Source organism: Aricia agestis, chromosome 6, assembly GCF_905147365.1.
Source record: "Aricia agestis chromosome 6, ilAriAges1.1, whole genome shotgun sequence".
Classification (NCBI taxonomy): domain Eukaryota; kingdom Metazoa; phylum Arthropoda; class Insecta; order Lepidoptera; family Lycaenidae; genus Aricia; species Aricia agestis.
In genome coordinates, this window is record NC_056411.1 from 10,946,600 (window position 1) to 11,083,777 (window position 137,178).

At 36.1% G+C, this 137,178-nt stretch overlaps 3 protein-coding genes and 1 long non-coding RNA gene across 4 annotated transcripts; 2 read left to right on the forward strand and 2 right to left on the reverse strand.

Moving 5' to 3' along the window:
• Positions 1-312: 312 nt before the first annotated feature.
• LOC121728375 (fatty acid synthase-like) lies at positions 313-52,354 on the forward strand. Its single transcript, XM_042116547.1, has 31 exons — positions 313-360; positions 1,549-1,699; positions 20,875-21,064; positions 22,103-22,223; positions 34,670-34,873; positions 35,326-35,442; positions 36,283-36,461; positions 36,910-37,052; positions 37,882-38,085; positions 40,112-40,298; positions 40,472-40,634; positions 41,053-41,222; positions 41,909-42,060; positions 42,239-42,422; positions 43,158-43,306; positions 43,520-43,704; positions 44,521-44,640; positions 44,722-44,831; positions 45,083-45,273; positions 45,514-45,665; positions 45,969-46,223; positions 46,623-46,740; positions 46,835-47,077; positions 47,169-47,375; positions 47,631-47,783; positions 47,859-47,971; positions 48,398-48,548; positions 49,680-49,851; positions 51,293-51,408; positions 51,991-52,144; positions 52,286-52,354. Exons 2-30 carry the CDS (start codon positions 1,559-1,561, stop codon positions 52,132-52,134), a joined length of 4,734 nt encoding a protein of 1,577 aa, XP_041972481.1. The 5' UTR covers positions 313-360; positions 1,549-1,558; the 3' UTR covers positions 52,135-52,144; positions 52,286-52,354.
• On the reverse strand, positions 28,795-50,675 carry LOC121728391. Its single transcript, XR_006035795.1, has 3 exons — positions 50,622-50,675; positions 47,540-47,543; positions 28,795-28,807 (listed from the first exon to the last, which is right to left on the reverse strand). It is a non-coding gene; the product is annotated as an uncharacterized LOC121728391 (long non-coding RNA).
• A 2,229-nt stretch (positions 52,355-54,583) lies between the features above and the next one.
• Positions 54,584-57,635, forward strand: LOC121728380. Its single transcript, XM_042116554.1, has 6 exons — positions 54,584-54,595; positions 54,894-55,053; positions 55,579-55,738; positions 55,824-55,968; positions 56,474-56,750; positions 56,882-57,635. Exons 2-6 carry the CDS (start codon positions 54,894-54,896, stop codon positions 57,445-57,447), a joined length of 1,308 nt encoding a protein of 435 aa, XP_041972488.1. The 5' UTR covers positions 54,584-54,595; the 3' UTR covers positions 57,448-57,635.
• Positions 57,636-61,345: 3,710 nt separating this feature from the next.
• On the reverse strand, positions 61,346-109,359 carry LOC121728165 (fatty acid synthase-like). The gene is made up of 36 exons (XM_042116288.1): positions 109,239-109,359; positions 108,840-108,960; positions 108,378-108,581; positions 107,784-107,900; positions 105,896-106,074; positions 105,661-105,803; positions 102,419-102,625; positions 97,670-97,856; positions 96,550-96,712; positions 96,052-96,221; positions 95,631-95,782; positions 94,547-94,730; positions 93,146-93,294; positions 92,477-92,661; positions 91,963-92,082; positions 90,864-90,973; positions 87,443-87,633; positions 86,207-86,358; positions 85,839-86,044; positions 83,338-83,528; positions 82,835-82,984; positions 81,942-82,054; positions 81,365-81,515; positions 81,071-81,242; positions 80,467-80,582; positions 79,243-79,407; positions 75,393-75,565; positions 74,369-74,518; positions 73,335-73,538; positions 72,549-72,660; positions 69,960-70,122; positions 69,583-69,742; positions 68,871-69,015; positions 67,852-68,067; positions 62,384-62,447; positions 61,346-62,008 (listed from the first exon to the last, which is right to left on the reverse strand). The coding sequence occupies exons 1-36, from the start codon at positions 109,294-109,296 to the stop codon at positions 61,440-61,442; spliced, it is 6,012 nt and encodes a 2,003-aa protein (XP_041972222.1). The 5' UTR covers positions 109,297-109,359; the 3' UTR covers positions 61,346-61,439.
• Between the last annotated feature and the right edge of the window lie 27,819 nt (positions 109,360-137,178).

A 137,178-nucleotide genomic window follows, 5' to 3' on the forward strand; every position in this document is an offset into this window, starting at 1 on the left:
CCGCAATTATCTGTAATTAATTTTAATATCATTAATATACTAACCAGTCAAAAAGAAGAATCCTTTTAAATTAATTTCAACAAAAAACAGACACCTACTACTATACTAGATAGGTGGAATCTCGCAATATAAGGGAAATTTATTTTTCCCCTCATTTCTGCGCTAGTATGAATTGACCTTTAGTCTTCAACTCTTTATTTATTTAATTGTCACGAAGCTAATATAATCAAGTGTCATCAAATTCTAATTCAATTGGCTTAATATAAAAGCGTTACTTAAAAAAATATACTGCTATTTATCGCTTTGCCGTATTTTAGTGAATAAGTGCAAAATAATATTTTGTATAAGTTTGACATACAGGTAGTTTTATTAATATACTATTAAACTTGGTTCAGTGCAGTTAGCAGTAAATGTATAGTTGGAGATTTATGCTTCGGCGCGAATGGGTCGACTCGACCGAAACGCAAAATTTGGACCGAAATTAATAATATTTTTTTTTGTCGAATGAGTGAGTGTCTTAGATTACTGGACGCCTAAGGAGTATTGTGTATTAGGGTATTTGAAAGTTCCAGAAGAAGATAAAATCTTACTCTTGAGTCTTGTGTAATGTGTAACATATTACTCACTAGTATGCTACACGTGTCCGTACCATATTATATCAATTATTATTATTTTTATTTACCTCTAAGATTCTCCTTATGAAACATACTGTATATATTTGGTTTCCATTCGCCTGTGACGATGCAAAAAGAAAGTTAAAAATATATTATAATGTCTAGATGTCCCGGTGAACTTCGTGTCACTTATAAACCTTTCCTGAACTTCCAGGATCATTTTAAGACTAAAATTATACGCCAAAATCGGTCCAGCCGTTAACGAGTTATAACGTTACTAACATAGATAGATAGATAACTCTTTATTGCTCACAAATTGGTACTTGTAATTGAAAATTGATAATTGAAAATCCATTTTTAAAAAGATTATGTTTCTTCCGTCGAATTATAAATTTACGCCCTTCCGTTATTTTAATAACGAAAGTGCCAATACTTGTCCGAGTGTGTGGCCACATTGCTCAGTTATGCTACGTAGTCGCGACAGAATAACGCACTATACGCCACATTTGCGCTGCGTCGTCGAAGTGACGAATGCCAAATCAACATGTTAGTCCTGAAAACAACTAATACCATCGGCCAATGTAAGCGCTCTTAATCTATTGAAATATCGCAACTAACAACTAGACGCGTAAATGCATGTCACAAAATATCTTTTAGCCGGCCTTTAGACGATCAATTGTATTGTGCAATATCACGCTTCAATTTTATTGAGCAGTTTATCTGACAATTAGATTGAAGGCGCGCAATGCTCAATATCCACCCTAGATGGTCAATAATATTACGTTTCTCGTCTAGTCGTCTAGTCTTATGTAAATGACGCGACGCAGCGTTAATGTTGCAGCGACGCATCGCAAAGCAACACAATGTGGCCACCCTTTACAGTTCCGATTTTGAATTTAGAGTTTTCCTGATGGCGCATAAACATTTTTTTTAGTAGAAGCAAAATGGCACCGATACCAGAGGAGTATGCCCAAAACGATTCTGAGGAGACTGACGTCGGAGAACATGTTGTCATATCGGGCATGGCGGGTCTTTATCCTAGCTCTCACGACGTGAATGATCTGTCTAACATACTGTATAACAAGGTATGTACTACTACATAAGCGGTTTTCGAACTTTTTTGGTGGTGGATCACTTTTAAGAAGGCCCCGGGGCTCCGCGGGGCACACTTTGATAATATCTGTTCTACGTGTAGTGTATGTGATTTATCCTTAAATAATTAATGTTATATATTATGTTAGTATATTATTATATACATAAATACCATATCATCACTACACTGACACATACATACATACAAACAGACATGACACTGTCTTGAGCGCACCGCGTCGGAACACGAGAGTCGATAGACGAAAGTGGACAACACGAGAGTCAATTGACAAGAGTGGACGTGTAATTAGTAATAGTATAATTTGCTAAGTGCGTGATCAAGCCTGTGATACAGACAAACAGGGAGTCCTACACTACGTAATCAACGGTCAAAAAATATATGCATACCTCAATCTGACTTCTTGTTTGGAAGTTGATAGAAAATGAATACATAGAGATTGGAGCTGTTCATAGTATCTAAACTCACAGCAAAGTGCTCCCTCACTGCGAGCATACACTTGTAATATAACATTATATATTTGGTTTTCAGCATTATATACATTACACGTGTAATGTAACATTAAAGATTCGACTTTGAGCATTACATTACAATACTATCTCCCTGACTAACGAGCATTCGCGTGTAATGTAACATTCGACTTTGAGCATTCCATAGAATATAGTTGATGTTACAAGTTGTATCAAAATATTACCCACTGTATCATTACAAGGTGCCCATTGTAATGCTCGGTTTTGTATTATTACTCTCGACTCAACAAGCGAATGCTCACGGTGAGGGAGCACCTATGGCCAAGTGACTGCAATATGACGTCAGCTAGTCACAAAATGTGACGGTGATATCATGTGACATGTTTTGCGTAATATTGTAATATGTAAAAAAAGCAAGGGCGTCGCTAAGGGGTTTTGTTGAGAGGGCCCTTTGTCGAGATCAAAATGTAGTAAAGTTTTATACATGGATATTGACATAAGAATCGTTCGTATTACAATCGTCATCGAGGCAAAGACTTCCAAAGTGTAAGAGCCTGTCCACACGGGCGTTGCGTCAGCGTTGCGTCTATGCAGCGCTGCCGTTTGACGCATAGCCGGCTGCACGGGCGCTGGTCATCGCAGCCACAGTATAGCAATATTAGATATGTCATATTGCTATACTGTGTCGCAGCGTTATTACGAAGCAGTCAGGTGATATCAGACGGTTCATTCGGATGATTATTCACTCGAGTGAATGCTTCATTTTCCTTTCATTCTATGTTCACTCGGCTTAGAGGGAATGACATATAAAAGAACATTCACTGTTCTTTTCTTTTAATAATATGTCCTCGACTGAAATCGTGCGTTTAGAAATTACTTTAATTTATGATCATATTTTAATCAAAGAGTTTACAAAAAAAGCAAAGAAATAGTCGACGGTGGTAGGTGTGACTGGATTGAAAGAAAAAATTTATTAGGAGCTTCAAATACATTGTTGAGGGAACTAGCCGTTGAAGATTCTGATTTATATTGTAATCATCTTCGAATTCATTTCGATTCGATTTTATTCGAAAATAAATTTGGCAAATATCAATAAATTCTTTTTGTTGCTCCGTTAAAATACTTTAATGAGATACAGCATACTTACCTAACTGAATAAAACTTCAAATTGTACTAAGATATCAGGTAGGTACAGGTAATAGTTTCGGAAGTTTAGAGTCAACGCGTGACGTCTGTCGACTAGTTGACTGGACTCGAGACGAAGTGGCCGAACCCGAATGATCTTTCTCTCAGTGTTCAGACCGTTCATTTATCGTTCATTCGGAGTGGGAGTGAAAGATGCCGGATGACAATATCCAACACTGTTCTGTTGGATCGGATCACTAATGAATTCATTCCGCACTAATGTTTCATTTTGTGTTTAGATGTGTCACTTGGAGTGAAAGATGCAAAATGAAAGACGAAAATGAACAAACAATGACCCGTCTGATATTACCAACGTAACACCCTCTCCCGCTTCGTCTCGGGGGCTGCTGTCCGTCATATTATTGTGTATGTTGCTGACACGCTGCAGCGCGCCATGTGAACATCTTGATTATTTGTATGTAAAACAACACAACGGTACCGCTGCGTCAACGCAACGCGCCGTGTGGACTGGCTCTAACGCTTCACGCTCTTGATTTTTTATCTTCCATAATATTGATAAAAGACTCTGCTCTCAGCCTTTTGACTTCTTACCCTAAAAATAGGACTCAAAGGGTTGAGGTAAATAGTAAAAGGTCCAATGGAACCAAAATAGAATTAGATGTCCCACAGGGATCTATTTTAGGCCCATTTCTTTTTCTCATCTACATAAATGACTTACCTTATCTAGTAAAGGATAAAAAAAATGAGATAGTGCTTTTTACTGATGACACTTCACTTATTTTTAAAGTGAAGCGACAACAGTCGAACTACGACGAGGTAAACAGTGCTCTCTCAAAAATAGTACATTGGTTTAATGTTAATAACTTACTTTTAAATTCTAGTAAAACTAAATGTATAAAGTTTACTTTGCCCAATTTGAAGGTACAAACCAATGTGCTATTAAATGATGAGAAGATGAATTTGGTAGATAACACTGTATTCCTAGGTATTACACTTGATAGTAAATTACAGTAAATTACCTCACATTGCTAATCTAGCAGGTAGGCTCAGTTCTGCAGCATATGCAGTCAGAAAAATTAGAGAAATTTCTTTGATCATACATTATAATATTTGTCTATTAATTTTAAAATTAAAAGAAATTTGATCATACATTATAATATTTGTCTATTTATTATGTTGTCAAAGTTATGTGGTTCCAAACGTTTTTTTGTCTTCCTGAAAAGTTATCTTTTTTCGATTAACGTTTATTCATTTATACGTTTATTCGTTGGGGCCATCTATATATATATATATATATATATATATATATATATATATATATATATATATATATATATATATATATATATATATATATATATATATATATATATATATATATATATACAAGAATTGCTCGTTTAATATATATAAGATTAAGAAATAAACGTTTGAATATTGATGGGGATAGCTATCCTCATAAATATTCTAAAGTTTTTATTTGTATATCTATATAGAAATTATTATAAAAGCGATATGATTGTTATAAAAATTCTATAGAAAATTCTGAAATGTATATTTTAGAATTTTTACTAGTATATCATGTCAATCGACGTCAATTATAATAGGCAATCATATTATACGAATAAAATGTCATTCTACAAGTTAATCGTGGGCTACGAACGTGGGCCTCCATGGAAGGCCGCATTAGATGCACTTCTTTCAAGGGCATCGCCAGCTTATGACTAAGGGGCCATGGGGCAATAAAATAAAAAATGTTTATTTCTGAGTAAATTTGAATCAATTTTTTTCAGAATGTCTACCTGATGCCTACCACCGGTTCGGGAACTACCCCGGCGATAAGAACCGGCGTAAGAAACTCGCACGGGTCCCACTTTTTACCAAAAAAGTGAGTGAAAAATTGTTCTTTTAAAATAAAGTTTACAATTATGTAACTTAATATTATATATACAATGCCAACATAGATAATTGTAAGTCATAATATAATAATGTAGAAGTAGCCTTGCTAGAAGCCATCCTACTCCCAAGGTGTGCCATCGTTTATGAAATCATTGACCTTATAATAGGCTTTGGCACACAAATGTTCTTTAACTACTTTTTTAAATTTATTAATGGAAAGATTTTGAACGTTTTCTGGGATTTTATTGTAAAGGCGTATGTAACATTGACCTTTAAAAGATTTACTGACTTTACTAGTTTAGTCTGATCACTGGCATATTTAGCTTGTGCTTATTTCTAGTATTTCGCGATACTAGGCTGACGTTACAGTGAATGTCTCTTTTAACTTTAAATTTATTTATATTTTTTCTAACATATATTAGAATATCCAAAATGTATTGAGAAGCAACAGTTAGAATACCAATTTCTTTAAATTTATCTCTCAAAGATTCTAAAGCAGACATTTTATAAATAGAAGTATGGCTCGCTTCTGTATAGCACAAATATTGTATTAATGTCGGCAGCGTTTCCTCATAAAAGGATTCCATACGACATCCTACTATGAAAATAACTAAAATATACTAATCGTGCCGTGTCTTCGTCAGAAATTTCTCTAATTTTTCTGACTGCATATGCTGCAGAACTGAGCCTACCTGCTAGATTAGCAATGTGAGGTAATTTACTGTAATTTACTATCAAGTGTAATACCTAGGAATACAGTGTTATCTACCAAATTCATCTTCTCATCATTTAATAGCACATTGGTTTGGACTTGCAAATTGGGCAAAGTAAACTTTATACATTTAGTTTTACTAGAATTTAAAAGTAAGTTATTAACATTAAACCAATGTACTATTTTTGAGAGAGCACTGTTTACCTCGTCGTAGTTCGACTGTTGTCGCTTCAATTTAAAAATAAGTGAAGTGTCATCAGTAAAAAGCACTATCTCATTTTTTTTATCCTTTACTAGATAAGGTAAGTCATTTATGTAGATGAGAAAAAGAAATGGGCCTAAAATAGATCCCTGTGGGACACCTAATTCTATTTTGGTTCCATTGGACCTTTTACTATTTACCTCAACCCTTTGAGTCCTATTTTTAGGGTAAGAAGTCAAAAGGCTGAGAGCAGAGTCCTTTATCAATATTATGGAAGATAAAAAATCAAGAGCGTGAAGCGTTAGAGCCAGTCCACACGGCGCGTTGCGTTGACGCAGCGGTACCGTTGTGTTGTTTTACATACAAATAATCAAGATGTTCACATGGCGCGCTGCAGCGTGTCAGCAACATACACAATAATATGACGGACAGCAGCCCCCGAGACGAAGCGGGAGAGGGTGTTACGTTGGTAATATCAGACGGGTCATTGTTTGTTCATTTTCGTCTTTCATTTTGCATTTTTCACTCCAAATGACACATCTAAACACAAAATGAAACATTAGTGCGGAATGAATTCATTAGTGATCCGATCCAACAGAACAGTGTTGGATATTGTCATCCGGCATCTTTCACTCCCACTCCGAATGAACGATAAATGAACGGTCTGAACACTGAGAGAAAGATCATTCGGGTTCGGCCACTTCGTCTCGAGTCCAGTCAACTAGTCGACAGACGTCACGCGTTGACTCTAAACTTCCGAAACTATTACCTGTACCTACCTGATATCTTAGTACAATTTGAAGTTTTATTCAGTTAGGTAAGTATGCTGTATCTCATTAAAGTATTTTAACGGAGCAACAAAAAGAATTTATTGATATTTGCCAAATTTATTTTCGAATAAAATCGAATCGAAATGAATTCGAAGATGATTACAATATAAATCAGAATCTAGTTCCTTCAACAATGTATTTGAAGCTCCTAATACATTTTTTCTTTCAATCCAGTCACACCTACCACCGTCGACTATTTCTTTGCTTTTTTTGTAAACTCTTTGATTAAAATATGATCATAAATTAAAGTAATTCCTAAACGCACGATTTCAGTCGAGGACATATTATTAAAAGAAAAGAACAGTGAATGTTCTTTTATATGTCATTCCCTCTAAGCCGAGTGAACATAGAATGAAAGGAAAATGAAGCATTCACTCGAGTGAATAATCATCCGAATGAACCGTCTGATATCACCTGACTGCTTCGTAATAACGCTGCGACACAGTATAGCAATATGACATATCTAATATTGCTATACTGTGGCTGCGATGACCAGCGCCCGTGCAGCCGGCTATGCGTCAAACGGCAGCGCTGCATAGACGCAACGCTGACGCAACGCCCGTGTGGACAGGCTCTTACACTTTGGAAGTCTTTGCCTCGATGACGATTGTAATACGAACGATTCTTATGTCAATATCCATGTATAAAACTTTACTACATTTTGATCTCGACAAATGGCCCTCTCAACAAAACCCCTTAGCGACGCCCTTGCTTTTTTTGTATATTACAATATTACGCAAAACATGTCACATGATATCACCGTCACATTTTGTGACTAGCTGACGTCATATTGCAGTCACTTGGCCATAGGTGCTCCCTCACCGTGAGCATTCGCTTGTTGAGTCGAGCATTACAATGCGCACATTGTAATAATACAAAACCGAGCATTACAATGGGCACCTTGTAATGTGCCTGTCATAAAAGATAGACATAAATAAAATATTAGGTCCAAATTTTTCTAATCCCACTTATCATACCACAAATACAAGTAGGTACTTATGTAAATGAAATATGTATTAGCTTTGTTTCAATTAATTCAATGTATTCATGATATGCGTTATTGCGGTCAACTATTTATACGAATCATGCGATTAGTTAAGGAATCTTTTTAGGGTTTCGTACTTAAACAGTAAAAACGGGACCCTTTTTTTACGTTGGGAAATGCTTAATGCATTCCCGACGGCCTGGGGGGCCGCCAGGATATGTGGGACTCCTCGGGTGCTGCGGCAAGGAGGAGCACCCTTGGTTACCCACCAAAACCCAACGGTCCCTCCTCTTCGCGTGTCGCTCGGTCGCTGGACCCGCCTGAGGCGATAACTGCAGCAGCCCAGACAGTGGCATCTGCTCTGCCAGCAGAACCATCCGCGCGGCTTGACTTCTGCCGCTTTCTCCGGGAGAGCGGTCCGAGGCATCGGACGTTCTTCTACCGGATGGGCTCGTGGGATAGGCGACGGATTCCCCAGTCCGTCGCCCGAGCCCTATTATGGCGGGTGTTGACGCTCATGTTGAGCGCGTCTTCTACCCCCACGCCTTCTCCTTATCGGGTCAGCTGCTTCATCTGCCTCCCGATTTCTCTCAGCGGCCTCTTTCTGTGTCATTATAGACTCGCAGAAAATGGAGACTGCCTGCCAGGCTTCTCTCGACCGGGCCAATGATCTTATTATGACCGGGAGAGTCAAGTCTGGTTCTATAATGTCGCAGAGCTGTGCTCGTTGTGCGACCCAGGCTGGGCAGGCGACGAGCGTGTGCTCTGCAGTATCGTCCTCGTCCGCGCAATGGTGGCACTGAGGCGTTGGCTCCCGTCTGGCCGTGTGGTGCAGGTAGTGCCCGAAACACCCATGTCCTGTCAGCATCTGCACCATCCGGTAGGAGAGAGAGCCGTTACGCTGCGCCACCCACTCCTCCAGTACTGGACGAATTGCTGCGACAACTCTGTGACCGGCAGTTGGTGAGGCCATTTGGTCTTGCCAGGTGCGCATGATCAACATTTGCGCCTGGCGACGCCATCGGGCTGCCTGATCTGGTGGCACCCGTTCCCCTCTTTCTTTTGCTACTGCAGTCTGGAAATAAATTTCCGCCACACACGGGCTTCCAGGTCCCATGGAGGGGTACCGGCTAGTGCAAACGCCGCTTCGGTGGCCACCGTCCGGTAACCGCGAATCATCCGCAGGGCCATTGTACGCTGCGTACTCCTCAATAAGGCTCTTCTCTGAGCATTGAGATGATCTGCCCAGACAGGAGCTCCATAGAGGGCCATGTATTGAAGGACCCCCGTATAAAGTCTCCTGCAGGCGGATCCCGGACCCCCCAAGTTGGGCAGGAGGCGTCCAAGAACCATGGCCGCCTTTTTTAGCTTGGGTGCCAATCGGTGGAAGTGGGGTGTGAAGGACCATCTGGAGTCTAGGACCAAACCCAGGTACTTCATATCCCTGCCAATTGATACCCTAACCTCACCTATAAGGATGGTTGTATCAGCGGGAGGCCGTCTACGAGGACCATGGAAGAAAATGGCCTAGGACTTTTCTACGGCCACACGCAAACCCTGCGCCTTGATTCGCGCAATAACTTGGGACGCGCCCACCCTCGCCAGGCGAATCGCCTCTTCAAAGCATTTTCCGCTGGCCAGCATGTAGGTGTCATCTGCGTAGCAGACTAGGCGTAGCCCGCGGAGAAGAGCACCTCGCAAGACTCTGTCGTAGCCAATGTTCCACAGGAGTGGGCCAAGAACAGACCCCTGTGGAACACCGCACAAAAACGGGACCCTGTTATTGAGACTTCGTTATCTATCCGTCTGTCTGTCTGTTTCGAGGCTGAATTTAAAAAACGGCAATAGCTAGACTTCTGAAATATTCACACATTGTATATTTCTGTTTCTGATATAACAACAAATACTAAAAATAAAATTAATATTTAATTTGGGCTCCCGTACAACAATCGTGATTTTTTTGGCCTTTTTTGCATGAAATCAATAATAATTTAACAACAAAAGCACTTGAAATTTGAAAAAAATCCTCAATTATGTGTACTAGAGATCGCCCAATGGTCGAAATTCGACCTTTGTTTCAACGACTTAGGACTACTACCTATATTTTGCAAAAAAATATTGACTTTTTATAATAGAATATCATAGGACTTTATCATATTTTCTTCAACTCTTGTCTCTGGGACTCAGCTGATCTCAGACTGGCCGTGTAAGCATTGTCTAATAGTATCTAAGATTCAATAAAAAAAAAAAACTATAGTCCATTTTCAATTTGTCACCTTGTTGTCAACAGACTTCAACCATAAATAAAAGAGTAATGATTCGTATGTATAGGCTTGTCACTCAAAAATCTGTCATTTTTCCTAGTGTGTGTGTTGTAGTGTGTGTAATGTTTTATTTGTTAAAAATATGTATGATAAAAGCATAATTTCAAAATAATATTAGCTCGATGCACTCATTCACCATATAAACTATAACTGTGCAAAATTTCAGTCACCTACGTTTCCCCATTTTTCATCAAAAGGGATACAAAGTTTTTGGTTCACGTATTAATATATAGATTACTTTAAAACTAACGCCTCCGTGGTCCAGTGGTTCAGAGCTTGGCTCTTGACTCGGAGGTCGTGGGTTCGATTCCCGCGTTGGAAACATGTTATTTCCAAGTTTGGTTAGGATAATGCAGGCGATCACCTGATTGTCTGACAAGTAAGATGATCCATGCGTCGGATGGGCATGTAAAAAGTCGGTCCTGCGCCTGATCTCTCGCCAGTCGTGTCGGTCTGCCGTCCCACTGGGTTATGAGAGTAAAGGAATAGAGAGTGCTCTTGTGTACTGCGCACACACTTGGGCACTATAAAATTACTCCTGCGTAGCTGGCCTGGTTTCAATGAAACCGGCCACCGTCACCGAAACCGGTGTGGGAGCTATTACTTTAAAACTTTATTAAAAATAGTATTAAAATAAGTATTTAAGGGGGCTCCCATAAAAACACAACATTTGGCCAATTTTTGCTCTATAACGGTACGGAATCTTTGTGCACGATTTCGACTGGCACTTGGCCGATTTTTATTTATTGATTTATTTGCACTATGTTATTTACTTGACCGCAGTATTTTTCCTACGCGTTTAATTTTTTAAGCACGACAAGGTCTTTCTGAATAAAAAAGTATAAATTTGAATATGCTCTGGATGCTAAAAAAGTATGACAATTTATTGAAATTGCTCCATATTGCTCCACTAATTGCTCCAGATCGGTCCATTCGTGTCGCCGGGTAATTATTGCTGCAATTGTTGCCCGTGTAAGCGCTTCTTAAGTGTCTAAAAACACCATGCCGAAGTTCCGCGGCGGAAGTTCGGCATGATTACGTCAGCAATGTCAAACGCATAGGTACAATATAACACGATGGAATTTGGCATGGTGTGTCATCGGTAATTTAAAATACATTGCAGGCGGAATCATGCCGAGCTTCCGCCGCAGAACTTCCGTATGGTGTGTTTAGACGCAAACATAAGTTTATTCGCCTATCAGTATCCATACTTACTTACTTAATAATATTATAAATGTGAAAGTGTGTCTGTATATCTGTCTGTTACCTCTTCACGCCCAAACCGCTGAACCGATTTTGCTGAAATTTTGTATGGAGATACTTTGAGTCCCGGGAAAGGATATAGGATACTTTTTATCCCGAAAAAATGTACGGTTCCGCCGCGATAAACGAGTTTTGGTGCAACAGCATTGCGGGAATCATCTAATATTCATATAGCTAATTTACTATGTAATTTAAGCATTAAAGACGATGCAGCCACGTTGTATTTCTGGAAAACCATACATAAGTTTGTTCTTCCTTTGAACTCAAAACCAATTCTTGTCTCTATGTGCCATTCTGGTTAAGGTGATTATTTTATGTTAAGACTTTAAAAGGCCCACTTGCGCCAGACTGGGTTAACACGCTTAACTCTGAGTTAAATTATACTTCGAATTTAAATTCACATCATGTCTTGCACCACCAAGAGTTAGGAGTTAACCTCGAGTTAATTTTTTAAATTTTTAACCCACCGATGTCGGAGGGTTAAATCAACTAACTCTGGGTTAGTAATATCAAAACTGAGATTTTTCGGTTATGACTTATGTACTTTGTTGTGTTCAGTAATAGATACCGATTTTATTTTGTGTTTAACCATGATAAATGATCAGTGGTTGTTATCTGATGATGATGAAGAAATTATCGAATACATTAGTTCGGACTCGTATTACAGAAGGATTGTAGAACGGACCGATCTGTTTAGGGTCCCGTATTTACTCACAAAGAGACAAAGATTTCCATCGAAGATTTCGCCTAGAAAAAGAAACTGGGGGGTGTGCCAAAATCTTTTCGTTTTCGCTTCGTTATAGAATCGCCGATGAAAATGTATGGAATTGACATAAGCGTTCGTTAATATGACGTTGACGTTCGACTCGTCTTATGTCAATTCCATACATTTTGATCGACGATTCTATAAGGAAGCGAAAACGAAAAAGTTTCGGCTAAAGGGCCTGTTCTCTTTTTATTAAATAGAATTGAAAATAATTGCAATATACAAATGAGCATAAAAAGTAAATCCCTACCAAAGTTTAATAATAATATCATTGTGTGGCGGTATTGACGCGGTTTGAAGGAAAGATTAACGGTAATCACGCCAATTCGTCACATTGGGACGAGGAATAGAGATTCCTCGACGTTACACACAACAATGAGCAACCAAAAACAACGAGCACTCACCAGATTTGCTGGAAGACGCCGTTGAGTGGGTTCAGTAGCTCCTCGATACGTCTGTTGGTTCTGTGGATGTCCTGGGTAAATTCAGCTGGCCAGCTATCACGTTAGGATTTAGGATTCCAATGTCCACACACGATTCACCAGTAATTTTAGTGGAACTCGCGATCGCGGTAATGTGCAATTAATTAGATGCACGCGTTACAAAGTCTCGAGACGCTCTCGGCGAGAGGCGGAAAGCGAATATGGCGACTCCCGCGCCAAACAGCGTCACAGGATCGTGTCTCGCACGTCATTGGCTACTATCGTTGTGTGCGTTAACAGGTGACAAGTTGACGCGCGGTAAATATGAATTTTGAATTATTGTAGAAACGATACATTCCGCCCACCAAAATACCAACTGGGATTTTCTTAAACTGATAAAAGAAACGATAAAATATGAATAACTTACGGTACTAAGCTTAAACTGCTAGGTTGCTACTAAAACTAAGCGGTAATTGATTCTATTTGTCATTCCATAGGAAGAGGACACAATTTGACCAGGGGTCGTTTGAGCAAATGATCATGACGAGTTCGTATAGTTGCCACCCGAACCACTCCATCTGGTCCAGGATGTAGTGATACTACGCGTCCCAGCGGCCAGTGGAGAGGAGGTCGATTGGTATCTTTAATCAACACGATAGAATTTATTGTTAATGGTTTTGAATCTTTGGTCCATTTCGCTCGCTGAGTTAAGCCATGTAAGTACTCATGCCTCCAACGTTTCCAAAACTGCTGTTGATAAGATTGAATCAGTTGCCACCGGTTCAATCGATGAATTTTAACGTTAGTGTAATCTGGATCCGGAACTGTGGTTAAGGGTTCCAACGTTAAAAAATGACCCGGGGTCAAAACGCTTAAATCGTTAGGATCCGAACTCAGTGGACACAAAGGTCTGGAATTCAAAACGGATTCGATTTGAGTAAAGAGCGTGGCAAGCTCTTCAAATGTCAAAGCTTGATCCCCAACGATACGATACAAATGTGATTTTGCGGCTTTAATTTGGATTTCCCATGCTCCTCCGAAATGGGGGGCAGAAGGGGGATTAAATTTAAAAGAAATTCGCTCTGCTTGCGAGGCTTGTTCTACATGTGATGCGAGTTGTGCGCTCGCGCCTACGAAATTGGTACCGCAATCAGAATGGATTACGTTACATCGACCGCGGCGAGAAATGAATCGGCGCAATGCCGCGATAAAACCATCGGTCGATAAAGTAGATACTACTTCAAGATGCACGGCTTTTGTACTTAGGCACACGAACAAGCATAAATAGGCCTTATCTAGCTTAGCGCCCCTATGGGTACCTAATTTAATTCGAAAAGGCCCTCCGAAATCAACACCTACCTCTGAAAACGGTTTCGTTTGATTAACGCGAAAGGCAGGCAAATCACTCATAAACGGTTGTAAAGGTTTCGGGTTAAGACGATAACATCGTATACATTTCGAAAGTTGATTTCGAATTGCACGTTTTGCCGCAAATATCCAAAATTGTTGTAAAACTAAATAATGAGTCGTATTTAGACCTGGATGAAAGTTGTTTCGGTGAACAGATTCGATTACGGCTGTTGTAAGAACACACTTCCTTGGTAACAAGGCAGGGTGCTTATGTTCAAATTCTAGGCCTGAGTGAGTGAGACGTCCGCCCACCCTGAGAATACCTAAATTATCGATAAATGGACTCAGCTTTCGAAAACTTCGCGGTAATGATTTTCCATGTTTCAAGTTTGAAATTTCTAATGAAAAATAGCGATTTTGAAAATGTTTTACGATAATAAGTAGCGCACGATGACGCTCGACTTCGTTAATAAAATTAGTTTCGTACGATATGCCTGTGCGGCGCGCTTTATTAGCAAATCTAAAAATATAGGCTAGAATGCGACAAATTTTGTCAAGAGATGAATATTTCTCGAACATTTGATCGATAATGGACGGTTGTTGATCGGTATTGCGTTTGTCGATTACGAGAGCTACGCGACGTTGCTCAGATAAGACCACATCATTGTTAGCATGGGTCCTCGATCTGTCCTCTGGCCAATGAGAAGGTGATTGGGACAGCCAGTGAGGCCCCGCCCACCATAGTGAATTATTCAATAGATCGCTGGGTAATTGGCCACGTGAACAGACGTCTCCGGGATTCGTAGCAGAAGGAACGTACCTCCAACACTCGGTAGGTACGATATCCTGGATGTGACTGACACGATTTGCGATAAAAGTCGCCCATCGCGACGAAGGCGATCGCAACCAAGCCAGGGTAACAGTGGAGTCACACCAAAGGAAAATCTCATGTATGGGAATCCGTAAGGTATCCCTGACGAACTTCATGAGATCGGCGAGTAGAACGGCTCCACACAACTCTAAGCGAGGCAGCGATTGCTTCTTAAGAGGAGCAACGCGAGCTTTTGCACAGACGATAAAAACACGTATAGAACCGTCAGACAAGGTCACACGTAGATAAATGACAGCGCCATACGCTAATTCAGAACTATCGCAGAAACCATGTAATTGATACGATAAAGCGTTTTTACTAAAGAATTTACGTGGAATCTTTAGGTTCTTAATTAAAGAAAGCTGACGAGAGAAATTGTTCCATTGGGAAACAATTTCCGGTGGAGGAGTTTCATCCCACGACGAACCGATAATCCAAAGTTTTTGAATTAAAACCTTGGCAAGAATTGTTAATGGGGACAAAAAACCTAAAGGGTCAAAGATTCTAGCCACCTCACTTAGAATCGTTCGTTTGGTGCAGGAATTGTTTGTCGGTTGAACGGTAAAAACGAACGAATCCGAGGCAGGCTCCCATTTGAGGCCTAAAACCTTGACAGTTGTGTCTGTCGCTTCGGTAAAAGTTCTAGATTCCGATAGACAAACCTCTGAGGGAAGATCACTCAGAAGTTCAGGGCAGTTACTTACCCATTTTCGCAGCTCAAAGGAACCACGACCAAGAAGAGCGATAACCTGTGATTTTATGTCACGTGCCTCCTCCAGCGAAGAACTTCCGGTAATGACGTCATCGACATATATATCGGAAGTTAGAACGGTTTTAGCCTTCGGGTACTCGTGACCTTCATCGTTGGCTAATTGCTGGATGACGCGACATGCAAGAAATGGAGCAGAAGAAACTCCGTACGTTACGGTATTCAAGATGTACTCTTGAAGGGGCTCATTTGGATGAGCACGCCAGAAAATACGCTGATAATTGCGATGATGAGGAACTAAATTAATTTGACGATACATTTGACGAACATCACACATAAAAACTACTTCATGTTCGCGATAACGAAGAAGGATTTCAACAATATTGGACTGCAACTTTGGACCAGTCAGTAGTGTGTCGTTTAGCGATTTGCCGGTAGCATCCTTGGCAGACGCATCGAAGACGACACGAAGCTTAGTCGTCGCGCTATCCGGTCGCAGAATGCAATGATGCGGTATATAATACCTTCCCTGTCCGACTTGTTTAGGAGACACTAATGACATATGCCCACTTTCGTTATAATCGGTCATAAAATCGATATATTGTTGTTTAAGATCCGAATCACGAGAGAGACGTCTTTCAATAGCATGAAAGCGTCGAAGAGCTATATCTCTAGAGCCTTCAAAAATTGGCTCTCCGTTATCCTTGAAAAGAAGAGAAACGAAGTATCTACCTGTCTCGTCACGGTAGTGATTGTTGGTGAAAGTACTTTCACACAATTGATCTTCTGGAGAAAGACGAGAGGAAGATGGAACGGTATCGATTTCCCAGAAACGTTGAACGATAGTATTTAAATTATTGTCAAGAGCCTGAGAAGCAGGCATACCTAACAAACACGAAGAAGCGAGTTTACTTTTACCTAGGAGAAGCCATCCGAAAATAGAATTGAACGCTTGTGGTTGAGAAGCGCTAGCCTTTATACGTTGCTCAAGAAGCGACTCAGCGAAAACATCGGCACCCAACAAAACGTCGATAGGACCAGGAATGTCAAAACCAGGATCAGCAAGCGGTAATGTTTTAACTTCCCACCCATTCGTGTTGAGCTTCGCTATCGGTTGCTCGCCGCATATGTTTGGAACAACGAACATATCAAGACGGAACTTATCGTTATTGTTAACACCTATATCGCAAGTAATCACGCCGCCCACCGCAGCAGGATTACTTCCTAGGCCAAGAATTTTGACGGAAGTAGCGATAGGCTGCAAGCGCAGCTGTTGTGCAGCTCGAGCCGTTATAAAGTTATTTTGACTTCCGGTATCAAAAAGCGCGCGAAAACTATAAAAATCGCCGGATGCGTCGCGAATCTGTATTATGGCGGTCGCTAGTAACACCGTCGTCGGAGACGGAGAAGAAATTTCCTTCGATACTAAGGTCGTTGAACTTGACTTGTCATCGGATGACACGGAATTAGTTTTCGGTAACTCGCGATGCAGAAGAGTGTGATGTTTACGTTTACATTGTTTACACGCAAATATTGAAGTGCACTGTTGCACGGAATGTGACGCGTTCAAACAGTTGTAACACCATTTCCTGTCAGTGGCCACGGCCATACGTTCATCCGTCGATTTTGAAAGAAAAGATTGACAAGCCATTATGCTATGTTTATCGCCGCAATAAGAGCATTTACGACCAGGCGGTAATGTAGACGATACCTTAGTAGGGCTGCCGTTCCGTGCAGCGCCAGTACTAGTACGAGAAGAAACTAGTGTGACATTTTGTCGCTTCGATCTCAACGAATTTATCGGAAACTCTTTAGACAATGGCGCGGATTTGTTATTAACAGTGCGGTCGGTAAAATGAGTATCACGAATCAAAGCTTCACATTTTGAACGCAAAAAATCTTTAATTTGAATATAGGATGGAAGATCCACATCACTATGTTTTTCTTCTAATTCGCGTCTTAATTTAGGATCGAGCTTCGCTAAAATGTGATAACTAAGAACAAAATCCCATTGCTCGACAGGTAAACTTAATTGTTTCAATATAGTTAAGTTTTCTTCGATAGTATCAAGCGAGTTTCGAAAATCGTGAGCGTTACCTATTTTAAAATTAACTTCTAAAATGTCACGCCAACATGTAAAAGCTAATTCGCGTTTATTCTCGTATCGATTTCTGAGCGCATCGTATGCACTATTATAATGCTCCGCCGCGACAGGAAACGTCCGAATTAACGATAAGGCATCACCGCGTAAAACGGAAACTAAATAATGAAATTTCTCAATATTAGTTAATTGAGAGCACTCGTGAATCAATGCGTTATAAGTTGAAATGAATTCCGGCCACGATTTTATAGCCCCTGAAAATGTAGGTAACGATATCTTCGGTAAACGTATGTTGCTACCCGGCGCAGCTGCGACTGAGTCGCGCCGCGACCGCAAGTCATCCGGTTGAGAAGATGAACTCGGTTCATATTTACGTTGCAGCGTAACCACTTGAAAATACATGTCGTCGAACATCTCCTGAATCTCGTTATCTTTGTCGTCGACGTCATCCTTTAAAAGATCTAAAATTATAAAATGCGCCTCTTGAAAGTCGTTAGCAATAGATTTTAATTCTTGACAATATGAAAGAAATAACTCGACCTTTGATTGGTCAGACTGAGCCGAGTTCCCGACGTCCAAGGCTCTCGCTATACGATTATATGCGATAGTGCGTTTACGACGCAAACTAGGTAAGTTATTAATCGTATAAGACGATTCGATACATTTCTTAACCGTAGGTTTAGATTTACGCCTCGCTAGATAAGACATAATTATAAATCACCACAACAAACGATAAGGTTAAGTTCGTTTCAATCGATAATAATAATTGAAAATGAATTTTAAAAGTACGTAAACAACTATGCAAGTTCGAGGAATGTGACTTGATATAAATCTAAGCCACTGAACTAGACACTGTACTATTATAGAAATTATTTAATGTCTATGCAAGAATGTTTTACGAAAACTATTACGATATACTACTAATCGTTTGAAAATATCGATAAGAATATTGTTTAGTAGAAAATAAATTATTAACTTCACAATAATTAATTTATGAAGTGAAAAGTTCCAATCGTTACGTGCGATATGCGCATCTACTGTAATACATCGATGGCCTGAAGTTGCGTAAACAACTTGAAGTACCTAATATGCCTCGGTGCGTTCGGTACGGTGCGTTGCTAAGTTCACTCGATACGATATTATTTGCAATAATGCTAACTGCAAATTGTTAAGAAAAGAAAAGAACATGCAACATTGAAATAGAAATATCACTAGGCAAAATTAGGGTTTTTTAAGTTGGAACATTTAATAAGCTTGAATAGAAGTTGCGAGAACGTTCGATAGCTTTTTATGAAAATAAAATGCGGTAGTTGTGAAAAGAAATGGAGCAAAGATTATGCTTATTTTTCGTTAATTTGGAATCCTAAACTATGTTTGTAGGTATGATTACGAATGAATAAATCGGTATTTGGCAGGCTGAATGCATTTTTACCTAGAAATCCCGGGTTTCGGCACCAGAAAAATGTGGCGGTATTGACGCGGTTTGAAGGAAAGATTAACGGTAATCACGCCAATTCGTCACATTGGGACGAGGAATAGAGATTCCTCGACGTTACACACAACAATGAGCAACCAAAAACAACGAGCACTCACCAGATTTGCTGGAAGACGCCGTTGAGTGGGTTCAGTAGCTCCTCGATACGTCTGTTGGTTCTGTGGATGTCCTGGGTAAATTCAGCTGGCCAGCTATCACGTTAGGATTTAGGATTCCAATGTCCACACACGATTCACCAGTAATTTTAGTGGAACTCGCGATCGCGGTAATGTGCAATTAATTAGATGCACGCGTTACAAAGTCTCGAGACGCTCTCGGCGAGAGGCGGAAAGCGAATAAAGCGACTCCCGCGCCAAACAGCGTCACAGGATCGTGTCTCGCACGTCATTGGCTACTATCGTTGTGTGCGTTAACAGGTGACAAGTTGACGCGCGGTAAATATGAATTTTGAATTATTGTAGAAACGATACACATTGGATTAGTGCGTCTTTACTCCTTTATAAATAGGTAGACTAGATAAACATTGGACACAAGTGTTTCTTCCCATTTTTTATTTATCATTTTCCGCTTAATTTATTTGCACAAAATATCACAACTAGAATGTAGAATCAACGAACAACCGAGGCTGATATGTTTAAGAGACAGTGGGTGTTCTTCGGCGGACCTCCTCTTTTTGTTCCATCGAATCTTAGCCTCAGAGTTCACTGACAAATACAGTAACAATTTTATTACACATTCTCTGAGCCTAAGATTTGATTACTATAAAAATAGTCCTTAATCATAATATGTTAACCCTAATGTCCTAAAGTAATTGTTATAATATAATTGTAAAATGTACTCAACTCTCAAGCCGACTTAATCTTCAGGATGTAAGGCTTATAAAATAAATAAGATTAAAAAAAAAACACAATTCACAACACAATGCGACATAGAACCACTTGTCATTTCAAATCTGATATAAGGAGATGGCCTTATTTAAAGTACTGTGGAGCGAGAGAGAGCAGTACACCATTCGCTCTATCATATTTGGCTGGATGTAAAAAGAATGAATGAATATGACATAAGCCCGGGTTCGTTGACTCTGGGATAAATTCTTCTGGTGCAATATGTAGTATGAGTTAAAAATTAAAAACGTTAACACTGAGTAATTAAGCCCCGGGTTATTTATTTAACTCAAAGTTTTGGCGCAAGTGGGCCTAAGGGACCTATCAGTCAGAGAGCGGTCACGCGTTCAAGCGTTCTGCGTAAGCGGTCAGTCACACAGGAGCAATTCTGACGCAGTCAGAACGCCCCCTGTGTGAGTTTAATATCTATGTAACGCAAAACAACACAAATAACGCATATCTAACCGCTTCAACGCTTGACCGCTTTCTTTTTGATAGGCGCTTATACAAATTTGGAAATGCATCTACGCGTAGCGTTGCGGTCTGAATCTACCCTTAGTCAAAATGCCCTACAAAATTACTATTGGTATTATGTTTTGGAACGAAGTTCCTTATTTTTTAGTTCTACTATAGATTTTATATTGCAAATGAATCCTATAAAAACTGATCGCTGGTAATATGTTATATTTTATTAGTTTTATCATAGGTTTAATATTACAGATAAATCCTATTAAAAAAAGTGATCGCTGGACTAGTGCCTATTCAGAAGCATCTCAGCATATTGGCGTCATCCCGGATCTGGAATATTTTGACGCCCAGTTCTTCAGAGTGACCTATCGTCTCAGCAGTTGCATGGACCCCATGTCTCGGAAACTACTGGAGCAAACCTATCAAGCTATATTTGATGCTGGTTTGTATATTTGTTTTAATCTTATTTTATATCTTTAAACGAGCAATTCTTGTATATATATATACAGGGTGTAACAAAAATAAGTGATAATACTTTAGGGTGTGTACGTGTTCCTTGTTGAAAGTTCACTGTGAAAGTAGCAGCTCTGAACGAGGAAAAAAATATTTCACTTTTGTATGGGCAAGGGCCCGAGCGTCACGAGTTTCCCCATACAAAAGTGAAAAAAAATTTTGGTCTTTCAGCGCTGCTACTTTCACAGTGAACTCTCTACAAGGAACACGTACACACCCTAAAGTATTATCACTTATTTTTGTTACACCCTGTGTATATATATATATATATATATATATATATATATATATATATATATATATATATATATATATATATATACAGTGTGTAAAAAAAATAAGTGATAATACTTTAGGGTGTGTATGTGTTCCTTGTAGAGAGTTCACTGTGAAAGTAGCAGCTCTGAAAGACGAAATTTTTTTTTTACTTTTGTATGGGCAAGGACCCGAGCGTCACGAGTTTCCCCATACAAAAGTGAAAAAAAAATTTGGTCTTTCAGCGCTGCTACTTTCACAGTGAACTCTCTACAAGGAACACGTACACACCCTAAAGTATTATCACTTGTTTTTGTTACACCCTGTATATATATATATATATAAATACACTGGACAGGCGATCGCTATCAATAAAATGTTTCTATTTGACAGTCGCCATATTGGCGCTGATTGCTATGTGAAAGCAGTAGTGAGTGTACTTGGAACTACTATTTTGCAAATGGCGGTTGTAATTTTCTATGTAATTAGTTCACAGTACGCTCACCGCGGCGCTTCAAATCGGCACAAAAGATAGCTGTCATTTTGTACGGCATAGCCTGTCCAGTGTATTTTAGAGGTCAGTGAGCGAGGCAGTACGTATATTATGGTGACTTGCCAACCTCCTTTATTAATTGAAGTGATTAAAATTCTTATTATTTCTTATTTTAAATATTGAAATATTCATACTTAAAGCTTTAATAAAATGTTGCAGGATGTAGTCCAGAACATCTATCAGGAAAAAATATAGGCGTCTTTGTAGGAACGTGTTTTTCTGAAACTGAAAAGGCATTTTTGTATGTTTTGAATGCAAAATCAGGTCTTGGTATAGCTGGGTAAGTAGATATGAATATAATAATATAAAATATTTAATGATACTGAAGAATCTGATGATGATGATTGATGAGATTTGAAAAAAGGGGCTCGAGGCTAAAATCCACCAACCAAAAAACCACCAACCAACTTACTAATAAAAGATAATATCGACGGTGGAAAGGCAAAAGTTACCAAGCGACATATAGCTATTTTTACAGGAGAGCCGTTTAAAGATTCATTTTTTCTTTAAAAAATCGTAGAAAATTAGCTATTAGAGATATTTTAAAAAATTCAACGGATTTTTAAAGTATTTTAATGCCTTTATTAATTGGTTTATTAAAAAAAAGGTATTTCTGTATAATTACCGTAGAAGTGGCGTTTGGGTACAATTTACCTAAATTTAGAAGCAGGTAAAAGTTACCAACCGACAAAAACGTTTTATCTTTCAATCTAGTAAAGATATCTAAATATATATTTTTTTTCAAATGGTTCGAAGCAAAAAGAGATAAGTAGAGATTTTTTTTATTATTTGAATAAGCAAAGGGGTCTAAGTTTCATAATATTCCATTATTATAACAAGCAATGTTTACTATACGACAAATAAAATTCTGTTAGTGTAAGTAATTATTTACCTGCCGCCAAATAAATTTGAGGTAGAACTCAAAAGTTTTAACTTTTTAGACTCAGTGAGGAAATTTGCTCAGTATAGTTATGCTGCAATCGAAAATAACTGAAGTTAAACTGTGGAAGAAAAACCTATCAAGTATACAATATTTGAAAAATGCCTTTGAATAAATAATCTTCAAATAAATAATTGAAGCCGAGTTCCTCGTTAAAAACATGTATGATTTTTGTTGATATTATTTATATATCTATTTAAGCTTTGATGACTTTAAATTAAATCCCTTTTAACTCTTCACTTCGATTTATTATATTAAAATTAAACTTTGTGCACTGTACCAAGGCAAAGGGCGGCCTACTCAATATTTATACTCGTTACCCCCGTAATCTGACCTATCGGATCAATTTATATCCGTCCGATAAGAATGGTGTTCTCTGACCAAAATCCGTCAGAGTTTCTGGAGTCGTAGTTGCCGTATGAGTCCTATGCCCAATTACTATTCTAATCACGACGCTACGACGCATTTTTTTTTTTTCGAATGGGTATACGCTACCGGCCCTGTGTGAGAGGGCCGTTTCAGCTTCATCGGTAGGGAGACTGCCGTTTAGCAGCCTTGAGGTTTAGTTCGAAAGGGGTCAGGAGACCCCCCGTCGCCTCCTAGTGGGCGACGTAATCCGGATATTGGGGAATAACGGATAATTTATTTAGGGTTGGTACTAGGGGTCCGACCCCGGCCGCACACGCTGATGTGTGAAGCCGCTCGCGCGCGTAGCAAAACCTAACGACGTACGAGTGTTTATCGCGATAGAGTAGCTCTGTTATTTTAATCTATTTGACTAGGAGGGCCGGCCCTCCCCCCTCCCGCGTGCGGTCGGGTGGACGCGCGCGCGATTGTCCTTATGTCGAGTAAATTGTCCGCAGTATTGATAGAGCTCTCTATATCAATGTCGCGAACGCGATTAATGTTTAGGGTGCCTAGTCTAGCGGAATCCGAACTCGTTCCCGGTCGCGGGTTCGGTTCCGTGTCAGAGTCGGTCAGTACGTCTGTACGTGTGTCCGTGTTAGCTGTAAGACATCGGAGTCGGCGCCGGCGCCGTCTCCGGTGCGTGTGTAACGCGGGTGCGTGTGATTTGTGTTTACGTAACTGTACACAGTACGTTACGTATTCTGTTATCCTGTCTACTGGGTCGGCTAAGATATGCTTAGGCCGTTTATGGGGATTCCTAAACGTATTATAATTGACATCATAATCAACTGCCCCTCTAACTAGGGGGTTGGGGTGATCTTTGCCTCTCTCAAAGAATCTTTCTACAAGTTCTTTGATGTGGGCTTTAATAGTGATTAATTCGAAGTCTCTATGCAGGTCGATGTTCCTCATATACGCGGGTGCTCCTGTTGCCATACGCAGGAACCGGTTTTGGACTTTCTGTAGATTATTCATCTGACCTTCACTTATGTGTGCGAAAGAGGCACACGCATAAGTGAGTATTGTTCTAACACAAGTTTTGTATAGCGTCAGCTTGTGCCTTAAGGGCATCTTACTGCGCGCATTTAGTATTGCGTATAATTTGTGGAGTACAAATTTCGCTTTTCGGACCGAGTTTTTAATATGTCTACTGAAGGTCATCAACCTGTCTAGAGTTACTCCGAGGTATTTAACGTGGGTGACTTCCGGAATGATGTTCCCGTGCAGCCTGACAGGCTTCAATCGGATAGTTGTTTGGCAAAACTGGATTGCTTTGCTTTTTTCGGGATTTACCTCGATTCTCCATTTAGAGAACCATTCACCCAGCTGGGTGACGGCCTCTTGGAGCCATAATTGGGCGTTGCGGATGTGTCTGCTGGCACAGAACAGAGCTGTGTCATCGGCAAACATGGCCCTATGCACCCTAGGGTGTCGGGGGATATCTGAGGTGTACAGATTGTATAGGGAGGGCGAGAAGACCGAACCCTGAGGGACTCCGGCCTCTGAGTCTCTTAGGGAGGACAGTGCGCCTTCGACTCGGAAGCGAAATGTTCGGTTTTTGAGATAGTTGCTGATAATCAGCACTAAGCTGTCGGGTATGCCGAGCTGATATAATTTGAAAATTAGGCCTTTATGCCAGATTTTATCGAAGGCTTTTGCGATATCGAAGAATACGGCGCATTTCTTTTCTCTGTTATTCTTTTTTTCAAGAATGTACTCCGTTAGGCGGTGTACTTGGGCGGGGCAGCTATGGCGTTCGCGGAAGGCGTACTGCTCATCTGGGAGGAGATTTTTCTCTTGGATGACGTCTTTAAGACGTTTGAGAATTATTCTCTCGTAAACTTTGCCAAGGGAGCTAAGGAGACTGATTGGTCGGTAGCTACTGGGCTCCGCCCGGGGTTTCCCCGGTTTGTGTATGCCTATTACAATAGCTACCTTCCAGATGTCTGGGAATGAACATCCTATTAAAAGGTCGTTAAAGATGTTCACTAGGAGTTGAATAATTTCGGAGGGGAGCATTTTTAGAACTTTATTTGAGATGCCGTCCTGTCCGGGGGCTTTTTTGGCATGTAAGCCTTTAATGATATCTTTGACCTCCTCCGAGTCCACCGGTCTTAGTGACTCCGTTGGTGGTCTCGAGAGTCGGTCCTCCACCTCATTTTCGACAATCCTAAGGTGCGCAGGGTCAATCGGGAGGGTACTTGGCCGGCACTGTTGTTCGATTGTGTCGGCCAGAACTTCGGCTTTGTCTTCATCTACCAGAGCAGGAGGACGATTTGGTCTGACAAGTGGAGGCATATCGCTCTCCGTGTTCTTTTTGAGGGCTTTCGCGAGGGGCCAGTAGGCCTCGTGTGAGGGCTTTAATTCGCTCAGAAGTCGGTCCCATCTTTCTGCTTTATGTTCCTTAATTTTGGACTTTACTTCTCTTTCGAGACGACGGAGGGCTTTCCGACAGTCCTCTGACGGGTAGCGATCATAGGTGCGTTTAGCCGCATTACGGAGTCTGATGGACTCCTTTATGTCGTCCGGTAGGGGCCAGTGACCTTCATGGTTCATTGACACCTCCCGGGACGACTTTTCTATGGTCGCTACCAGGTGGTCGGTCAAGTCGGATGCGGCCGCTATAGCGGCTTCGCTACTAACTATGGTGTCTGGGATTTTATCGAGGTGAGTCGATTGAAGGTTTTGGATGTTATCGGCTAACGTTTTGTAGTCGATAATCTTTTTCTTTACGTTTTTGAGACGGTTAGAGTTACCTATTGTAAACTTAACCGGTCTGTGGTCTGAGTTAAGCTCGGAGAGTGTCTCGGCAGAGATGTCGAGAGAAACATTTTTGCACAGCGCTATGTCTATAGTGCTAGGGTTTTGAATTATGCCGTTTCGGCGGTTGCAAGTGTCGTAGCGAGTGGGGTTTTCGGGAGCGATAATAATGAAATTTTTTGAGTCGGCGAGATTTGACAGAATCAAGCCGTTTGAATTGTTTTTTACGTTGCCCCACTCTGTGTTTTTACAATTTAGGTCGCCGGCTATGAACACGGCGTTGCCTAAGTTGAATAGCGCTTGTAGGTCGCTAGGAGGTAAACTACTATTGCCCCTTAGGTAGGTGCTGGCTATTATGATTGGCTCGTGGCCTGTCATATTGACATGACATAATGAAACCTCTAATGCCTCTAAGGGAGGCGGCTCAAGAGGGACGCAGTGGAGGCAACTCTTATAATAGATAAGAGTGCCGCCTTTTTGGGCTCGACATCTGTCGTTTCTTACAAGTCTATAATTAGCAATTTTTGGACTTTTCATGCTAGGTTTTAGGAACGTCTCCTGCACTAGTAGGATGTCGACTTCGAGGTTTTTGACGAATTCACGGATTTCGTCACCAGAGTCTCTAATGCCGTTCGCATTGAACGACACTACGCGTAGGGAATGAGGTTTTGTTCTGCCCGGGGAAGCCATTAATAATGGACGGTGGTTTGCGCCTTTATTGCGTCGACAAGGCGGGAGTGGGTGATTATTGCTGCTAATCTGTCGTCAAACGATCGGGCAGCTCTTATTTTTGCGGTGAACACTTTAAGTTCGTCGCGGTCGATATCCCTGAGGAAGTCTGCCGCATAGGCAAGATTCTCGGCATAACTTGTCTCAGGGTACGAGGTGGGAGGAGGCAGCGCCTTCGCCACCCGTTTTGGTGGGGGAGGGGGAGGTGCCACCTTGGCTGGTGGGGGAGGAGGGGGGGCCGCTTTTGTCCGGGGGACCGGGAGGGTCTCCGGTTTCGGCGGGGGGGGGTCCCCTGCTGCTCCACGCATTTACAGAGGGGAGGGGGGCAGGAACAAGGTTCTGCCTGGGGGGAGGTGGGGGCCTCTTTGGCCTTGGTGCACCTCGCCTCTTTTGCTTGGGCTTGGGGGCGCATCTGCACCCCCTGTAATTGGCCGGATGGCCAGAAGACTTGCAGAGAACGCAGCTGGGAGGTTCAGTCTCCTCAGCTGGGCTTTTGCGGGTGCAATCGGCTGTGCCGTGGTCGCCTATAGGCACTTGACACAGCGCGGTCTGGCGCTGCAGTTTTTGGCTGAGTGCCCGTACAGTTGGCAACAGTGGCACTGGCCGGGCATTGCCCTTTTCTGAAGGGGCTCAACTCGTATGCCAACGAGGTGGCACACGGATTTAATATTAAATATGGCTTTCGCCTCGGGGGTGAGGGGGAGGGTTACAAGTACCATATTGTACTTGTATTTTTTAATCGGGTGGTACATTCTGTGTACCGCTTGGACGGGGAACCCCTGGTTAAGGAGGTCGTCCTTTACAAGACTGGGATCGATTTCTTTGTCGATCCCCTTTATAACGGCGCGTAGGACGCGCTCTTCCTCGAGAGCATAGGTGTGGTATCCTATTTTGCTCTCTTGGAGAAACTTGAACAGTCTACGGTGGTCCGCAGGAGTGGCCACCTGCATTACAATGCCGTTGGGGGTGGAGTGGGCAGACGAGAAGCTGATACGCTTCTCGTTTATTGCCGCAATAATTTCATTCCATTTTGCCTTCTCCTGTATAATAAGCGGAGGAGGCAATTTGGGGGGCTACGACGCAACGTCGACCGGCCTATTTATACGTCTAAGCTTCACTCCCGCCATGCGCTAGCGCAGAGGGAGAAGACCCCGCCCACTTATCCCGGTGCGCCTTATTTCTATCGCGCGGAGATACCATTTCAGCGTATACCTATCTCTTTCCTACCCATTGCTATGGCACTGTGCATTACACAATACACATTACATACACAATAATTATTCAATACATATGCAGTACAACAATTTCAATGCCATGATATTATATTCTTAATCTACGTAACATAATATCGTGACTCACAGATCAGAGTCTTAGATTAATATACAAATTGAATATAATTCAGATGTGTACTAATTAATCATCTTTTTTTTTTTATGAAATAAGGGGGCAAACGAGCAAACGGGTCACCTGATGGAAAGCAACTTCCGTCGCCCATGGACACTCGCAGCATCAGAAGAGCTGCAGGTGCGTTGCCGGCCTTTGAAGAGGGAATAGGGTAATAGGGGAGGGTAGGGATGGGAAGGGAAGGGAATAGGGGAGGGTAGGAAAGGGAATAGGGTAGGGGATTGGGCCTCCGGTAAACTCACTCACTCGGCGAAACACAGCGCAAGCGCTGTTTCACGCCGGTTTTCTGTGAGAACGTGGTATTTCTCCGGTCGAGCCGGCCCATTCGTGCCGAAGCATGGCTCTCCCACGTATCTACACATTATCCGTATTTTTGCCCTCTAATTCCAAATGTACGAATTACATAATACATGGCAAGAAATACTCATTGTAACAACTATCACGGGAATTAATACCCAAGAATACATAACGTTTAATTATACTCAAAACCTATAGCTAGATACTAAAACACATTTAATAATTCGTATCTAACCCCAAAAGTGTCCCATATCACATACGATAGTCTAGTCTTTATTTATTTGTAGTTTACACATATTCCGATACACATAATCAAATAAATAAATCTACTGTAGACAATAGACTAAGCATCTGCTAGCTTTCTTAAATTCCATTATCACGCTCGTTTTTCAGATATTGCCGAACGTCTGTTCCTAAATATTCTTTATATTTTATTGTTATGACAAAGACAATGCTTTATTACTTTTTAAGAGAAACAGCTTTACTCGTTACTAATTTTTAAGGAACACAATAATAACGTATTTTAACTAACGAACCTAATACAGTCAAAGGGACCGAACATGTGGCGATTTCACTTTAACAATATTTTTCCGCCGCCCTTTTTCTCGTTGTGTCCACAAAAGTATTCCAATGAACCGTAACTTACTTACCGACTTCTAAAATGTATGAAGATTGAGTACATATAATAATAAATAGTTTAGGCTTAGTCCAATCGTAAAACTCAGCCAAGTGTGAGTTGGACTCGGGCAACTCGAAGGGTTCCGTGCCATTATAGAGCAAAAATAGGCTAAAATAGTTTTTTTTTTGTATGGGATTATTTATCTATTTTATTTTAATTTTATTATTAATTATAAAAGTATAAAAATAATTGAGTATTTTGTGAACATTTCAAGTGCCTAGCTGTTGCCATTATTGATCTAGCAAAAAAGGGCAAAAAATCTGGTTTTACGGTCGGATCTTAGGATATTAGTAAGGTCACAGAATATATATTAGTAGGTAATGTAAAACACGTTATAAATGTACATTCATTAACTATACAAAAATCATCAAAAACTAGCTGTACTACGGAACCCTATATTGCGCGTGGCCCGACACGCACTTGGCCGGTTTTTTTTCGTGTCCATCCCAAAACATTTTCATTTCAACAATCATTTTCCGATTTCGGGGTCCATTTGTGAAATATGAAGTTCTAAAGTGGAAAAATACGTTAAAGTCCAGTGCACCACCCCCCCCCCCCCCCCCTCCCCATTCTACTGTGGATGTGTCTAATGGAAATGTTAAAATATTCACGGGAGTAGCAAAGATGCTGAATTTGAAAGGAAAACACTCACGGCTAAGAAGACTTTACAAGTTATTTAGTTAGTCGATGACATAAACAAAATGTATGAAAAGTATTTTTTCGTTAAAATTCCTTTAAATGTTACTGAGATGGTGAAAAGTTATTATCAAAAACTAGCGTTACTACGGAACCCTATATTGCGCGTGGCCCGATACGCACTTGGCCGGTTTTTTTTAGTTATCTTGATCTCTATTACGTATATTGTACGCAGTCAGTGGTGGATAATTTTATCTAAGTGTATATAACTACCACAAAAGTTAACTGTACCTGGGTGTATTTAAAAAAAATACACATTATTTTGATGTGATTTATTTATGACTATGAGAAGTACCAATAATAGGGTCATGATTGACGGTGCGTGCAGCGTGGCATAATAACTTTATGGTGATGATGATGACAATTGATGAAATTGATATATTGGCATATTATTATGCTTAAATTAGTTGTTTAAATGCTGAAATCCCTGAACATCTATCTATGAGGATTGAAAAATTCTGTACAGCACCTTCGGAACCAAGGTATACATTTTTGCAGAATGTTACTTTTGGTAGTACATAATATGTTTGAAATCCTTCAGAAAAAGTCAAAATCACTACTGCAGTAAATACCCCTGTACATGTTTCCTTACAAATTTTAAGGAGTTGCCTCGATTCATCGTGGATCACATCATCAGATCACAACTTTTGTGAACGTGGTACCAAATTTCAACTATGTCCTATACAACAACAGCTGAAGTAGCTTAAAAATCGGTCTACAAATAGTGGAGTTATCCGCGAACAGACATAACTAAATAAAGAACATACTATCGAATTGAGAACCCTCCTCTTTTTTTGGAAGTCGGTTCAAAATAAAAAGACGATTCTCTTCACAAATTTGTTTCTTTTATAATCATTTTTTGCTACGGAATCAGTTAAATATTTGGTATGAGTTTATTATAAAATTAATATAAGAACTTACCACATCGGTAAGTTCTTATATTCAAAACAGAAACTCAAAAAATCAAATTAGCTTGAAAATAATAATTTTAATAGATACCAAGTGTCATATCGCACAAAACAGTAGTAAGGAAATGCGCGAGAGCGCGCACGCTGGTTGCCTAAGCGACAGTGGAACTACGACTGATCGAAAAAACCGTTACTATCCACCATATTAGGTATGATTTACAGCGGGGACAAGCGACAACGCGTCAAGTGTTTGTTTGGGCTAACCACATTTAAAATTAAATAATTATTTAAGCAATTGGTATCCAAGTAACAAAATTTATAGATAAAATGGCAGGTAAAAGGTTACCAAGCGCCACATATTGTCTTAGTTTCGGTGAGTAAAATTTACTATATCAAATTTTTGATATGATTACGGTTTGTTAAAAAATACTTAACGACAGAAAAAATATCTCAAGAGTTTGTAAAAGAGTCCGAAATACCATAAATAAATAAATATATTATAGGTAAAACGTCCCAAGTACCTAATTGATACCATCAGCGGAAAGGCAGAAATTACTAACTGTAGTCTGAATTAAAAGCGAGTAAAGCCAAAAATTACCAAGTAAAAAAAGAAACATGTAGATATTACCAAATGCCTACTTTTAAAAAAGGTGTCAAAAAGTTGTCGCTTGGTCGCCGAAAATAAGAAAAATACCCGTTTCCACGGAGTTCCTAAGCGACATCAAAAGTGCTCGTAGAGACATGGGACTAAGACCAATCGATAGAGAAAAATACGCTGATTCCGAATACATAAATAACTCATTTTGACCCCTAGTGTCGCTTGGTAACTTTTGCCTTTCCACCGTCGATATATTTATTTTATGTAGCTGTTTAGGATTGTCTATATATTTTGTCTACTATGTGATGTTTCCAATATGGCAGACAAACACAGGCAGTCCGGTAATCACGTAAAAATTGCGATCAACTCCTCTAGCAATAATCGCGTGAGCGATTGCTGTTTTTTTTTTTATGAAATAAGGGGGCAAACGAGCAAACGGGTCACCTGATGGAAAGCAACTTCCGTCGCCCATGGATACTCGCAGCATCAGAAGAGCTGCAAGTGCGTTGCTGACCTTTTAAGAGGGAATAGGGTAATAGGGGAGGTTAGGGAAGTGAAAGGGAATAGTTGAGGGTAGGGAAGGGAATAGTGAACTCGGCGAACTCGGCGAAACACAGCGCAAGCGCTGTTTCACGCCGGTTTTCTGTGAGAACGTGGTATTTATCCGGTCGAGCCGGCCCATTCGTGCCGAAGCATGGCTCTCCACGTATAAAATGTCATGAATGGTGTCATGAATGTCACAAACAATGGTGTCATGTATAGTGATCGATTGCAATCGTATTGTTTTGGCTGATACGTGATACGACATTGCGATATTGGAGCAATTATAGCGCAATAATTGCTATCGCATTGCTCTCATATTGGCGGTATATCGACGGGTGCAAAGTAAAAAGAGTCATCTACAAAACAGCAACTTTTCAGGAGAGCGCATAATAGGAAAAAATGCTCACATTTTGTCAATTTCCGATCAAATTTATTGAAATTTTCATCATTGTTTCATTATTTATTAATGAATCCACATGTATATTTAATTTCTTCTAATTATGTTTAATTTACGAGATATTGTAGTTGTCTGCATCTACATTGCGCTTGAAAATATGACAACTGAGTTAACTACCACTTGGTCGTTTCTACGTGGGAATTAAAAATTATATTTATTGAAGTATTTTTACCGATTACTAGTACGATTATCAGTAACTACGTAAAGTGTAACACTTTATATTATTAAAATTATTATTAAAAGTAAGTTATATTATTAAAATATGTAGTTAAACGTTTTACATCTTAAACACACCAAGTTCAGAACATAATTGCGTAGATATCTTTTTCTACGTTGTCGATTCGGTGCAAGGTACACGATTTAGAAGGAAGTTAAAATATGAAATACTAGCTTTTGCTCGCAGCTTCGCTCGCGTGGAATTTGAAAATCGCGTAAATTGCAAATATTCCCGTAAGCTCCCTTAGAAACATGATGTTTTTCCAAGACCAAAAGTAGCCTATGTTACTTTTCATCCTTTCAATTAAGTTTATGCCAAAAAACAATACGATTTGTTTCTTCGTTAGAGCGTGAAGGAAGGACAAACAAACAAATAAATAAATAAACATACTTTCCCATTTATAATATTAGTATGGATATACTTAGGAATCATTCATTTACTTTCGTAAAAATCGTATTTTCTCACAACAAAAATGAAATTCTGTGTCAATACTTTAATTATTTTAAACTAATTTAAAAATTATTCAGTATCATTATCAGTACAGGAACTATGTTGTAAATTATTATAATTTAGGCAGAGGCTTATTAAGTCTTTGTACTTGGCACTTGTAAGCATGATGGGTTCATTATAACATCATAAGCATCGCCGGACGTTTTACACCATCGGAGGGGTGCATACGATTCTTCAGAACACAAAATGAAATTTTATTTCAACGATTTCTCAATTGCTTCTCGTGATCACAGAGATCCCAAAACCGGTCAAAGATAAGTTAATAGAAAAACTTCGCGAGAACTTGCAAATGCCGGGATATGATGTTACGCAGGTTGCAATTTACCATTTCTGGACTGATGTAATTGTTTACCTAAATTTTGTCGTAATTTACGTCTCGTATCAATACACGTGTCTTTATTTCTCAATCGCCTTTTATTTAGATCAATATTTAACTGACGTCTTTTTCTACCGTTTAACGAGGAAGGCGTAGAACATTCACTTGATGCCTCCACTGCCGAAGAAGCATCAATGGTGTTGTCTATAGAAGATTTAAAGTTTGAGAGGGACAATATACTCGATGGCCTGTTTGAGTTAATAAACTCAAGCAGGTCATAGATTATATGAGATCAAAGTATCTGTTTAATAAAAAAGAATATATAATATTTTGATCTAATACTGATAATGGACGCGGCGGACTTGAAATGATGAACTGTATTCTGAGGGTGTTGGCGTATTTGTTAATTTGCTGAGATCGACAAATTTTCAAAATCATTTTATATTTCAGACTGAGAGTGAACTGGTGTGACTGGCCTAGAGTATTCAGATCATGGGGACTTATCTTACAAAGTTAACTTATATTCATTTGTCTTCATCGGTGACACATCAAGGTTTTCTATAAGATGTTCAATAATTTCATCGGGCAACACAGTATTTTGCTCTATAAATCTATCACTTATGTTCTGGAAACTTTCAACTTCTTTAAAAAGTCGTTTTGGACTTTCTGAACATGAAAAAACAGTAAAAAATAACAGTAACAAATTAGAAGTCAATTAATATAGCTAACAATAAGAATTAACATAAATAGGTACTCATAAACATAATAAACAATACTAATTTGCAAAAGTAAATTGAGACATCTAAATCACAATCGCAACGTAGAAAAAGCTATATGGCAGATAGCCGCTTATGCCGCATAACATGACCCCCGCGCGTCCCGCGTATAGACGACCAGCGGTAGTTATCCGCATCTACATCGTGCAATTTCACAAAACAAGAGTAGATGTCTTCTTTTACGTGACAAAAGTACCAAAAATAAGGTGATATTTGAATTTTTGTTTTTGGTATGTTGTAGAACATGATATTTTAAGCTAGTTTCTACAAAAAAACGAAAAACGCAAAATTGCAGATGACTTTTTTTACTTTGCACCCGTCGATATGTTTATTTTTTTCTATGAGGCAGACCTTGTAGCTGTATTATAACCAATATCAAAAATATTTTAAAGAATAAATCAAGACATTTACAAGAATAATTATCTCTCAGATAAATTAGTGTTATAAGTTTATCTACTTTTAATTTTTGTGTTGATTTCCATTTCCAGGTGTAATCGCAGTATGTTTGCCAACCGAATTTCCTACTATCTCAACATAAAAGGTCCCTCTATGACTATTGACATGTCGTGTTGCTCCTCATCTGGAGCCTTGCAAATGGCCTATGACTCTATCGTGCGGGGGGAGTGTGAGGGGGCCATTGTCGGTGGCTGCAACTTGTGCTTACATCCACAGACGTCCATCCACTATGGAAGGTTGGTTAAACCATGATACAATTTAAGTTTATAAAGTTAAAAAGTTTGTTTGAACGCTCTTACCTCCGAAAATGATGGTTTGAATTTGAATAGATAACATTTTTGGGTCGGATAGTCTATTGACAAGGAAGCGACCGGAGGGGTTAGTGCGAGTTTTATTCGATCATACGCATCGAGCACGTTAACGCGAATTTATATGGAATCAAAGCAGCGCCATCTACTGGCTAACGTGGATACTGCATTGATCCCATACAAATTCGCGTAAACGTGCTCGATGCGTCGGATCGAATAAAACTCGCACTAACCCCTCTGTACCATTAGGAGCGAAAACTGAGCAGAAAATGGGAAAAAAAACGGGAAAATTATTCATATTTGTTTGATGTTGTATTGTACAATATAGGGCGATGGTTTTTTTAAATACAGTAATTAAAACAACATATTTTATTTTTCAGGGTTATAGACCTTTGTAGAGATGGAAAAACAAAATCATTCGATGCACATGCTGATGGTTGTTGCAAATCGGAAGCTATAAACATTGTGTTTCTCCAAAAAGCGAAAGATGCGCTGAGGTTAGAATCTGACTTACATTGAGTAGAGAGGTTAGAATTCTTTGGTTAGAATCTGACTGACTTGACATAACTCGAATATCGTAGATCCGCCATCTGCATAGTTATAAATCGCATTCAGAGCATGACTTTTGACTCGGAAGTCGTGGGTTCGATTCCCGCGTTGGAAACATGTTATATTTTCCAAGTTTGGCTAGGACACCTGATTGTCTGATAAGTAAGATGATCCATGCGTCAGATGGGCATGTAAAAAGTCGGTCCTGTGCCTGACCTCTCGCCAGTCGTGTCGGTCTTCCGTCCCACTGGGTCATGAGAGTAAAAGAATAGATAATGCTCTTGTGTACTGCGCATACACTTGGGCACTATAAAATTTGCCATGAGCCATGCTTCGGCACGAATGGGCCGGCTCGACCGGATAAATACCACGTTCTCACAGAAAACCGGCGTGAAACAGCGCTTGCGCTGTGTTTCGCCGAGTGAGTGAGTTTACCGGAGGCCCAATCCCCTACCCTATTCCCTTTCCTACCCTCCCCTATTCCCTTCCCTACCCTCCCCTATTACCCTAATCCCTCTTAAAAGGCCGGCAACGCACATGCAGCTCTTCTGATGCTGCGGGTGTCCATGGGCGACGGAAGTTGCTTTCCATCAGGTGACCCGTTTGCTCGTTAGCCCCCTTATTTCATAAAAAAAAAAAATTACTCCTGCGTTGTCGGCTTAGTTTCATTGAAACCGGGCACCGTCGCCAAAACCAGTGTGGGAGTTATTATTAGTTATAAATCATTTTCTTTCTAATAGTTTGTATGACGAAAGTTTTACTCAACAGCAAAAAAAACATTTTTTCAGAATTTATGCCCGTATCGTTCATGCAAAAAGTGGCTTTATACCACTTCCGGAATCCGATATTGGTGCAGAGTGGGGTTTCAATCGCAACCCATCAGATGTAACAGGATTCTTGGAAACATTCTACAAGGAAGCCAATGTAGAACCGAGAGAAGTACAATTTGTAGAAGCATTTGGCGCTGGTGACTATTTTCATTTTGGCATATTTTGTTAACGTCTTCTTTTTATTGCATGTCTTTGATTTGTTTCGCCGATAGTGCTTTACTGGTGGTGCTTTATTAGGCACTAACAATAATATAACCTACAAAGTACAATAACAAAATTAAGCAATACGAGTATAATATGATGATTGATGTTAAATTATATTGTTATATTTTGTGTGAGTCATACCTTTTATTCTTCTGTTTTGCAAGAAGTTTTTTAATAAATCAAGAGTTGCACGATCGGAAAGCATACGTCCATAATCTATGCAAGTGATTAATTGCAAAATTGTATGCTTGTAGAAATGAAAACAATTTAAAAGCTTACCATGTAGCTGTTCTGTACTAGTATTGCAATAGCAGTGGTATGGTAATTTGCTTTAATAATAATTGTTGAAATTTTCTATTAATCTGTTGAAATTTTCTACAGGTGGTCGGGAAAGTGATAAGACAGAATTGATGTCGATCGATGAATTCTTCTGCAAAAACAGAAGCAAACCGTTAATGGTTGGAAGCGTAATGTCCAATGTTGGCTACACTGAGTCTGCTTCAGGATTGACATCAGTTACTAAGGTAGTATTCTGTTCTTCTTTGTGTAAAGAAATTAATATTTAATTGCTGAACAAAATTACCTTGAAAGCAGCTTAAAATACTAGTTTTTAGTTCAGTTGTATATAATTATTTTGTCCGCGTAGCCCAAAAAAAAAAATGCATGGAATTCACATAAGTCATCGCACCACGAGCACCACATCACTTAAGGCGACGCCTTGATAATTTGGCTGTAGCGATATCGATTTTTCTCAGCAATGACTAAAGCTTGGTACTACTAATCTATATTCTGTGCTAAAGCTAAGAAATTAAAGTTCATTGTCAGTATTCATCATGTCTTTGTCTTTGAATTACCCATAGCATAACACGATTGGTCAACTTTTATAACACAGAATATTATCAATCAAAAATACCTCTTTAAAAAAGGGATTCCTATTTTGCCATGTTAATCGCTTTAATGGATTCATAAACTACCGTCAATTTCACCTCAGAAACCGAGTTTACCGAAATTAGTAACGCGATAATTATATAATAATAATAATATTATGTAAATCCATTTATTGTTTATTTCTAACAATTCTAAGGCCAGGTTCACACGGCATTCTCCTGCACGTTTCCTGCACGTTTTTTTTGCAGTATACGTTTTAACAAATAAATAGTGGCGCATACAATGTATATGTCCTATATACATTGTATGCGCCACCACACCATTCACACGTCTATTATACTGCAACCATCGCCATCGCCAAACGAATACTAAAATCGTGCAGGATAATATCGTGTGAACCTGACCTAACTTGACCTAGTATGTCTGACTAAATTAATCCACTTATGATGCAATTTTATTAATTAGGTCCTTCTAGGCTACCAGCAGGGCAAAATGGCTGCAAATCTCCACTACAATGCTCCACGAGACGACATAGCAGCAATAAAAGAACGGCGGATAGAAATATTGACAGACCACAAGGAATTTATCCCCACATATACCGCAATCAATAATATATCTTTGTCTGGAGTTTTCTCCCATATTCTTCTTCACGGATATAACAAGAAGAAAGTAAGACGTGTTATTAACTACATATTATTATCAGTGCCGTAAATAGCCTTTTTTGCGCCCTGTTCGAGCTCCTATATAAGTGCACGTTTGCTTTTTAACCGACTTCCGAAAAGGAGGAGGTTATATGTTCGGCTGTGGATATTTTTTTACTACTTTGGGAAACATCTCTGGGGCGCAGCGGGAACTTATCTGGAGCAATTCGAAAAATAAGTATCTGTCTGGTCTGGCCATTCTTGCGCCCCCCAGAATCTACGCCCTGTGCCTGGGCACCGGTGGCACCGCCCTACTTACGGCACTGATTATTATAGTCATAACATAATATTATTACACTACTAACGCATCTGAAGTCTAGAGGCACTTGACTGGATGTTCATGGGGTTTGTGTTAAATTCACATGAGATCATTAACTCTATGATCTCACTCATTAAATCTGACAAGATCGGTGCATCGGATAGGTATGCCAGTCATAATTGCCGACTTGAAACAGTAAGGCAAAATAAAGAGTATTTTAAAATAAGAGTATTTAAGAGGAATTATAAAATATCTTTGACATAGCTCTGTTTTTCCCACTATTTTCGTAGATACTTGTATTAGACGTACATGTACTATAATTACTGCCACTAGGGAATGTTATTATTCGACAAATTTACTATTCGAATAATTCGAATATTATTCGAATAATTAAAAAATATTGAAAAATGCTGAAAACTCTGAATAAAAGTAACAAAAAGCTTCGTACAACCATGTAAAACCTATTTTGTTAATACTATAAAGTAAGCAATTCTTATTTTTACTTTTATCAACATAAATCTTTATAAATGACATAGTTAATTTTTATTATGAAACACTTTAAAAATGTGTATTTTAAGGTTACAGCTGGGCAATAAAAGAAAGGCTGTAAAGTGTAAACCGTTTTCGATCGTAGCACCTTTTACTTTTCTTATGTGTTTATGCTTAAGTCTTGCTAGGCAGCAGTTGAGATTAAATAATAATATGATATTAGACATTATGATATCTGTTCATTAATACTAAGCCAGCTTACCCGTCTTTTTGATATTTTCGATTCACGTTCACCTAGTTCACCTAATCGGCTTCACCTGTGTTAATGTGGCTCGAAATTATAAAAAAGGGCTACTAGAAAACCAACCCCACAACAAAAACAAAATTGCAACGAAGCCCTGGGGGAGGGTGAAACAATCCTAGAGCTGGTGAATTTAGTAACTTGAAGTTTGATAACTCCAATAACATGATATTAAGGAGTCATCGACATTTTTTGATACTGTACTAACTGTTTCAATTATCAGTCGAGGACTGCCGTGGTAAAGCTATTGCATAGCAAATTTTTATCAAATTGTCGAATCATAGATCACATCGCGAGATTCAAGCCAGAAAGGCGTATAAAAAAATTATCTTTTGTATTTTAACTACGTATTTTAAAAATCTCAATGTTGCACTTACATTTATTACTTTCTTAAAAAACGAGTTTGTTTTATATACACCCTTCTGGCGTAATGAACATGAACAACAATGAACTAAAAACATGGTCAACGGCGACGATGAATGGTCGTATACTCATTAGTTAGACTAAAAACAGATTTATATATATTATTAAAGATGTAGAATATTCATAAATAATATTATTTTTCTGAAATAAACTTAATTATGTTCTTATTCCATGTTAATTTTATGTTTAATAGCATTTTAAACAAAAATAAAAAATATTTTTAGTATTCGAATTATTCGAAAAATAATTTGGCGAATATTCGAATAATAAAATCGTCGAATATTCGAATAAAACGAGTATTCGAATATTCGAATAACATACCCTAACTGCCACCTACCGATTAATAACCACAACATGAAAAGAGCTCACGTAGTAAGTTCTTTGAGCAGCCGTATATTATCATAGTTTCATTACTGGTAGTCCGTTGTATTGAAGCAAGATGGCTCTTCTTTATTCCTGCACCAACTTAAATTTTTAATGGATTATAAGCATCGATGATTTATTTTTATTTTCAACCTCCAGGATGTCACACGATATAAAGCCTTATTTCCACGTCTCGTGCTCAGTTCGGGAAGAGACGAAACTTCGATTAAGAAGATATTTGACAACCTCAAAAGCAAACCTATTGACCCAGAAGAACATGCTCTACTTCATCATTTTTATCAGAAGAAAATTGTCGGACATTTAGGGCGTGGATTCCTCATACTTGGTTAGTCTTCTAACACAATATAAACACCCATCTAAATCTACGCTGCTTATATTGCCCAAGCTGCATAATAGCTTGCTGCATAAAAGCTAACAGCTTGAGCTATAATTGGGGCGTCGATAGGTTCCGTAAAATTCCGGGCGTCATGTAAACTCATAATATTTTTTTTCATCCAGATACAAATGAAAATAATGAAACAGTAAAATTGCACGAAGAGTCCACTTATTTTGACCAGGGGAAACGTCCTCTGTGGTTCGTGTACAGTGGAATGGGCTCGCAGTGGGTCGGGATGGGGAAAGACCTCATGCGTATACCAGTCTTTGCTGCTGCCATCGAAAGGTATGTAAATTAGTTAATAGATGTTCGTCTTATAAAATAATAATGTCGTAGTCCTAAATACAATGCTAGTAATTTTAATTCATTCCGTTCTGCCCTAGTAGACAAGTGGCTAACGTGTATCGTAAGCGCTAACAAAATGTATACGAGTTAACATAATAATAAGTCATCGCTTCAATTTAATCTTATATTCAATTCAATTCAATACTAATGTCAAATCCCATACATTTTGTGGCGTTGGCTTTAACGTTTACGATAATCATTTGCCGCTTGTCTAGGCCCTCTGATTTACATTAGGTATTCACTGCTTAACTAATAAATTTAGCTCTATCATTTGTAAATTTCAATTTTTTTTATACATTTGTTGTAACTTGCAACCAAATCTTAATATATTTTAATTTATTAATTCCTAAAATTTTAGATGTGATCGTGTACTTGCACCAAGAGGAATCAACATTGTTGATATTATTACATCAGACGATAAGAAGATGTTTGATAATATTTTGCACTCATTCGTCGGCATAAACGCCATACAAATAGCTCTTACAGATGTGTTGCGATCAATAGGCATTGTTCCAGACATGATAATTGGTAGGTAATTATGAAAACCTATTTAGAATGGACCGTATCCAACGAAGGGCCGCCATAGTTTGAAAAATTGTTCACTGCCGTATTGTTTCAAAAAGCTTGGACCCCTTGGAATTACGCCGAGATGTAATTTCACTCTGCATCCTCTATCGGTTGTATCACGGGGAGTGCTCTGAGGAATTGTTTAGAATCATACCTCCTGCCACTTTTTGCCATCGCCCCATGCGAAAAATATACTATTCTCATCAACTTTCTGCCGCGCACTGTAAAACTGTGGAACGAACTATCACCAGCAGTATTTCCGAACCTATACGACCTGCAAACCTTCAAGAAGAGAGCGTATTTCCTCTTAAAAGGCCGGCAACGCACCTGCAGCTCTTCTGATGTTGTGGGTGTCCACGGGCGGCGGTAGTTGCTTTCCAACAGGTGACCCGTTTGCTCGTTTGCCCCCTTATTTCGTAAAAAAAAAGAATTATAACGATACTCCTATCTGTAATTTCCAAGTCGACTCAAAATAGGACGAGATTAATATGCAGTATGCTTTTTTTCGAAGTAAACTCTTAGCATTATCTAAAGAATCCGCGATCGAGGGATTTTAGCATAGTAGTCAATTTTAATTTTATAATCTCAAACAAAGCATTATTATAAATTTACCTTTTCATTAGGTAATTAATTATACAATATTTTAGGTCACAGTATGGGAGAATACTGCTGTGCCTACGCGGATGGATGTTTCTCGACCGAAGAAACTATTCTCTGTGCCTACAGTCGAGGTCTTTTTTCTCTTCAGACACCGTTTATTCGTGGATCTATGGCCGCCGTTGGGCTTGGATTTAAAGAGGTAGACTTGTAATTTTAAACATTGTTTCATTTTCCATCATAGCTCGTAATGCATAGAAAATTATAGTAATTACATTTTAAGTCATGGAACTTCAAGCGATACGTTCTAATCAAGTTAGAGGGTACCTACTTACAATTGTACAAAATTCATAAATTAAAAATATTTACATTTTTTTCAGATATCAAAAATTATTCCACCCGAAATAGTAGTTGCATGTCACAACTCTGCAGAATCCTGCACGATTTCTGGCCCAGCGGAGATCATGGAAAAATTTGTTTTCAGCCTAACAAGCCAAGGAATTTTCGCCAAAGAAGTAGCGTGTTCCAACATTGCATACCATTCCCGCTACGTTGCTGATGCGGGTAATTAGACATTTTTATTCTTAAATTTATTTCCGTGTTACTCTTTCCTAATAAAATATCAAGGAAGGACGATAATTGTTTATTAGTCAAAACAAAGAAATATGATATACATAACCATTAATCAGCACCGCGTCAGGCATAACCATTTTAGAGAGGAACTTTTTCTAAGGGTCAATTCAGACCGCAACGCGATGCGTAGCGTAGATGATTTTAAAATTTGTATGGATTTGACAGAGTTCAATTTGTGAGACGTCTTTCAAATCTGTCAATTCTGAAATGCATCTACGCGTCACGTTGCGGTCTAAATTGACCCAGGTAGCACAATTCTCGGACAGCTGCCTGCTCCGTATATACTTTGTCCGCACTGCAACAGGAAAATAAGGTCCACACTGTGCATTTTTATTTTTGTCAAGGGCATGCGTTATAGCGCATTCAACAGCGAACGTGAGGCATGCCCGCGACGCATGCCCTCTGACCATATTATCCAAAAAACAAAAATGACAATTTTGGCGTTGCATTCGTTGACGCATTCAATTATTGAATGGGCCAAAACAAAAGTTGAATGAAAGAAGATGACGAAAATTGAAGACGCGCATAACGTGGATATAGCTTATGACTTATTAGTAATAAAGAGAGCAAAGATGAGGATTGAGGTTCTACTTGAACATATAGTAGATCCTTTTAATGTAGGAATCTGACACTGCTTTATTCTTAAACGGAATTTATTATTTTCAGGACCAGCCCTGCTGAAGTATATGCAAGAGTTGATCCCGACGCCTCGCTTACGAAGTTCTCGTTGGCTGTCGACGTCGGTTCCGCAGGACAGATGGGATGAACCACTCGCCAAATACAGTTCAGCTGAATACCACCTCAACAATTTTTTGGTAAAGTACAAACTTTGTAGCGCATTCGATGTTTGATGATACCTTTTTAACAATAATTAGAAAACTTATCATCTGGTTTAACGGATAGAGCAGCATGAGTTTATTGAGTGTACCATTCATGCATTGTGAAGTTGGCAATGTATAAAACCGCAGAATATAGTACGTATTATATTATATAAATATAATATTGTTTAATATTTGAAATTCCCTTAGAGTCCAGTCCTGTTTGAGGAGACCTCGCATCTGATTCCACCTGACGCGGTGCTGATAGAAATTGCACCTCATGGACTATTGCAAGCGATTCTCAAGCGTTCCCTACCGTCAACGTGCAAACAAATTTCATTGACTCGGCGCGGTCACCCTGACAATTCACGATACTTATTGGAAGCTATTGGCCGGTACTATAGCTTTACTTTACTATTTATTAGAACTAGAGATCGCCCAATGGTTGAAATTCGACCTTAGTTTCAACGACATTAGGACTGCTACTTATATTTTGTAAAAAATATTGACTTCATCATAGTTTTTTTTCAATTCTTGTCTCTGGGACTCAGCTGATCTCAGACTGGCCGTTTAAGCATTGTCTAACAGTATCTAAAATTAAATAAAAAAAACAATGATCCATTTTCAATTTGTCAACTTGTTATCAACAGACTACAACTACCATAAATAGAAGAGTATAATTCGTATGTATAGGCTTGTCACTCAAAAATCTGTCATTTTTTCTAGTAGTAGTGCCGTAGTATGTGTAACGTTTTATGTTTTAAAAATATATATGATAAAAGCATAATTTTAAAATAATATTAGCTCGATGCACTCCTTCACCATATAAACTATAACTGTGCGAAATTTCATGCACCTACGTTTCCCTATTTTTCGTAAAAAGGGTTACAGAGTTTTTCTCTCACGTATTAATATATAGATAAAAAACTTAAGAGGTGTCGAGGGACACCCGAATGGAACGAAGTTATTTCTTATGTTCATAAAACCTGTATACATATTATACTCTCAAAAAATTATTAAAAAAATGCCATCTATTGATGCCCAGGAATACTAACCTTCCAATAAAATTAACTTCTTTACATTTCATCGTACTTTGCAACTTTTAGCACAATTGAAGGTGGACGACAAATAAATAATAACAATAAAATTTTGTCACCTTTCCATCAATCAAAAGATGCATATTTTATAATACTCTATGTTATATTTTTCAGGTTATACATCGAAGGATACGATCCAAAAATAGAAGCTCTTTACCCTCGAGTAGAGTTCCCAGTTTCCACATCAACACCAATGTTGTCACATTTAGTAGACTGGGTGTATCAAGAAGAATGGTAAATTTAATTGTTATGTTAATGCAAAAAAAAAATTGTGTAAAACCAAAATGAAAATAGACAAACCTTTTTTACATTTAGGTCTTTGGATAAGCCTAAAGCTGCTAATAAGAGGATAGCTGCAACATCACAGGACGTTATTTCTACGTACGACGAGGAACACAATTATTTAAAAGGACATATTATTAAAGGTACGACAAATAATCAAATTAATGGTTGCTTAGGCAATGGTGTTGGGAGTTACAAGTCGATGCTAGTCTATGTTGTGCATGTTCTAGTTTTTGGGTATATAAATGATAATACTGAACTTAATACTTAACTAGAAGTACTTACTCATCATAAAATAATATTTCTAATAATACTGACTGTCAAAGGTTAAAATGTTTATAACAAAGACCATACTAGTTCTTAACATGGGTGATAATATCATTATTTGTTTCAGGAAAAAATCTTTATCCGTTTTCTGCGGCTCTTGTTGCTGTATGGGACACATTAGCTGCGAGTTTAAACGTGAAGAAAAATAACTTATCAGTTCAGTTTGAAAACGTGTATTTCCATTCGCAACCTATACTAAACGTGAAACATCAGCTGAGCCCCTATGTTGCTATACAAAAAGGAACTGGACGCTTTGAGGTAAAAACAGATCCAAATCTTTGTAATGCAGAAGCATTATCAAACATCGATTTGGTTTTACATTTTAGCTTTAAGAGCTTAGGGTTATTGTAGGTCTGACAGTAAAATCGGTAGCTCTGACAGTAAATCTTTAATGTAAAACCAAATTTATGTTTGATAACTATCACAAGAAAAAAATGTAATATAACTAAATAACAATCATAAATATCTAATCATTGTGCTCACTACTAATTTTGACAGGTATTGAATGAAAATTCACTAATGATAACAGGAACCGTTATACCTGAAATCAGAAGTGATAGACTGCTGCCAAACACTTCTACTATCTCGGACACAAACGTCTGTACTGATGATATTTATGATATACTATACGGCAAAGAATATCAATACCTGTAAGTTGTATTAATTGTTGTAGGATGTATTATTGTTCATGAATATACAAATAATATTATGTTAATCTGAATTATTTCATGTTCTTTGAATAGTTGTGGTAAATATTTTAGAAATGTGATATAATTTTTGGGGTCCTCTTTGCCTTCCTATCTTAAGGAATTAAATTATAATTTCGTATGTGATAATTATTTTATTTTTATTTATTTATTTATGTAATATGTCCAGTTGCTTCAAATATTAAAATCATATTAACACTGTTAAGTTTATGCTGCTTTATATTTTTACGTTGAACATTTTTTCAGCAATGATTTCCGCAGTATACATAGCAGCAACGAATCTCTGACGGAGGCACTATTAGAATGGAAAGACAATTGGGTGACTTTCCTAGATGGAATTATTCAGCTCAATGTTTTAAGCAGAAAACATCATACTGTATCTAAGTTGAACCTTATTAGAAGGATTGTTATTGACGTTGACAAGCAACGCAATAGTATTGTTGGCAGTGATGATAGAGAAGTAGTCAATGCAAAAGTACTAGAATTACACGATGCCACCATGTAAGTAATTTTTAATGAATTTTTGATTTTTCTTAATTTAGTATGTAAAGTGAAAATTGTTCATCCTGACGATCCAAGTTAGATAACAAGACTGTATCTACTTTTAAATTTTATAGCTCATTGTTCAGTTATTATGTCAGGAAAATAAGAAAAATTAAACTTGTACTTATTGCTATCGTATACTTTGTATCATGCAAATGTATGGTAAGCATCGATATAATCTTTCAAACATCAGTCAACAACTAGAGTCATATTATATGAAATTTGAATGACACTGCTAATTTTACTTATCATTACTGAAAGTTAATTAAATATTTTTTCAGTTAATCAATATTGTCATTGAAGACCGCTTAAAGTATTAATTTTAAACTTTCCATATTTTTCAAATTATTTTTTTAGATGCGGTGGAGTTGTTATGGAAGGCCTAAAGTTTGTAGATCTTCCTTTGTCTAAACACTATAATGTTGAATTAAAAATATGCAAGTTCATACCGCTATTTTCCCCCAGAAAAATAAATGTAAGCACTTATTTATATTACAAGCATATTGTTACCAATCATAGTTAGAAGTAAAATGTGAGATGTAATGTACTAAGTTTTAAAATATTTTTAGGAAACGAAGAGTTTGTATATGTTCCTACAAATAGTAGCTGATAATGTAAAAAAAGAAAAGATAAATATAGTTGAAATTATCAATTCAAATACAAATTTAAAGTATTCCAATGTTCAACAAATAATCGATAAAATCCCAAGTGTAAAAGCAAATTACTTGCGATTAAGTTTAGATGAAAAATGTGAAGATAGAATTAAGAATGCAGATCTTATTTTGACTACCAATTTGTTTAATGATGAGAAGGTAAATATTATAAAAATAGAAGTAAAAACTACTTACGAAAATTATTACTTTAGTTGTTTACATTACTTTCGCATAAATAATAATTTCACAGATGTGGCAACAACTAAACAATAGTCTACGTCAGGATGAATTTATTATTCATAAACATAATCTAGGAGATATAGATACTCCTTTCTATACCGTAGTGAGTGGTCATAACATAGAAGATGGAAGAATGGAGCTAGCTGTCTGGAGAGCTACAAAGCCTGATCTTTCAAAAACATTGGTTTTACGGTCACCAAAATATTGTTCATCGCAAGTATGTTATTATCTTAATATATTTATAATCTTTGAAATGCAAAACACCAGACAATTTATTTTTATTGAAGGTAAAAACGAAGATATTAAACATATCTGTCATAATTATTATAATATTGATATTGCGATAATTGTAACAATTGGGACAAAATGTAAGTTTTAGACTAACCTTAACATTGTAGAATATTATAATTTATAATTATAATACCAAATGTAATTTAAAAAATCCACGAGTTGAACAGACAAAATTTTACAGGACGTACCGGGGGGAGAATATTTTGTACCTCTAGAAGACGAAAATGATGCTGAAAAAAGCGTTACACTAAAAATTAAACGAATTGGTGATATCGATTCATTGTGTTGGACTAATGAAGATTTACACAATGAAGAAATGGGCGTGGAAGTTCAGGTACTCTAGTTCAAATTCATTTTATAATGATGTGTTGATAAAATAAATAACTTATTTATTGTATTATGAATTAAGGTTCACTACGCTGGTGTCAACATTGTTTACGTCAACAAGCTCATCGGAACACAATTTCATGGAGAAGGAGACTCCATGAAGAGCGTTATTGATTTCAGTGGGCTTGCGAACAGGTCTGACAACATTTTTTTTATTTCCCTCCTAGTGTACACCATTATTCTCTATAGCTAAAGCATATTAAACCTTAATTTCTTCGCTTGGGAATGAAATACTTTAAGTTTTTCGCTTGTTTACTTGGAAAGTGTTCATTATAGTTCTAAATTTGTACTGTCATGGAAGTTGATTCATAGGCAGGTGGTGGACCTACGTAATTTGGTTACGTAACGCGTTAGCCAAACCTAGCCCATAGATCAAGACTTACACTTAATTATTGACATAACCAACCAAAAACCAAACACATTTAAATGTATGCTTATCATCTGCCAATGAATCAATTTCTTTAATAGTACATTATATCATTGCATAATTGTGTACTTCATGAAAGTTTTTTGTAATCCTCTAACATGAAAATAATTTATTGATCTGTATTAAATTTATAGTGGATCCAGGGTAATGGGTCTGTTACATGGTGATGTGTTATCGTCGAAAATAAATGTCAACCCAGAGCTCCTACTGCCAGTTCCAGAATACTGGAGCTTAGAAGATGCTGCGACAGTTCCACTCGCGTATTCAATGGCATTTTATATTTTGGTAATTCTCTATTTTCTTCTTTGTTTCTCACGGTTTCTATTAACCTTCAAGCGGTCGCGCGGCGTCGAATCGACTCCCCTTAATACATTTTCGTTGATATTATCGACATTTCTCGTTGAATCTGTATGATACATATGATACAGAGAGAATGATCTCTGAGTAGCTTTTCATAATTTATCTATCTACAAAATAAATAGCTTACACTTAGTCTCCGCACCCTTTTTGCAGCAAGGACCTCAATTGTTTTGGTCTCGGCGCCGGCGTCGAAAAGACTCCGGGCGCCTCTCTTATAATTTTATATGTAGTTTTTATATAATTGAGGCAAATTCTATATTTATTTATAAAACTAAGTCGTTGTTGACCGATAACACCGAGTGTTATTGCCAGATGAAGAAAAAATTGGAACTAGGATAAGAAAATTCCGATCACTTTTTCTGTCGCTGTTCACACAAGATAAGCTACTTTGGATCACCGGATTTTATAATTAAGTTTTTAATGTAAATACATTTAATTTTCTGGGTGAACTGTTTACTTTTAAAAAGATTAATAATTAAATTTATGAAATAATAAATAATGTTGAATGAAAAGTGTTCTGTTTCTCAAATTCACCTACGACGTCTTTTAGGTTACGCGCGACCACTGCCGTTACAAAATAGCGCGCGCCTGCTTGAAGGTTAAATTAACTCCAAAACTACAAATTAATAATATGAAATACGCAAACTTTTTTATAGAGACAAAAGTTCAATCGAGACGTGATTTTCGTTATGTACTAAGATGTATTCGTTATGTACTTTGTAGGTTTAAGTGATTTAGACTGATACCGAACTCAAAGTAAAGCGCATGTGATGAAAAATGCCAAGATTTTGGCACCAATTTGGCATAGTTTATGCGCTAAGAACTACGTAGGCCGTAGCTTATAGTCTACGGCGTAGACACTCTACGCCCTACGGCGTAGATACTCTACGGCGTAGAGCCTATCTAAGTGGTCTACGAAATATTCGTAGACCCCAAAGAATTTCGTTTTCTTTTTTCATAAACCATTTTGTTATTGTAATTTATACTGAAATTAATCTTCTTTTCCTTTGCATGTTTTTTGGCTTATTTAAAAAAAATACATTTATATATTTTTAGGCTATTAAGGCACGTGTTAACTCGAAACACGTACTTTGCGTCCAAGGAGCTGCTGGTGCACTTGGCCAAGCCATAATAAGTGTGGCTCTTGCCTTCGGATGTGAAGTATTTGCTACAGTGAGCAGTTATTCCAAGAAACAGTTTTTGAAAAAAGTATATCCTCAACTTAAAGGTCAGTAATAAAACATATTTTTTGGATTTTATTGCATAGTAGGTAATAATAAAGTGGTTTTTTATTTATTTATTGAAGTTAACAAACAGTAACCATAGTGCATAATTATAATCATTTATATAAAAATAAAAACTTAGTTACTACGGAACCAACACTAGTTAGTTTCTACTCTTATGATTTTACAAACCGGTTGATAGTAAGACTTTAGTTTTCATAGTGGTCGTTCAAAAATCGTGTCAATTTTGTAAATATATAAGTATTAATTGTAAGCTGCTTTATTACATAATTATTATGCTATAATAAGACGGCACAGCTTAAAAACAACACTTTGCCACGTGGCTACGGCTACATAGTATGGTGTAGAACAGGGGTCATCAATTAGACACTAAGGTAGCGAACTCACGGCGCGGTTTTTTCCCGCGTCCGCCGCGGTTGCAGGCCCGCAGCCTTCGTAGAATCTAGTTTTGTATGGAAAAAACAAAAGCAAAACTCACGCCGCGTTTTTCTCCCGCGGCGGACGCGGTTGTTTGCGGCTCCCGCTGCACTGGGGGGCGGCGATCGCCCGCAGCCTCGGCGGTTTGCGCCCGCGCGCTCTGCGATAGTTTAGCGGGCGACCGCAGTAGCCGTATAGGTCAGCTAACTAAAGCTGGCACGATCGACATACATTATCATTTATCGTACACAAACGATAATTTGTGCCTAAGTACGATGATACCATATTATTATTATCGTACGCAGATTGTACGATAACTTGTATCATATTTTTAAACATACTGTATAGTGAAATTGCATAAGTGTGAGTACCTACTGTGAACGTGCCAGCTTAAGTTAACTGACCTTTAGTAGGCGATCTTAAGAAACCACCCGTCTTGCGATTATCGCCCGCCGAGTCTGCGGGCCGCGCCCGCGGCGGTTGCGGGCCCGCACAAATCAGCGGTCTCGTGAGTTCTGAAATAAAACCGCTCATTTGCGCGGGCCCGCAGCCGCGGCGGGCGCGGGAAAAAACCGCACCGTGTGATCACTACCTAAGTTTCGCTCAGGGTCCATTTTAAGAAATGAAATGACCATCGCGGTTCACACATTCTGTCAAAAAATACTTATTTAAAAATCAATGAGAAAAGCGACAATTTTTATTGCTTCTTTGGAGTGAAATTGGTGATAGCTATTGATTTTAAATCCTGGAGATGGTCATCAGTAAGTCAAGAACGAAATTTATTTTTAACGAATTTCATCTCTGAAAACCACATGTTGACTGTGGTCCGCCATTTGATGATCCCTGGTGTAGAACAAGAACCACTCTCAATACGTGTAAAAGTTGAGCTACTTTTTTAAAGCGTAATAATTATATTTGTAGATGGAACAACTAATTATATTTTTTATCATTAACCGTGTACCGAATATTATATCAACCTGATTAATAAAATATGATTTTTTTTTCTAGATGATCACATTATTGACCATTCCCGTGACTTAAATTTCGTTTATGACATACTTCGCGCTACAAATGGTAAAGGATGTAATGTTCTTATATCTTGCGCAACGGACGAGCTTAAAAATGTAAGTAAAATTAAGCGTCAAGCAACAGATCAAATAGTGGCATTTCATTTAAATTTTTGGCGGTGAGGTCCTGGTGTCGGTGGCGGTGGACAGACGGCCAAAGGGCCTCGCAAGGACATGCTTACCAAGGGCCGGGGCCGGGCCTCACAAAGAACTGCGCCCCTAGGCCTCTTAATGTGTAAGGCTGCCACTGTTCATAATAATTATACGTTCTGTTACATCTCGTTCAGTTAGCACATTCCGTTTACTTAAGCATTTCTATATTCCCCGATATTTTTCCGTTTGCGTTGCAGTTTTCGTTAAGTATTCATTCTAGTTCAATTCCTCAGTCAGTTAGATTCTGGAAGCCGGGCAAGTAAGGTGCGGGAAGTCGTAGCTTAGAGTGTAACTAATTTAATTTTAGGTTAATAAATTAGTTGGGGTGAACTTTTGGTTTTTTTTTTTAAACTGACACAGAGGGTGCTGCAAAACAGTTCCAAGACGACATAAACACACAAAACCTTACATTATACTTACAAACTGCCATAATATGTTAAAATAATTACAATGATGATGCTATGACTCTTTTCAGTTCTCTTTTAGATGTCTTGGAGCTTCTGGGATGCTGATAGACACAGTAGTGATTCCTCACCGCGAAAACTACACCTATGGGATGAACAATTTGACATTGCAAAGAATGTACTACATTATAGATTTTTCAACTATATTTCAAACAGGCTTTTCTGAGGACATCAAGGTATTTTGATTATTATATTTTTGATTAATGATGGTGGGGCAAGGTCTTCTTAAGGCTTAGACAATCTCTTAAAGAGAAACATTTTGCTCTGAACCATGTCCTAAATATCTATTAAATTTTATTTCTATATCTGTTTTTCAGACAATTCGCTCTTTGATGATCGACGGTATAAGGCGTGGGTACGTGCGGCCTCTGACGCGCGTTACATACCAGGCGCAGGACGCTCCACGAGCCTTCCGTCTCCAAGCTGCTGGCAACAATCGTGGTCGCGTACTGCTTGACCTACAACAGCTCAAGCAAAACAATATAATTTCTAGGTATCCACTATCTATGCATTATTTTAATACTAAGTTACTTTCAGTGATATTTTATTATTAACTAGATGACCGGTGAACTTCGTAAGTATCACTTTTCTCCTTATATTATTTCCACGAATATAACAAGACTAAAATTAGCCAAAGTTTCGGTTCAGGGGTTCTCGAGTTATAGCGAGATTATATATCTAATATATGAAATTCTCGTGTCACAGTTTTCGTTGCCATACCCCTTCTGAAACAGCTTGACCGATTTTGATGAAATTTTGTGAGCATATTGAGTAGGTCTGAGAATCAGCCAACATCTATTTTTCATACAAAAAAAATATATATATGGCAAAACAACGTTTGCCGGGACAGCTAGTTTTTTTATATAAATTATAGTAAAAAGTAATGTGACATCATAAAATGTTTAGCGCTGAACTTTTGCCGATGTGTGCCTAGCATTTGGCAACCGCTATTAACTCCTGTTTTATTTGCAGTATTACATGTTCGAGTTCTTCATGGCAACTTGTTGCTTCAGATAACGAGAAGTTGGCATTAAAACTTGCCGAGAGACTCATTAAACGTGGAGCTAAAAACCTACTATTGTTACTAGACAAAGTAACAAATGCGGTGAAAATCCGAAAACTGCAAGTATCTTGGATTATCTTAAAATATTTTGTACATTTTTTGTTATTACTATAATATTTGCCCAGCAGTAGGATAGTAAAGGCTACCATAAAAATATATTATATAAACAGCAAAACTAAATTAAGCGTGTTTGGCAAAATCTGAAAATATTAGACAATAATAATTTAATTGTTTTCCCATAAAACCGGTTTGAAACAGCGCTTGCGCTCTGTTTCGCCGAGTGAGTGAGTTTACCGGAGGCCCAATCCCCTACCCTTCTCTCTTCCCTACCCTCCCTTATTTCCTTCCTCACCCTCCCCTGTAATTCCCTCCCCTACCCTCCCCTGTTACCCCTTAAAAGGCCGGCAACGCACCTGCAGCTCTTCTGATGCTGCGAGTGTCCATGGGCGACGGAAGTTGCTTTCCATCAGGTGACCCGTTTGCTCGTTTGCCCCCTTTTTTCATAAAAAAAAAAATAAGGAAATTTGAAAAATATACAAGAACATTGGATTACAATTTCTTTTTCAGAGAATGGCAAGACGAGGACGTTAGCATTCGACTTATGAAAATTGATTTGAAAAATAGTGACACAGAATTTGTAACAGACTGTATAAAAGAGAACAAACTTGAAAGTGTGCTAGTCATAGTTTCAAATAAAGAAAATACAAAAATAACTGATACCATGAATATGTTTGAAGAAGTTCTATCAAGATCTCGTTATTCACCCAAGTAAGTTATTAATAGAAATAATAGTAGTGATTTATAAATCCATTAAAACTGCTGGTCGGTAAAGTTATTTTTTTATACTTCCACCATTGCGAGTTGAATATAATAATTAATTGGTAATATCACTGGCCATAAATAAAAGTCATAATAATCAAAACTTATTACTTACAAAATGTGTTACTTTATACTACTTAGAAGAACCATAGAAATTACATGTCCTTAACTATTATTTTGAAATATTTTTAGATATTCTGCGCTTATAACAATAGGCCAAATAAATATCAAGCCAAGTTCAAGAATTAGAACAAACGGACACGATGGGGCGATAGCAAAATATCAGTTGCCAGACGTAGATGTAGTAAGTGAAATTTTTATAATAATACTAGCTGTTGCCCGCGACTTCGTTAGCGTCAACATAGTATAATAACAAAGATGGACAGTCCGCTAACAAATATGAAAAAGTAAAAATATAACCTCCTCCTTTTTGGAAGTCGGTTAAAAAGTAGCCTAAGCTACACCTTACTACATCAGCTATCTACCAAAAAAAGTCCCGGCAAAATAGCTACAGCCGTTTCAAAGATTAGCCGGAACAAACAGACAGACAGACAGACATACAGACAAAAATAAAAAAAATGCTGTTTTGGTTTGTATCGTATATAGATTCATATGCATGTAGTAAAAAACGGTTCTTTCAACACTACAAACAGACACTCCAATTTTATTTGTATGTAATATGTATAGATGTATAGATTATGTACCTACTATCTTAAAGTTACAATATAGTGGTTTTGCGCAATTGGTCAGTACTAAATCAACATATTATAATCATAATAAAACTCAATGTTAGTTACAATCTAGATTGTAACTAACATTGAGTTGATATAACTCCACCAAATTAAGTAGGTCAACCAATGGCCTTATAATAAACTATTTTTAAGACGGTCCATAGATATTAAAAACAAGTACAGACTAAAGCTTCTGTCTCCAAAAAATTACAAAATATATAATATTCGTCCTACTTCTGAAAATGAATGTGCAGATAGATGTATTAAATGTATTTTTGTAAGCTTAATACAAAGAAAATGAAATTTCTATAGATGTATGCCGATAAGCGTGAACCCCAAAGGAATGTCATATCTATGAATAACGCAATGGATGCTTTGGAACAAGCGCTCGCATCACAGAAGAAGTTTATTTTAGTACACCAATCTAACGCACCGAGAAAAACAATGCTTGAAGAAATAATGTCTCTTGCAGGTAAGTATTTATACAGGGTGCAATTAAACCTTCCTGCCAAATTTTGATATATTGATCCTTGTTAAAAATAAAAATACATGTATTTTTTCTTTTATAATCACTCAGTACTAAAATTTTGAGAAATAGCTTCCGAAAGTTATCCTAAAAACAGTACAATAATTAATGGACACGACGCGTCACCCACTCGTGATTTGACCCCGCGCGCGCGCCTCCCCCCGCGTTACCTCCGATCATTCCCCCGCGCCGCGAGTGACCGTTCTGCAACGATTTTAAAAAGGATAAAATATGTCATTGAAAAAAAATAACACCCAATTTTGTTTAGTTAAATGGACTCTCTTAGTGATACCTAAGCCCTGGAAAAATTTGGCAGGAAGGTTTAATTGCACCCTGTATAATATTTTTTTTAATATCATCCATAAAATTCGTTTTTTACACTTCTTTGTCTCTTCAGTGAAGGCTGCTGCCTCTTCATTCTGCATGTATCACACATATTGAATACTAATAAATTTAATATTTTTCCATTAGATATTGATTCAGAAAACTTATCACAAGCTTCTCATCAAGATGTTAGATTGAAAGAGCTAAATATGGATGACCAGAAACTTTTGGCAATCCAAGGCTTTTTGCGCGATGTATATGAAATATGCTTAAACATAGAAGATGTACAAAACCTTACAGTGAAAGCGTAAGTTCAATTTGATTGTCCGAATAAATATTACCGAATATGATTTTGTCATTTGTTAACTTATTTAAACAATATTCCTTTTCAGCATAATCGAATTGGAAAGCCAGTGTGTAGACTCCAATTTTGAAGAAAACCACGGAATAGCATCATATTTTCCGGCTCTATATTCCGATGAGCTCTTATATACCACAGACATGTTTTCTCTTCCCACTTTAGCTTCTTCAGCTACGGTAAATATGTTTATATTTGCGATACCATTTTATTGTACCATTGAAGCAATGGATGGTACAATAAAATGCTATCACAATAATATAATGAAGGCAGATGACGGATCAACGTAATTAGGTCGTGTTATATCAAACCCACCGGACAGATAACTTCTAAGATCAATTGACGTAGACGTCCATCATCTGCCTATGAAACAATTTCATCGATGGTACATAATATCATATTTTAAGTATCCCTTGCTTTAATTAAATCAAAGTCTTGTTAATAATATTCGTTAGGTATTTGCTCTCTTTTTTATTTTTTTTTACGTTGTAATTTGCAATTCTATATTTATACCTACTGAGTTCGGTTATATTATCTCTTACTTTCTTATAATATTATAGTGTTTTTTTTCATAGTATAAACTAAAAGTACTAAATTAAAAGCTACTCATAAAATTATAGTGTTGCCAAATTCAAAACGACTAATCGAAAGACCGAGACACAATGTCAATTGTTTTTTTTTCAGCATAATACAATCGACATGAGTAAGCCCTACTTGTGTATCGTTCCTGGCGTAGAAGGGTATTACGGACGCTTCACGGAATTGTGTAAGAGACTTAAGCTTCCTGCAATAGCACTGCAACCAGGCCTAGATCACCCTAAAGAAACATTCAAGGAACTAGCTAGTAGATATATTAACGCTTTGGAAAAGAAATCTGCGCTTCATAACAATTTTTATTTACTTGGATACGAGCGTGGAGTCCTGATTGCTTTGGAGATGGTAGCCATACTAGAAAGCAAAGGTAAGTAAAAAGGTTCAAACAGATGGATGAATGAATGAATTTAGTATGTAATCGCACAAAACTTTTTGTTATTTTATTATTGAAGCTTTAGTGAAAAGTTAATTTTTTAAAATTCTGTTTCATTTCTTTAGGTTTGACTGGCACAGTATTTTGCGTCGGCGGAACACCAACAGAAGTTGTCGAAGATTTTAGAAATAACTTGAAAGATTATAAGAATAAAGAACACTTACAAATGGCGGTTCTCAAGCATGCATACTCTTTAGCAACCAAAGAAGACCCGAGCGTATTAGACTCATTGCCTAAAAATTTGGATTGGCCAAACAAGCTTGTCGAATGCATGGATCGAATGCGTGGCAAATTTCAATATTCCATTGAATATACTAAAAAATGGATAAATTATTTGTACACACAGTTATCATCATCACTAGAAAATACTTATGAAATGAAAAAAATGAACTCGCAAATAATATCACTGCGACCAAAATATATAACAAGCATCGACACATCCTTAGAAAATTGTTCAAACAAAAAGATCATTACGTATCAACTAGAATCGTCTTTGCCTACTACCCACCTTAATATGAAGTGTGCTACGATCATTAATTCCCACTTGGATAGAGCCATATTAGAGATATATAATCATAGGAATATTTGTCATACTTATTCTTTATCCAATGATGATGTAACCGCAGATTGAATAGAAAATAGACGGCAAGCATGATTGCTACGAGCCATAAAACGAGACTTCTTATGGCTCTTAGCAAACTAGGTTGCGAGTGGCGGGCTTTAATTATTTTGATTGACCTAATTAAAATCAAAGACCGATCAAAAGATATGTCTAATGTCCACACTATTTACTTTTATCTTCAATTTTCGTCATCTTCTTTCATTAAACATTCGTTTTGGTGCATTTAATAATTTACTGCGCCAACGAACGCAACGCCAACATTGTCATTTTTGTTCAGTTGCAGTGTCTGTCAGCTTATTGTCACATGTACGACGAGAACATTTTACTGCGTGAAATATGTGCGGCTTATTTGGTCATGAGAAATTCCAGAAAAAAAAGAACGAAGCGAATGTTTTGGATACGGTCAGAGCGCATGCGTCGCGGGCATGCCTCACGTGCGCCGCTGACTGCGCTAAAACGCATGCCCTTGATAAACAAAAAAGGCACAGTGTGGACATAGCTAAATATCAATATCACGAACACACGAACTTTTTAACCCCAAATTTTGTATCTTTTTGGAATAAATAATGACAATAATAATCGTGGTTGTTATTATACATATCGACCCTTCACCCATTTTGACCATTTGTTTCTAACGGTTTCGAATTCCCAAAAATTATTTTACAACACTCCAATTCATTGTCTATGTCCAGTTTTCTTTTTGTGTCGTAATGTTGGCATTTTTTATTTTTTTCAAATGTATGTAGTATGAGACATTTTTTCGTATAATTTTCAAATCAATATAGTAACAAAATAACACAGTACCTACTTGAAAATAATACTATTGAACATTTTGTAGTAAAAGGCAAGATTTTACTATAAATCGCTTTAACGAAATTTTTCAAACCAACAAATTAACAATGATATTTTAAATCCACGGATTTCAACATCATGGTTTCTACGACCATTTTGTTCAATTGAAAAGTAATGCTTCAGTAGGTAATAATATAAAATATTGAGACGTAAATATATGGCTTATAGACATCTCCGGTTATAATTTATACAAAACGACCTTTTCAGGATGAAACAGTAGAAGCCAAAAGAGCAAGAGCAAAAATAGGTCAAAAATTGGGTTTTTTCTTTTTTGTATATGAGGACCCTTGATTATATATTTTTGAAATTTAATTTTAATTATTATAGTAAAACAATATTGTGTATTTGTGAACATTTCAATTGCCTACCTGACGTTGCCATTATAGATATACAGAATGTAACAAAACTAAGTGATAATACTTTATGGTGTGTACGTGTCCCTTATATAGAATTCACTGTAAAAGTAACAGCGCTGAAAGAGTAACTTTTTTTAACTCTTGTATGGGAATACAAATCACAAAAAATTGGCGCATTCTAAAGTATTATTATTTAGTTTTGTTGCATCCTGTAGAGCCAAAACAGTAAAAAAATCACGTGTGTTATATGGAAGCCTTTTTGAATACAATATTTATTTTGCTTTGTTTTTGATGTTATAGCAGCAATAGAAATATTACTTAATTAATTACTTATTCAACTTCAAAAGAATAGAATTGATATTTAAGGGAGTTTCCTATACAACAAAAGTGAATTTTTTGGCCTTATTGGTTCTTTATAATTTAATATTTAATTTATCTATTTCATCATTACTTACCTGTATTTTCTTTAATAAACCTATGTTTTAACAGTAAGAAGCTGATTGTTTTATTTCAAGCAGCTAAGTTTATGTATGTATTATCACATTTTGCGAGTTTTTTACGCTGGTTCTTCACGCTTAGTTCCCGAACCGGCGAGAAAGCAGCGCGCTCGCGAGCGCCGCTTCGGCTGCGTTTCCACTGAAGCGGAGCGGAGTCCGCTCCGCTCCGCTTCAGTTCCGGCTAGTAAGCTCCGGCTTAGCGGTGCCCGAATTGACCAATCGTTATATTCCAGCGGAATGACAGTGAAGATTTCGAGCATGGTGATTGGTAAATTCGGCACCGCTAAGCTCCGCTCCGCTCCACTCCGCTTCAGTGGAAACGCAGCCTTATGCAGTGCGCTCGCTTCGCACATACGCTGGAGGAACGCGCACGTTAGGTGTGTGGAGTCAGCCTTATGGAAGACGAAAACTTGACAATCAGCGCTTATTTACAACAAAAAACTATTTAAATATTTTTTACTTCACAACGACCCATAAATACAAGAACAATCTACAAAACTGGCTTCGAGGTAAATAATACTCGTACAACCTAAAAGAGTACTAAATGTTGACCAGTAAAAATCTTACACTAAAGTCTAATCACAAATGCTGCTACATAATAATATTATACGACTCCCGCAACTCCATTACGCCAATGTCCGTTTATCGCACGGGAACCGTACATTCTTCCGGTATCCTGTGTCCTTTCCCGGGACTCAAAGTATCTCCATAGCAAATTTCAGCAAAATCGATTCAGCGGTTTGGGCGTGAAGAAGTAACAGATAGACAGATAGACAGACAGACAGACGGACATACTTTTGCATTTATTTTAAGTTTGGAAGTATGCATATTATAATATATTGGAAGATTATAACATAACTCCTATAGCTATGTGTTGTGTATGTGTTAGGGCTAATCTCAATAACACTTTTATTGAATATTGCTTGAAGTACGAGGAGGGTTGTCCATTAATACAAAAAAGACTGTTGTTCTAACCCAAGGTACTCAAGAAACCCCCTCATTAACTTTGAATGGCACGCCGTTGAGGTAGTAGACAAATTTTGCTACTTAGGATCGACAGTGTCCAACAATCTTTCTTTGGACACAGGGATCGACATCCGCATTGGTAAAGCGGCAACAATATTTGGGAGGCTTAGTACGAGAGTATGGCATAATAAAAACTTAACAACCAAAACTAAAATTGTTGTTTTTCAAGCTTCAATCTTAAGGCCCTGTATTCCCAAAAACGGTCGATTTTCAAGATTTAAAAGTGACAGTAGACACAAAAATATAGTAATTTAAATTGTGAAAAAATATATGTGTTAGTTAAGGATCTAACACAGTGGAATTTATATTCCATTACACAATATCATGAACTTCACTCGATAGAAAAAAATCCCAAACTTACCTCTTCTTTTAACGAAGGTTCGGCTGGTACGCTTTCAGTCACACACTTTGCGCCTGCTATTTTATAGTTTTTTGATCGTCGTTTTTTTAAACATCAATTAAATCGAGTCAAAAAAACAAATCGCCCTAGATAATATATTCTTTGTCTTTAATTCAGTGCAAAAATTATCTGAAAATTCGAAATAATTTGGACATAGTATGGAAAATTCGTTAAAAGAAGAGGTAAGTTTGGGATTTTTTTCTATCGAGTGAAGTTCATGATATTGTGTAATGGAATATAAATTCCACTGTGTAAGATCCTTAACTAACACATATATTTTTTCAGAATTTAAATTACTATATTTTTGTGTATTTATTATTAAAGGGGGCTCCCATACAAATTTACGGTGCGGAACCCTCTGTACGCCAGTCCGACTAGCACTTGGCTGGTTTCATAATTTTTCCTTTCATTGTGAATATAAACCTATCCGGGTACCAAATTTCAAGGTTCTAAGTCTGCTAGAAGTGTCTTAGAATTTATATGATCTGTCAGTCAGTGAGTGACAAAATGTAGTAACTTTGACCATCCGTAACTATTAAACTATTTATCGAAATTTCATGTAATTTGGAGGTTGAGCTAGTTTTGATACTTGCTTCTAGTCACCTAAATTCTAAATCCCTAGCTTTGTTAATATCCAAGATAAGGGGGGTGTGAAATAGCCGCGAACTGCTTCGAGGAAAGTATGGTACGGCCGTGCCTTTGCTAAAAATCTTGGCAGTGCCCCCAGATTGTCTAAAAGTAAATAAGTAAAGGATTTAAAATAAACTGCACAAAAATATGAAGCAAGTTATTTATTCACATACACCAAAGGACAAGCCAAAATAGATAATATAAAAAGTAACAAGACCAAAAAACCATTAGAAAAATTGTTTACAGAGTGTCATTATCGGTTTCAATTGCATAAGACTGGCAAATATTTCTTTTGTTAAATCTTTCCAAAGTTTCGGAATCTAAATGACAGTTAATGATCGAAGCGCACATCATGTCTTGAGGAGCACAAGATAGTGAAGATTCTAGTTGGTAAGTTATAACTTCTTTGTCAGAATAATTTCGCAGGGACATATCCATATTGGAAGAATATTTATATGACGGACGAAGAGATATAATTTGAGATAATATCTTTTTGGGTTTGTAGTTATTTTCCAGTAGTGATGACAGCTTTGTATATACATAATCGATCCATTTCCTGGTATATTGGATTGAATGTGGAAATTGGCCTAGCAACATGTCCATGCATACGTCGAGTTTGTTGGTCCATTCTATATTCTTGCAGAATTGGTCTAAAACATTCGGGTCTCCTTTAGTTATCAGGGAGTATGCATTCTTTAGGACTCCCATTTGCAACTCGTCCTTGGTATTATAACATTTTAGGTTATTTTGAAAATCTTTGATTAACTCTGTTGGCGTTCCGACGATACAAAAAACAGTCCCAGTCAGACCTGGAAAAAATAAGAACATATAGTTATATAAATAAATAAAAATATAAATCTCTGATAAATTACGTTGATAATAATCAATGATATTTTTTCTCAGACCTTTCGCACGTCAGCTGTGTAGGTACTCAATTGATAACTAAGATTTAAATTATAATTATAAATAGACAACATTTTAAATAGATTACGTCTTGTGTTGTACGTATTAGTATTATAATTTAACCGCAGAAAGCGTTGAAAAAAAAAGAACTTGATTAAATATCTTAATTCATGACGCCTCGAGCGGCCACATCCGGGCACGATAACAATAGATAAGCTATTGTGTCTCGTTTTTCCACGATCGATGGGACAAAAAAAAATAATATTAATTTCAATACAAACCATTTTTTTCCAAAGTAGCTGCCATTTCCAGAGCGACAAAGATACCACTTTCGTAGCCAAGCAAGTAAAATAATCCTTGAAGTCCAGGCAAGGTTTTAAAGTGACACCAAGTTAGCCGGGACAGCTATATAAACTCAATACTTAAGGAGAATACTCGGTACTCGATTCTCATTATAATAATTATGCAATAAAATAAGGTACTTAATTTTTGACCAAATTTCCCTTTAAATAAATGAATCATGGACCCTTAGAAAATTACTATGCGGCTATTATATACTGATGGAGGGACGGATAGACGTCAGACAGACATATTGAAGAAAAAAGTGACTAAAATCGCCTTGGGCAACCGCTATTATTTATATGATTTTTCTAGGCGAAAATTAGTATATTTTTATACCTAAGCGTCTGGCTGCCATACATGCTACGGTTTACCGGAGAGGTGCCTGCGCAGGTAGACTGGAATGTGTCTGGCACCTGGTCGCCTGCGCAGGTCCAAAAAACTGTACAGGTCTATTCCCACACACATTCCGGTCTATCTGCGTAGGCATACCTGCACAGGTAGACCTCTCCGGCAAACCGTAACGTGTATGGCTTACATTATACAGAAGATCATCAAAAATTTAAACGCAAAATATCATAATTTAGAAGAATCGTAATAATTGTTAATCAAGAATCAAGAATATTAATACCTGTGCCCGAAGAACTTAAGTTTCAGTACACTACACAATTGCTACTAACGCTAAAGTGATATTTTTCGCAAGACATTGCTTTTTATAGTATCAAATTGATCGAATTTACATTGAAAATAGGTACTACCTAATTACAATAACATATTTTCATTTTAAAATAGTCTATACATGTATTTTAATTAAATTTTTGAAGTGTTCAGTCCTATCAATTACGTAAAAGGGAAAAACCTTAGGTCCTAAGGTACACTTTTTTGACAAGTATTGTGGAGCATGTTTTATGACGGAGTTACTTTTCCTTAGTTTTTATTATTCGTAGGAAATATAAATATTTTTAATAAATATTATTTTTAATTTTTATATTGACACCGGTGTCCGATTCTTTAATGTCATAATCTATGGCATATTTTATCGACATATTGGCTTTCAAATTTTTCTCTCTCTCACGGTTGTAAAATGACAGCCGTTTTAGTTTTTCTCGAGGTTTCACAATAATCTGACCAGTACCTTCTCATGTAAATATCCTATGAAGATAAAACACCGGCCAAGTGCGAGTTGGACTCGCCCATGAAGGGTTCCGCAGCAGCAATAAGGTTTATTTTTATGAAATTAAAAGGTTTTTGATTTATTTTTATATCTCAGTGGATTTAATGAACGTTAATATAAGGTTTACTATTTAAGACGTATAAAAAACTACTTATTAGATCTCGTTCAAACTAATTTTCGTTGGTAGTTTTTATAGTAATGTACATCATATATATTTTTTAGACTTATCATCCCCCTACTTTAGAAGTTAGAGGGGGGGGGGGGGACACATTTTACCACTTTGGAAGAGTCTCTCTCGCAAACTATTCAGATTAGAAAAAATATAAATTTGAAACTTCAATACGACTTTTGAAGACCTATCCATAGATACGCATAGGTTAGATGAAATTTTTTTTTTGTTGGTTTAAGGTTTACCATTTATGACGTATAAAAAAAACTACTTGCTAGATCTCGTTCAAACCAATTTTTACCGACTTTCAAAAAGGAGGACGTAATACGTTCGGCTGTATGTATCTTTTTTTTTATTTTTTTTATTTGTATGTTCAACGATAACTCAGCTGTTTGTGATCCGATTTTCAAAATTCTTTTTGTGTTGTATAGCGTTTAACTCGAATTTAATGTGATCTGATAATGGGATCCTGGAGGAATCGAGGGGACTCCTTGAAACTTGTAACGAAACATATAGTGATTTCAATTTTTTCTGAAGCATTCGAGGTAAATGCTACCAAAAAGTAAGATTTCGCACCAGGTTATATTTCGCACCAGGTTATACCCTGGATCCGAAGGTACCCAACATAACTTTTAAATCCTTATAGATACAGGTTCGGGAATTTCGGCGTTGTTTAAATAACTGAAAGCATAAGCCAACAGATCAATTTAATTGATCATCATGATCACAATCATAATTATGCCATGGGTCATCACATTATGACCCAATTATTGATGCTTTTCGCGATATTTTGCATCGAAGCAGATGTTTTTGACGATTATTTCGCTGTTTGTGGACCGATTTTCAAAATTCTTGTGTTGTTGTATAGGATATACTCTTGATTTTGTATAATAATTACGAAAGTGGTGAGCTGATGATGGGATCTATAAGCAATCGAGGGAAATCCTTGAAATTTATCAAAAGACTCATAGTGGTTAAAGTTTGTTTCTAGTAACTTAAACATATTATGTTACGAATAAGAGAAAGTTCATACGAAGATGTCTCTTGGTCCAAAGGCACTGAACAGAACTCCTGAACCTTTAAAGATAAAAGTTTTTAAATTGCAGCATCGCTTAGATAACTGCAAGCATTTACCACAATTTCGCTTACAGTAACATAATGTGAATAGTTAACATTCGTAGTGGTTATTTACGCATAAAGCCTTATCTTGTAGATAAGTAAAAAGAGTGAAATTATTATTTTTAACAAAAAATTAATACCGACTTCCAAGGTAAAAATAATAATATGAACTAAAAAGTATTAAATAACTCTTACTCTATAATAGTGCCTTTTTCAGAATTCCTCTAAATCTAAACTATTTCTGTACATACTACAGTCTTCATTACTTTGAAGTCGGTACCAGTCCCAAAAGCTTCAGATATTCTGACATTGACTGAACTCACTATAAAATTAGCTGGTACCGACTTCAAAATAATATATTTTTTTAGACTTATCATGCCCCTACTTTAGAAGTTAGAGGGGGGGGGACGACGACACGCATTTTACCACTCTGGAAGAGTCTCTCTCGCAAACTATTCAGGTTAGAAAAATATGATACAAGAAACCTCAATATGATTTTTGAAGACCTATCTATACAGTGTGTAACCAAAAATAAGTGATAATACTTTAGGGTATGTACGTGTTCCTTGTAGAGAGTTCACTGTGAAAGTAGCAGCGCTGAAAGACGAAAAATTTTTTTCACTTTTGTATGGACAAGGGCGCGAGCGTCACGAGTTTCCCCATACAAAAGTGAAAAAAAAATTTGGTCTTTCAGCGCTGCTACTTTCACAGTGAACTCTCTACAAGGAACACGTACACACCCTAAAGTATTATCACTTATTTTTGTTACACCCTGTAGATAGGCCACGCATAGGTCAGATGAAAAAATTTTTTTTTGTTTCAGTTGTACCTATGGGGACCCCTAAAATAATGAATAATATTTCCATTTTTGTATCAAAATCTTAATGCGGTTCACATATTACATATAATATGTATAGCTAAACTTGTGGACTACGCTTACACAGGCAATATGTAATAAATTTCGTGGAATTAAACTTAGAAAAACCAAATTTTAAGAAAATCTAGCGCATTAAACTGGTTCTTTTTTATTTTAAAAAGATAGAGGAGGTTTTCATCTTAAATAAATTCTTTACTTCAATGCTCTAAACAGATAGTTTAGAAGTTATAATGGTTTTCTTATGAAGTATAGGTCAGATTAGTATGAAGCCAGAGAATTTTTTTTTTCAAAAGTTGGAAAAAAAATTTATTTGAAAGCTAATTTTTCACTAAAATATGCCATAAATTATGAGTTCAATTTTTTTAAATTATCTTCATAGGATATTTACCTGAGAAGTACTGGTCAGATTAGTGTTACAGCCTGAGAAAAACTAAAATGGCTGCCATTTTACAACCGTGAAAGAGAGAAAAATTTTAGAGCAAAATTGTCGATAAAATATGCCATAGATTATGATCTATGGCATTGGCTCTCAAATTTTTAAAGGATCGGACACCGCCCACCGGTGTCGGGACACATTGTATATATTATTATTGACACAGATCAAAAAAATAAATTTTATGTTTTTCACTCCACCCTATCAGATATGTCCACACTGTGCCTTTTTTTGTTCGTCAGAGGCTTGCGTCATAGCGCAGTCAACAGCGCACGTGAGGCATGCCCGCGACGCATGCGTTCTGACCGTATCCAAAACTTTCGCTTGGTTCTTTTTTTCTGGAATTTCTTATGACCAAAAAAGACGTACATAATATATTCCACCCAGTAAAATGTTCTCGTCGCACATGTTACAATAATCTGACAGACACTGCTGCTGAACAAAAATAGGAATGTTGGCGTTGCGTTCGTTGACGCATACAATTATTGAATGCGCCAAAACGAAAGTTGAATGAAAGAAGATGACGAAAATTGAAGATGAAAGTGCATAGTGTGGACATAGCTAATGTATGTACCTACATATTATGTGCAAGTTACGTGAGGAACAAACGAAATAAATGACACTAATTAATTGCGTATAGTATTTATTTGCACCCACCACATCACACATTCAATTAAAATCAAAATATAAGAAGATGTCAAGGCCGGTTCCGACATGATTTAAAGAATGACAGTTTCAATCTTAATAGGATAGGACTGACAAATGTTCCTTTTGTTGAATAATTCCAAAGTCTCATGGTCCAAATGAGAATTAATGATCGTAGCAACCATCATATCCAGGTGTGCATAAGACAGTGGTGACTCTAATTGGTACGTAATAACTTTTTTGTGAGAATGATTTTGCAGTGACAGATCCATGCTAGTAGAATATTGTGGACGTAAAGATATTATTTGGGAGGAAATCTTGGTGGTGACGCAGCCACTTTCTAGTAATGATAACAATTTTAAATATATGTTATCGATCCATTTCCTAGTATATTGCATAGAATGTGAAAGTTTACCAGTCATCATGTCCATAAATTTATCAACCTTTTGTGGCCATTCTAAATTTTCACAAAAGTTGTCCAATAAAACTGTGCCTTCTGCAGTCATAATCGAGTATGCATGTTTTAAGACCCCCATTTGCAGTTGCTCCTTTGTCTCGTATTCTTTAAGGTTATTTCTGATATCTTTGAATATTTCCGTTGGTGACCCGCCGATGCAGAAGACTGTCCCAATTAGACCTAAAAATAAGAAATTAATAAATTAAATCACAGACGCAGCGCCAAATTAAATCACTAGCTAAATGTCATTTTATTCGTGTTTTATCGAATACCGAGCAAAGCTCGGTCAAATAGCTAGTAATATAAAATTGAGACAAACCACCGGATGAATATAAATATTCACTTCTATTCGTTCGTCCCACTAGGACAAATTTTTATTGGAGCAAAGAGGAGCAAAGACTATTTACTCCAAACAACGCAGATTTTTCATATTCTGCCTATGAAAAATGTTTTAATGGAACAGAGTGCTTACCAGATTTCTCTAATATAGCTGCCATCTCTAGAGCAACTAAGACACCACTTTCATAGCCAAGTAAATAGAAATTGTTGTTCAGGGCAGCTTTCTTCTTCAAAACATTAATATATCGATTCGCTAAATCTGGAACGGTCTCATAAGGATGATCTAAGCCCGGCTGTAGTGCAATTGCGGGAAGCTTTAGTCGCTCACATATTACCGAAAAGCTTTCGTGATATCCTTCTACGCCAGGAATTATACACAAGTGTGGCTTATTCAGGTTGTTTTCGATTTTGAACTGAAATAAAAATGATTTGTGAGTTAAAAATAAAATAAAGAAGATAATTAATAGTAAGTGCATATTATTGCATATATTTTTTATTCTTTAGAGACTTTAGGGACTTGTGATACACAGCGTAAGTTCGTTCCATCATAACGCATTATTTTGCTAAGAACAAATAAAAAACAAATAAATCTGGCCAATGTGCATCATTTTATTTCTATAAATGTTATGAAATGTGCTGATATTGGTTTAGTTCAAATTCTAATCACTTACGGCCATTCCCAATATTTGATCTATCTCTGGTTTTGCCCTACTAGAGATAGGAATAGCTCAGATTAGACATTAGAGACATATATTTTATGTCAATTGTGAGCTATTCCTATCTCTAGTGGGGCAAAACCAGAGATAGATCAAATATTGGGAACGGCCGTAAGACTTCAATAGCGCCCCAATACCCATAGATGGGAAAGGCATTTTTTTACTATTTAGGAAAAAAAAACTCGGAATGTGCCTAGATCTGAGCCTGTGTGCAATTGTGGATTTCCTTATTCTGCCAATAAGTTCTATCAGAGAAGTTGATTTCTTAGCAGATGGAGGTCCTCCATGGTTAGTAGTTTGGTCGCGTTACGTCAAACCCATCCGTATTATGTCAATTCAATAGTTAGCTATGATCGGCATAGCTAACTATTGAATTGACATAAGCCGACCAAATGACGTAGGTCCGTCAACTGCATAAGAATCAATTTCATCGATAGTATATTCTATCGAAGAGCAAAAATATAGTGATGGTACGATTTCAATTAAATGTTTGTCCTTACCTCAGCCGAGAAGGCTAGAGTGGGCATGACCAACATATCGGTCGTATATAATAGCTCATCATTATAAAGCGCAGGAAAATATGTTGCTATCCCTTTATTTTCTTCAAACTCGTATTCAATACAATGTTTTCCCAGTTCATTAATGCTAAAAATTATATGATATTTAGTACACACTTATGCATTTCAAGGAGATATAAGTATAATTTTTCAGGTCGAAAATAATATTTTTGACTGTTCGCTGATGACAACCGAACGCTGGCTATTATAGTATATAATAATAATAACTCCCACACTGGTTTCGGTGAAGGTGTAATTTTATAGTGCCCAAGTGTGTGCGCAGTATACAAGAGCACTCTCTATTCCTTTTACTCTCATAACCCAGTTGGACGGAAGACCGACACGACTGGGGAGAGGTCGGGCGCAAGACCGACTTTTTACATGCCCATCCGACGCATGGATCATCAAACTTGTCAGGTGATCAGCCTGCATTGTCCTAACCAAACTTGGAAATAACATTGTTTTCAACGCGGGATTCGAACCCACGACCTCCGAGTCAAGAGCCGTGCTCTGAACCACTGGACCACGATGGCGTTATATTGCTACATACAATATAGTAGCTATATTGTATGTAGCAACACTTAATAATGACAAAGTAAGGAGGTGGTAACTGCAAGGTACTATTATAATTTCACAAAAAATAACTGAGACTTACGATTTCACTGAGAGGTTTTGTATGTCTCGGATATTTAAGTTTACTTCATACACATCCCGCAAAAAGCCCTGAATAGCCAATAGTTTAGTATCATCCACGTGAAGCTCCTTCAGTGTCAAATCGAAATTGGGCTTTCCAATTTTAGTTTCCAGTTTAACATCTGATTTGAAATACAATATTAAGAGTCTGTTTACCACTTCCTGATAAGGGCCAGATAGGCTATCCACCACCTAACTTGACAGATAGAGTATGGATAATCTATCAAATAAGTTGTGAATAGTCTATCCGGCAATTTATCAGGAAATGGTGAAACAGGCCCTAAAACTTCATAAATAAATTAATATAAACAAAATAAGTAACATTATATTTTTTTTTACCTGCAAGTGACATTATTTCTTGTAGCAAAGTTTTTCTTGGTGCATCAGACGCGTGCACTAATATAACCTTCTTCTGTGAAGTCAATGCTCGTTCTACGGCATCAATTGCGTCATTCATTGACACCGATTTTGTAGAAATACGTTTAAATTCATTTCTTTCATTCTAAAAATATTTAAACATTTCTCATTGCTTGTAAATATATTCTACATTTTACAAAAAAAAATTGACTAGGTATTTGGCGAAGTCTAGAAGTACCTGACGAATTAATTAACAAACAGTGTTTCAGTATACACGGGTTCTGTATATATTTTATATTATGATAATTATATACTAAATAATTATTTTTATTATCATAATATTAAGGAATACTATAATTTTTAAAGCTCAAATTAGTGGTAAATAACGTAAACTTGTTTTTTGTGATTTTAATTCACAAATTTTAAAAAAATTGTCTGATCTCTTTAGAAATAATTATTTTCCTAAATATATAGCTCTCGCCGCCTATAGCTCCTAGCTATAGGCGCAGAAATTTTAAACTTCTAACTATACAAATGCCTAAACTTGTAAACAAGAGGTTTGGAGGTGAACTATTTGAAAAGGGCTAAAAAATAGTGTATGAAAATTGAATCCATGCCTTTGTTTAAATAACTAACGATACCCAACACAATTGAGTGAAATGAATTAAAATATATATTCACCCTCTTTTTTACAGGTTACAGGCAGCTTCTCAAAAAATACAAAATATATTTTTTTATAATGACAGAAATAATGTCTATAGAATAATATGATACAATCTATAGCTATAGGCCTCTTGGATATCTCTAGTGGCGCGGCAAATGGCAGATTCAGGCAACACGTGGGTGTCAGAGTGCGATCAGCTGTGAAATACGGTTTACTAGTTAAAAATGAAAACACGTTGAAAACGTTAAAAAGTGCTCTGAATAAGGCAAATATGGGCGGTACGAGGTACTGTTGTGTTGTAGGGTGCAAAAATTCCCAATCTTGTATTCATGAATTAACGTTTTATTCGTTTCTGAGACGGAATTGGGAAACGTATCGAAATCAACATGCCGATTATTAATCATGCTTAAATCTAAATCTCGCATGAATATTTATAAAATATCACGTGCAAGTTATTTTTAATACCATTGTTTTATGTATAATAATATATTGTAATTGAAAAAACGATATAAATAAAATTATTGTCAGTTCAATATTTATTAAGTACTAATTCCTTTAATATTCACTTTCGCATATTATAATATTATAATAATAATATACTAATTACTGATATTACTAATTTACTAATAATATTATAAGTGCGAAAGTGTGTCTGTCTGTTACCTCTTAACGCCTAAACTGCTGAACAGATTTTGCTGAAATTTGGCATGGATAACTCCATAATATATTCTTAAGAGTCCCGAAAAAGGACATAGACAGTGGCGTAACTATAAGATCCGGAGCCCGTGGCAAATTGATGGGGCTCTATCAGTAAAAATCGTCACGTTTATAATAAACAATATTATGTACTTACTTAAAAATTTTTGCCCATTTGGGTCGGGGGCCCATGGCATTTTGCCAGCCCTATATTTACGCCACTGGACATAGGATACTTTTTGTCTCGGGAAAATGTACGGTTCCCGAATCACGCGCGGTTACTCCGTTGTGCAAGAGTTATGGCACAACGGAGTTACGGGCGTCATCTAGTAAACTTATTATATTACATATTAATCATAAAAAGCAAAGAAAAATTTCTTTGATAATGAAATACATCTGCATTTTCCATTTTTATTTTGCATGTATGGTTGAAAAGTTGCTGAAAATATATTTTTTTAGATTATTCAATACATAGCTCCACTTTTACGTCGTACAGTCGATTACCTACTCTGGTCTGTGGTATTACTTTTACACGGATCATCATGGATTTCGAAGACCTCATGAACATGATTGCTTTGGAATTAGTTTGTGCTCTATAATGTTTAATTAGGTAAACAACCTGTTTTTAGTAATAAGTAATAACTAAGAAGATGATCTTACAAATAAATAAATACAAAGTAAAAAATCATATTCAATGAATTTGAAAGAATATTTCATGATCGTGTATATTTAAGTAAATATAGCTTTCGACAAGTACTGATTTTCCGCGGAAAAAGTCTGCGGAAATATTATGAAGTCCACAATCAATTATAATTTGGCTCATTACTTTTATTGTGCTAAAAATATAAACAATTACCAAAAAAGTGCAGTGACTTGTATGAGAATCATATGAGAAAAGCGCCCGTGAGTTTCCGCCGTCAACAGACCCGCGGCGTTGCCGTAGCTTAGCAACGATATCCAAGAGGCCTATATCGATTTTGGATTAAAAAATTATCTTCAAAAGAAAAAAGAAATCAAAAACATCGGACTTGAATTTACAAAAATTACAAAAAAATATGTTTTCGCCATTAAACTAGCTGGCGATTTAAGTGGATAATTAAAAATTCTTTAAAAACATTATGTAACCATAAAATATCTACGGAACCCTTCTTTCAGTCATGTCCTGACTCGCGCTTGTGCCATAATTGCAATCGTGCAAAAAATTAACTTACCGGTTCAATCACTGGCAATTTAATTTTTGTTAACATTTGGCTTAGTCCATTTGTTCCAAACCGTGAACCCGGTTTAATGGTTGATTTACTTGTTGTTATTAGCGCAAAATACCTGAATGAGAAATTACAATTTAGTTTTAAAGTTTATATAAAACAATATAGTACGTACACCTTCGCAGTGATAACGATGATTCGCAGTGAATCTAGTGTAGACTACACGAAATAGATAAAATTATTAAGGGACCGTACATATTATATCTACATACTAAGCTAGCATAGCAGATAGAATCACCTACAAAGGACAAGGGGCATTTTTGTATGGAGCCCGTACCCAAGTTGTAGCACATCCACACATAGCAATAATATATCAAATGAAAAGACTTGAAAAGTTGAACCATGGGAGAAAAAAGTTAACTTTCTTCTCCCATGGCTTGGAGGAGATAAAAAAATTTATGAAACACCCTGTATTATTGCTTCAATCTGGAAAGTAATCGTATATGGCAAACTGGAGGAAAGTCTTGTATTTTAGTATATTGTTTCATATTAAAAAAAAATGAAATTCTAAATATTACATTAAAATTCTAAAAATCTAACCTTTTCCTTACTAGTAGGTAATACTACAAATTAATGCTACAACAAAATTAAATGAAAGTATTCTGTACTTGCAGCAATTGTAGTAAGCTGTTGTAGCAATAATGTTTACGAACATAGCAAAATATTCACAAAATTGAAAACAAAAAAGTTTATTCTAATCAGAGATAATATATGATAGGTCTTGTGACTTACTTTAGGGAATAACCAGATAATGATATAAAGTCTGCAAAACTATTGACAGTCTCAATCACATTCACGGCTTTTTCGTTTGAAGTTATGACGAATATACTCTCAAGCATGCCATCTTTTTTACAATCCATTAATAAATCAGGGTTACCATTCGCCTTTGAAGTCGTTTTTATTACTTCTACATCGATACCATCTTCTTGCCATTTTCTGAAAAAATATTACATATTTTTTATTTTATTCGTGCTTATTTATAAAAGGCAAACCAGGTAGATTGAAACAAAAGGCTTCTTGAAGGTTAATAATTATATTATTTTTTTATAACTATCGAATTTTAACAAAGAGTGCTCTCATTATTATGAGAATTAGGATAGAAGAGGCCGAATAGTTGATGTCGTGTATGATATTTTCTCTATGATGTCACTTAGGCTTGAACGAATTTTAGACCACAATAAACTCCAGTTTATTCTTGTTTACTTTTCACAGTTCACTATTTTTGTACATTATAATATTATGCTGCAAATTTTAGTCAACCTTTGAAGTAACAGCTTTAGAATAATAAAGTTAAGCTTTATAAGAAATCTAAAAATCTTGCAATCTTTAACTGGACAGTCCAAAACTTATGGCTCTAAGTGCCAATCACAGAAAGTCTTGGTGATTTTGAATGAAAGTCTATAGATTATATTTTTATTATGCACTTTAATGCCATTATCTTTTTTGATTTCTTTATAAACATTTGCTACTACATTAACTCGATAACAACTGATCTTAATACATTTATTCAAGGAAAGGACATTGGAAATTTGGGCATTGCACCACACTACATCACTCCTAATTCAAAAAAAGTTTGTGACTATCATCCTAAGAGTCACCAAGAGGTTTTCCGAGGAATATAATATGTATGTGCCTCTATTTGTGTTTAATTTTTATTAGATTTAGATAGATTAGAGACCATTCTCACATATGCGGTGCCACCTTAATAACTCATTTTGACTTTATCATAATTAAAGTTTAAGTTCCGACAGCTGTGGGATACGTACCTTTTTTGAATATTGACATAATTAAGTACTCTGTCTAACAGTATGAATATTCTTTTCGCACCACGGTCAATAAGTCTCTCTGCTAGTTTTAATGCTAGTCTCCCATTATCCGAAACAACGACTTGCCACGAAGAACTCGAACAGACGATGCTGTAAACATAAAATTTACTCATTAGACGCGACTATATTATAATATTTATATTGTATATTACTATCAGAGAAGTTTATTCATAGGCAGATGGCGGACCTACATATTTTGGTCGCGATATAATATCAAATACATCCGATTGCTCCACAGCTAATATTATACTTAATTTAAAACGATATTTATATTTTTAATTTATTTTATTATATTTTATGAAATTCGGAAAACTTACGGCTAAACCATAAAGCTAATATACCTAGCGGAATAGAGAAACAAAGGCCTGAGCAAGAGAGATGTCACTATCAGTAACACTGCGTGGTAAAAAGAGACGTGTGATACATGACAGCGGCACTCTTTTTTTGACGTCCAGTCGACACGTGCCGCACGTTGAAAATTTAATCTCATAGAAATCATGTTCAATCATGCTTGTGTCAGTGTATACGTGCACATATTTTTACACACAGATGAAACCAATTTCGGTTACGTTTGACAGCTCGAGATTGTTGCGCTATTCCGCTAGATTAACTTTATGGGCTAAACATAAGATCAAATACAAATGACACAAATAAGAAGGCCAATTACAAGTTTTCACATATTATCTGTAAGTATTCGAATCGGAAACATCCTATCGATAACATCTCTATAGCAATTATTATTTATAAGTCATAACTTAAGAAATATAAAACCGGGAGTCCAAGTAAGATTGTAATTTCGCGTCTAAATAATGAATCAAAAAAGTAGTTTCGATTAATACGCATACAAAATAATGTAAGAAAAAATGGGACTGCATTAATATAAATTAAAATTTAATGAGATCAAAGAGAGAGAAGGTCACAATTATTATTTAATTATTATTATTCTAAATACTGAAATAGTAACCTGGGACTTATTTTCGTTGATAGTTGTTGCAAGTCGAGCAATACGCGGCCACGATTTTGCCCAGCAGCATGAACACGGAAAGCTCTCGGAGCGTCCTGGGCGTCGTATGTGACTCGAGTCAGGGGCCTCACGTACCCACGCCGAATACCGTCGATCATCAGCAAGCGAATTAACTAGAAAAAGATCGAATTAGTATTATTAACCTTTTAATCCCCAAGCGGCCGGATCCGGCCGCCACAGATTATACTGCAGCCATTCCGTCTACACCCAAGCGGCCGGATGTGGCCGCGCTCTTTCGTTCGATTGAATTACGTATTTCGTCGACTTAGAGACTACTTTTGTATGAAGAAGTTTGGTTAGTTATGATCTACGATAAATTTGCCACATTCTGAATGCAAAATATTATACAATCTGTGGTCGACGAATATTTGTCAGTCATTTGAAAATCGTGAATTTTTCGTGTGTGTTCTGCCATGTTGTGTTGTATGTTTGATATTATTGATGGATTTAACGAATGTAAGTAGTAAAATAGTTTAATTTATTAATTATAATTTATAAATAGTTTTAGATAATCATTTGAAAGAAATACTTACATCGTAATAACTTCTAGTTTACACGAGAAAATTTGGTTTTTATTTATGTGATTTGAACGCGATTTGTTTAATATTTTTGTAAATAATTGACGTTAAAAGCGTATATTATCGTGTACAAAACGATTTAGATCCTAGTAATAGTATATAATAGTATCGTTTTAGTAAAATAATCAAGATAAAAATTACCTATTTATAACGGCTTTTTGCCGGCCGCGGCCATTTTGAACTTTATTTGTATTGCACTAAGGACGAAGTTTGCTTGTGTATAATACCAAAACCGGTTTTTATTACTCTTATCTCTTATCTCGACGGGTGCAAAGTAAAAAAAGTCATCTGCAATTTTGAGTTTTTCGTTTTTTTGTAGAAACTAGCTTAAAATATCATGTTCTACAACATAACAAAAACAAAAATTCAAATATCACTTTATTTCTGGTACTTTTGTCACGTAAAAGAAGACATCTACTCCTGTTTTGTGAAATTGCACGACGTAGATGCGGATAACTACCGCTGGTCGTCTATACGCGGGACTCGCGGGGTTAATGTTATGCGGCATAAGCGGCTATCTGCCATATAGCTTTTTCTACGTTGCGATTGTGATTTAGATGTCTCAATTTACTTTTGTAAATTAGTATTGTTTGTTATGTTTATGAGTACCTTTCTATGTTAATTCTTATTGTTATTATATTAATTGACTTCTAATTTCTTTCTGTTATTTTTTACTGTTGTTTCATGTTCAGAAAGTCCAAAACAACTTTTTAAAGAAGTTGAAAGTTTCCAGAACATAAACGATAGATTTATCGAGCAAAATACTGTGTTGCCCGATGAAGAATTATTGAACTTCTATAGAAAACCTTGATGTATCAGCGATGAATACAAATGAATATAAGTTAACTTCGTAAGATAAGTCCCCATGATTTGAATATTCTGGGCCAGTCACACCAGTTCACTCTCAGTCTAAAATATAAAATGATTTTGAAAATTTGGATGTCGATCTAAGCAAATTATTAAATACGCCAACGCCCTCAGAATACAATTCATCACTTCAAGTCCGCCGCGTCCATTATCAGTATTAGATCAAAATATTATGTCTTTTTTATTAAACAGATAGTTTGATCTCATATAATCTATGACCTGCTTGAGTTTATTAACTCATATATCGAGCCATCGAGTATATTATCCCTCTCAAACTGTGAATCTTCTAAAGACAACACCATTGATACTTCTTCGACAGTGGAGGCATCGAGTGAATATTCTACGCCTTCCTCGTTAAACGGTAGAAAAAGACGTCAGTTCAGTATTGATCTAAAGAAAAGGCGATTGAGAAATAAAGACACGTGTATTGACACATGACGTAAATTACGACAAAATTTAGGTAAACAAAATATGCAAAACATCATATTCCGGCATTTGCAAGTTTAACTGTAGCGCAAAAATATTTCGCGAAGTTTTCCTTTTAACTTATCTTTGACCGGTTTTAGGATCTCTGTGATCATGAAAAGCAATTGAGAAATCGTTGAAATAAAATTTCATTTTGTGTTCTGAAGAATCGTATACATCCCTCCGATGGTGTAAAACGTCCGGCGATGCTTATGATGTTATAATGAACAAATCATGATCACAATTCACAAGTGCCAAGTACAAAGACTTACTCGTAATAAGCCTCTGCCTACATTATAATCAAAATCAAAAATCAAATTTACAACATAGTTACTGTACTGATAATGATACTGAATACTTTTCAAATTAGTTTTTAAGTAATTAAAGTATTGACACAGAATTTCATTTTTGTTGTGAGAAATTACGATTTGTACGAAAGTAAATGAATGATTCCTAAGTATATCCAAACTAATATTAAAATGGGAAAGTATGTTTGTTTATTTATTTATTTGTTTGTTTGTCCTTCCTTCACGCTCTAACTAAGAAACTAATCGTATTGTTTTTTTGGCATAAACTTATTTGAAAAGATGAAACCGCCTATGTTACTAGGCTACTTTTGGTCTTGGAATAACATCATGTTTCTAAGGGAGCTTACAAAAATATTTGCATTTTACGCGATTTTCAAATTCCACGCGAGCGAAGCCGCGAGCAAAAGCTAGTATTTCATATTTTAACTTCCTTCTAAATCGTGCACCTTGCACCGAATCGACAACGTAGAAAAATATATCTACGCAATTATGTTCTGAACTTAATGTTTTTAACGTGTAAAACGGGCATTAACTACATATTTTAATAATATAAAGTGTTACACTTTACGTAGGTACTGATAATCGCACTAGTAATCGGTAAAAATACTTTAATAAATATAATTTTTAATTCCCACGTAGAAACGACCAAGTGGTAGTTAACTCAGTTGTCATATTTTCAAGCGCAATGTAGATGCAGACAACTACAATATCTCGTAAATTAAACAGAAATAGAAGAAATTAAATATACATGTAGATTAATTTATAAATAATGAAACAACGATGAAAATTTCAATAAATTTGATTGGAAATTGACAAAATGGGAGCATTTTTTCCTATTATGCGCTCTCCTGAAAAGTAGCTGTTTTGTAGATGACTCTTTTTACTTTGCACCCGTCGATCTGTTTATTGATAACAAGTTAAGTTATTTCAAAGAATTGTTTACATAAACAGTTTGTATAGCTCTGTGTTATTGAGATTATAATAATGTATTAATATATTTGTTGCGAAATAGTTAGAAACATTGATTTCAAAGTTTACAGTGGTGAGACAAATATCACATCTGACTAAATACTATATTATGATGGCTTGATAGATAGAAAATTTAACATATATTATAATATTTTTCACACAAACATAAAATATGGATTAGATGTAAGGTTATTACATTATTTGTACAAAGAGGGTAGGCCGGGGGCCATTTTTTTTTTGCAAACCACGTACCCTACATTTTTGCAAAGATTTTGGCACATACTGAAGGGTTAAGATAGCGTCAAATACAAACTCAATATTGTCAATGCGAAAGTGTCGTTCTGTCTATCTGATACCACTTTGAATACTTATTGGATTAGGTATTTAAATTATAACCGTTAAGAGTTCCGCCTTGCAAGTTGAGACGTGGCTTTTACATCATCAAAGAACATAAACCAAAGAACGTTTGTCAGGTCATGGGCATTGGGCATAGATGGTAGATCCGATATACACTCGTTAAAAATGTATTTCGGATCTATCATCTTTTTTTACCTGCTTCAAGATAAAGCTGAGGAAGTTAAAATATGAATATACTTTACTTACTTTTATATCTTCTTCAAACTTGGCTTGAAAAATAGTCGATAAGTCAATCGGATAATATACTCTATCAAGAGACAAATTGTCCATTCCGAAATTGTAATTTTCTCGATTGGGGACGACGCTTGTATCTATCATAATTCCATAAGATCCGAGGCATCTAAATGAGAACTGAAAAAATTGTATGATTATTGAAAAGCACTTAAGTAATACATTATTGACGACCTCTGTGGCTCAGTGGTGAGCGCGTTGGTAGCTCAAGCCGGGGGTCGCGGGTTCGAATCCCGCCGACGGAACAAAAAGTTTCCAATGTTCCCGGGTCTGGATGTGTATTAAATATGCGTATGATGTAATAAAAATCTTAAATATATGTATAGTATAAAAGTATTAAATATATTTCCGTTGTCTGGTACCTGTAACACAAGTCCTTTAGGTACTTAGCACGGGGCCAGACTGACGTGGTGTGAAGCGTCCATAGATATTATTATTATTATTATTATTATTAAGGGTGTGTCACCACGAGCCAAATGTATAAACTGTTTTGCCAACAGTTATTAAACTATTTAATTATGATTATTAATTAAAATATATGGAATAGTAAGTAATGTGATTAAAATCTAAAGGCATAGTTATCAATAGGAATATTATGATTTATTGATCCCTTAAAATTACATTTGGTGTCCCAAAAAGAATTTATTTTGTTTCTGAAATGGTAGCTCTCTCACTTTATTGTTATTACAAGGCACTCAAATATATTTTAATCTTCAAACGTTACAAAATCGGCTAAGTGTGAGTCGGACTCTCGCACGAAGAGATCCATACCATTTATCCACCGATAAATGGTATGGGTAACTTAATAAATATCGCTCTAACCAATTTTTTGTGAAGTTTACATAGTAATATACCATTATGCACCATCGAGGAAATAGATTCCTAGGCAGTTGACAGACCAACGTCATTTGGTCAGATCATGTCAATTGAATGTTAATTATTACGATCTGTCGGTTAGGTTTGACATAACTCGACCAAACTACGAAGGACCCCCATCTGCCTAGGAATGAACTTCTCTGATAGTTCATCACAATACATTATTATATTAATTATTATTTTTAGTTTAATCATACTGTCGCTTGAGAAATTAGAGGGGCAGATATTTTACATAATATGTGTCCCTCTAATTTCTCTATATATGCATTAAAATAATTTTAGTAGTTATTTAGTAGTACTTACATTCTTCAGTTGGTCTTTTGCACAAGAAACTAAAAGGTCACATCCTTTACCATTCGTAGCACGAAGTATATTATAAACGAAATTTATATCACGCGAATGGTCTATAATGTGATCATCTGGAAAAAGATTTTGTACACTGCCCTCAATTGCTTAAAGGTACTAATAATACAAAAAACATGCACACAGAACTTAGACAAGCCAATCACATGGGCATTATCGTGTCCTGAGAAGTTTAATGGCTTTACAGGACCTATTTCATGGAATACCTAAAATACCTATTTTTTATATTTGATAAATATTTTACGTATCTACTAACTAAAAATCGTACAAGAAAACACTGTGATAATGTCAACTAATTAAAATTAAAGTACATCAACACATATTGTTATTGTATGTCATGTAAAATTATTTTTGGGCAGACTGCCATAGTCTTACTTCGGTTACAGCTTATATGTTTACCTGCATTGTCTAGGTTTTTACGTAACGATGACGGTGTGATCTTGTATGTAATTTTGAGTTTCTATGGTTAATAACGAAGTATTGTTATTAGGTAACGGTATTGTTATAAAATATCAGACAACATTGTTACGAGAATAATGCCTACCTTTTAATTTAGGGAACAACTTTTTTAAAAATTGTTTTTTGGAATTGCTGCTAACAGTAGCAAACACGTGGCAGCCGTGGGCGAGAGCCACACTTATAACGGCTTGTCCGAGAGCACCAGCAGCACCTTGCACGCAAATTGTGTGCTTGGAATTCACGCGTACTTTAATGAACTGCAAAATGTAATATAAAACATTAGTATACTAATATTTTTCGAAGATTGGTTTTATTGGTATTTTAAGGTCACTTGTTAATTTTTATATTTTATTCTACCAGTATCTACAATAATTATTACCAGAATATAAAATGCCATTGTATACGCGAGTGGAACTGTAGCAGCATCTTCTAAAGTCCAGTGTTCTGGAATTGGCAGTAGGAGATCCGGGTTGGCATGTACTTGGGAGGATATCGCATCACTGTGTACTAGTCCCATAACAGCGGTACCACTATACAAGAAGGTAACAGTTTGTGTCATGTTACAATTGAGCATGATAATTGATAAGATAGGTTTTAGAAACAGAAACAAAAAATGTAGAGTGAAAGTCATATTATTGAATTTATGAAAAGGAAGATCAAATACAAAAATCGGAAAATTAATTCCCCGGCTATTTTGGTTTAGAAAGCGGGACTGGAGCCGAGAGGAAACGAGGATTGGTTTTCTTGATTTCCAGACGAACCATAAGGCCTTTGGAATCATAGCAATGCTAGAGCCTGAATTTTAAGCATTTTTTGTTAAAGGGGTTAAATATTAACTGTTTAATTTTATCATTTCGAATCTTGATATTTGCAACATTAAATTTGAGTGGAAATATTAACTTTTATTTGAAAAAATAGTAACAACAACAACAACAAAAATAAAACTTCTGAGATACCTTTTAGTAGTTCCACTAAAATCAATAACGCTTTTGGTAGGTTCATTGTCTTCACGGAAGTGTGTTCCTAGGAGTTTATTTATGTAAATTATATTAACGCCAACGTAGTTAACCTGTTGAAATTAAAAAAAAAAACTAATACATAAATAAATTATGACTATAATTTTTAGAATAAAGAAGAAGGGGCATATTTTTTAGTCGCAAGTTATTTAGCACTTTGAGACATATTATACTAAAAGTTGAACAATTTTTTGTATGACGAAAAATCTTAACTATAGGAGACAAAAGTTAATGGGAGTTGAAGGTAAAGAAAAATTACGACGTAGTATGAAGCTGTGGAAGGCATCTCGCTTAAAAGATCCACGTATTGCGATTTTTTTAAGCCCGCATAAGTATTAAGTCGTTGATAATTATGTTTACATATAGCTACGAGTAAAAAGATAACTAATTGTAAACAAACTTGCAACTTACAAAAAAGTATTAAATAATTGGTATTAAGTATTTAAAAGTGGCTGTATCGTAACTCTCCCAAAATTCAACCATTTCTCTACTCAATCTTCAAAATAGTCAAGGTTTAGGCAAATTCTGGAATAGCCTTTGCTTGCCAAAACACCAAGTTCGAATTCTAACCCTCACACAACAGAATTTTAATGCTTATATTTAATAAATAAATAAATTATATATAAATTAATTTTAAAGAATTCTGTAGATTTCATATGTATCTCATCGTCAGTTATTTCAACTTTATCATTATTAAGCCCTAGCTGTACGACAGATTTTATTGTTTTGTTTAAGTTTTATTATAAATATAGGTGAATGTTGTTCATGGATAATAATAATTATTATGATGGAACAACATTTATCGGGGACAGTTATTATATTAATATTATTACCTTAACTGGTACGCCCTCAGTTTCTTGCAAACTTTCAGAAACCCAATATACAGATTTAAGGTCACCAATCCGTGAAATTTTTAGTTTAAGCGTTTGCGCAGAATCATTTTCGTCTTCTAAAGGCAAATAATATTCTCCTCCTAGTTGTTCCTGTAAAACATATAATATTATTTAAATACTTATTATTACAATAGCGGGCTTGACGGACGTTATCTCGTCATCTGAAGTTTAATAAATTAATGTTAAAAGCCGTAAAGTTTGGACATTTGACGATGGTAAAGTATTCTATTTTTCTTTCACATGAAGTAGGAACCTCACATTTTTAGTCTCGAGTTCGTGCCTGATCACATTTATTTAAACAATTAATGTATTGCTCGTGTAGGGACACAAGGCCTTTACAGAGCCGCTTGGCTTTGCGGAGTACACCTTGAGAATGGTTGTCCTAGAATATCGATATAATAATATTATGTACCTAACTAATCTACGATACTAATAAAAATTACCTGTGGTGATTGATGTTTTGGTTTACGCACAACTATTGAGTTTAAAGCATTGGGTTGGGTAGATTTCCAAATCCCTAGTTCTATTTTTCCGTCTTCTATAATATGGGAACTGATGACAGTGTAAAGATCAGAATTTTTGAGTTCATAATCATGTTTATGGATGATAAATATATTGTCTTGACGAATAACACCTATAAGTTTTTCATACTTCTGCAATGATTAAAACAAATAATAATATAAGTAATTAATGTATCTAAAAGTTCCATATTATAAATTGTCAATCACATTATACTTAATACTTAATACTATTATTAAATATTTTTCATGTTTAAGCATATTTTACCTTGTCAGTTTTCAATAAATTTGTAGTTATGAGAATATCAATATTTTCAAAATCGTTTATCGATATATTTTCATCTAAATTAATTTTACGGTAACTGGCTTTTATTCCTGGAATTCTAGGAATTATTTCTTCAATATTACTACTGAACTCTATCTTGCGACTATTGGTATCAAAAATTTCTACTATACTTAATTTCTCCTTTGTAACATTATCGGCAACAATTTGTAGGAACATATGCAGTGCTTTTATCTCCTGAAAATTAAATTTTTGAAAATAAACTTTTTAAAGGGATGGTGGATAAGTTAGGGCACCTAAGTTTCATAGCGAATTAGATACTCCACTTTGCCCATGTTTTTAAGGCCCAAGAAGAGTTCCGTGATACAATTTAAATTGACTAGAAATAAAAAATTTATACGTGGGAGAGCCATGCTTCGGCATGAATGGGCCGGCTCGACCCGAAGAAATACCACGTTCTCACAGAAAACCGGCGTGAAACAGCGCTTGCGCTGTGTCTCGCCGAGTGAGTGAGTTTACCGGAGGCCCAATTCCCTTCCCTATCCTCCCCTATTCCCTTCCCTTCCCATCCCTACCCTCCCCTATTACCCTATTCCCTCTTAAAAGGCCGGCAACGCACCTGCAGCTCTTCTGATGCTGCGAGTGTCCATGGGCGACGGAAGTTGCTTTCCATCAGATGACCCGTTTGCTCGTTTGCCCCCTTCTTATATATATATATATATATATATATATATATATATATATATATATATATATATATATCTCGAAGTAGTTGGTAAAGGAAAATATAAAATCGAAATTATCATCACAACATAGCCGCTCCTATTCATCGATTTTATTTAGATTCCACAGTGTTAATCTCTATTGACTTGTTTCCTTGATTGATTGAGAAGTCCCGCTCCAATCTCCATGCATAATAATATAGCATACTAGAGCATATTTATAATATTATCTTATTTTCTTCCATTTCTTAATAAAATTTGCGGATACGTTACAATTTACAATCGTTAATAATAAAAATATTAACATTTTCATTTATGATTGTAGAAAATACACCCCTTTCTCGATAGAATATAATTTTTTTCGTTTTTTTTTTCACTTGTAAGAAATTTGCGTAGCATGCAGTGTGTGAATCACGGATCTGTTCTTAGGAATCATAATCTATTATGTACAAAATACTTGCATTTATTGTTTTCGTCGACACAAGAGGCATGAACTCGCAGATATTTAACTCAATATTATCGTTTTTCTGTAAAGGAAGATCTACGAATCTAAGGCTTTCCATAACAACACCACCGCAGCTGAAAATGAAATTATTTAATAAATACGTTGAAACAAAAATATCGGAAACATTAATAAAAATGTAATAACTATATAGGATGTTACAAAACTGAGTGATAATACTTTAGGGTGTGTAAGTGTCCCTTATACAGGGTGCATTTAAACATTCCTGCTAAATTTTTTCCAGGCCTTAGGTATCATTAGGAGAGTCCATTAAACCAAAAGAATTGGGTGTTATTTTTTTTTAATGAAATATTTTATCCCATTTAACGTCACGCACGGGCGACGCGTCGTGTGACGTGTCCATTAATTGTAGTGATTTTTAGGATAACTTTCGGAAGCTATTTCTCAACATTTTAGTACTGAGTGATTATAAAAGAAAAAAAAAGTGTATTTTTATTTTTAACAAGGATAAATGTATCAAAATTTGGCAGTAAGGTTTAATTGCACCCTGTATAGAGTTCACTGTGAAAGTGCCGGCGCTGTTGCCCATACAAATCACTTTTTTTTGTGATTTGTATCTGCAACAGCGCCGGTTATACTATTGAAAGTTGTGTGGTGGTTGTATCAAAATAGTCACAACGATGTGAGAGCGCCGACTTTATACGACTGCAAGTAGTATAAAAATAAGAGGCACTAAGTCGTATTATAGACTAAAGTTACTTTAAGACGATGTTTATAGAATTTCGAGCCGTATAATTTTTCACTTAAACTAGTTTTTATTATTCGTAGCTTAAACGACAAAAATGTTTGTTGGGCTAGCTGTATTTACATTGTATATTATTGCCAATAAATATAAATAATTGTACTTACACTGTTAGGTCGTATAAATCTAATATTTTCGCATTAGCTACGACTTTACCATCTTTTACAACAGTGGCATTGCTTTGTTTCTCGACGTCAATAACAATCTTTCTTATGAGGTTTAGCTTAGATATAGTGCTATGTCTCCTCTTTAAAACATTGAGTTGAATAATACCATCAAGGAACGTCACCCAGTTACCTTTCCATTCGATTTGTGCTTCTGTCATAGATTCATTAGTACTGTGTATACTACGGAAATCCTCGCTAAAAAGGAAAACTAATGAGTCATGACCAATACATAATATAGGTGATTTTGTTTTGTATATTTACTTATATATATGTAATATCAGTAATATTATCTCAGCAATGCCCACTGACCTATCGACATTAATATAGCCGAAATCATCAAACCAATGAATAACTTACAGATAATTATATTCCTTTCCACATAGTAATTCATAAATATCATCACCCGATACGTTTGCTTCAATGATATCAGGAGGATTGTGAACCTCCCTGTCACTTCTTATTTCAGGAATAATAATTCCTGTTACCAATAGTGACTTTTCATTCGATACCTGCAAATAAAATTGTGTACTAGTTATTAATAATTACCAAAGACCCGCTTTTTGTCAAGTTGAGTAAAACTATGTGCTAACTTACAATTGTTAGCTACTTATTAAGATTACCGTCCTTTTCTCGAATCAATTAAAGTCATTTTTGTAAACTAAAACTTCGTAGGAGAGAACTGAATTTTCATAATCGTCAATAGGGCAAAACTCTAAGGTTTCTATGAGATTTAAAAACTTTTTAAATTTTAGTGTACTTATTATAAAAACATATATACTTAATACTTATACAAAATGATTGGGGAATATTTAGATCTTGACTTTTAAAAATACATTATATTATTATATTATTATATTATTATATTTTATTATAGGCATGTATTTAACGCGGCGACAAATTGTTATCATTTCGGGTTTTAAAAAAAACTGAAAATGGACAGTAAATAAACTACTTTGGCGACTAATTTGCGGTAGCATTTTAACTAGAAAGCGGTTGCTTTTTAATGAATTTTGAGGTTATATAAAATTTTATCTGGCAGTGATTTTCTTTGGTGGCAACTGAATTTCTTCTTTAGGCGACAAATTATTGGCGGATAAAAAAGTTAAAATAGGCTTTCATAAATTCTAAAATGGGGTTGTCTATAAACTTGACCAATGTCTGAACTAAATACAAACAAAAAATAAATAAAAACTAAACTAATTAACTTACGGCCATTCCCAATATTTGATCTATCTCTGGTGTTGCCCTACTAGAGATAGGAATAGCTCACAATTGACATATGTCTAACGGTCATTCCCAATATTTGATCTATCTCTGGTTTTGTCCTACTAGAGATAGGAATAGCTCACATTAGACATTAGAGGCATATATTTTATGTCAATTCAATGTTAGCTGCGATCGGTTGTATGTAAAACCAGAGATAGATTGAATATTGGGAACGGCCGTAATGTGAGCTATTCCTATCTCTAGTAGGGTAAAACCAGAGATAGATCAAATATTGGGAACGGCCGTTATACAATTTTAGGGATCTAAATAAAGCAATATATTGTAGGAAACCATATAATATATTGTAGGAAAAGGAAATATTCTTACCTCGAAACGACCTGATCCCATTTGTATGGTGACATAAGGGCGCAATTGATATTTTCTATGCAGAATCGGTTGTGAATAGAAATACACGTTGTCAAATTGAACTGATAAATTATTTCTCTTCAAATTTAAACATGCAGCTAACGTGTCCCATACAGCAACAAGAGCCGCCGAAAACGGGTATAAGTTTTTTCCTACAATAAAACAAAATTTTTCAGCATAATAAAATCGGCCAATTGCTACTACCACAAGGGTTCCGTATCGTTATAGAGCAAAAATAGGTCAAACATTGTGTTTTTTGTATAGGAGACCCCCTCAAATGTTTATTTTATTATAATAAATAAATATTATTAATATTAATTATTAAAGTACACATAAATAATGATTGAAGATTTCGTGAAAATTAAATTACCTGTCTGCTGCTGTCATTATTGATATTGAGCAAAAAAGGCCAAAAAAATTTTCAGAAGTCTAGCAGCTATAGCGGTTCTTGAGATACAGCCTGGAGACAGACAGACAGACAGACGGATAGACAACGAATTATTATAGTAATAGGGTCCCGTTTTAGCTCCGCATCCCTCTTCCACTATTATATTATCAGCGTCGAATCTAAATAATAGGTTGGGGAAAAAGTTAAGCGTTTTCGATCGGGAATTTTTTTTCAATCCGGAAATTTTGATTTTGAAAAGTGGAGCAAGATCGGCATATTAGTAGTTACGATGTGGCTGAAAAATTGGGGATTGACCACAAAAGGGTTTTGGCGCATTTGAAAAAAGCTGGATACACAAAAAAACTAGATATTTGGGTGTCTCATGAGATCACTGAAAGAAATTTAATGAACCGTGTACTCATTTGTGATTCTTTATTACGACGTTATGAAACCGAACCATTTTTGAAGAGGTGATAACTGGTGATGAAAAGTGGATCACGTACGTCAAGAACGTGCGAAAAAGATCGTGGTCAAGGGCCGGTAAGGCTTCAGAGACTGTGGCGAAACCCGGGTTAACTTGCAACAAGATGATGCTGTCTGTATGGTGGGATTGGAAGGGCATTATTCATTATGAGCTATTACCGCCATGCAGGACCATCGATTCTGAACTGTACTGCGAACAACTGATGAGATTAAAGCAAGAAGTTGAGAGAAAGCGGCCGGAACCAATAAAAAGAAGGGGTTTGGTTTTTGTACTAAGTGAATGCGGTGTCGCCTCTGAAATCGTCGCTCGAGGGAAAACGTCCAAACGACAGCCTGTGTGCCGTATGTCGTATAGTTGGGAAAGCGCCCTCAGCAGTGCCGTAAATAGGGCGGTGCTACCGGTGCCCAGGCACAGGGCGTAGACTCTGGGGGGGCGCAAAAATCGCCAGACCAGGCAGGACTATTATTTTTTCGCTTTACTCCCGATAAGTTCCCACTGCGCCCCTAGTGCTGCACAGTGTGGGTGGTATAACAGGCGAAAGGCCTACTTGATATCAGACGGCTCGTCTGCTTGTTTGCCCATATCAGTTCTTTAAAAAAAGTACGTTTTCCAAAATTTTAGTATATTATAATAATTGGTCTACCAACAGTCAACACCATGCTTATACCTATAATACTTATCTTAAAAAAACAAGGGCGCACTTGCACAGGGCGCAAAAAAGGCTATTTACGGCACTGGCCCTCAGTGAGTAAGCCCGACGCTGGCAGTCCCACATACCCCCGCGGTGCTCCAGCTCAGGTAAGTATTAATTTAACAATGTTATCTACACTAATTTTTTTTTAAATAACAACAGTGTAAAACACAGCTGACATAACAAAAAACTACCAATAAGTATAGTAAAACTTCATAATATACAGGGTGTAAATACTTCGGGTAAAAAATCTGTTCTTTGATGCAAAAACGCTATGAAGTATGAACCAATTCATGATGTTGGTGAATTTCTCATAGAAACATAGAAGTCAAAAGTATTATCAGTTAGTTTTGTTTCACGATGTATAAAAAACTTTTTGAAAAAAAAGCTTTTATTTAAATAGGTACTCTGAAAAGAAGAAAATAAATTTCCCCTTAAAAATTCTAACTATTAAGTTATAACTTCAATATATTATACAATTTGCATTAAGTATAATAAAAGCTTGTCGCGTGATTTGTAAATAATAAACTGGTAAGTGCCAATTGAACTGAGTAAACTGATATTAAGTACCTATATTTTTTATTTTATTAAAGACTTAATTAAATATTGTCAGATTGTTAAGTCTCGCGACAAACTTTTATTATAATGCAAATTGTATAATATATTGAGGTTATAATTTAATAGTTAGAATTTTTAAGGGGAAATTTATTTTCTTCTTTTCAGAGTACCTATTTAAATAAAAGCTTTTTTTCAAAAAGTTTTTTATACATCGCGAAACACGACACGACACGACACGACACGACACGACACGACACGACACGACACGACACGACACGACACGACACGACACGACACGACACGACACGACACGACACGACACGACACGACACGACACGACACGACACGACACGTCACGTCACGTCACGTCACGACACGATACGACACGACACGACACGACATGACACGACACGACACGATACGATACGTCACGTCACGTCACGTCACGTCACGTCACGTCACGTCATGTTACGATACGACACTACACGGCACGACAGGACACGACATGAATTTTACAATTTACTCTCAACGAGCCTTTTTGTTTGATATACCCATATTGCAGAAGTGCTTTAAAAATAACTATATTCCCTTTCTTGGATAAGCCGCCATATTGGATGTAGAATGTCATTACATTCGTTTCCCAGTTACCTACTCTCAATGCGCCCTTTTCATTTGATACCCATACTGCAGAAGTGCATAAAAAATATGACCTATATTCCCCTATCTTAAATGAGACGCCAAATTGGATGTAGAATGACATTACATTCGTTTCCGAGTTACTCTCAATGAGCCCTTTCAATTGATACCCATGTTGCAGAAGTGCATTAAAAATAACTATACCTCTATCTTGGATGAGCCGCCATATTGGATGTAGTATGATATTACATTCGTTTTCGAGTTACTCTCAAAAAGCCCTTTCATTTAATATCCATATTGTAGAACTGCATAGAAAATAACTATTTCGCCATGGTCGTGATGGTCGGCCATATTGAATTTAGAGTGATGTCACATACAATATCATGCATTGTCATCCAAACTAAACGTGCATGCAAAATTTCAGCTCGATCGGTTAAATATATCTACTTCAAAATTGAGTTCCAAAATTTCACCCGAACATACATACTTACATACATACAGAGCAAGTTAAATAAAAGCTTTTAATAAAAACAATTTCAAAAATTCTGTACCTACTTGGGTACCAAATGAGAACATAAAAATTAGTAAATGTACCAATATACAAAAGCCACCTACTCGTACATACCTCTGATCATATGGCCTTTTAAGTGACTATGTTCTACGTCGTACGCAGAAATAACGCCTTGCGATGTTGAAGAAGTCTTCATATTAGCAGCAGCTACGATATGTAGAGACCTAATAACAAATTAGCAAAATTATATCTTTTTTATTCTTTACAAGATGTAACAAAACAAAGTGAACTACTTTAGGGTGTGTATGTGCCCCTTGTATCGAATTCACTGTGAAAGTAGCAGCGCCGAAAGAGCAATATTTTTTTGTGACTTTTATGGGCAATCGCCCCAGCTTCATGTATATTTTGTCATACAAAAGTAAAAAAGTTACTCTTCCAGCGTTTCCACTTTCATAGCGGACTTTATATAGGGGACCCATACAAAACCTAAAGTATTAAATGGCTTGTTTCATCACTTCCTGATAAGTGCCGGATGGGCTATCCACCACTTAACTTGACAGGTAGAGTATGGAGAATCTGTCAAATAAGTTGTGGATAGCCTATCCGGCACTTTATCAGGAAATGGTGAAACAGGCCCTTAGTTTTATATAGTAAATCAGTATCTTCAAATCTTTTAAAAGTCAGTGTATACTCGTATACGCCTGTACAATAGAATCCCAGAAAACGTTAAAACTCTATCAATAAATTTAAAAAAAAAAGTAGTTAAAGAACGTTTGTGTACTAAAGCTAATTATAAAATCAATGATTTCATCGACGACAACACACCTTGGGAATAGAGTGGTTCTTACAGGCTACTAGAATATTTTTATATTTCCTATTGTAAATAGCACTGAGTCATAATATTGTTATATGATTTTTTTCTTTTTAGTAACAGAAGACCCCGTGCGAGTTTCTTACGCCGGTTCTTCTCGCCGGGTCAGTTCCCAAACCGGTGGTACTGATGGTAGGCACCTTAGCACATTAGTATCGATGTTCGAATTTTTTTTTGAAAATAAAATTACTCTGAATAAAAATTATTTTGATTATGATTTTGATTCATAATTATCTAGATAGGAGATATTTTGTACTGACATACTATATTATAGTTTAATGAGACTGAGCAAGAATTGCCCGTATAATGCCAAAAATAATAATATCAAAATATTTATCTTACCATTCTTCTTGATACACCCATTCCACTAAATGCGACAACATAGGGGTTGATGTTGAAACTGGAAAATTTACTTGAGGGTATAACGCTTTCACTTTTGCATTAAATCCCTCCAAATATAATCTGAAAGAACAAACCATACTTCTACTTAACAACATCTTATCTCGTCAGATTTAAATCATTTTCACACACATCTGCGAGTCTTATTCATTTTAAGAAAAAAATTTGAGAATCAATTTGTCGATAAAATATGCCATAGATCATTCAAGGCTCAATTCACATTTCACATTAAAGGCTCGGACATTGGTGTCTGGACACAACGTATTAATATCTAAGACTAGCGGGCCCGACGTTTCTTAAATTTTCAAAATTTCCACGTAATACTTTAAAATTTTCTCTCAGTAACAACCTCCCTTTGATAATATTAGCAAAAACAAGAAATAATTATTAGAAAGTCGGTTCAGTCGTTCTCGTATATAAATTTTTAATTTGCAAAAGATAGGCTAATTAATTTTACCGTCCAACGGCTTCCAGTAGGCAAACAGAATTTTCAGGATGTCCTCGACGAGTTAGTGGAAGCTGCTTGCATGATTCCGGTAAAGAACGCTTAAGAATGGCTTGTAATAATCCGTGCGGTGCAACTTCGATCAGAACTGCGTTCGGTGGAATCAATTTCGATGTTTCCTCAAATAGAACTGGGTTCTACGAAATCAAAAATTGTAAAAACACTTTTAAATAAGGAGATTAAAAGGAACAAAGAAATCAAAGTACTCATTAAGCCAAATCATAATATGAGCCAAAACACGATGGGATTATGTCGTTTTATTATAGAGTTTCTACGGCCATTTTCCAACTTTAGATCTTAGAAGATCACATCAACGTCATTATAATATTGCATTGTCACACAATTTTAACTCAATCGAAAACCAGGAAATTGACTTGTTTCCTGGATTCCGAGGTATAAATCTAACGGCGCTCCAGTATTACGTAGTTTTACTGTTCCTGCGGCCAAATTCCAGGTCCAATTATCAGATCAGGTTCTCGTTATATATTATTTTTCTCATTACATACTATATTTTGAAAGTAATACAGCTCTCGCCACAGGTACATTTTAGTTGAAATTTTAAATGGCTGGACCATATTATAGTATTAGTTGTGGATCATAATATTATGGTAAATTGATTACCAGTAAATTGTTGGTGTGGTATTCTGCCGAGCTATATTTTGCGAGCGGTTCATCCCATCGGTCTTGAGGAATTGAGGTTGAAACCCATCTTGCAGACCGTGGTCGTGGTGTTTTTAATATATTTTGCATAGACTTAAGTAAGCCGGGACCTGTATTGTATAGATATTAATTAATAATAATTAAAATTACCTACTAATTTACGTTTTTTGATCTGAGGGTACTAAATATTGATATTAATCAGTATCTACCTTAGATCAAATAACGGTATTTTTTTCCTTTAAAGTGTAAGTGTCTAGTTTAATAAATAATATTGTCTTTAAACATTTCTAATTCGAACGTAGAGCAAATTTTGACGAACGCACAAAATAACGTATTTTATTGTATACTAGCTGTCCCGGTGAACTTCGTGTCACTTAAAAACCTTCCCTGGACTTCTACGAATATTTTAAGACTAAAATTAGCCCAATCCGTTCAGCCGTTCTCGAGTTTTGCGCTTAGCAACACATTCAGCGACTCATTTTTATATATTGTATATAAGTGCATATGTCGAAGGCGGATCGTATAATCTGCCGTTTTACATTACGGCTAGCTGTTTTAAAAACAGGCCCGTTTTGTAATGCGGCGATTTATTGATTAGCCGGATTGAATGCGGCTGAATGAAAAATCCCCGGAATGTATTCGACGCCATACGTTTTAAAACGGCTAGCCATAAATGATAATGTAATAAAGCGAAAGATAAGTCGCCTCTTTGACAGTTTTTAGTTCCGATTCTTAATACTCTTAGCGCTGCCTGTGACATAACAACAACAATGGCGTTGGATACCGGAAGTGTGTTGCTAAATTGCGAAGTTTTGAGTGAGTGAAAGAAATCAGTAAATTTCAGAACAATTTTCAGGTGCAAATAAAGAATTTCTAATAATCTCGATGTAAACAGTAAAGAAGGTACCGGTACGAGGAAAGTACAATGCGGTCAAATGTGGGCCGCCTTATTGAAGAACGTATCGCGATGACAATCCGGCTAATCGTTGAACCGCCGCATTACAAAACGGCCCTGTTTTTCAAAACAGCTAGCCGTAATTTAATACGTCGGATAATGCAATCCGCCTGCGACATAAATATATACGGGGAGAGGGCGATTGATGTGATAATATTATTATTACTGATGTCTGATGACTGGCAGCTACAAGCCATAAGCGAGACATGAACTTTACATTTTCACAACTATACGTCTTACAAAAAAATTGTGATATCATAATTTGTTGCAAATTATTTTGCTTACAAATAATATCTATGTTTATATAACTTTGTACCCTAAATTAAAAATCAAAATAGTTATCAAACGTTGCGCACGTTTGATAAAATAGTTATAGAGTAGGTATTAATTAAGTATAATAATATTACCGGCGTTAGCAATATAACGTGAATGATAAGCTATGTTTGAACACGGCACTTCTCTTGCGAATATTCCTTTCAAGCCCAAACTGATAACAAACTCGGCCATAATATCTGCTGGACCAGAAATAGTACTGGATTCGGCGGAATTGTGGCAAGCAATATCGATTTCAGGCGGACACATTTTTGATATCTGAAAAAAAAGAGTACGTTTTACCATCGTCCGCAAAACGACGAGCCACAAAACTTCATGTAATAATAATTATACAAAAAATACGTACAATTTTACAATAAACTAGCTTGCTACATACTTTTCATACACACATTATAATATTTGTTATCAGGTTAAAGAGGATTAGGAATGAAAATATTATATGGTTTGTATATTATTTAATACTGTTGTCAATTGTCATTGTCGTTCTAAGTACTATTAGAGAAGTTGCTTTCTATGCAAATCGGGGACCTAAGTAGTTTGGTTGCCTTACGTCAAACCCAGCTGACAGATCACAATTAACATTGAATTGACATATTTGACCAAATAACGTTTGTCTGTCAATTGCATAGGAATCAACTTCCTCGATGGTACATATTATATTGTCGAATAAAATATGTTCGGGCGTATTATTATACGATGTGTCCCGACACCAGACAGTGTCCGATGACTCCGATCCTTTAATATTATTTAATGTGTTATTTTTATCGACGAAATGGCTCTTTTTTCACTCACTCGTGTCATTTAATTTTTTAATCGGGGTCTTACACAAATTTGACCAATACCTACTTCTCATGTAAATGTCCTATGAACATAAAAACGGTCGCATTTGATAGCTAAATAATTAAAGTGACATTTAAGGATCGGACACCTGTGTCACATATTAAAACGAATAGAGCATAGGAATTAAATACTAAATAGGTTTTCGAAAAGAGATTTCAAGAAGGCAAGTAAGCTTTGTGAATGATAATTTTCAGATCGGTCGTTTGTATCATTAATTTTTGGAGGCGCAGTAAATAAAGACAGTTAACAACAAAACGTGCCTTCAGGTAGGAAAAATGAGTCTGAAAATATTAATTTCTGAGTTAAGGTTTTAAGTACCTCTTTGTATCCAAGTCCAATGGCTGCCATAGACCCACGAATTAACGGTGTTTGTATGGAAACCAGACCACGGTTGTAAGCACATAGAATCGCCTCTTCTAGTGTAAAACAACCATCCGCATAAGCACATCCAATTTCTCCAACGCTGTGCCCTGTATATAACATTAATGTATTTACTTCCGACATACACCGTTGGATAGCATATTATCCCGCGTTTTGTATAAGTATAAAAATAGTATGTATGTATAGTACAAAGAAGTTGATTCATAGGCAGATGGCTGACCTAAGTAATTTGGTCGTCTCATGTCAAACGCATACGATAGATCACAGCTAACATTGAGTTGACATAACTGCCTATGAATCAATACAAAAAATTATAATACTAAAATAAAAACACGTACTTATTTCAGTTTTGACTTACCGATTATATTGTCTGGTACAATATCCAGTGCTCGCAGCACATCTGTGAGAGCAATTTGTATCGCGTTTATGCCGACGAATGAGTGCATAATATTGTCAAATGTGTTTTTATCGTCCGACGTAATTACATCAATCAGGTTCAATCCCTTTGGCTCCAGAACACGGTGACACCTACAATTTTAAGGATTAAATTAAACTTTTGTTTACCTTAATGATAAGACGAACAACAATTCTTGATAAGACGAACAAAAATTTTATTTGAGAAAAATCTTGAAAGTGGTAGCTAACAGAGATAGAAAGGATTTACTTTGATTTGATGGTCCTAAAATATGAATTGTTCTATTTTTAGGACAATGTTAATCTTAAATTATGTAACTATTAGGCTACCAATACATAAAATCAACTGGTTAGGGTTCCGTTTGAGGATTCCGTAGTCAACCAAGTTTTGTTGATTTATGTATTATTTTACCTTATTATAATATTATATAATATGTTTTACCTTTCTATAGCAGCAGCAAAAACTGGTATACGCATGAGGTCTTTCCCCATCCCAACCCACTGCGAGCCCATTCCACTGTACACGAACCACAGCGGGCGTCTGCCTTTGTCGAAATACATGCATTCTTCACTAACCTTAACGGTTACATTACTTTCTTTTGAATCTAAATAGAAAAAATATACGTTTTAAACCCATATCAATGATTGAAAGGAAACTGCGTATCCTTTCTTCCTTACATTAAAAATGCGAAAGTGTGTCTGTCTGTTACCTCTTCACGCTTAAAGGGCTGAACCAATTTAGACGAAATTTAGTATTGAAATACCTCAAGACACGGGAAAGGATATCATTATAATACTTTTTAAAGAGCCAAATGCAACAGCTGAGAACTAAAACATGTAATTTTACGTGACCCTGACGCAAGGCTTAACACTATTTTTTTTTTAATGAAATAAGGAGGCAAACGAGCAAACGGGTCACCTGATGGAAAGCAACTTCCGTCGCCCATGGACACTCGCAGTATCAGAAGAGCTGCAGGTGCGTTGCCGGCCTTTTAAGAGGGAATAGGGTAATAGGGGAGGGTAGGGATGGGAAGGGAATTGGGGAGGGTAGGGAAGGGAATAGGGTAGGGGATTGGGCCTCCGGTAAACTCACTCACTCGGCGAAACACAGCGCTAGCGCGGTTTCACGCCGGTTTTCTGTGAGAACGTGGTATTTCTCCGGTCGAGCCGACCCATTCGTGCCGAAGCATGGCTCTCCCACGTATAAACCTCCACGTATAAATTTCCTCGTAACAAAGATGTGCACAATGCCTCTGAAGCACATAGTTTATAAACCTTACTTAACAGAATGTTTAGGACTGATTATAATATTTTTTATGTCTACTTCAATGTTTTTGGTCAAAAAATAAGAGAACATTAAAGTGTGCCAAATTGCTGGATGAAAAAAAATCGCTTCTAGCCATTCTTCCCACTCGGACGAACTTTTATGGGACGGTAGACTCAACTATTCCATTAATTTTACCACCTAATTCATATTCCACGTTCTCTCAAAAATTAGAAACTCTTTTACTGGAAACTAATCGTAAGTGTAGAACAAGTATAATAAAATAATTGTGTTTTACCGAGAATAAGGAAACCCCGCCCTAGGTGTCCTGGTACATTCTTTTCGAAGAAATAGTGAAGGAGAGCTAGCTCTTCTGGATCTATCGGTCGGCTTTTCAAGTTGTTGAAGATGGTTTGTACAGAACCTTCTTGTCTTCCGGAGCATAAGACAATTCGGGCAAAACTTGATTTGTAAGAGCCGATATCCTGTAACATTTTTAAATTATTGTTAAATTATTATTAATTAATATTCATCTAACTTCTAAGCTAGCTAAAAAGCTGACCTGAGTAATTAGATTTAGTTTCTACCTAAAGTCTGTATATAATTTATTATCTATTTAAAACAATATTATAGTTTAATTTTGTATTTTTAAATTTAAATGCGAGACATACTCTTGCAAAAAGGGTTTTGTACCACTATGAACTAAAAAAGTTTTTATTTGTACTTTCAAATTATATAATTATATACAACCCACGCCACGAGTCACGACGTGATTGCGATAATGAAAAACATGTTGACCAATCCTCAGATTCTGAGGATAAACACACATTTCAGTACAATTATATGTTTAGCCATTTTGGAGGAGTTTCACAACGGGTCTTTCGCTGGTTCACACCACAGATTTTCGAACCGCGGCTCGAAACAGCGAAGAATTATTTTTAAAATATTTTGAATTCCCGGTTCACCGCGGTGATTGGAGTGGTGTGAAACCACTAATTAATTATTTTTTGGTACGGGTGGATTCGGACCACGAATTTAAGCCATTAATTATTGTAACAAACATTTTTAGTCTCATTTATTTATTTGTACAGACGTATAGAAAAGTGGTTTCAAGAAGAAATGAAAACACATTTTTAATAAAGAAATGACATTTAAGTATTTCAAAATCATAAAAAATGAGAAACTTTACATATTTATTATAATAGGATCGCAGTTTGATTTAAAGTACACGTTCAACTTTTAACTAATCGTAAATCACAGCCCACGCATAGGTAATCGCTAACTTTAAAATTAACCCAACCCATTGTAATTGCATAAAATCACAGTCGTAAATTTTAAATATTCAATAATAAAATATTCTTTATAAAAATAATTAAAACTATATAATTGTATAAAATCACAGTAAAAATTTAACAAATCAATAAGAATAATATCTAATGTAAATAAAAAAATTAAAATTACATACTTAACTGTATAAAATAACTTTAAAATTAACCTAACACTTATTATAATTGCATAAAATCACAGTCGTAAATTTTAAATATTCAAAAATAAAATAATCTTTATAAAAATAATTAAAATGACATAACTGTATAAAATCGTAGTCGAAAAATTAAAATAATCAAAAATAATAAAAAAAAAAACAAAGTCGTAAAATAATCAAAAGGAGTAAAATTATTATTATTATTATTATAAAGTTAATTTTAAACCCTTAATTTTTCCAGGCAATGGCCAATGGTTATTTCACCAGCTAATAACTCTTTTTTATGAAATAAGGGGGCAAACGAGCAAACGGGTCACCTGAAAAGCAACTTTCATTGCCCATGGACACTCGCAGCATCAGAAGAGCTGCAGGTGCGTTGCCGGCCTTTTAAGAAGGAATAGGGTAATAGGGGAGGGTAGGGATGGGAATGGGGGAGGGTAAGGAAGGAAATATGGGAGGGAATTGGGCCTCCGGGAAACTCACTCACTCGGCGAAACACAGCGCAAGCGCTGTTTCACGCCGGTTTTCTGTGAGCCCGTGGTATTTCTCCGTTCGAGCCGGCCCATTCGTGCCGAAGCAAGGCTCTCCTACGTTATAATGTTACCTAATATAACGAGATACGGGAATTTGTATGAAACCGCCAGTGGCCACACCATACTTTCGATGGCCGCCGCGACCTGGCCGCTGCGGCCTGGCCGCTAGTGCGTGCCTGGGCTTAAGTCGGTAATTTCTTGCGTCTATCTCGTTTTTGCTTTAGTTTGGTCTTAAGACTTAAAATTAATATTTTTGATTTCTTAATTATGTTGAGCTTAACTGTACTTAAAGGAATCCATACTAATATTATAAATGCGAAAGTATCTCTGTCTGTCTGTCTGTCTGTCTGTCTGTCTGTCTTGCTTTCACGCCAAAACTACTGAACCGATTGCAATGAAATTTTGTACACAGTTATTCTAGAGTCTGAGAAAGGACATAGGCTACATTTTGATGTGGGAAAATATCTTATTTCCATATAAATATCGATGAAAATGAATTCGCATTGCGCGTGGCCAGCGCTCATCCCGGGGGTCCTGGGTTCGAGTCCCGCAGGCGGAACAAAAAGTTTTCAATGTTCCTGGGTCTTGGATGTGTATTAAAATAAAATTTCAAAAATCTTAAATGTATTAATTTATGTATAATATTATAAAAAATCCAGAAATATATCGATGCAATGAACATTTTAGTTCTAATACGATTCAACAGATGGCGTTTTATTTTTTACTTCATTGTAACATAGAACTAATCATACTTATTAGTTATTATGTTTTTGTTTATAGTTTTTAATACGTTAGAATATTATGTTTAATAATATTATCACTTGGTATAATAATAATCAATCTATCTTATCTTATAGACCTCCTACTGCATTTCTAATCCATACTATCCATACTAATCCATACTAATATTATAAATGCGAAAGTATGTCTGTCTGTCTGTCTCGCTTTCACGCCAAAACTACTGAACCGATTGCAATGAAATTTTGTACACAGTTATTCTAGAGTCTGAGAAAGGACATAGGCTACATTTTGATGTGGGAAAATATCTTATTTCCATGAAAATATCGATGAAAATGAATTCGCATTGCGCGTGGCCAGCGCTCATCCCGGGGGTCCTGGGTTCGAGTCCCGCAGGCGGAACAAAAAGTTTTCAATGTTCCTGGGTCTTGGATGTGTATTAAAATAAAATTTCAAAAATCTTAAATGTATTAATTTATGTATAATATTATAAAAAATCCAGAAATATATCGATGCAATGAACATTTTAGTTCTAATACGATTCAACAGATGGCGTTTTATTTTTTACTTCATTGTAACATAGAACTAATCATACTTATTAGTTATTATGTTTTTGTTTATAGTTTTTAATACGTTAGAATATTATGTTTAATAATATTATCACTTGGTATAATAATAATCAATCTATCTTATCTTATAGACCTCCTACTGCATTTCTAATCCATACTATCCATACTAATCCATACTAATATTATAAATGCGAAAGTATCTCTGTCTGTCTGTCTCGCTTTCACGCCAAAACTACTGAACCGATTGCAATGAAATTTTGTACACAGTTATTCTAGAGTCTGAGAAAGGACATAGGCTACATTTTGATGTGGGAAAATATCTTATTTCCATGAAAATATCGATGAAAATGAATTCGCATTGCGCGTGGCCAGCGCTCATCCCGGGGGTCCTGGGTTCGAGTCCCGCAGGCGGAACAAAAAGTTTTCAATGTTCCTGGGTCTTGGATGTGTATTAAAATAAAATTTCAAAAATCTTAAATGTATTAATTTATGTATAACTAGCTGTTGCCCGCGACTTCGTCCGCGTGGACTTCAGTTTATAGCGCGCGATGTCAACAAAATTGGTGTCAAATGCTTTTATAAAAAAACCCTGGTACCCCTTAAATCAATACAGCTGTCCAGTGTGCACACAATAAGTATTTCATTTTTTTATATTAAACTTTATATTTTATGCCAAATTTTAAAGCTTATTTAGCCCCCCAATTACACAACTTTACCCATAAACTATTTATCATTGATAGGTTTAAGGTTACGTCACTGCACAGATAAAGTACTGAGTTATTTAATACCTACCATAGAATAGATCAACAATCGAAAAAAATCGAAACTTAGATGGAAGATGATACCACCTCTTATAGAAAGACTTTTGAGCAAGCGTCAGCGCGATGTAGAAGACGCACGGCGCCATCTATTATGAATTTTTGGAACTAACTTAATTTGAACAAATTTACGCATTTTCACCCCCTTACAACCCTTTTTTTCAGTAAAAAAGTAGCCTATGTCCTTTCTCAGGCTTTAGACTATCTGTATACAAAATTTAATTACAATCGGTTCGGTAGTTTTGGCGTTTGGCGTGAAAGCGAGACTGACAGACAGACAGACAGACAGAGATACTTTCGCATTTATAATATTATAGTATAGATTATGTGCACACTGCACAGCTGTTTTTGGGTATTTTGATTAATTAAGGGCCGCGCTACACCGGAATGGCAGCGGCGAGGCGAGCACTTTCAGCGCTGCCATTCCGGTGTAGCACGGCCCTAAGAGGGGTACCAGTTACCAGGGTTTTAAAAAGTTTTTAAATTTGACACAAATTTTGTTGACACCGCGCGCTATAAACTAAAGTCCACGCGGACGAAGTCGCGGGCAACAGCTAGTATGTAATAATAGAAATATCTCCACTGCGGTTCGAATCCACTAATTCAAAAAAGGTCTTCTCTGTTACGAACCGCGGTATGAATCGGGCAATTCAATAACAATTCTTCCCTGTTTCGAACCGCGGTTCGAAAATCTGTGGTGAGAACCAGCTAAAGACCCTTCACAACAAACAAAGCGACACAAAAAATGTATATTATGATAAGATGTTATACCTGAATTTACCAATATCATATTTAGTTATTTACCAATTATTGATCTAGAAATTATAAAAAATATAATGTACCTACCTGTAGAAACAAAAAAGCCCCTGTATAAAACTAAAATGTAATTATAATAGATCTACTTACTTTATTTTTATTATAACCTTTAAGTAATACATGTGAGCCAATTCCAGTGATAGATAATCCATTTATTGCTGTATAGTGTGCTGTAGAAAGTTCTTTATGATCGCTAAGTACTTCAATTCTTTTTTCTCTTATTGCCTGTACATCCTGTCTAGGAGAGTTATAGTGAAGATTCCCAGCCAGCTTTCCAAAGTGATAGCCAAGCAGCACCTTTTGAGACATTCATATTTATTATATTTTATTATTTTTAAACAACTTACATAATGTTTATTTGACCTCTGTGGCTAAACTAAAATGGCTGCATTTTACAACCGTGAGAGAGAGAAAAAATTTGAGAGCCAATTTGTCGATAAATTAATATGCCATACTTTATGAACTCAAACTCAAACTTATTTATTCAGAATAAATTTTTGTAAATGTTCTCTGAACGTCTACATGATGGCTACCACCGGTTCGGGAACTAACCCGGCGAGAAGAACCGGCGTAAGAAACTCGCACGGGGCCCACTTTTTTACCAAAAAAAGTGAGAAAAAATTAATATTTTAAAATAAGGTTTACAATGTTGTAACTTACAATCATACAATGTCAACATACATACATAATTGTAAGTCATAAAATAATGTAGAAATAGCCTTGTAAGCAGCCATCCTACTCCCAAGATGTGCCATCGTTTATGAAATCATTGACCTTATAAATAGGCTTTGGTACACGAACGCTCTTTGACTACTTTTTAAAATTTATTAATGGAAAGATTTTGAACGTTTTCTGGGATTTTATTGTAAAGGTATACATTGACCTTTAAAAGATTTACTCACTTTACTAAGTCTGATCACCGGTATTTCTAGTTTGTACTTATTTCTAGTGTTTCTTCCGTGACTGTCACTTTTGGTTGTAAAACTAAGATTCTTTCTAACATATAATACACGAGCTTTTGCCCGCGGCTTCGCTCGCGTTAAGAACTATTATTTGTATACAAACTTTCATCCCCTATTTTAACCCCTTGGAGGTGGAATTGATCAAAATCCATTATTAGCGGATGCCTATGTCATAATATCTACCTGCATGCCAAATTTCAGCCCGATCGGTCCAGTGGTTTGGGCTGTGCGTTGATGTCAGTCAGTCACCTTTGAGTTTTATATATATAGATTATCCAAAATGTATTGAGAAGCAACAGTTAGAATACCAATTTCTTTAAACTTTTCTCTCAGAGATTCAAAAGCTGACATTTTATAAATTGAACGTATAGCTCGCTTCTGCAGCACAAAAATCGTATTAATGTCGGCAGCGTTTCCCCATAAGAGGATGCCATACGACATTGTACTATGAAAATAACTGAAATAACTGAAATTTCCCGTATTTTTCTGACTGCGTATGCTGCAGAACTGAGCGTATCTGCAAGATTAGCAATATGAGGACCCCACTATAATTTACTGTCTAGTGTAATGCCTAAGAATACAGTGGTGTCCACGAAATCCATATTCTCATAATTTAATAGTATATTGGTTTTAACTTGCCTAACGTTAGGCAAAGTAATTTTTTTTAAATGAAAATAAGGGGGCAAACGAGCAAATGGGTCACCTGATGAAAAGCAACTTCCATCGCCCGTGGACCCTCGCAGCATCAGAAGAGCTGCTGCATTGCCAGCCTTTTAAGAGGGAAGAGGGTAATAGGGGAGGGTAGGGAAGGGGAGGGAAGGGAATAGGGGAGGGTAGGGAAGGGAATAGGGTAGGGGATTGGGCCTCCGGTAAACTCACTCACTCGGCGAAACACAGCGCAAGCGCTGTTTCACGCCGGTTTTCTGTGAGAACGTGGTATTTCTCCGGTAGAGCCGGTCCATTCGTGCCGAAGCATAGCTCTCCCACGTATATAATTTGAAACATTTAGTTTTATTAGAATAATTTAGAAGTAAGTTATTAACGTTAAACCAATACACTATTTTTGAGAGATCACTATTTACCTCGTCGTCATTTGACTGTTGTCGCTTCACGCTTCACGCTTCAAATAAGTGAAGTGTCATCAGCAAAAAGTACTATCTCATTATCCTTAACAAGATAAGGTAAATCATTTATGTAGATGAGAAAAAGAAATGGACCTAAAATGGATCCCTGTGGGACGCTTATTCTATTTTGGTCCCATTGGACCTTTCACTATAAAGTCAACCCTTTGAGTTCTATTTTTGAGGTAAGATGTCAAAAGATTGAGTTCCGAGTCCCTAATGCCATAGTGGTGCAATTTCCTGATCAATGTAGCATGCTCAACACAGTCAAAAGCCTTGGAGAGGTCGCAAAAAACCCCTAGGGCATCCTGCAAGTCATCCCATGCTTCAAATATACTATAAAGAAAACCTATACCAGCATCCGTTGTGGATCGACCCTTACTAAAACAATATTGATTATAGTGTAATAAATTATTTAACTTAAAATTTAATAGTAACTGATTTAAAATTATTTTTTCAAATATTTTACTTAGAGTCGGTATAATCGATATAGGCCTATAATTTGTGGGATCAGATTTAAGTCCCGTTTTAAATAAAGGTACAACCTTACTGTGCTTCATGAAGTCAGGAAAAACACCATTCTTTATGCAGTCATTAAAAATCATTGATGGATGAGAAGCTATGATGTCAATTATCGATTTAAGAATTTTAGTAGACATGCCCTAGAGATCAGTAGTATCTTTAATATTTATTAATTTAAAAGTATCAATGATATGTTTGGGGACAATCTCTCTAAACCTAAAATTGAAATTACATTCCTTTACATTATCTCTGAGTAGTTTTTCAGCAGCTGTAGGTGAGGAGTTTAAATTTTTTGTAGTTGAGACCGGAATGTCAGCAAAAAAATTTTCGAAAACCGCCGCAACCTCATGATCATTGGTAATCTTTTTATTTTCAAAATAAAGTTCAAAATCGGAGCTACGACGGGTGACATTTCCAGTCTCTCCAGCTATTACTTTCCAAGTAGTTTTAATTTTATTTTTCGAATTTTTAATTTTATTCTTAATGTGAGTAACCTTAGCGGCTTTACAAACTTTTTTAAAAATCTTTGAATAGTTTTTTACATATGTTTTGAATTTATCACTAGTATTCATGGGTTTTTCATCATACAATTCATTTAATCTTTGACTTTATGACATTAAAGTATCGGACACCGGTGTTGGGACACATTGTATAACTTTGTTCTCTTTTAAAGATTAATGCCACACGTCATCATCAAATCAAATAATTATAATATTAGAAATTGTACCTTTGTGATAGCAGATATTCCAGAAGCGGCTCCCACGTATCCAATGTTGGAAGTTACGCTTCCTACCATTAATGGTGTGGTTCTATCTTTACAATAAACTTCATCCAACATGTCCAGTTCCATTTTATCACATATTCGTGATGCTAAAAAATAAAAAATATATATTAATAAAATATGTACATAACGTAATATTCAATTTAAATTTAAAAATAACCAATATACTGTATAAAGTTACCTGCGCCAAATGCTTCTACATATTTCACATCTTTCGGAGAAACATTAGCTTCCTCGTAGAATGTATTTAAGAAACGTGACATATCGTTAAGATTGCAGTTGAAACCACCACTGGCACCAATATCAGTTTCTGCTATAGTCGTAAAATGACTTTTCGCTTTCACAACTTCGGCATAGACTCTGAAAAGAATCAAAAGTATTTTTTATATTATACAATGTGTCCCGACACCGGTGTCCGATCCCTTAATGTGATGATCTATGGCATATTTTATCAACAAATTGGCTCTCAAATTTTTTCTCTCTCTCACGGTTGTAAAATGGCAGCCATTTTAGTTTTTCTCGAGCTTTCACACTAATCTGACCGGTACTTCTAATGTAAATATCCTATGAAGATAAAAAACGTCTCATTTGATAGCTAAACTAATGGACTACGCTCACACAGGCAATATGTTATAAATTTCGTGAAATGAAACATAGAAAACCTAAAGTTTAAGAAAAAAAAATTGTGTGTTTTTTATTAATGGATTTTGTGAAAAATCTAGCACATTAAACTGGTTTTTTTTTTTATTTTAAAAAGATAAATTCTTTATTTCAATGCTCTAAGTCAGATAGTTTTAAAATTATAACGATTTTCTTATGAAGATTTTTTTTAAGTTGGAGAAAAAAATATATTTGAAAGCCAATTTGTTACTAAAATATGCCCTAAATCATGAGTTCAAATTTTTCTTTCTCCAACTTTTGAAAAAAGAAAATCTCTGATTTCATACTAATATTACCTATACTTCATAGGATAATCGTTATAACTTCTAAACTATCTGACTTAGAGCATTGACGTAAAGAATTTATTTAGGATGAAAACCTTTTCCATCCTTTTAAAATAAAAAAGAACCAGTTTAATGCGCTGGATTTTTCATAAAAAGCCATAAATTAAAAAATACACATTTTTTTCTTAAACTTTGGTTTTTCTATGTTTTATTCCACGAAATTTATAACATATTGCCTGTGTAAGCGTAGTCCACAAGTTTGGCTATCAAATGAGACCCTTTTTTATCTTCATAGGATATTTACATGAGAAGTACTGGTTAGATTAGTGTGAAAGCCAGAGAAAAACTAAAATGGCTGCCATTTTACAACCGCGAGAGAGAGAAAAAATTTGAGAGCCAATTTGTCGATAAAATATGCCATAAATACATATACCATACATTAAAGGATCGGACACCGGTGTCGGGACACATTGTATACACTGACCTCCACTTGTATAATGGAGGTGAGTGATTATATCATATCTATGGACGTTTCACACCACGTCAGTCTGTAGGGCAGTGTTAGTATTAAGTCCGTCAAGAAAGTAAAGAAATTAAAAAGTGGCAACATCGTAGTGTCATCCCTTTTTTTCTTAGATTGATTTGAAAGAGATAACACTACGATGTTGCCACTTTTTAATTTCTTTACTTTCTTGACAGGCTATATAATATATACGTTTCGTGTCCTCCAACCTAACCCAAAATTTAATACGACAGTATATATTATAAGTCTATGGTTATTACAATATATAAGTAAACAATAGTCCGGATTCCATAGAACATTTTTTTTATTACTATCAAGCAAATATTTCGTGAGTTGCTTCATTTTGACAAGACGAACAACAATTTCCTCACGCTCAATTAGCTTGATTGTTGTAATAAAAAAAAAAATTGTTCTAGGGAACCTATACTATAACGGTTTATATAAGGCATTATAAATTTCAAATATAACTGTCAATTTGCAAATTCCTTGTGATAAAAGAAATTATTTAGCGGAAAGAATTTGCAAATTTAAAATACAAATATTTCACTGCACGTACCGATTTTCTGATAGTATTACTAGAATTAAGATTAATGGCAGCTTACCTTCTAGCATGTTTAGCTTTCTGTAGATAAATAATATTTATTGCTTCTGACATAGAACACCCATCAGCATTCGCATCAAAACATTTAGTTTTGCCATCCTTATTTAAATCTATGACTCTGTAATAAAATAATATGATAAATATTTTATTTTCAATCTCCAATCTATCCACACTTAATATATAATATTATAAATGTAAAATGTGTCTGTCTGTCTCTATGTCTGTCTGTCTCTATGTCTGTCTGTCTGTTACCTCTTTACGCTCAAACGACTGAACCGATTTTCCTGAAATTTGGTATGCAGATACTTTCAGTCCCGGGAAAGGACATACATATTATGATACTTTTTATCCCGGAAAAAATGTACGGTTCCTACGCGATAAACAAATTTTGACGCAACGGAGTTGCGGGCGTAATCTAGCTGAAAATTAAAATGCGCGAGGCTTTTGTAAAAAGGTGGAGAAAACTCATTCAGTCAGAAACCTATAAAGATTTAAAATATTGGTAAATTATGTAGGAGAATTTTAACAAAATATCTTCCCTTTTGAGTTTAAAATCAATTAAAAAATTTCATGAAATATGTTTCTTTCAAATCACCTTCCATAATGTATTATGGTTTGTGGATGCAAACATAAGTTAGCACCACCAACAAAAGCTGATTCACATTCTCCGCGAACAATGGCGTCATATGCCATCTCCAGAGCGGCAGTGGAGGAGCAACACGACTCGTCAATAGACACGGAAGGACCTTTCAAGTTTAGATAGTAGGAAATTCGGTTTGCAATCATACTTCGGCTGCACCTGAAAATAGGTATTAATTTACCGTTCTTTTCTTTTCCGTATGTAGCATCTCCATCGTAGGTATTGTCTGTGATACCAAACAGACGCCGCTGCCGCTTGGGGATTGATGAGTTAAATACACGCTGAACGCTTCCAATTATACAATAATTCTTCCAATTACAGCTGTAGAAAATTCCTGTTAGATTCTTAGATATTTCTTTAAATATCCGATATCCCTAGACTTTGTAATTGATGTATGTATTTATTTGTTTTGCTTACCCAGGTAGACCGAGCCCTGATTTAGATCCGGAGACATAAAATACTGTCAATTGATATTCAGAGTAACAGTTTCCAACGAATACTCCAACTTTTTTTCCTGATAGCTCTTCCGGATTTATACCTGCAAATTGTAATCTTTAAAATTTCTCGTGTATCCGTGTTTATAGGAGAGGCTCAATTGTCGTAACTTTATTATAATTGTGATCATAATTAATTCATACAATAACATTATTATTATTTATTAGATATCATGGACCAAGGCGATGTCGTATCCAAAGGAGGTGGTACAAGCATAAATTGCAAACGCAAGTATGATAGTAAGACTTGTGATTTACAGACTTTTCGAGATTCATCCAGTTTCACCATTTATATAATAAGCCCATTAATTTATGAACATACCAGCGTCAAATAATGCTTGATAGCTTTGTTCAATGATTTTTCTACACATGGGATCCATTAGTTCACAAAATCGGTAATGCACTTTAAAGAACTGAGCATCAAAGTATGCAAGCTTAGGAATTTCTCCTCCATAGTGCGATACTTCGGGGAGATGGGAAGGCCAACGGTCGGTTTTTACAACTGGATTAACCTGTAACAAAATAATGGTTCATGTCAAATTCAAATTCTTAAGGTGGCTTTCCGATCCGTGCCGCAGCCCGCAAGAGACCGCGACCGAAAAAAGATCAAATAAATTGACTCTTTATGACCTAGGCTATAATTAAAGGTTTCATTTTCTATCAACATTAGTTTAGCGACCCATGACGCTGCTTTACAGTGGTATAAAAGATAAAACAAAATGAAACCTATTACATATTATATCCTATATTTTCATATAGTGACTTTTTATTTATTTTATTTTTATTTAATCATTTATTGTGCACAATAAATATTCACAAAATAACAATTTACACACAGTAAGACGACACAATAGGATCTGCTTATTTCTAATAGAAATCTCTTCCAGCAGCCCTACGGAGAGAGATTAGATTAGGATAGCAGATAGGACGTGCACAAACATGAATTTAATATTGCATCAAAATAAAATAATAGGAAAATGACAAAATAAATAAATTATAAGTACCGAGTTCTACAACAAAAACATACTTACAACAAATAATAAAATTAAAATATATAATTATAAAATAAGTAATGTAAGGTAAATGTGTCGAAGTCCGTCTGGGAGGTAAGTCCGTCTAGCGGCAATAACTTCCATATTTGAACGACTAGTTTCATGGCTCAGTGGGTAAAACAATATTGCAAAGTTAGTTTGATCTAAGAAACAGACATGTTGCTACTAAATACCTGTTACGAAAAAAAAGATCTCAAAATTTTTTTCCGCTTTGTACTCGCAATCGGAGTGTAAGTATCTGCCAAAAAAATTAAAAAAAGTGGGATTACGAACGAGTTTTTGGAGTGTCTTGGATTACGTAAGTAATTTAGTGATCCTTTTACTTATTACTGGTGTTCGATTCGTTAATATCGCTTTAATTTCGTTATTATCACCTGCAACATGTGTCTAACCTAAAATTGCAATAATTGGGAAGTCCGTCTAGTTTTCACAAGGAAAGGCCGTCATATGCCGGTCTTGCCTCGAATCAGATATTGTCAACCTTTTCAAATATACATGTATTTATTGTTAACTAGAGATTGCCCAATGGTCGAAATTCGACCTTACTTGCAACGACATTAGAACTACTACCTATATTTTGTAAAAAATATTGACTTCATCATAGTTTTTTCAATTCTTGTCTCTGGGACTCAGCTGATCTCAGACTGGCCGTTTAAGCATTAGATAGTACTATTAGATAGTATCTAAAATTAAATAAAAAAAAACAATAATCGGTTTTCAATTTGTCAACTTGTTGTCAGCAGACTTCAACCATAAATAAAAGAGTATAATTCGTATGTATCGGCTTGTCACTCAAAAATCTGTCATTTTTCCTAGTAGTGTCGTAGTGTGTGTAACGTTTTATTTGTTAAAAATATATATGATAAAAGCATAATTTTAAAATAATATTAGCTCGATGCACTCCTTCACCATATAAACTATAACTGTGCAAAATTTCATGCACCTACGTTTCCCCATTTTTCGTAAAAAGGGTTACAAAGTTTTTCTCTCACGTATTAATATAAAGATTTGCATTTAAACTATAGTCTACTAAATCATAGCATTGCCCAAATTTTACTGCACGAAAAGAGCATACAAGAGGGGCTGATAAAAATTGCAAAAGTTATAAACTACTAAGTAAAAAAGAAGGGTTTGGTTTTTTTTTATATTCCAAAAACTAAAAATTATTTGAGATAATCAAAATTTTAAAAAGATCCATAAAGAGGAGGAAATTTTCTTAAAGAATCCTACCTCCCGGACCAACAACCCTTATAATTTTAATTGAGCGGCGAAAATAATGGTAAAAACGCGTAACTTTCGAGTGCATGGCCCCAATCTGCCACGTAAACTAAAAAGTTATTTTAACAAACTAAATAATAAAGGAATAAAAAAAAATAGGTACTAAGTAGACATATCAGTAACAAAAATCAAATCAAAATTAAGTAGGGGAGTATGTTGAAAAATGTCTCATCCCATAAATGATGATGAAGCAAAGTTGTTGATTTTCCCGGCACTAATTAATATAATTTTGTTGTAATAAACATTTATGTTTATACTTAGTGTTTAAATTTTTCAAAATATGCACTATAATTTTAATAAAAATGTTTGCAACCACTTAGACTTTCGATATGCCGGACTTGCTTTAAAATGATATAAAATTAATTTTCTCTGGAATGCGAACCTTATTACCGACACCTTAAACACATATTTGAATGGCCGTTTTGCGGCTTTGCTAGAACCGTTGCCATGCATTTTACTTCACAAGTTATGGCTATACTGCTGCTAGACGGACTTACCTCAAACTGTAAGGGAAGTCCGTCTACACGCCGAGTTTTTAAAAAATACCACGTAAGTAAAAAAATACGGCAACTAAGGTTATTTTTAGATCATTATAGGTCTAATTAATATATAGCCTACAATTTCCAATGACACAAGTTACTATAAAAAGCGAATCTCAAGTCAATAAATTATGTTAAACTTTAATTTTAGAAAAGTATGCCGGACTTCGACACATTGACCTTAGCTATAATAAATAAATACTATATTATGTATATATAATAATGGTATTTAAATGGATGGAGATTCGAGGTAGTGTTCTTTCAAGCGTCTTTTAAAAATAGCATTTTATTTGATTTTTTTCAGTCGTGGTCGCTTGCGTCGGAAAGGATAGGAAAACCACATTACTTGGTACTACTAATATATATTCTGTGAAATTACTTTAAATACCTTATTGATTTAATATAGATCTATATGGCCCTTTTTTTTTAATTATCTTGTCCCCTTAGCAGTGTCAGGGCTTGTTGTTATCTTTTAATTATACACCAATAAAATATTCAATTATTATACATACTACATTATTAAAAGTTCTTATACGTATAGAAATTCTACAAATTTTACAAATGTCAAAATTAAAAACAATAAAATGAAATACGGCACAACGTTGAACCATCCCAATATCACAGCTTATAACTATCACAATAATATTATACTAGAATTCCTCTTGTTTGTTTGTTCTAGAATTCCTGTTGTTTTGACATTTTCTTGTCAAATAACGATAAATTGGTGCAACAGTGAAAATTGATTTTCGAATTAATTTAGTTAATTCAACAAAATATTATAATATTTTATAACAACATAACTTTTAGTGATATTTCAATAATGGATCAGCAATTTTTCAGTGTCCAAGGGCGGCAAAAGTTTAAATCCGGCCCTGGATCCAAGGGATGATGACAAGGTCAAAGATTAGCAAATTTTCTTAATAAAATAAAGAAATCTCGGTAAAAAATAAGTGTTCCCAAAATTTCAGCTTGATAGCATTTGTATTTTTGTTGTTATGCGCCTTCAAAGTTGGATATTCAAGTCGATTTTTTTTTCAATTAAATTTCTTAATATTTGTATACCATTCGATAACTTATGCAATTAAAAGCAACTTTTGTTATCAAACCACTTTCATAAACGCAATATTTAATATACCTATCGAACAAAGTTCTCTCTCGATGGGTACAAACTACGAAAGAGTGACGTCATACTTTCGTAGCACTTTGTATGGAGCGTTTCGGGCAGGTCTATTTTATGAGATGTTTGAATTGTCATATCTTGGTGATTTTTTAAACTATCAGAGTCATTCTTGTAGTGATGTTTCTATTTTTTAAGGGGCTTTCAATTACCAATAAGAAAAAAAAATAGTCATCATGCCTAATAAATTGATATTATTGTCATTTCTTTAAAATAGACGTGAAATGACGAAATGTGTGAAAATCGCATCGTGCGGCTTGTGGTCCGGCCCGAAGCAAGTTCGGTAGTCTTTTTGTGCTATTAGAAAACCCACAATATTTGCATTGCAAAATAATTGCGGTTGTTATGATATTTTTTAAGAGTAAAATTTATATTTTTTTTAACATGTTTTGTATTTAAATAAAATTGTGTCAAATTTGATTGAACTAGAAGAAATACATGGTTTTCTATGAAATATACAAAATTAAACTATAAGTAGAAAACGGTTGGAGTATAACAGTAAACGATATATTTTATTCTAGTTAAATTAAAACAATGTTCCATTTCACCATCATTGCGGGCCCCTAGACCAGCGGTCGGCAGACCGCGGCTCGCGAGCCGCATGCGGCTCTTTCATAGGATTAATATGGCTCTTATTCATACACTCACTCACTGCCTGACTATACCTCTTTAGCATAAATAAAACACCTAAACAATATTCTGAAACAACTGAATTCTCCGTCAACTTGCGCGCTCGCACTCTGTTACTGTAAAACAATAACCAAAAAAAGAGCAAATCCTGTTTGATGTATGGACTATGGAATAGCCTTCCTGCAATATAATTATGAAACTACAAAAAAAAAAACTCGCATTTGCTAATATAATATTATATATTCTATTTTCGGCTCTACATATTCATGTGAGCAAACATTTTCATCTATGAATCAGATTAAAAGAAAATTAAGAAGCAAATTAACCGACGACAAATTTGTTTACAGTCGTGCCTTACATTAATAAAAACGATTAATTACTTGCCATTCCAGAAAATATAGGCAAGCTTTCGAAGGGAATGAAAGGACACCGTTCCAACTAAAACTAAAATTTATTATACTTAATGAGAGTTATTTTAATAAAATATATCTTTTAGTAAATTTTTTTTCTTAATTTCCCACATTTTCAAAACTAATTATTATTATTAGACTTACAAAATTCATGTGCCGGCTAGGCTCTTTGAAAGTATGGGAAAATCTAAAAACCTGATATTTGGCTCATCTGATTGGTAAGTCTGCCGACTCATGCCCTAGACGATCAATTTATTGTGAAATATCACGTAGTGTGCAATATTATTGACCGTCTAGGGTTGATATTGAATGCGCCCGCTTTTCAATATTATTGTTTAATAAATTGTTCAATAATATTGTTTAATGATATTGCACAATAAAAACGATCGTCTAGGCGGCCCACTTAAAGTGTCATGGGACTGACTTTATGATCCAAAGTAAATTTAAGAAATTAAAAAAAAAACCCCAAACAAGTTTAAAAAGTAATGAAATGATATATTTTACTGACTTTAAGTTTAAATAATTCCTAAGTGTAAAGCACTGAGGTAATAAGTACTACGTACTAGAGCAGCTATTGCGAACAAAAAATATGTCGCACTTGAGGCATGAGCGGGGTGGGAGGCGGGACGGTGATTGCTATAGATCAGTACCGCAGAAGTGACACAGTTTAGTGCCTACAATCGTATGAATGCAGAATACATTTCAGTAAGTGGATAAAATAAAAAAAAAAATCACTTTTTTATAAAATTTATAATTAATATGGATCCATAGTCCACTATTGCTAATTACTTTATTTAAATTACTTATATATTTTCAAATATGTACCATAATAAAATTATTATAATGCACGCATGTATAATGTACGTAATATTTTAAATACATATTACTAAAATACAATATACATACATATATATATATATATATATATACATATATTTGTATTCTGCTTACATTACACTCTGCATCTACTACTCTATGCCAATGCAAAATGGCGCGCGTCTTCGCCTAGTAATTGAATGTTCGTATTTTAATGGGGATTGTTCATTTTTTTTTAATTTTGCTCATTACAAAAACATTTCGAGGAATAAGGTCAGTGATCGTTTTTCTGTATATAAACGAAAAAAATACCCATTAGTTACTTATATTTTTGAACAAATATGTTTAACCTTTGTTTGACCTTCAATGGCGTTAAATTAGCAATAAATTCGACCAACATTACGTTTCGAACTTTTGGTAAGCTTCTTGTATCAGCTTTCATATAATGAGAACTTACATTTGACGAACCAGCCATTTTAAATAAGATTGAAAGGAAAAAACATACTGCAGAGGTCAATTATTGGCCGCCGATGATGACGTCAGAGCGAAACTTCAAAAATTTATTGAGAAAAAACTAGCCAATGAATTTCAAAATTATTTAATTTATATTATTAAAATACCCTATTTTAACGAAAAAAATAACAAAAAGTACATGTTATTTTTTTTGGACAATGCCCATTGAAAATAATTAAATAAGAATGCTAATACCGATGAAATGTTATTCCGTTGCATTTAGAAGTGTTACTGGAATCATTTTTGCAGTATCTTAACTCACAACTAGGCATTTTTGCGACTTTTTTTGGTTTCGTTTTTGATTGTGGTACGTCTGGCGCGCAGAAGAGCTCGCGGGCGACTAAGTGCACTGCTGCTATATAGATTACGTTGAATGTGACCAAGCATTGCGTTGCGTTGTCGAGTCCAGTACGTAGTACATACTATGTCAGTGCTTTACACCACTGACATAGTATGTACTACGTGATATTTTAGTCCATAATTGTTGTCACGGTGTGTCGGGGGACCGCCAACAGTGTCTTTTACATTTTGTATCGCCATGTCACTGATTGTCTCGATTTGCTTCGCTGTGACCTGACCCTTAAACTATAATGTTATGTGAAATCAAACATCTACATTAGCGGAGTCCCCCGACACACCTTGACAACAATTATGGACTAAAATATCACTTTACACTTAGGAATTATTTAAACTTAAAGTCAGTAAAATATATCATTTCATTACTTTTTAAAGTTGTTTGACGGGGCCTTTTTAAATTTCTTAATTTAATTTCATGCTTTTTAAACTTGTGTTGGTTATAGTGCAGAATAATTCCTATCAACAGGATTATATTATTATATCCCAATGAATACGATCTAGGAATGTCCTTTTGGATGAGGCCGTCAATATGAGTCCAAACATCAAACCACCACTTTGGGTTCATAGGAGCTCGGCTCCTATAGAATCCAGGTGATGCTGCAGCAGCAGCATGCAAAAATTTATTGGTTATCTACGTCTTACTAGTTGTCGCAATTAAAATGAGCCCAAACACGAAACCATTCCTCTAAGTTGGTGAGGAGTTGGGTATCCTATTGATTACCAGGTGATGCTGCAGCACCACGTCAACTTTCCATTAATGTGTAAATATTCATAAATGTCGCGAACATGAATGCAATAAAGCCCTGCTAATCGGCCCTTCACGAACCAAATGAACCGCGATTTTTCAGCACGGAGCAGGTTGATGATGATGAACTATAGCTAAGAATACTCTCAATTAAGTCAGCTTTCAAACAAAAAAAACTAGATCAAAATCGGTCCACCCGTTTGGATGCTACGATGCCACAGACAGACAGACAGACAGACAGACAGACAGACAGACAGACCGACAGACAGACACGTCAAACTTATAACACCCCTCTTTTTTGTCGGGGGTTAAAAAATAACCGTAACCGTAGTTTTACTAACCTTGTTATACAAGATGTCGGATAATTCTTTTACATTTTGGGCACAAGCGTAGAGCCCTGCCATCCCAGAGATGACAATTTTATCTTCGGAAATTGTAGATCCATTTTCTTTATTAGATTGTGTTACTATGGGTGACATCTTAATAATTCTGAAAAAAGGACATAAGATATGAAATATTATATTTTATTTTGTTTATAATGTTAAGTCTTGGTTGATAAAACGTAACTGGCTCTGTAATGATAGAAGAAAGAGAGAATAAAATATTAAGATTATATTTACAATGTTATTTAAGTAGAACTAGCTATTTGACCGAGCTTTGCTCGGTATTCGACAAAACACGAATAAAATTACATTTTATAAAAATGATACCTAGCTAGATCGATTTATCGCCCCCGAAACCCCCTATACTAAATTTCATGAAAATCGTTGGAGCCGATTCCGAGATTCCAATTATATATACAGTGTGTAACAAAAACTAGTGATAATACTTTAGGGTGTGTACATGTTCCTTGTAGAGAGTTCACTGTGAAAGTAGCAGCGCTGAAAGACCAAAAATTTTTTTCACTTTTGTATGGGCAAGGGCCCGAGCGTCACGAGTTTCCCCATACAAAAGTGAAAAAAAATTTGGTCTTTCAGCGCTGCCACTTTCACAGTCAACTCTCTACAAGGAACACGTACGCACCCTAAAGTATTATCTATATATATATATATATATATATATATATATATATATATATATATATATATATATATATATATATATACACTCTGTATATTCCATACAACACTTGAGTTGCTACGATACCACAGTCGCGCAGACACAGACACACAGACAGATAGAACTTCAAACTTATGACACCACCATAAAGTTAATATACCTAGCGGAATAGAGCAACAATCTCGAGCTGTCAAACGTAACCGAAATTGGTTTCATCTGTGTGTAAAAATATGTGTAAATATGTGTACGTATACACTTACACAAGCATGATTGAGCATGATTTCTATGAGATTAATTGTCAACATGCGACACGTGCCGACTGGACGTCAAAAAAGAATGCTGCTGTCATGTATCACACGTCTCTTTTTACCACGCAGTGTTACTGATAGTGACATCTCTCTTGCTCAGGCCTTTGTTTCTCTATTCCGCTAGGTATATTAACTTTATGGACACCCCTACTTTTTGATCGGGATTTAAAAATAGACTATATACCTGTCACGTTCCAAAAATAAATGGTGAATGTTTGCAGAACTTTTTCATTGCTTTATATAATATAATAATATTATACTCGTATTATGTCAGTACTGTAATAATATTCAAATTAATTCGATTTTTTGTACTTCATGAATTTATACCTATACTAGCGACCCGCCCCGGCTTCACACGGGTATAAAATATATTATAGCCTATGTTACTCACTGAAGAAATGATTAAAATCGATTCATTAGTTTTTAATAATTAATATATTCATAACTACCCATGGCCCGCATTGGTCGGTACCGCCGCAAAATTTTCAAATCCATACTAATATTATAATTGCGAAAGTATCTCTGTCTGTCTGTCTGTCTGTCTGTCTCGCTTTCACGCCAAAACTACTGAACCGATTGCAATGAAATTTTGTACACAGTTATTCTAGAGTCTGAGAAAGGACATAGGCTACATTTTAATGTGGGAAAATATCTTATTTCCATGAAAATATCGATGAAAATTAATTCGCATTGCGCGTGGGCAGCGCTCATCCCGGGGGTCCTGGGTTCGAGTCCCGCAGGCGAAACAAAAAGTTTTCAATGTTCCTGGGTCTTGGATGTGTATTAAAATAATATTTCAAAAATCTTAAATGTATTAATTTATGTATAATATTATAAAAAACCAGAAATATATCGATGCAATGAACATTTTAGTTCTAATACGATTCAACAGATGGCGTTTTATTTTTTACTTTATTGTAACATAGAACTAATCATACTTATTAGTTAGTATGTTTTTGTTTATAGTTTTTAATACGTTAGAATATTATGTTTAGTAATATAATCACTTGGTATAATAATAATCAATCTATCTTATCTTATAGAACTCCTACTGCATTTCTAATATATGTGACAAGTTGACAACAGAAGGCGCTCTAAAATAGAGTTCGAGTGTACCGTGTTGGCCTATATTCCATCCAGAAAATATATCAATGCAATCAACATTTTAATTCTAATATATGAAAACAGATGGCGTTTTATTTTTTACTTTATTATTGTAACAGAACTAATCATACCTACTTTACTATATAATATTGTTTTTATTCATAACTAGCTGTTGCCCGCGACTTCGTCTGCGTGGACTTTAGTTTATAGCGCGCGCTGTCAACAAAATTTGTGTCAAATTTAAAAACTTTTTAAAACCCTGGTAAGTGGTACCCCTCTTAGGGCCGCGCTACACCGGAATGGCAGCGCTGAAAGTGCTCGCCTCGCCGCTGCCATTCCGGTGTAGCGCGGCCCTTAATTAATCAAAATACCCAAAAACAGCTGTGCAGTGTGCACATAATCTATACTAATATTATAAATGCGAAAGTATCTCTGTCTGTCTGTCTGTCAGTCTCGCTTTCACGCCAAACGCCAAAAGTATCTCTGTCTGTCTGTCTGTCTGTCAGTCTCGCTTTCACGCCAAACGCCAAAACTTCCGAACCGATTGTAATGAAATTTTGTATACAGATAGTCTAAAGCCTGAGAAAGGACATAGGCTACTTTTTTACTGGAAAAAAGGGTTGTAAGGGGGTGAAAATGCGTAAATTTGTTCAAATTAAGTTAGTTCCAACAATTCATAATAGATGGCGCCGTGCGTCTTCTACATCGCGCTGACGCTTGCTCAAAAGTCTTTCTATAAGACGTGGTATCATCTTACATTTAAGTTTCGATTTTTTTCGATTGTTATATCTATTCTACGGTATTAAATACTTTGTACTTTATCTGTGCAGTGACGTTACCTTAAATCTATCAATGATAAATAGTTTATGGGTAAAGTTGTGTAATTGGAGGGCTAAATAAGCTTTAAAATTTGGCATAAAATATAAAGTTTAATATAAAAAAATGAAATACTTATTGTGTGCACACTGCACAGCTGTATTGATTTAAGGGGTACCAGGGTTTTTTTTTTGTAAAAGCTTTTGACACCAATTTTGTTGACATCGCGCGCTATAAACTGAAGTCCACGCGGACGAAGTCGCGGGCAACAGCTAGTCTGTAATATTTTCGAAAATATTCATTTAAATCACATGCTGTAAAGGGCCATATATATCTATATTAAATCAATAATGTATTTAATTGAGTAAGGATTATTGCCGTATTGGTTAAATCGCTTCGAAAATTAGGCATTATTTAAAGTAAAAAGTAAATGACAAAAAATGTTACTGTGGGATATCTATAAGAGATAGACATTTACTATCGCGGAGTTTTAGACCTTTTCATAGTGTACAATACTTAGTACATTCTTTTGATAAATCTCGTAGGGCTCAGCCTGCGTTTGCAATGTAAGCGGAAAAAATGTAATTATTTACAACATCACATCAGAAACCCCAAAATTAACAGTATTTTTCCACTATTTAATGAATATTATTATACTTATAAACCTTCCTCTTTAATTGCTCTATCTATTAAAAAAACCGCATCAAAATCAGTTGCATAGTTTAAAAAATTAAAGGGAACAAAGAGACATGAGGGAAAAAAGCGACTTTGTTTTATAATATGTAGTGATTATATGTTATAGTAAACCCAGCGACTACCATCTATTCATATAGATGGTAGTCGCTGGGTTTACTTTTGAATTTTGATAATGTACTAACCATTAAAAGCTTAGATTCAAACTGTAGCGTCAGGTTAGATGGAATTAGTACAAAGATATAATCAAATCACTAAAGACTTAATAGTTGCTAAGTTGACAGATAGCAATAAACAAATAATTATTATAAAAGATGGTACTATTCCAGACTCCTTAAAAACGGCGAAGGTCACCCCCATTCATGAATCTGGTCCAAAAACCTACCTACCTTCCTTCATCTCGGATCGTCAATATGGATTTAGGCTTAAACGCAATATTGATCTGGTTACTAAAATTAAACACAATATTGACCAAAAAAATATTGCATTAGGAGTATTTATAGATTTAAAAAAGGCGTTTGATACTATTAGCTACAGCCTTCTCCTAAGTAAATTGGAAGCGATAGGAATAACCGGTAAAGCACTGCAAATACTCAAGTCTTATCTCACCGGGCGATCCCAGATAATAATATCTTCTAGATAGATCTTAATAAGAATAATACCGCACACTTTTCAATCCAAAATACATAAAGCCGTTCGGGCTGCAAGGTGTAACAAACGTTATAAATAACTTGTAGACAGCATCACAGATTAATGAATACTAGAGATCGCCCAATGGTCGAAATTCGACCTTAGTTTCAACGACATTAGGACTAAGTTTGTAAAAAAATATTGACTTTATCATAATTTTTTTTTTCAACTCTTGTCTCTGGGACTCGTGATCTCAGACTGGCCGTGTAAGCATTGTCTAATAGTATCTAAGATTCAATAAAAAAAACTATAATCCATTTTCAATTTGTCAACTCGTTGTCAACAGACTTCAACCATAAATAAAAGAGTATAATTCGTATGTATAGGCTTGCCACTCAAAAATCTGTCATTTCTCATGTGTGTGTGTTGTAGTGTGTGTAATGTTTTATTTGTTAAAAAAATGTATGATAAAAGCATAATTTCAAAATAATATTAGTTCGACGCACTCCTTCACCATATAAACTATAACTGTGCAAAATTTCATGCACCTACGTTTCCCCATTTTTCGTAAAAAGGGTTACAAAGTTTTTCGTTCGCGTATTAATATTATGATGATGTAGTACTACGAAAGTAGCATACCGAACGTCGCACAGTCCTCCCACATTATAGTTTCTGTTACTCAAAAATGTACGGCTTCAAATCGATAACTAATTTGGGCGATAAGAAGTTGCGGGCATCACCTAGTTTAAGGTTACATAATAATAATATGTTAAATAATATTATTTACTTACTTTTGTTATTTAAGGAATAATTTTATCATGATTCATGCATGTAATAAATACGAATTTTGTTTTGTTATTGACGTTTAACACTATTTTGTTTTTTTATTTGCTTATAAAACTGCAGAATAGACTAATAATTAAAACCGACTTCTAAGGTAAAATCAATAATTACATACTTATAATATTATGAACTAAAAAGTATTAAATAAGTAATTTTTCCTATCTAATAGTGCATTTTGTTGAGGTAAACCTCTTTAGTGTAAGATGGTGTTGGCCGTTCAGATTTTAGAAGATGTTTATTTCCTATGTTTTTGATATTTGACACCTTGTGAGTTTTCGTGTGTTCTGTTGTTTGTCTAAAGAAAACCAATATATGATTTACTTTATATACATTGCTTTTTATTAATTTCACAAAGTACTTCATTCCACCGGAGCCGAATTAGGATAGCAAACGACTCCCTGTAAAAGGTTATGGGCCCAGAACGTAAGAGGTACTAAAAATATTCATTATGGAATTAAGTAAAATGCAAATCTCAAAGTTGGATGGTACTAACTGGGTGCAGTGGCGATACAGGATGACTGCACTACTGAGAGGTATGGATGGGCTTATCGATATTGTGAATCGTAAAGTTAGTAAGCCAGAGAAGCCAGCAATCAACAGTGGCGATGCTACTGCTGCAGCGGCAATGGCCGAATACAAGAAGAATTTAGGAGAGTACTTTTTTTTTTTTTTTTTTTTTTTTTATATCTATGGACGCTTCACACCACGTCAGTCTGGCCCCGTGCTAAGTACCTGAAGGACTTGTGTTACAGGTACCGGACAACGGAAATATATTTAATACTTTTATACTATACATATATTTAAGATTTTTATTATATCATACACATATTTAATACACATCCAGACCCGGGAACATTGAAAACTTTTTGTTCCGTCGGCGGGATTCGAACCCGCGACCCCCGGCTTGAGCTACCGACGCGCTCACCACTGAGCCACAGAGGTCGTCTGAGCCACAGAGGTCGTCGTCACTTGAAACTAGAAAGTACGGCTCTTTTATTGATTACGAACAATATTTCCGATGAAGCATTAGATAAGGTGATCAGGTTTTCAAGTCCAAGTGATGTCTGGGATGAACTACATCGGCTATATGACGGCGTGAACGATGACCGTCTGTATCACGCCTGTACGAGCCTATTTCAGTTAAAGATGGACATCTGAGACGACATTGCGACTCATGTATCCAAAGCGAAGAATTTGTGGCATAATCTAAATCAAGAGCTAGTTAAGGCTGATGATGGGAAGGAGCTGCCAGAAATAATACTTATATGCAAGATTTTGGATACATTGCCGGAAGGATATTTTTCCTTCAAGTCGAGTTGGTTAATGATGTCAAAGAAGGACAGAACTATAGACAATCTGACCAGTCAGCTTTGTGCCCATGAAAAGGCCTTGACGACAACCTCCAAGGAAGATACTGGATGCGTGTCAAGATCCACTGGTGAAGCTTTGGTTGTTGACCGTACGAGAAGGTCTATAAAGAAGAAACCCAAAGCGTTTAAGTGTCATGATTGTGGTGAAGTTGGGCACTTCAAGAAGGACTATCCTAAAAAGGAACGGCGCGGAAAAGCAGGAATGACCAACATGATGGCTGTGCTGGTCAACGTCATTGATTGTAACACGGATCGGGATGAGTGGTACGTTGACAATGGCGCCACACATCACGTTACAATGAGAAGTGACTGGTTCCAGGATTTCGAGCGTTTCCAAGAACCACACATGGTAACCACTGCTGATGGGAAAGTGGTAGATGCGCTAGGAAAGGGTTCGATTCTTATGAAGACAAAGAAAAGAACATTCTTAATGAATGACGTGTGGCTAGTTCCGAAAGTCACGAAGAATCTTTTTTCGGTGCTCTCAGCACATGATATAAACACGGAAAGTTTGTTTACGTCACAAGGCACTACTTGCTCGTTTAGCATTAAAGGAGAATTGTGCGTGACTGGAAGTAGACAAAAACATGGCGGTTTGTACAAACTGAACTGTAAAGCGATTCAACCCAAGAAAATGGTGATGTTGAATGCAATTGACACGTTACAGCTTTACCACGAACGTATGGGTCATCAGGACAGACGCCATGTGAAGCGAGTAATAGAACGAGAACTTGATGTAAAGGCAAAGGACAGTGGGAGTCTATGCGAAGGATGCATTTTTGGAAAGACACATAGGAAGAAGTTTGGTGTCCGAGAAAAAGCTGTCAGTCCAGGAGAACGCATTCACTCTGATGTATGTGGTCCATTCCCACCAAGTTGTTCGAAGTCTCGGTATTTCGTTTTATTCAAAGACGAATTCTCCGAGTACCGTTACGTGTACATCATGAAAAATAAATCGGAAGTACTAAGTTTGATGTTAGCAGATGCGAAGGCAGCAGGTCACCGAATTAAGGAATTTCTGAGTGATAACGGAGGCGAATTCGATACTGAAAAAGTACGTAAAGAATTGGACAAGTACGGAATACACCAACGGTTGGTTATGCCTTACACGCCTGAACAGAATGGCATTAGTGAAAGGGAAAACCGCACAATCGTGGAAATGGTTAGATCAATGATGTATGCACATGAAGAACTTCCTCAAGTTTTATGGGCTGAGTTGGTGAAGACTGCGGTTTACATTTTGAACAGAACAGGCCCAACTTCTGTGGAAGATAAATCCCCATTCGAGCTGTGGTTTGGTAAGAAACCACAAATTAAACATTTGAGGATCGTCGGTTCTACGTGCTACGTGCATATTCCCAAACAAAAAAGGAAGAAAATGCAGAAGAAGGCACAAAAGTGCATCTTTATTGGCTATGACAACGACGATGGGTACATACTATGAAACAAGGAATCAAACTCTCTGGTACGATCTCGAGATGTCACATTCGATGAAAGACCCATAGAATCAAAAATTTACTCTGATGGTTCACAAGTGGAGAAAGATTTGACTGACCTGGAAGTTCCTTTATATGTTAGAAGGAAATCTACCTCTAATACTGATGTGAATGAGGACGTACTGGTTGAGAGGCACAGAGACATAGCCCAGGAAGAAAGCCAAGACGCTGTTGAAGCCCCTGTTGCCAGTGATGAGGTAGAATTAGAAAATGTACTTCCAGAGATGCCAGATGAAGATGAATCTATTGAATTAGGGGGGGAGAATGAGGAAAGAGATGAAGAACGAGTCAATGATGAAAATGAAGGGGAGATCATTGAGCAGTTAGCAAGACATGAGATGCGCTTAAGAGACCGCTCTCTCCTCAGACGCCCTGGTAAATTCAATGATTTCGTATCATATGTCGGTACAGATTCCTATGTAGAGCCTAACACGTACAAGGAAGCAATAGCCTGCCCTGATAAGGAGTTGTGGATTAAAGCTATGGAAAGCGAGATTGAATCCCTGAAAGAGAATAAGATATGGATTCTAGACAGGTTACCCAAGAACTGGAAAGCTATTCCATGCAAATGGGTTTATAAGGTAAAGCAAAACCCTGATGGTACAGTCAGCAAGTACAAAGCTCGACTAGTAGTAAAAGGCTTTCGACAAAGAAAGGGAGAAGACTACGACCAGACTTTTAGCCTTGTAGCCAAGATGGCAACAGTCCGAGCGGTATTGAGTATTGTAGCTAGTGAAGGCATGAAACTAAGTCAGTTCGATGTTTCAACAGCTTTTCTTTACGGATCTCTATCAGACGAAGAAATATATATGAAGCAGCCAGAAGGGTATGATGACGGGACGGGTCGAGTCTGCCTGCTAAAGAAAAGTTTATACGGTCTGAAGCAAGCTCCTCGTTGTTGGAACAGGACTATTCTGGATTTCTTCAAGGAAATTGGCTTTGAAGTCAGTGAGGCAGATCCATGCCTCTTCAAAAGAGATATTGGATACGAAAAGCTGATAGGCTCTCTATGTCGATGACGGGCTGGTCGCTGGTACAAGTGAAGGTGTAATTGAGAAGTTCCTTGAAAAACTAAAAGAGAGGTTCAAAATTACAACGAAGGCAATCTCGTATTTCCTGGGAATAGAGATAGAAACCAGAGAAGGTGGTGGTATAAGAATTCACCAGACAGCTTATGTTAAGAAAATTTTGAAACGGTTTGGAATGCAAGAATGCAGGCCGGTATCCACTCCGATTGTTAAAGAAGAAGTAGTTCAGAAACCAGAGAAGGACGACGACTTTTTTCTCAGGAACTACAGGCAAGTGGTTGGTGCACTCGCATATCTGATGGTTGGCACTAGACCCGATATCGCATACGCTGTGAGTGTGGTCTCCAGAAAACTAGAAAATCCCACTTTAGCAGACTGCGTAAGGTTGAAGCGCATTCTACGCTATCTGCAGTATGCACCCGATTTGGGAATACTTTATAAAAGGAATTTTAAAAGAGGTAATATAGAATGTTATAGTGACGCCAACCACGGCGGAGATATTGCGACAGGAAGATCCACTTCTGGAGTTCTATGCCTATATGCTGGTGGAGCAGTATCGTGGCTCAGCAAGAGGCAACAAAGCGTTGCAATATCTACAACAGAAGCCGAGATAGTCGCTGCCAGTGAAGCTGCAAGAGAAAGCATTTGGCTAACTCGTCTTATTGGTAGTTTGGTAAAGACGGAAGGCCTACCTGTACTGTATGTAGACAACGAGGCAGCTGTACGTCTTGCTGAGAACCCTGAGTTTCACAGAAGGACAAAGCACATACGTATTCGGCACTTTTTTGTACGAGAGGTAGTGGCGAATGGAACTATAACTGTGAAGAGGATCAGCACTGAGCTGCAGCTGGCAGATATTTTTACAAAGCCTCTTGCTAGGACTCGGTTTAAACATCTGGCGAACTGTCTTGGCCAGCACATCTAGAGAAGGTGTTGAGGTAAACCTCTTTAGTGTAAGATGGTGTTGGCCGTTCAGATTTTAGAAGATGTTTATTTCCTATGTTTTTGATATTTGACACCTTGTGAGTTTTCGTGTGTTCTGTTGTTTGTCTAAAGAAAACCAATATATGATTTACTTTATATACATTGCTTTTTATTAATTTCACAAAGTACTTCATTCCACCGGAGCCGAATTAGGATAGCAAACGACTCCCTGTAAAACATTTTTCCAAATTCGGCTAAACCTCAATTATTTACTATTTCTGTACTCAATCTTCATCATTTTCCAAAGAAGAAGAAAATGAAGTCGGTACCAGATAGCTGAATCTTCAGTTCTCTGACAGAATATATTTTGAAACTTTTGGAACTGGCACCGACTTCAAAATTATGAAGATTGAGTACAGAATTCGGAAGCCGAATTTGGAAAAAGGCACTATTAGATAGGAAAAATTACTTATTTAATACTTTTAAGTTCATATTATACGGATGTTATTATTGTTTTTACCTTGGAAGTCGGTTTAAATTTTTTGTTAAAAATAATTAATTTCACTCTTTTTAGTTACTTACCTAGTAAACCATCGCGTATATTTAATATTTTACGTATCTTAATTCTTATAACAATTTGTTAAGAGTCACACGTGCTCACAAAAATCAGGTACTTAGATAGTTTTAAACAATACATTAAAAAAAATCGAAGTGAACAGTAAACACGTGCAGCTAGGTAATTTAACAATTATTGTATAAACTTGCATAGGAATTCAATCTGTATATGTATGGGAATAAGGAGCAAAATCGTGTAAATAAATAATAAAATACAAGTACGATAACGTAAATTTTTTACTTATAAATGCGATTGTGTTTCTTATTCCTATTACGATGTAGATTAGCTATGTCCACACTGTGCACTTTCATCTTCAATTTTCGTCATCTTCTTTCATTCAAGTTTCGTATTGGCGCATTCAATAATTAATTTATACGTCAAAGAACGCAACGCCAACATTGTAATTTTTGTTCAGTTGAAGTGTCTGTCAGCTTATTGTAACATGTGCGACGAGAACATTTTACTGGGTGGAATATGTGCGCCTTATAAGAAATTCCAGAAAAAAAAGAACAAAGCGAAAGGTTTGGATACAATCAGAGGGCATGCGCCGCGGGCATGCCTCACGTGCGCTGTTGACTGCGCTATGATGGATGCCTTAATGAACAAAAAAAGACACAGTGTGGACATATAGTCTGTGAAGAAAGTGAAGAAACTAAAAAGTGGCAACATCGTATTGTCATCCCTTTCAAATCAATCTAAGAAAAAAGGGATGACAGTACGATGTTGCCACTTTTTAATTCCTTCCCTTTCTTGACGGGCTATAGCCATTGTTTTCCTATTTTAACCGACTTCCAAAAACGAGGAGGTTATATATTCGGCTGTGGATTTTTTTGTATGTTCGACCACTACTCCGCCGTTTGTGAACCGATTTTCAAAATTTTTATTTTGTTATAAACACACCGGCAAAATTAGAGGAACATAACAAAATTTTCAATTTTTTTAATTGTTTACTGATTTTTATATATTTATTTATTTATTTACTAATTGATTATTAAAAAATAAAGTTTATATAAATTTAGGGCATAAAAACGTGAAAAATAGAAAAAAATCAGGAAAAATCAAAAAATTAAGAAAATCTTTGAAATTTCAGTAGTAAGTTTTTAAGATAAATTCTCCATTTTTATTAAAGAAATGCCATGTTAAAAGCGTGTAATGCCTTCTATGGATCTCAAGAGGGCCTGGATACGCCATTCCATGCTTGCATTTTAATTGTCAATCATTTCCTGTGGGATATTCTCCTACTCCTCCAGTAGCGCCAACTCGAGCTCCTGGACACATTTTGGAGCTGGAGTTTTAACTCGTACGGTTCACCCATTGATATGCCACACGTCTTCAATCGGATCCACATCCGTAGACCACGCTGGCCTCTCCACCTGGGCTACGCCAGCATCGTTTAGGTAATAATGCCCGATTTTCTTACTCTATGGACGCACATAAAATTGAAATTACTACCTAAAACTGTGTAAAAGGCACACCATGCAGTTCCAGAATGTCGGTGCTAAAGCCCTGTACTGTCAAAGTACCATCATCTATAATCATCAGCTCCATGCGGGCTCCAAATCATATGCATATCCAAACCATTACGAAGCCTGCATCATAGGCCACTGTTTCCGGTAAGTTTGATGGCCTGTAGCTTTCCTTATGATTTATCCACATTCTTTATCGCCTGTCAATACAATGTACACAGAATTTGCTCCCATCACTGTACAGCACAAGATTTCACTCACTTGTCTAATTTTGATGTTCACGCGCAAATCTTAGCCTGGCTCTTCGGTGTCCTGTCTCAAGTTTTGGTGCCCTTGCTGGCACTTTTGAGTTTAATTTAACTTCTTTGAGTCTTCTTCTTACTGTACAATCACTTACACGTTCATCTTGGACCTGTTCCGACAGGTTTCGTGTCTGCATAGCAGTTTGAGGTCGATTTCTTAAGTTTTGTTTCCTCACAAAATAGTCATCCTGAACCATTGTCACCCGATATCTGCCTTGTTCTCGTCTCCGAACGTAAGATCCAGTCTCTCTGAAGCGTTGAAAGTTACGATGAATCACGGAAGCCGACACACCTAAGGCCTGACTGACCGAACGGTAGGTGTGACCTTTCTCTATCGTGGTTACAGCTCTAGCTGTCGCAGATGCTGGGAAATCACTAATTTTGTATCTAAGCAATGTGTTCTTCCAAAAACCAAACAATCAAATGAGCTGAGCATACCTTTCACCCCGCTAAAACGCCATTCTTATCAGGAACACTTACAACGTCAATAATCGAAAAACACTTATTAGGGCATAATTGCTATAAAAACCTGTCAACTTGCCAGTTTTGTTCAATATTTTATTTCTTGAATGAGCTTAGAAGCTATAAAAAAGGCTTTCAGACAGCCCGACCCACTTGAGTTCAAGTTTTGGCCCTTTTTACCTATGTTCCGCTAATTTTGCCAGTGTGTGTATTAATTAGGTTTCACTCCAATTTGGTCTTATTTTCACAAAAGTGGTGATCTGATGATGGGATCCATCCTCCTCAAAATTTATATGGAAACATGGTGATTTTGGTTTTATGAGAAGCATCCTAAGCATATGCTACCAAAACGCAAGATTTTGCACCAAGGTATACTATGGTTCCGAAGATACTAAGAGAATAACATTTTAAACTTTCGCGTTGCATTTTATTTAAACTTTTTTAATCGGGACTTAACGCGACTTATTTAAGTAGTAATGCTACTACGAGTACATACTTTTTCTCGACGTTTCGGCCGTGTTGCAACGGCCGTGGTCACGAGGGGACTGCAGGAGCGCGACATCTTCGTTTGCACCGGGCGGTCGGTTCTACGACTACCCTAACTGTACCTAACACTAACAGTTAGTGTTGTGTGTCGCACAACACTAACTGTTAGTGTTGTGTGTCGCAGTGAACCTACTGACTTTCAGTGTATTGGAACACAAATAATGGACAACTCGAGGGTAGTCGTAGAACCGACCGCCCGGTGCAAACAAAGATGTCGCGCTCCTGCAGTCCCCTCGTGACCACGGCCGTTGCAACACGGCCGAAACGTCGAGAAAAAGTATGTACTCGTAGCAGCATTACTACTTAAATAAGTCGCGTTAAGTCCCGATTAAAAAAGTTTAATGATACTAAGAGAACTCCGGATTCCTTATAGATACAAGTTTGGGGGTTTAGGCGTTGTTTAAAGAACTGAAAGCATAAGCTACTATGCAAATTACATTCATCATCATCATCACTACCATGTCAGGGTCACCAATGTCACAACTCACATGGTTGTATATGGATACAATATACACACAATATAATTATATCATCAGTCATCACGTTATGTCCTTATTTATTTGGTACATTTCATAGCGATTTTAATAAAAAAAATATACTTATTTAATGTTATTTCAAAATACATATTTCAAGTACCACAAAATTGAACATAAGTAACAAATTCAACCTTAACTCCAGAGCGTAAGGCACACATATTTTGACATTAAAAAATATTAAATGTTCTCGTCGCACTTGTTGCAAATTACAATAAGCTGACAGACTTTTCTACTGAACAAAAAAAATTACAATGTTGGCGTTGCGTTCTTTGACGCATTCAATTATTGAATGCGCCAATACGAAAGTTGAATAATAATAATAATAATATCTATGGACGCTTCACACCACCACGAATGAAAGATGACGAAAATTAAAGATGAAAGTGCACAGTGGACATCCATCATAGTTAATCTACATCGTAATAGGAATAAGAAACACAATCGCAATTAGTATAAAAAATACTTCGTTTATACGGTTTATATTTACACGATTTTGATACATATACAGATCGAATTCCTATGCAAGTTTCCGTGAGGAATTTTAATATTACCGGGATAGACGGTTGGTAAACATCGACATAGTTAATATGACAAAATATATCACTTTTTAAAACAAACATCATATCGTTTGAGTGTATTGTCCGACAGGGAAGCTATCGTTATCTCTATTGCGGATTGTGGGATACCACTTTGCAGCTTCCCGATAAAGAATCAGCGTAGAATCCCTACCTCGGACCTGGAGAGCGTTGAGGAAAAACTGAAAAAAGACATCAACGATAAAGACCAGGAGTTGCTGTCCAATGACGTGGAGATCGGAAACCTGCCCAAGGTAGACAAGGAGAATCCCATCCATTCGGTACTGCTGGTGGCCGCGAAAATCGGCATGAATCTGGACGAGAACGACATTGTGAGCGCGGAGCTTTTTTTTTTTTTTTTTTATGAAATAAGGGAGCAAACGAGCAAACGGGTCACCTGATGGAAAGCAACTTCCGTCGCCCATGGACACTCGCAGCATCAGAAGAGCTGCGAGTGCGTTGCCGGCCTTTTAAGAGGGAATAGGGTAATAGGGGAGGGTAGGGAAGGGAATAGTTGAGGGTAGGGAAGGGAATAGAGTAGGGGTTAGGGGATTGGGCCTCCGGTAAACTCACTCACTCGGCGAAACACGCCGGTTTTCTGTGAGAACGTGGTATTTATCCGGGCGAGCCGGCCCATTCGTGCCGAAGCATGGCTCTCCCACGTATAAATGACTCGGCGCGACCTGCGGGACCAGCTACTGACCTGCGCGTGGGTCCGGCGCGGCGCCACCACCGCTAACCTCGGCATGCCCAGAGCGACGACCCGTTTTTATATTAACAAACACCTGACAAAAACGAACAGGCAATTATTTCGTCAGGCGCGCGATACAGGTAATCGTCAGGGATGGAAATATGTCTGAACAAAGCGTGGCCGCATACTTGCTAGACAAAAACCAGGCGAACCAGTTTTTATCATTCGAAACGAGGAGGACATACGTCGAGTCTTCGAGTCTTCGGGAGCCTGTAGAATTTATAGAGCAATGTATATTTTAAATATTACCTTTGAGTTTTTAAGATTGTCGCTATCTGACGGAAAATGGATTACCTAGCTCAAAGATTGTTATACTTACTTTTGTTATACTTACTTATACTTACTTACTCTAAATATTGGGCTCCTTTTGTTATATTTTACTATATTAAATTCCTTCAACTTGGATTGTTATTATGTTTTCACTTTTCTATGTTAGCTTAAGGTTTATATATTGTTGTGTTATGCGATGGTTGCCAGGCGAATCACTTATCTCAGTTTATAATAACTAGAGATCGCCCAATGGTCGAAATTCGATTTCTGTCATCTTTCCTAGTGTGTGTGTTATAGTGTGAGTAATGTTTTATTTGTTAAAAAAATGTCTGATAAAAGCATAATTTCAAAATAATATTAGCTCGATGCACTCCTTCACCATATAAATTAACTGTGCAAAATTTCATGTCTACGCTACGTTTCCCCATTTTTTGTCAAAAGGGATACAAAGTTATTCGATCGCGTATGAATATATAGATTATTCTAAATTAGGCTTATTAATATTAAGTACATCAACAGTAATCATTTAAATATCGTTACAAACTAGTACAATATTATATCTACAAATAAAATTAATTGAAATCCTAAATCAACAGCAGAAAACAACAGCAGAAAACAACAGCAGAAAACAACAGCACTGTCATGTTGTGTTCTTTATTTTTATATCACAATATTAATTATGCAACTGAATTTTCGTTTCATTAAGAGCAACACTTGTTGGGTATTGGTTATGTTATTATTATATTGTATGTTATGTATGTTTTCATTTCTCTCTGTTAATTTGCATACCTTGTATAATATGTGCCCACATCAGGGTTTAAATAACAGTTAATAACATTATCAAATAATAGTTTCAAAAACTCTTAAAGTTAGATTGTACAATGCAGGCTCACTAGGTACAAATCATGACAACATTGTCTCAAAGATTAATTTTCTCGACTTGGACATATTATGTACTATTAACGAGACATGGTTAAGAGGATTCCACACCGCCGTTTTTCCATAGAAACGCATTCCCCTGTTTCCTCCCTGGATAATAGCGGTAGAGTTATGATTTTTTTCCTGAATATTTATGGCCACTATTAGCATGTCCCTATGTTTTCCTTTTTTTCATAATTTTATTATTAAAAAAGATAAGAACGTCCAAAAACCCAAAAAAATGGCCAGATTTTCCTCTGTGTTCAAACACCCAGAAAACAAAACTGGCTGAAATATACAAAAAAAATAAAACATAGGAACACAGCTCAAGCCTTCCTTTAATTCTTAATGGAAAAAGTACTTAAATCAGTTAAGTTTTGGAGAAGGAATCAGCGGACAACGAATCGAAGATTTTCTGTTCTTTTATTAGAACTTTTGTCGTGTTGTCTCTATCGCGCTCTGCGGTGGGAGACTTGAGATTGGTGAGACAGCAATACATTTTCAAATACCTATTTTCAATTTCTCTCGCCCCTGGTGTATCCTCTTAAAAAAAGGTAAAGATGGCCGCGCCCTTCACTATTGTCTGGCTACTGTCTTGTTCATAAGCCACGTCGGCGGGAGCTTCGGTCACGAGGCCAGTAAAAAGCCGCTTATCACGGATCAGGAGACGGCTTTCGCCGGTCACGATCACCTACTTGCCAGCAATTTTGTGTCCAACATTCGTAGATTACGTCTAACTAAAATAATTTAATTATATTAAGTAATATTCGTTAAAACATATTGTGCCTTAAATTTTTTAATAGCAAGACTTTTAAATTTTATTTAATCAATTCTATAATTGTTTCGCCTTCTAGTTTTAAAAAGCAATGTCCTATAATCCTACCAAATTGAGAAATATTCAAATGCCTATGGTTTTAAATAGCAAAACGCAGTCGCTTCTTATCACCTTCGATCTGTTATAGTTCGAGAGCCGGTAGTCTCGACGGTCCCTTCGTATAAAGCGACATGTCAAAAGTATTGGTTTTCAGGAGAGCGTTTTTAAGATTCAAACTGTTACTGTAGATTATCATAAAACATTAACACAATGTTTTTGGTTGATTTGTAAAGCTTAATGTAGGCCGTTTCTAATGATATAACACAATTTTAAATATTTTCAATATTTTCGCCAAAATTACAAGATGACCGTCTTTACGTTGAAAATTCAAGACAAATTCAGTCTTGAATTATCTGCGTAAAAACGGTTAAGCCGTACATGTCCGTTTACGTTGAAAGAATAAAAATATTATATTAGGTCCTAAATTCATTCAGCACTTTATAAAATGATTCTTATTGTCATAATTTATAAGTTTATAATGTATGAGTAATATAAATTCGGGCTCTTCAGTAAGAAAAACTAAAAATACAGACATATATTTTTATACGCTGCTAATTAAAGAAGTTTTTTCTATGTTATAATGAACGAATAAAAGGACATATCATCAATAACTATAGGTCTAAAATGAAAAATTCTAATGAAATGTGACTATTTGATAAGTTAAACCGTATAGATTTCAAAAGTCTACAAATTTTAGTATCAATGTATTAACTAATTCTGTTTTCAGTAAGGGGAAAACAAAAACATTATTTCTTCTTCTTGGTCTTTTCGGATACGTCTTGAGCAAGGTCAATTTCTTTTCCAATTTCCCTTCCCTAGGTGACTATTGACGACCTTAGACTTTTATTCCATCTTACATGAATAAATTCTTTGAGGCTTCGTTATAACTTCAACAGTGGACAAGTCAGGACGGTAAAATATAATTATGGGGGTCGTAATTTTGAGCATTACCATTAAATACAGAGCTGCATCGATATAACCATCTTACACGTTCCTCACAGCAACAAAATAATGTTTTATTCCAATTGGCGACTACCAAATTGACCACAGAACATATTCTTATCTATTCTAATATTTTTGAGCAGAAGAGTTAGTTTATTTGAACGCCCTAATCGCAGGAATTACTAGTCCGATTTTGAAAATTCTTTTAGTGTTAGATAGCTCATTTATCGAGGAAGGTTATAGGCTATAAATTATCACGCTAAAATAAATACGAGCAAGGAAACAGAAGAAAATGGAAAAAACGGGGAAGATTATTTGAAAGGGCTTATTTACCGTCGTTAGTTTGTCTATCGAGCGAACAAGGCGTGTTCTTTATAGTTTTGAATTAATGTTACATTATTTATTAACTGTTTTAAACAAAATAAATAACATTTAATTTAATACATAAACAATTTAACGCCTTTTGTTCTTGCAAAGCCGCAAACATAAAGATATTTTATTTTATTTTTTTAAATAAGTAACATTATATAATATTTTTAAGCTTTTAGGTTTCCGTGCTTAATTATTTAAAATGGGAGCCTATCAGACTTCGCTTTCTATATGTGGTCCACTGGTGCGTCCGTCTATCGCCGAGGTTCATCTCAAGAACCGCAATAGTAGAAATTTTCACCAAATTGCGTTTTTTTGTTGGCGCTTTAAAAAATATATTAAAATCAAATAAAATTACCACTACTACTCCACCACCACGTTATGCTTAGTGACTTTGGATCCAGCATACACTTTCATGATATGAGAACTCATTGTCTGAGATCACTACCACTTCAGAATTGCTTAAGCAACTCCAAGTACCAGTGGCGGTACCCACAATTCACCTAACATTCCTGCTTGGTCCAATGGCACTGAACAGAACTCCTGAACCTTTAAAGATGAAAGTTTGGAAATTTCAGCATCGCTTAGATAACTCCAAGCATTTACCACAATTTTGCTTACAGTAATATAATATGGATAGTTAATATTCGTAGTGGTTATCTACGCATAAAGTCTTGTCTTGTAGATAACTAAAAAGATTGAAAGGTCTTTGCCCAGCAGTGGGACAGTATAGGCTAATTAAAAAATCATAAAATAGGGTAGGTATCCAGGGCTGAAAAGCAAAATTAAGTTCCTACATTATTAACCAGCATTATACTTACATGATTTTGAAAATTCTTTTTTGTTCTTTTAAAGTATATTGTTATACCACTTTGGTACTACGGTTACTAAGTTGGCAATTTGATAATGATATCCATGTGTTATATAAAGAGCTCCTCAAAATTTATAAGGAAACATAATATTCTAGTCACTTCGATTTAGTTAGAAGTATTCTAAGCATACGCTACCAAGTAAGATTTTGCCACGGATAAACCATGGTTCCGAAAGTGCTTAGGGAACTTATGACTCTTTGGTTTCATTGTTGTTTTAAGAACTGAAGGCATAATAATATGCTACTATGTAAATTTTATTCAACGTAATCCAAGTTTAAGTACTTAAAGTTAATAGATGTGATAGTTTCATACCTAAATCATATCTATCTAGTACTTATCTACAACTGATACTTATGTATTTACGATTATATGACTAAAAAGAGTGAAATTATTTTTTTTAACAAAAAATTAAAACCGACTTCCAAGGTAAAAACAATAAGAATATTAACTAAAAAGTATTAAATAATTATTTCTCTACTAGTGCCTTTTCCAGAATTCGTCAAAATCCCAACTATTTCTGTACATTTTTTTTTAAATGAAATAAGGAGGCAAACGAGCAAACGGGTCACCTGATGGAAAGCAACTTCCGTCGCCCATGGACACTCGCAGCATCAGAAGAGCTGCAGGTGCGTTGCCGGCCTTTTAGAGGGAATAGAGTAATAGGGGAGGGTGGGGATTGGAAGGGAAGGGAATAGGGGAGGATAGGGAAGGGAATCGGGCCTCCGGTAAACTCACTCACTCGGCGAAACACAGCGGAAGCGCTGTTTCACGCCGGTTTTCTGTGAGAACGTGGTATTTCTCCGGTCGAGCCGGCCCATTCGTGCCGAAGCATGGCTCTCCCACGTATAATTACATACCTATATTATAGTCTTCATTACTTTGAAGTCGGTACCAGTCCCAAATATTTCAGATATTCTGACATTGACTGAAGTCATGGTTTAATTAGCTGGTACCGACTTCAAAGTAGTGAAGACT

Bases quoted from the DNA above. Each gene is read 5' to 3' on its own strand.
- LOC121728375 (XM_042116547.1), top strand. From the start codon at position 1,559: ATGGCACCGATACCAGAGGAGTATGCCCAAAACGATTCTGAGGAGACT. The intron at 38,086-40,111 runs GTAAGACGTGTT...TTCAACCTCCAG, and splicing joins ACGGATATAACAAGAAGAAA to GATGTCACACGATATAAAGC. The intron at 47,784-47,858 runs GTACTCTAGTTC...TTATGAATTAAG, and splicing joins AAATGGGCGTGGAAGTTCAG to GTTCACTACGCTGGTGTCAA.
- LOC121728380 (XM_042116554.1), top strand. From the start codon at position 54,894: ATGTATGCCGATAAGCGTGAACCCCAAAGGAATGTCATATCTATGAAT. The intron at 55,054-55,578 runs GTAAGTATTTAT...TTTTTCCATTAG, and splicing joins AGAAATAATGTCTCTTGCAG to ATATTGATTCAGAAAACTTA. The intron at 55,969-56,473 runs GTAAATATGTTT...TTTTTTTTTCAG, and splicing joins CTTTAGCTTCTTCAGCTACG to CATAATACAATCGACATGAG.
- LOC121728165 (XM_042116288.1), bottom strand. From the start codon at position 109,296: ATGGATCCCATGTGTAGAAAAATCATTGAACAAAGCTATCAAGCATTA. The intron at 92,662-93,145 runs GTAATCAATTTA...TTGATTTCGTAG, and splicing joins ACCACACCAACAATTTACTG to AACCCAGTTCTATTTGAGGA. The intron at 80,583-81,070 runs GTAGGCATTATT...ATCTTTTTCCAG, and splicing joins GTTGTTCCCTAAATTAAAAG to ATGATCACATTATAGACCAT.